At 32.1% G+C, this 144179-nt stretch overlaps 3 protein-coding genes across 3 annotated transcripts; 1 reads left to right on the forward strand and 2 right to left on the reverse strand.

Annotated features, from left to right (window-relative positions):
* Nucleotides 1-11873: 11873 nt before the first annotated feature.
* Nucleotides 11874-32841, reverse strand: LOC129232788 (rhomboid-related protein 2-like). Its single transcript, XM_054866891.1, has 8 exons — nt 32677-32841; nt 32574-32597; nt 30403-30567; nt 28015-28185; nt 25653-25795; nt 19839-19951; nt 14119-14219; nt 11874-12847 (listed from the first exon to the last, which is right to left on the reverse strand). Exons 1-8 carry the CDS (start codon nt 32746-32748, stop codon nt 12539-12541), a joined length of 1098 nt encoding a protein of 365 aa, XP_054722866.1. The 5' UTR covers nt 32749-32841; the 3' UTR covers nt 11874-12538.
* A 506-nt stretch (nt 32842-33347) lies between these two features.
* LOC129222117 (ubiquitin-like protein 4A) lies at nt 33348-47925 on the forward strand. The gene is made up of 4 exons (XM_054856567.1): nt 33348-33621; nt 38176-38281; nt 40926-41107; nt 47203-47925. Exons 1-4 carry the CDS (start codon nt 33574-33576, stop codon nt 47329-47331), a joined length of 465 nt encoding a protein of 154 aa, XP_054712542.1. The 5' UTR covers nt 33348-33573; the 3' UTR covers nt 47332-47925.
* Nucleotides 47926-54544: 6619 nt separating this feature from the next.
* LOC129232799 (sodium- and chloride-dependent GABA transporter 1-like) lies at nt 54545-121314 on the reverse strand. Its single transcript, XM_054866903.1, has 14 exons — nt 121160-121314; nt 95298-95720; nt 94765-94896; nt 93744-93981; nt 91980-92112; nt 91698-91832; nt 90537-90640; nt 85448-85572; nt 79418-79530; nt 78118-78249; nt 73709-73811; nt 72019-72119; nt 62395-62565; nt 54545-59474 (listed from the first exon to the last, which is right to left on the reverse strand). The coding sequence occupies exons 2-14, from the start codon at nt 95572-95574 to the stop codon at nt 59376-59378; spliced, it is 1863 nt and encodes a 620-aa protein (XP_054722878.1). The 5' UTR covers nt 95575-95720; nt 121160-121314; the 3' UTR covers nt 54545-59375.
* Nucleotides 121315-144179: the final 22865 nt, after the last annotated feature.

Here is a 144179-nt window from a genome sequence, read left to right on the forward strand (position 1 = left end):
TTTTTTGGCCTTTTCGATGTTGTGATAAAACGAATTTTTGAATCATCCTAAATATTCCATTTAAATGAAAATTCCGCCAAAAAATTAATCATGTCGTCAAAAGCCGTTAAAAGTTTCATCAAAATTAAAAGTAACTCTCCAAGTCCCAAAGAACGAAACGTATTGAATAACATTAAGGATTCCATTCAAATGAAAAATAACTCGCCAACTAAAATAAACAACATAATAATTATAAATCTCGACAATCGACCACGTTGTCGTAGTGTATATTCATGAGAAAATTTCGTTAAACACGAAAATTTGCTTCTTGTTTTAGTGAAAAATAAAAATGTAAATTTTCACATGAACCACATACCATTTCTGTCTCTTCTTTCTGACAAACTAATTTATTCAAAGGCAGTCTGGTTATGTCTTCGTGGGAAGTTGGTTCAGCATTCACTGCTGCATCCATTCTATAAAAATTTCTGAAACAGATTGAAAATGAAAAAATTTCTATATCCTACATATTAATGAAAACAAACTTCTTTTAATGAAGCATAAATCTTTACTTTGTTTTCTGAAGTAATGGAAAATGACTTTAGAAAATTATTTTAATTTCGGTTCTATAAAATCTGGCTTTAATTTTCCATCATGTATTCAAATTGCTGTTGCCATTTCGCAAACAGAGCGAATAATTTTGCTTTAATCAGCGAATATTTCTCCGCAAAAAAACTGACCCTTCCCCTAACCCCCTATTATTCGCAACTCCAACGAACTATAGGGGGCACTGAAGTCACTGTCTAATGGCGGACTTAAAAACTAAAACAAACGCACATGGTAACGATGAAAATGCTAAAAGTGTTGTGATTTTTGTTCGTACGTAAGATTTTTTCGCTTTATTCTTTTTAAATTAATTTTCAAAGTCTTGTGGATATTCGTATCTGGCCCACGTAGAAAGAAATGAGAATTCAAGAAGCATTACTAAACGTCAAAGATTAATGCAAACTACGTAGTTCGTAGTTCTAAGCAGCTATTTCCACGATGTTGAATTCGATATTTATCAATTCTTGATAAAACTAAATAATAATTGTGGCCTGACAAGAATAAGAATTAATGCTAGAAAATTCAATATGACATTACAAATTGTAATCGAAAGAAGATGATACTTTTTTGCCTTGCTTGGCTAGCGCTTATTGTTTTCCATTTGTAGCTGAGTTATTTCTCTCGAATTCCCGAATCGGTTAGTTTAAAAATTTTCTGTTTCGATTTTTCTAATTTCTGAGTTACGATTTAATTGTGTCATGTTATGCAAATCATCAAGAAAATTCTCACGGATATATGGTGGTAGTTTTCTTTTCAGTTGATTGACCATTATTTCTTTTCACTTATCGAATTCTGTAATCTTACTACCATTTTATTCCACTCATGATAAAAATTAAAAATGGTTTAACTAAAAACGCGAAATCTCGCCAAGGCTACTTTGCTCGCACAATACTAAAACTATAACCCTAAACAAATTTGGCGAAACCTTTCAGCTGAGAATGAAAGGAATAAAGTAAATTCTTTCTCGGTTATTCATTTTGTTCTACGATAATATATTCAAGAAAATATTTTGCATACTGTCCATTCCAACTAAATGCTGCTGTAAAATATGGTAAGTTTAATTAATTTAAGATTAAAAAAAGCCCCATATTCTTACAAATTCATACAAAACAATAAAAAATTTTACCTTGTATAACGTTATCCAAGTTTGTTAATCCAGAATTTTTGCTTTCACCAATTATTAAGGAAATAATGAAAACTAACATTATTTTGAGAAGCTCGAGAATACTACTAAGGGACGAATTAATTTCTGTAGCTGAAAGCAAACTAAGGTTGCGTTCGACGAAACTCACCGGTCGACCGGTAAGTAACTGGTTACTAACCGAAGCGTTCCATGATCAACCGGTTACCACAGCGGTTACCATTCTAAGCAATTGATTGGTTGATTGGAGCACGTGATCATCAGCTGTCACGTGATTAACTAACCGGTCGCTCCCGGTCGAGCTCGTTGAATGCAACCTAAGACACATCGATTGCGTTAATAAGTACAGAACAAACTGCCTGTGTTTACGTCAACACGGCACACGTGGAATGCAACGTGGCAATGTTTTCGTTTCATTTGCAGTTTTGTAAATCACCGCAAGGTAGCGTATTCGAGCGCTGGAGTTCCCAGACACACACACACACATATATATATATATATATATATATATATATATATATATTTGTTCGCAATATCTCAAGGGTCATCGCTTTAAGTCTACAATAATAGAGCATCTGATATTACGACACACTCAAAACAAATAATTCCAGAGCTGTGATGGCAACCATGCTTGTGGCAGTCGATAAGCAAAAAATCTATCGTAGAAGAATAAAATATACTACGCACGCAAGGGGCGCTGCAGTCACTGTCTAACGGCGGATGAAACAGGTAAAACAAACGCATGCCGTAACTTATAACTTGCTTTGACGCTTAGTGAATGACAGTAACTTTTCATCGTGTTTGTGGGAAGCTTTCTTTTCTGTTCTTCTGAAATTCCATTACACCATAAACTGTCTGAAGCCTGTAATTTGCCCCAAAGAAAACACGTGGAATGGAATGTTTTACCTTTTGCTTTAGTATTGTTAATCAGCGCAAGGTTGTTATTCGAGCTCTGGAGTTGCAAATGGGGTCGTTTCCGAAATTTTAAAAGTTCTTTTTTTTTTCTGAAAGAGCATGCTTAAAAACATAGAATCTAACCATTTTTTAATAATTTGAAAAAGTTTAATATTTTTTAAAAAATATTTTAATTGGTGCGCAGATTTAATTTCCTTTTTTACGCTTCTTCACGTGACATCACAAATGATGAAATGCCATTAGCACAGATCGCAATATTTAATTTGCTTCTTTACTAATATGTAGTGGCAATGATATGGTTCATAGCAAGCGTAGAGTGCAATATTTAATTTGCTTCTGAATTATCGTAACCTGGAATCGCGGTAGACGCCAAGCGGAAGCGTTCAGCGCGTCAATGAAGTAGCGCCAAAGTACACCACTTGTGACATCATAAGATCACGCCTTGTTTGAAACACCGGACGCTGTAACGAGATTTCAATGCTTATTGTATCAGTGGAGATGTTGAGGAAATAGGAAAGGTTTTGTGAGTTCTCTCTGGAAATTTTTCCTACACTGAGATGTGAAAAACACAATCATAGGTGTTCTTTTTGGCGATATTAAGGTGGTAATGAGTGGCCACCAGATCCTGAAGAGGAATTAACAATTTTATATGGGTACCCGGTGGGGGGGATATCAGAAGTGGAGGGGTCTCCAGTTGGAGGGGTTAAGAAGCGAAATGAATTGAAAACTATCCAGCAAACTTTTTAGAATATTACTCATGCAAATGTCACCACTGGGGGGGGGGGGGCAGCATTCGGACCCTTTTTTTTTCAGGGATGTTAGGAACTTCAGCAAAACAGATGTTTTTTTAAGGTGCAACAGAAAATTAAGAATCTAAAGTTTTAAAATTTGTGCATTTTTATATTCTTCAGCCTTACAAAATGCTAACTTTTGTGTGTTTTTTTTTTTTTGAAATTTTTAAGTCTGATACTAATATTAAACAGTTGTAAAATGTTACAAACACAGTACAACGATAGGAAGTGAATAAAAAAAATTAACAGACACACTTCACAATATCAGATATTTTTATTTCATATTAAATTTGCACAAAAAATTGTTTTTGTAGATGGCATAAGGCAACAAGTTATTCTTCGTTAAAATTCAAAAAACGTGCTTCAGATAACAGTTAACATTAGTGAAGTTCAATATATAATTTACATTTTCAAGGCACAATATTAAACTTTTTATCAATAAAATAGCAGTTACAAAATTCATTTAAGCGGAAGTATAAACCACAGTAAATGACATAAAATTTACTTCAAACAAAAACGTTAAAAAAGATAAGCTGATAGTCTTAATTCTTTACAAAATTTGGGCAATTCATTTACATAAAAATATGACAAGTAAATGTATGTGTGGCGTTAGCTGATAAGAAATTTATATCTAAATTTAATTTTTATACGCGCATTGCACAAAACAGAAACCATCTGCAGTCAGTTTTGCTCAGTAGACTGTTTCAATGCATTTATTTTGAAGAAATATTTGCTTTTGCGCTTTTAAGAAATGTATACCAGAGTGTTTTTGAAAATCTTGTTGTTTGTGAAAGTGTGCATTGCAAAGTGAGACAAGTGTAATGTACACTGTAGAGTATGGGTAGTTTTTCACACAATGGCGATTTTCTTTAGCCGATATGTCTATATCTGTATGTTTGGGAGGCTATTTCACGATTGGCAGTCGAGTTTATGCAGGGCCGTAAAGTTGGAGTTGGGCTGATTTTGGAGAAAAGTAGTTGGAGTCCATAAAGTTTGCCACAATGCCAGTGGTGTCAGAGTTTTTGGGGTAAAGTGATCAGAGCCAAAGTCTATCATTTTGGGCTCAACTTTACATCCCTGGTTGTATGTATTTTGTGTCCAAGAAGCAAGACTATAAAATGGGAAAGAATTGAAAAAGGAGAAAAAAAGAAACAGAAGCTCTAACAGAAACCATAGAATTTAGCTGTAAGTAATAGTTTTTATTGACTCATCAAATCTTATTGTGGTCACTTGCCAAATAATTATAATACCCTTATATATCACTAACAATTGTTTCTTGCCAAATGTGTTTCTTCAATCCGCTATTCCTTATCCAACTATTTTGTAGCTTTACATGCTTTTTGTGTGGGGAGGAGGTCCAGCTTTGAATAGCAAAGAACTGAAAAGTTACTTTGGAAAACATAAATAATCACAATTAATTGAAGCCAATATCAGTTATAGCTTTGACTTCTTAAATAAATCATATCTGTTGCATTTCAAGCATAATTCACAAAGCCTATAACTTCAGGAACTCGACTTTTGAGATATTGACAATTTAAACTTAATCCCTTTGCGATAATTTTAAAAATAATTGAGAGCTTTGATTTCTAAAGCAGGTTTACTAATGTAACTTAATTGAAGGTTTTATATAATGAAACAGCTATCAGGGAATTCTGACTGCAGTAATCTGCCAAACAAGTTATTTCGTAAACTTCCAGAATGCTGATGATCTGTTGAAAAAAATTCAGATTAAAATGAGATCTGAACTTCTTTACTTTATGTATACAAACAAATGAACAAAACTTCATTGCATTACATTATTTTAACAACTCGAAGGGATTATTTCAAACACTTCAATGTTACAATCATACAATTGTAGCAATACAAAGAATATTAAATTATTTATTATAAGAGTAGAATCTAGTACAATAAGCTGGAGAAAGTGTATGTTTTTACAGAATCAAAATTACTTTTTCAGCAAAATTCAAATAATCACTACACCTCTACTAGATGAATTTGCATACCAGGAAAATTTTTTTCAATTCTTTAACTTCTGACATGAGATGACAGAACATGAATCCACGCATCTCAAATAAAATTCATGACGCAGTTATAATAAGGTTTGGTGCAAACAGAAGCAAAAATCCATATTCTAATGTGGCACACAAATTGGACAATTGAATATGTTCAGTTTGTCTTACTGAAACAGTGAAACATTTAGAATAACACAGAAACATTACCATGTGCTTTATTTTTAAGAGCAACCAAAATAAATCATTTACAAAAAAGAAGAAGAAGTAATAAACTTTCTTACTAGTTTTAACCTTTTTAATTTACACTTTGACAACGATTCAGCTAATGAAATTACTTGTAGTAAAGTACAATTTTGCAATGTTGCACAAAACCAAAATAGAAGTCCAGACTTAAAAAATCCATAAAAGACATGAAAAGGTAGATAATAGAACATTATAAACTAGTGGTACTGCACGGCTTTGCCTGTAATAGAAAAATTAAAAGGTCTTTTGGTTCGCCTGTATATTTAAATAATGTATGGTGAATTTTCTCGCCAATTGGCTTGTACCCATGTTACGGTTCCATGTTATGATAATTTCGTATCTCGCAAATTGGCTTGTGCCCATGTTATGGTTCCACATTATGATAATTTCGTAATTTACTCGTCCATCTTATGATAGTCTTGTTCTTAAAATTGGAATAGAAAAAGAACCACATCGAATTTTCGAAAAATCGCTTCGAGGTGCACACCCCCATGCTACAAACAAACTTTGTGCCAAATTCCATGAAAATCGGCAGAACGGTCTAGGTGCTATGCGCGTCACAGAGATCCAGACATCCTCCGGACATCCAGACAGAGAGACTTTCAGCTTTATTATTAGCAAAGATAAAGAAAATGCAGAAATGAGAACACAAAATTGAACATATATCAGTGAAATTCTAGGTTAGTTTCATCAAAGTGGAAACAGACCGAGGTAAGTTTTGTTAGCTTTTTATTTAAATTAAGAATAAACAGAATACCATAATAAATTAATTTTTTTAGAAAGATTAATTTTCATGAAAAACATACTGATAATATATATTTTATTTTACTCATTTATATTCATTATTTTGTAATGCAATCGCATTATAAGTTACAATGCATGTTCAATTTTTGATATTCAGACAAAACTATTTATAAGCTGTAAGAACAACAAAAACCAGGAAAAAAATTACTAAAAAAATCATTGCACTCCACTATAATAACAAAAAAACTAATGAAATAAACCATGATAGAAAAAACTCGCGCATATTTTACAATCAACTTTTTTATGATAAATCTTTGCAAAGTTGGATGCCATCCAATGAATCGCTAATTAATTCAGCAATATGAAAATGTAGCGTTGAAAATAAATATAATAAACCTTGTAAATAATATCATATATGTTTATAATATGAATAAAATATATAAAATTTATAATACTTGATCATGACTTAATTACATGAGGTAGCAATACAAATAATCACTGCCATTGGAAAACAAGGATCGAAAAAACTGGGTAAATTTCAAAAGTTGCAATTTAAGATAAGAATCAAGAATACAAAGCATTGTACTATTCAAGTTTAAAAATCTTAAAACTGAGGAATGGAAGAAAAAAAAGCATTTAAGATGTATTTACAGTGAAACTTCTCATAAAAAAAAGGAAACACTTTAGGAAACATGCATGTGAAAAATCAGCTACTTTCAAAATTAAAATTATTTTGGATATGCAAAGCATATGCCATGTGGTTTTTCAATTGCTTCTTTAATTGCTTGAATTAGTTCATCAGTTAACTGACAGTTTCAGTTAAAGAAACAGGAAACAATTTGGTCTCTACTCCAACCTAAATTTATTATTTAGGAAAAGGAAAATTGATGACACATGTAGATTGGTATAGAAATTCTGTGTATAACTTCAAATTTTAAAAAATATCGTCCTTCAATATTTTATAAAATTTTATTTATTTATTTTTTTTATTAAACTCATAGTAGTTTTGTCTGTAAAAGCATTCTTCGAGTATTTTTTGAAACAAATTCTGCATATACATTCATTTAACAAAAAACAAAAATGAAAAATGTTTGACATCAAGAACTAGAACAATTTAACATCAAGATAACTGTGAAAGAGTTTTCCCAAAAAGATCTTCAGGTAAAAATATCAATTGTAGTACAGAAGGTTTTACAAAATATCAATTCTTATGAATATAATATTTTATTGTGTAGAAAAAGAAATATCATAGAATCAGAATTACTATTAAACATTTCACTAGTTTTTAATCCCATAAAAAAGGTGAAATTTGCTTTAATTTCATAACTTTAACAAACTAATGCTATGTAACTATTTTTTTATCATAAAATGTACAATCACATCACCAAGCTCTTTTGTTTTATTAGTATTTTTTAGGTCATTTTACTAACCTATGCTTGGGATTTCCAGCTTTATGTTTAAGTTTTACAGTAATGAAATGCGATTTCAAAATAATAACTAAAACACACATCTTTTTTTCAAAAAGAAAGAGAAGAAAAGACAGGAGTTAGCTGATGAAAACGTCTATTTATAACAGTGTTGGAGAACACTTATAACAGAAATAAACTCTGGCTGTTTTTTTAAAAAAAATGCATCATACTTTGCATCACACTTGGCAGTTTAATATGCACATGCACAATAAATAATATACAATTATATATATAAAAAAAAAAGCAAAAAGCAAATTAAAGACAAGTACTGAAGCTCACAGAGGCTTTTAATGGCCAAAAAACTATTCCTGTACTAATGAAAGTTAGAGCAAAAGCAAAACTTCATTGGCTAAAATCAATAACATAAATTCTTTTAACTATACAATTCATATAAAAATAATTTAAGTGAAGAATACGATTATGGTACATGAATTACACATTAAACATACAAAATTGATTGATCAGAAGTAACTTAAGTAACTTGTGCTCAAAAAATACCTAAAGAAAACAATTTAATATAGTTGTAACAAAACTAAAGATTCAATACAATTCAAAATGAAACAGTAAACTTAATAAGAAAATTTTTATGCTAACAAGGCTTTAAATAATTATTTAAACATTAAATAATTTCCGATATACAAGTTGTTAAAACTATATCAAAGTAATGATAAACAAAGCATGATAAATATTAATATAAAATTTAAGGATGTAGATAATTAAACAAGGGTAAGAGCTGCTACTTAAAAAAACATAAGTTGATTAACCTTTAAGAACACGGACGGAGTACTGAGTATGCCACTCAGCGAGAAAGCAGGTGTAAATTTCAGAATAGTCACTTGACCAACTCCTACGCATTATTTACCCTTTTTTACAAGGTCCAATCAGTGATGTACTTGTGTTTAAAGTCAAAACTTGCCTTTTTCTCTTGTTCTTTTTGATTATTTTTTATGGAAACCACACATGAATGTTCCAATTTTGTATGCAAAAAGCATATAAAAATAACAAAATACAATTGTGAGAGCTGTAATAACTAAAAATAATTGTACAACAAATGTCAATTAGTTGTCTCAATGACTAAAATATCATTTATATGTGCACATTTTCTTTTTCTTTTTTTGATATTATGTTCGTGAAATTTGCAAATTAAACGTTATCATAATTTTTTATGAAATTGTGATCGTATTAATTTTAATATTGTGTTTGTTCGTACGTTCAATTAGATCTTTGCTACTTCTATAACATTACTAGACATTGTATCAAGTTGGAAAACCTTTAAAAATTGATAGTAAAGTAGGAAAATCTTTAAAAATTGATATAAAATGCTGGCGTACAGATTACGCCACCCGTGTTCTTATGTTACTTCAAACTGTTCATGTTCTTAAAGGTTAACTAATAAAACTGCTTAAAACATGACCCTCCCCTTGTATCCACCCCTGCTCACAGTAGGCAAAAGAATGCACAATATTTTGCAGAGAAAAGTTATAGTGGCACAAAGGGTCTATTTATTACATTTTGAATCCTATAAAATATAAATGAAGGCAAATTTTTACGAAAATATAATGAAGGGAAAATAAATACAATTTTATCAAATATTAAATACTATATTTTGATTAAAAAAATTAAACTGCTGAAATGACTAGGGTTTAAAATGTGATAGAGTTTGAAATTAAATATATGCTGTTTCAAAGATAAAGACATAAATATACAACAGAACACTTTTGAAAAGATTATTTGAGATCATCTTCAAGTAACTTAACGTTTCAAGATATTATACCATACACAAACACACCCATATTATAATAAATAAACTAACAAATAAAAAAAATATTCAATTTTTCCATGTTTAGAAAGAAAAATTAATTCAACTAGGGTCTCCTTAAAAGGCTTTAAAAGAAAAACTCATTTCCTAAGAACATTTTTGATACAAAATGTTTTAAGATTCTTGAGTGAAACTACATGTTAGGAATGATCAAACTAATCAATATGTAAAATTTTTCATGCATATAAATAGTATAACTGAAAAAAAAAAGTTTCACACTTTTTACTAGTGCGTGATTTTTTACACATTAGTAACATAGTCACAAATCAATTAAAAATACTCAAATACAAAAAATGAGGGGGTTTATTTTCATAAAAAACTACTACTATATTCTTAAAATACATTATCATTATGAAACAAAAGTACAATTATTCAAAATGTATATAACTTTATGTTTACATGATAAAAATACTATTATTATTATCATCAGTACATGCTAGACTATAAAATGCGCAGTTTTATTTCAGTGTTCCCGTAATTATTCTCCTACTCGCTAAGCTCTTCAAATTTCTCTCATTATTGTTTCAAAGTTAATTTCCATGCAATCTTCGTTATTTAGTTCGAATTTTATCCATCAAGTCAATTGATGGTTAAATTTTTTTATCATCATTGTTTTTGTGTTTATTCTTGAAATATGCCAAGCAAATTTTATTCTAGTGACCTTACTAAACTGTCGAAAGTGACTTGTACTCAAGGTTCTGCAATAAATCTTCTTACTCATACATCGCTTTTTATAGGGACAAAAATTTTACTTGAATCCTTACTTTAAAAAGTGATTAATGCATGTACTGCTAATTGAAGTACAAGTCCCTGCGGCATAGTTTAGAATGGGTTGTATGATTGTTTTATATAGTAAAAATATAGCATCTCTTTCAATGAGATCTGAATTTAGAATTTTTTTAATTTCCATCAAGAATATTAATTTGCAGATAAAATACTTCTTTAGACTTTAAAAATAATACCATTATGACAGCTAAATTTAGAGCTAAGACATAACTCTTTCCACATTATTTCCAATAAAGTGTAAAATCTGAAACTTTCTAGCAACTGTCATAGTAAAAAGTATACCATTTAAATAAAAACACACCATCCTTTATTTTCTTAGCATTTGGTTACACTCTTACAATTATCAGCAGAAGATCACAGAGAATCAACTAAAATTGAGTGGACTCAAGGAAATATATGTTTAAAATTTAAAAGGACAAAATATGTTTACATACCTGCTCATAGTTTTAATTCATGCATTGTTAATCTTTATCTCACAGTCTTTAAATTGTAAAAGGAAAATGAAAGACAATATCTTAAGTACAGAAATGTACGCCTTAATCACTTTAAGAGACTATAAAATAGTAAAAACATCATACACACAGATATACTGGCTCGTTATTTAAAAAAAATTCTAAGGAGGGGCAAATACATATTATTTCAAAAAACAATAAAAATCATAATGTAAATACATTAATTTCTCAAAAGCAGAGGAAAATGCGGGGGGGGGGGGGGGATGCCCTGTTCTGAATCCTCTAAATGATGGGCATGTATATATATATATATATATATATATATATATATATATATATATATATATATATATATATATATAGATAGATAGATAGATAGATAGATAGATAGCTATATAACTTTGAAACTTGTTATACATAAAATGTTTTTTAAAAAAACTGTCACCGCTTTCTTAAAAAGTTCTACCTAATTTTTTCCACTTTACAGTTGGGCTGACCAAAAGTTACACCTTAAGCAGATGAGATGTCTTGTTAAGAACTGCAAGGAAGTTAAAGTTTGTCTACTAAAACACTGGAGACTTTTCAAATGTAACTTAAAAACTACTAAACTAAACACTGCACTTTTTCTTACAAAAAAAATAAAATAACAATAAGAATAATATTACAAAAATAAATAACGCAAAATGAAAAATTTTAAAAAAGGCATGGAAAAGAGGTTCAATGTATAATTCATAACATGTGCTTAGTTTTCTCATTCAGAAATCTAAAGCAATACATTAGAATTTTTCATATTTTAGTTATGAATTAACTGTACGCAGCAGTTAACAATAGAAGGAATTTCTTTTTCCAGAACTGGAATTGAATACTTTTTCTATTATCTAAAATCTAATTAATGAAAAACCTTTATTTGTGACAAAAATTTAAAGCAAGCAAAACAGTCTACAAAGCTACATTTAGTGATGATTATGACACTAGAAGAAATTTTGCTGCAATGGATTATACAATTCTGCTGTAAAACAAAATTGAAAAATCTCTTTAAAAAGTAAAAAGAACATCAAAAGTGATTAAAAACAAAAACTTTTGAAAGAAATCTAGATATATGTGTAGATGCACATGCAAACATGCAATGAAATTTAAAATAAATACAGTTTTAGCAAAACATTTATGTGAAGTACAATTTAAAGCTCAATACAAACATATTTTACTACAACAAGATGCAACAAAGAAAATCAAATCTCTGAACAATGTCGAAAACAGTAAAAAAATTCACCGGACAATTTATATATTCACTTTTTTTTCATAATGCATGGCTGACTGATCCATAAATGTACCTCCAAATATATATCCTTTCATAAATTGAGCAAAAACATCAAGTGAAATATAAGAAATATTTCAATATAGCTTATAAATTATATAACTAATTCAATTTACAAATACAACTTTGCTGAATTTTCTAGATAATACTGTTTTGCACTCATAACACAAAAATGTATAAAACATTATATTTATAATAAATTACTTTGAATAACAATATACAAACATGAACGTAAAACAGACAACATAAGTATGGAAACGTCTCAGCCTTCAGTCGAATACTTGAGTTGGGAATGTGGGAGAGAATATATTAAACAAAACAGCGGACAACATCAAAGCAAGATATAGCGAAAATAAGACCCAGCCAAGAACTTTTTCCCATTTATGTACTTTTAAGTTACGTAAGCACACCATACCAATCATCAGTCCAGCTAATGATCCTGCAAAGTGTGCTGCATAACTCGTACGATTTTCTTCCTTTTCCACATATCTTGCATAAAAAGCTACTCCAATATCAGTTCCACCAAAAATAAAAAGTGCAATGAGGCGGGCCCAACCGAAAGTCATTTCACCAAAATTCTGAAAATAAAAATGACATGATATGAATGGGTTTAAAATTATTAAATATTTAACAAGAAAGTCAAATTTTAGAATTTAAAACTTAAGTTATCTTACATAATTAGATAATGAAATTACCTTAATGTGATTTTAGTTACTAAAACTAATAAGTTATATCATTGGTAGATGAAATTCAGTGCATCCTATATGATTTTAGAAATAATGCAAGCCTTTAGAATAATGCATAAATTGCGTCTTTAGAAATAATGCAAGTCTGTTACTCCAAATGAAACATCACAGGGATTGAAAATTTAACTGTCATCAATGCAACCAAAGCAAGAGCAATTTCTTACATTATATGAATATTACAACAGGAAAAAAAAAAGACAAGCAACAAGGAAAAAAAAACTGTTTATAAATTTAAAAGTAATCGCAATGACTGTCATTAGGGGAAAGTGAGGCAAAATGAAATAGTTAAGAGAATTTACCTTGTTCAAAATGAACAAGTTGGAAATTCGTTTTAAAATTTTCAGACCTTAAAGAAAGAACAATGTAACTTTTAAAATAACAACTTTTGTTGGAACCTTTTTTTTTTCATTTCTGGAAAAAAATTAGTTTTTCAAAAAAAGATGGAAAAGTTTTTCTTTTTTCATGGGGCAAAATGAAGAATAAAATATTTTTCTAATGACATATTTTCCATGTGATTATTAAAAATGTTTTTTTATTAAAAGAATGAGTGAATAAATAATGAAACAATAAACGCATAAATAAATACATATTTTTATATACATAGGAAATAATAAATGAGTGGATAAAAGAATGAATAAATAGGGAATGAATGAATAATTGAATTAGTAAATGAAGAAATGTAAATGAATTAAACAATGAATGAATAAATACATAAGTGATCTAATAAATGAATGAATAAGCAATCAAAATGAACTATTCCACTTTACCCCACATGCAGTTGACCCATGACTTTATTTTGATCTTTCTATATTCTTTTCAAATTAAATGTAAAGAAAGGATAAACCATCAAATATAAAGTTATTTATTATATCAATAACAACCCAGGAAAGTATTTAAAAACTATTTTACACCATTTATAAGCTTTCATTAAGTAAAGAAAACAGATTACTAAAGATATTGTATCATTAGTAATTATTTATATTTAGGAGCTATATGCCTAAAAGAAAGCTTTGCAAAAATTTGTAAATAAAAAGAGTGCAAATATTTTAAGTAATATTACGTGAATGCATGGGCACAGTTACAGAGGATATAATTTTTCTTACAATTATCACATTAGCCAAATGTGCAGCAATTAGAGCATAAACACCACCAGAAGCCCCAGCTAAGTATGTGGCAGGATCAGATATGGAGCTTCCCAAGGAACCTTTAACAAAATATAAAATAGCTTGGTCATAATAATACAATTAAGTTGCATGAATTTAGAAATTTCAGTTTTCATGATATAAATAAAACTTTGCTAAAGATCAAATTATATGAAAGATGATCAAAAATTCTATGGGCTAAAATAGGAATAAAATGAAAAACAATTGTTTATACAGCACAAATTAACATGGAATGGTATGAACCAAAAATATTTGATTGAAACCAGCCTGTGAGAGCACAGAACATAAGATAGATCGAAACAGTAAAGAGACAGAAAATAAAAGGAAAGCAAGCACAAACTGTAAAACTATTGAGATGGTTTCCAGTTATGAGAAAAATTGAGGAAAAAAAAAGCTTCTCAAAAAAGTTTGTGGACCGAAGAATTAATTGTTCTTGTAGGAAGAGAAATCAAAACTATGGTTAGAAATTTAACAATGTTGCATAATCAAACAGCAGTTGAGTTCAATTTTTTCTGTGTAAGTTTAATGCTCCTTTAAATGGAGTTAAAGGTCATGCTTAATCTGATGTTAATACAGTGGAGTCTTGAAAAACCGAGGTTAATTGGGGCTTACGTCACCTTGAATTACTGAAAACTCTGATTATCCAAAAAAACCTTTCAGATGAAAAATTTACACAGTTCGGACAACATGAGGAGAAGCATCATTTACTTCCTTGCAAAAAGAAAAGTAGTATTGTCTTCACGAAAAATTTATCACTCAAATTTGAACATAAACTTTCCTTTCAATAACGTATAAACAAATTTTGACTTTAGTTTTTCATGATGTCCATCCAGATTTATGCGTGTTAATTTGTAGGCAAGCAAAACATGCATTTTGACTGTCCCTGAATCCCTGTCAACAAGTTTTGTCACAGTGTCTGTTCTGTATTCATGTACATATCTTGGCATAAGTATGTTTCTTGGATAACACAAAAACGATCAGTTGTAGCAGATTTACAATTTGTATATGTGACTCAGGTGACATCAAGATGTGCAACAGGTTTTTTGATTGCAATTGGATATTCCAAAAAGGATGTTAACATGTTCTTTGTGGCATATCAATGTCAATTTTACGTATCACGTTATTATCGCCAGGGCATTTCTTGATCCATATATTGCAGTCAATGAACATTTCGTGCCACTCAGAGAGTGTTGTTGAAACCAGTCGTTGGAAAAACTACTTTTTTCTAGCGAACTACAATTACCAGTACTTTGTTACAAATGTAGTTCACTACAACTACTTTTTTTAAAATGTAGCAACTACAAACTAATTTTGAAATGTGGTCGCTACTTTTCAAAAAACAAGTAAATAAAGAGGTAAAAATAAGTAATTATTCACGGGCCACAAGATTAGCAACTTTTCAGCACACTGATGAGGGGACAAGGGGGAAGGCAGAGTTTTTAACTTGGCCATGTGGCCAGAATTCCAGGTGCATCAAAAAAACTTCTATTAGGGAACAAAAGGTTTTGCAGTGCAATCGTCCCTGAGTTTTTGATGAGTGACAGTAGCTCTCTATTGCTGCATTCCATCCATTTAGGGGTATTCAATTCTTGGAATCCTAGCCCTGCTTGAAATGTCGCTCTTTGCTGCTGGTTATTCAAAGCATTAATTCTTTCTGCGACTCCTAGTGTAGACGTTTTTCTTGTTCATTTGTGCCCACTTTTGAGTGTGATTTCATTTCATAGCGAGTAAGCCCAGCTATAAGAGTTAAGGTCACAAAATGTGCCTATTTTTGCTGTGATTCTCAAAGAAAAAGGCTTGGAAATTGCCGAGGAGTTTAACATAGAAGATTTCAGCGGCAGCAATGGTTGGCTGGAAAGTTTTAAAGACAGACATTGCTTAGCCTATAAAACAATTTGCGGAGAAGCAGCATATGTTGAAGGTGGCGCTATAGAAACCTGGAAAAATCGTGTTCTCAAAGACATTTTATCAAAGCTTGATGCCTCAGATATTTTTAATCTAGATGAGACAGGTTTATTTTACCATCTTTTGCCTCACAAAACTTTATCATTTAAGGGTGAAAAATGCACTTCTGGAAAAGCAAGCAAGCAATGCCTAACAGTTCTGCTTGGAGCAAATATGAATGGAAATGAAACCATTCGTGATAGGCAAAAGCAAAAAGCCCCGCTGTTTTAAAAATGTTAAATCCTTGCCAGTTGAATATGAGGCAAATTCAAATACATGGATGACAAGAATAATTTGGGAACAACATATTCGTAAGCTGGATTCTCAGTTTTTTTTAGCAGAAAAGAAAGGTTGTCATCATTGTTGATAATTTTACAGCCCACAATCAGCCCGAAAATTTAAAAGCAATTGAAATTGTTTTTCTTCCCTCAAATGCAACTGTTCTTCTACAGCCTTTACATCAAGGCATAATTGGAGCCTTTAAACGAAGGTACAAAAAAATGCTTGTACAGGACTTGATAAAAGCATTGGATGGAAACGAAAAACTAGAAGTTTCAGTTTTAGATGCAATTAACTACATTGACAAAAGTTGGAGTTCGGTCACAGCACAAACTGTTTCAAATTGTTTTCAGCATGCAGGTTTTGTAACAAATGCAGAATCAGTAGATAACTTCAACGAAGAAGCCGTCATCGACCCAGAACCACTAGAAACTTTGCTACAAATCTCAAATGAAAAGGGGTGCAGTGTCAATGACGTAAATGATTTAATCAACATTGACAACGACATTGCAATCTGCTCTCAAGCGACTGTACAAGCTTTGACTACTGAATATTTAAAAGAAAAACAGAGTAGTTCAAGTGAGGATAGTGATGTCGAGTGTATGAGTACCCCATCACCCAGTAAAACAGAAGCAATCGAATACTTAGAGAAAGTTCGACTGTATTTAACATCCATTCAAGGAACAACAGATGCAGACTTTAAAGCATTAAGTATGGTAGAAAAAAGAGTTTTTTCTAGAAACCAACAGCTTCATCAACCAACATTGATGGATTATTTTAATGTACCAAAGAGAAAAAAAAAAACATGGTAATTGTGACAAGATAATTTTTTTGTCTTCCTTTTTATTTTATTTTTTCTAATTTATAGGTATTGATTTCATAATACATTGTTTTTCTCGCCGAATTCTACAGCAATTCACAAAAGTATTTCAGTGATTTTTGGGCGTTTTTTTTTTCTTCTCTTTAATTTCCCACTCCACCTAAGTCGTCACTTTGCATAAGTAGTCAAAATTTTTTAGTTCCTTGAGTGAGAACTTAACAAGGTTTTGCTGTATATACGTTTGAAAAAAAAATTGAGTAGCTTCAAGAATTTTGAAAGTGTCAAAATGATTGTTTAACATTACAGTGATTAGCTTTTTTTGTTTTTCATTCAACCATCTTTTTAAATATTTTTTACAAAGAAAAACTACCAAACACGATTCGTTTCTCCACTGTACACTGACACATGGTATGAAACCTAGGATTACAATGAAATGTAAATAATGGGTGAGGGCAGTCAACGGGATTTTTTTAAATAGTTGGACGGGGTCCGCAAGTCAGTATTTTGCCCGGGGTTCAGCTCTCGGCGGCCCTGCTAGCAGTACAAGTGCTGGTTCACACTTTCAGGCAGAAGTCGGCATTGGTTGCCATTGTTCAAATTATATGAAACTTTTTTTACAATTGTTTTGACCTAAAACGAAAAATATAAGAGGGTGTGTAACTTGAAAAATCAACTTGTGATTTTTTTGGGACGCCCTAATACACACGAACCGTAAGAGGATGGAACGAAAAAAGGTTTAGATCAATAAATTAGCTCATCAGAAAGTTCAATGTTTTTTTTTTTTTTTTTTCAAACATTTTCGTTATCATACTGTTATACACTGTAATGCTTGTATTTATTGTAAGCCCGCCAGAACAGTTCAATGTCATCCTATTTAACATTTACAGTAGCTTCCTCATTTAGTAAATACTGTAAAAGCAGTTATCGTGAAATAACTGCTTTTACAGATATTCTTATTTCACGATTTTGGCGTGCCGGTCGTTATCACTAAAATTTAAGTCTCGCGAAATATTTTTGTTTTTCAATTTTCGGTCTGTTCATATAAAACTCACAAAATTTTCAACTCACGAAATCACCGATATCTTCATTTTTGTAAATATAATTGCTTTTTCCCATAAACTATTGGCGAAATATGAAAATTATGATGGCAAACAAGCTGATGGCGTCAAACAGATAGAACGTGCAGTATCAAAACTGAGGTCAGCTCGTATTTTTATGAGTCTTATTTCTCATTGCATCTACTGATGTACTTGGGTAAAATTTGAGCTAGTCAAAATTTGTTTGAACCTTGATTGTTTTTTGTTTTTTAAGTTTATTTAAAAGTAGTTTCCAGAAATCTTTACAAACCACTTTTTTTTTTTTTTTTTTGTATTGAACTACTCACTACACTACTTTTTTTAAACAGTAGCCCATCACTCTACAAACTACTAAAAAATGCAGCTACTATAGTATTCCAACCACTGGTTGAAACCAATCTTCCAAAGCAAAAGAATTCCATTTTCAGATTTTATTGAAAATCAGTTTTTTAGCTAATAAAAAGTTTAACTTAAAATATAAGTGAAACACCTTGGATTAAGCAGAACTTTGAACTATTTAACTTCAGTGTGAAAAGAAAGAATACATTTGAAAGTAAATCTATTAATGCTTTAGTTGTGGGATTAATTACTGGAATGTTTCAAATTAGTAATTTAATCTTAATCAGAGGAGAAAATACAGTGCCAAAACCTAACCTTTTAAATATTTCAGCAAATTGATGACTATGCATGGACAAAAAGTCAAAACAACTGCATAGCAGAGTTTGAAACCAAAACATTCTCAGAGTTAGAACGTTTAATCAAACAGTCAATAAATAAACTAAATGAATGATATTTGAAAAGTATTTTTACTTTACAGCTATAGCCTGAAAATAGGAAAGTAAAGCGTTTAAAAAAGTAGGTATAGAGCAAATGATCAAGGAACAGATTGCAAAATTCTTTCACTATTATTTCTATCAAAACAGTAAAAAAAAAAGAAGATAGCTAAGGATTTACATTTTTTTAAAGTAGAGACAAGAATCAATAATATTCAGTGTAGCAGTAAAATAACTAATATCAACAAGGATTTGATCCAAAAAAAAAAAAAAACAACTATTACTAATTATAAGAAACATTAACAGGAAAATGTTATCGTTTTAAAAAGTTTAACTTCAAACATGTAAACAAACCGCATATAAATGTGACAACATGTAAAAAAGGTTTACATAAAAGATTAATCATTCTTTTTGTTCATCTTAGGTAAAGCATATAAAATTGGATTTGAATTATAAATTGCTCTTAAAAGAACGAAACTGCATTAATTTATCTTTAATAGATAGATTTAAAAAAAAAGAGCACCATATTTAAATAGTTTCTATCCTTGACAGAAACCATTGTTTAACAAAAATGCAAAAACTTATATAATACTTGTTAAAGAAAAAAAGCTTGATTGAATTTTCAAGCAGAAAACTGAAAGATCTAACTTTCAAACTGAATGAATACTTTAACATGTGTTATACATAGTGTTATATTACTTCAAAATGATTCAATTGAATTACAAAGAACAAAGAAGTGATAATATAAGTAAAAAACAAAACATTTACCAGCAAGAACACCACCAAGGTACACTAACATGACACGCCATCCCTTATGCACCATCTCTAGGGGAACTCCCAAAAGAAGTTGAATAAGCAGATTGAAAAATATGTGAACCCCACTAAACCAAAGAAAAAAAGTAAAATAGCAGAAATGACATATCTTTTAGACAAAAAGAGCTAATAACAATGCTTCATGTTATGCATTATTATAGTTTCTTTTCATCAATTAATACGACAAAAATTTAATTATAGACACTAATCATCAAATCTTATGACCACTGCCGAAAGAAATGTTGCTAATGGCTGAGGTCTATGTATAGGAGAAAGAGGACTCAGTTTTAAAACAAATATGTAATCTGTACTTGCGTCTGAGAGTTTTTGTCATGAATCTTTAGTTCTATAACCTGTTTGACCATAATTAAAATTCAAAAACACAATATTCTAAAAATTGAACACATTTTTTGAGTTTTACAGAATTAAACTTGCATGTATTTATATTTATGCTTCAAAAATCTATTACTTCAAATAATATTAGTAGAATATGAAATTTTAAACGAAAATAATCTAGCGGACACTAAACAATGATTTTTTTCAATTTAGAAGCATTTATTTTTACAACTGCAAATTAAAATTACTATGTTTCAAATAAGCGCAGTTTTAAATTATAGATTGGCAGAATGAACTAGCTTTTTTATTCTATTGATTAAACCATCCATCCGGTGCTACAAAGTCTTTTTTGCCCATTTTAAAAGCAAGATCTTCTGTTCTTTATCCCTGACATTCGTAAACCAGTTTCAACGCAGGTTCGACTTCACCATCTGCTCTAGTTTTGCTTGTTGGTTAAATTTCCATTCAGCTCCATTTTGTCTTCAACCTCGTCGCGATTGTTTAGTAACTTACAAAGTAATGACTGAGAAATGTTTATTTGATCTGCAGCATTTCTTAGACTCATCACGATTAAAGTGTCAAAGTATTTGAAAATGTCAATCTTTTCCTTGGCGGTGAAATCATTGCGCCTTTTGTCTGAGGCTAAAATTTTGGACTGTTAAGAGTGAAGTTTTTAGTGTAACTGGACAGGAAGAAAAATTCTTCTACTTTACTGATAAGAAGGGGACTTGTTTTCCCGGAAGCTTCTTGTCAGGGTTTACCTTTGTTTTGTTTTTTTTCAGACTGAAGAGCAAAAAAAAAGAGGAATAAATTGAAAGTTTATGAAAAAGTGATAACAATAAACGAAGACACTGATTACAATATCCGACTTTTTAAACATATGTTAATGAACAAGTGTTCCGGGACTTTGTGATTTTGATAACATTAAGCGAATAATAACATTAACTGTGATCACATTAAGCAGTGTTGACTGTAATATGTTTTATGCTCAATGTAGTTTTTTTTTCAGAACTTGTTGGGGCTATCTTAAGAGCCATTATTTTGAAGTTCAGACAAGGTGTGGCAGTGACCATTTTTGATTTTTCTAATTTTTTTATATGTCAAAGTAGGTCATGAGAAGTGAACAATCTGAAATTTTTAGCCTTCCAAAATTTTTTTTACGCTCGTTAAAAATTCCCCAAGTTTGAGGTTTTGCATCGCTTTTTTAGAAAAATTCGAAAAGTAGCATTTCAGTGCACTTTAGCTCTTTACAGAAATACCACCTCACGGTTATGTTTATATTTATTGGTTGTACTGTACCTAGTGATGATGCCTTCATAGTTATTTTGGTTGGGGTTGTTGCTTTCTTCAGATAAGAGGTCGCAAAGTATGGATTTTATCCGTTTTCGCTCAAGTTTAACTTGCGTTATTTCCCCCTAAAAACCACCCTCCGAAAAAATGTAAGGTACCAGATGTGATATACCCCCCCCCCCATTTGGCGACATCCGATTTTTTGCACAAAATTGAAATATTTTTCTCGCCAATGAGGCGATAAATTTTTAAGCATGGCATCCCTGGTGAAACTAACCTGCGGTTGGCAACGCGAAGGCAAACTTGTTCGAACTTGTTTACTTGGGTTCTTTACTTGGTTTTACACAGGAGAGATACGTGTTGTTTTGTGCAATATACCTTACAGGAATGCTTATTTTGTGTTAGTTTAGATTCAGTAGTTGTGTTTTGAAGTAAAAACATTAGAAAATGCCAGTAACTTGAAGGTTAATTAAAAGTTAACTCCAACGTGGTGTGTATCTGTAACGCGCCATTGTCAGATGATGTTTTGTTTTGAACTGAGTGTGAGGATTTATACCATAAAAAGGTAAGTTCTTTATTTTAGAATTCACATAAAAATTCTCACTTCGGAAATTCTTTGTTTTTTACAAATCCTTGAGGGGTTCTTGTAGCTTTTAACTTTATTTTTACTGTATGTTAATTAATTTTACAAAAATAGTTCGGTTATTTTGTTCTAAAAGTTAATTCTTATTGATGCCACAAATTATTTAGACATTAACGTGCCTCCTTTACGTACTGAATTTTATGTTAACAATTGAAAGTTCTTTCGGTTGTACTCTTAAAAATGCTGAATTTTATTAATAAATCTGCACAATAATGGTGCATATTTCACACTTAAAACTGTGTCATTATTGTACACTGAACGGAAGGAGCCACCCTTGGGTGTACATACACATGAATATGCATAATATACATAAATATACATAATTGTGACCATACTCTGACTGTAATGTATATTAACAGTCTGAGGTTAATATACATTATACACCTCGCTCCGCTCGGTCCTGGCGAGCCAGAGGTCTCATAGTACTTTCGTAATGAGACCGAGGCAGGGCCGGCGAGCCGAGGTCTCATTACGAAAGTACTATGAGACCGAGGGCTCGTATCCCGGAGAAATGATGAAAAATGTATGTTGATATCCAAATTGACTCAAATTGTTCCACTACAATCTATGATAAAAGACGTGAATTCAATTTCACAGTTAACAGTTTACAAGATTTCTCCTCCTGCCTAAATAAAAAGGTTTTTATTGGCATTATTGTTTCGCAAGCTATCAGAATTAAAAGAATTTGCAATACCATTTCTGCATTTAAGCAATAAATTTCAGTACTCAAAAACTTACTTTTTTATAATAACTTCCCTAAAAATCTAGTTGAAAACATCTGCTTAAGTATAGCCTTCGATGAACATTTTGCTTCTTTTGAAACTGTTTAACTGTGTAAATGTATGATACAACCATGACAAACCATTTTTTTATGAATCACCGTGGTGGATAAGTTTTACACGTGCGAAACAGGCGACCTGGTATGTCTTTGGACCGATTTCCGGATATGTTTTTATATTTTTAATGTTTTGTTGACGAATGGATCGACTTTTTTATCAAGCTGAACAACGGACAGGATTTGTTTATGCGGATTTCTAGGTAAGACAATTTTGTCATTGGCAGGTACTGTCCCGTGGTAGGCCAATTATCGGAACTTGTTTTCCTAATTAGTCGAGGCGAAACCCCCTGCTTTTAGTTTTAGGTTTGAGCTCTAGTTTATTGTTTTTAGCTTAGCAAGTGGTGCGTTTGCCCATTGTTACTCTATATTACATGTACTGGAGCTTAAGCATTCTCTTCTAGTTTATAGTTAAAATTTTGGTCTTTTGACCATAATTAATGAATCCTCCACGGCTGATGAGCTCTGGATTCACTCTTTTTCTATTCCTACTTAATAGCTGTCTGCATTTTTCTTTTTTATCATCATTTGTTATTTATAATTTGTTTAATATTTGTAATTCTGTTTGCTTAATTTTATATATATATATATATATATATATATATATATATATATATATATATATATATATATATGATATTGACTTATCGTTTTCTGATTTACCTCCAATTAAAATATCATCAATGTGTTAAAATCAGAAAAATAAAGTATTGTTAGTCTTTTTCTCTCTCTCTATACACACATATATACATTCTTACTACATCCTTTAAGTTTTAGCAGATCTAATCTGCATACTGGACACACGTATTACGTAGGAGAAAACGCATAAAATGAGCTGCAAAAAAAAAATTATTTTCTGGAAAACAAGAAGAGATCCCATGCTGCTTTCTTTTTCTTGATGTTTTACACATAGCCAGGTACCTTAATATATAAAAGGTTTTTTTTTCCTAGTGATGCTGTTTTGAGTTAATTGCAATCAAAAAAGCACAATTTTTGAAAATGAGAAAAATATCAGGGTATTTTTCTCCTAAAAAAAATTGAACCTCAAAAAAATTTTGTGCCATTTACTCACTTCATAGCATAAACTTTCAGTATATGTTACATTTTTTTCGGGGGATGGCTTTTTGGGGGAAATAACGCAGGTTAAACTTGCGCAAAAATGGATAAAAACCATACCTGGCGACCCCTTATCTAAAGAAAGCAACAACCCCCAACCAAAATAACTATGAAGTCATCATCACTAGATACAATACAACCAATAAATATAAACATAACCATGAGGTGGTGTTTCTTTAAAAAGCTATAACGCACAAAAATGCGACTTTTATAATTTTTCTAAAAAAGGGCTGCAAAACCTCAAACTTTGGGAATTTTTAACGAGTGAAAAAAAAAATTTTGAAGGCTAAAAATTTCAGAATGTTCACTTCTCATGACCTACTTTGACATATAAAAAAATTAGGAAAATCAAAAATGGTCACTGCCAAAATTTCCGTTTTTTGTCTGAAATTCAAAATAATGGCTCTTAATATATATATTTCTTCTGTGCAGACATTTGTAACCAAAAGGCTTTTAAATGGCTGGACCGATTTTGATCAAATTTTTTATGTGCAATTAAGGTGTGTCAAGCATGGTTTATAGAGTTTCGATGGATCGAATTGGAAACGTTTTTGTTAATTAACTAATTTAAACATTGGATGGTTATGTCTTCCAAATGATTATTATTTATTTTAACCTATTGTTGAGCGTGAACTGAAAAAAATATTTAATCCGTTGCCAAAGGGCAATAAGAAAGCCAGCTCTGCTTTCTGTAATGAAATTTCCTACTGTGATATGTCAATTGAGAATAAATAATAAGTAGATAGAGAGAGTGAAGCCTTCATTGCTTGAAAGCAAGGATTTTAGGTTCCGTGATATATTTTAAAGTAAAGCACTGGAAGGTTCATGCAAAAAGTGCATTCTGTCATCGTAGTTGAACCGTGACCAGATCGATGCTTTAAGTTTTCCAAACCAAATGATCAGAAAGTACTGTACCCAGGGCAAGATTTAAAGGAGGGCAGGAAAGGTTACTACCCCGGGGCCTCCACAACAGCTTTAAGAACACATAACAGGTAAACAACATTTGAAAACTGAATAATCTACTTGAAATAACACGAAAATTCACATGAGTTGCCAAAATAACTTTACAAACACAAATATTTTCGACAGAACAGAACTTATAATATTTAATACTAAAAAATCGCCTATCAAGATATGATGGGTGAAAATTTATTCTACATTTGAGCGAAGCAATAGCCTGTTTTGTGATATTTTGATAATGAAATTTTAACCCTAACTGCATTGGATTAACTAACTCCAGCAGATAGCATTCATTGTTGATCACTTTTTTGTTTCTTCATTCCCCTGAAATGGCGCAGTCTTACCAGTAAAACAGTTAAGTTACCGGATCCAGTTCAACCTTGTCACAATAGAGCCTTTCCCTGCATTTTACACATTACCAAAACATATTATCAAATTATCATGCCGTGGTGCGAGTTTAATTGTCGATGCCTTCAGGAGCGTTACTCGATCATCGGCTATTATATACATTATGATGAAACGAACTAAGCATACTAAAAAATTTGCAAAAAACTGTCTAAAAACAAATGATAAAAATATATTATCTTACCCAGCATGTATGAACATGTAAGTAAGGTAACGCCATGCTTCATATCTTCTTTTAGGGTTATATATAAGAACACTTTCAATGGGAACAGGCCCAGATGCACTCAATTCTTGATGCTTCACACAGTAATAAATAAAAATTCCAATCTATGTAATTGAAATTATTTAAGATATTTTGCAAGTGAGATGTATCTTACAAAAAAGGAACATTAAACTACTTTCAATGATAAATACATTACAATAGGAAATTATTTTTGATTAAGATGTAAATATATTAGCTAAGTAAGAAATTATTATAGGATTAGTTCTAAAGGTTTTTCTGTAAAAAACATTTTTAAAAAATTTTATAATTGGTAATAATTGAGTCTCTCAAATAAACTAAAGTAATTACACACAGAAAACTACTTAAGAATAAAATGAGTACATGTTATTCTATAACATACTCAGAACTTATTAAAAAGGTCTTATCTAGCACCAATCAAATCTTAATATTTATGAAGAATACTGTATAAGAATTTAGAAAAACAAGAAAATATCAAAAAATGGACCCAACCACCTGCAAGGTTGGTAAGGTTTGGGATACTACAGTAAAAACCAGTTTTTACCATCCTATCCAAAACCGTCGAGTCCAAAAGGATCTGAAGCTATATTGTTAGTGAAGCTATGTTTTACAATGAAGTATCAAAAACAGAACAAAATCTATTAAAATAATATTTTATATTAAAAATTTATTGAACATGAACATTCAATTAGTGAAATTCAAATTTTACGTCTTCCATCAGACCAGTGATAAAAGACATACCAAGCGGGCAGACTAAAATTACATAGACAAACATACGAACCTGTTCCAAGAAAATTTTCAAAGTTGGCAGAAAATTTTGACATATTTTAAACAAATTTCTATAATGCTAAGACTTTTTTTTTTTTTTTGATGAGCAAGAAATTTTTATCTCTAATTTTGAAGTACCCCAATTATTAATATTATAAAAAGGAATAAATATAATTGAAAAAACATTCTGGTTGCAAAGTAGCACTCAATTCACTTTCAACTCTGCATTTTTTCTGTCAGCCGCAATATAAGACTCGGGAGGAATACCGCGTTTTTTGACAGAAAATTTTTAAGAACTCATTTGAGATTGCAGACAGTTCATGCAAAAAAAAAAAAAACAATCTTTGATTTTTTTTAAAGTTAATTTATATTGGTCCCCTTTTAAGCCCCTTTTTACTCTCACATAGTTGGTCACATTCTCTATTGATTATTTTGTAACTTTTCTTATAGTTAAAATTTTGGCCTGGAATGAAGGGTACCAGACAGTAAATATGTATTTTAAATATTATTTTTAAACTTTTTATTTAAATACACTTGCATTTTGTTTGAGGAACACGACTTGACTGAAAAAACCCTTTGTAATGAGCTGCCAGTACTGCCGTCTATTGGGAATTCTTATTCTTAATTATAGCCCAAGAGCTGGTGACATATTTTGGGAAAGTATTTTAGGCACTTAGAAACTGGAAAAATTGAACAATTTGAATTTTAGGGAAACTGGAATTGACAGTCGTAATGGGGGTGATTTTTTAATTTAAGCAGAAAGTGCTATTTCTATCTTCTATAAGAGTTAAAATAGGAACTGAAATATGTAATTGCAAGGAGCCTAAAGAATGGGTTTTTTGAATGATTTTTTTTTTAAAGCAAAAGGTACAGGTCTTTGGTTGATTTTTCACAAGGTGTTTTTCACAGTTCCAAGGCGCCTAGAGGATGTTTTTTTTTTTTTTTTTTTTTTTTTTTTGCTACTACGCAACTTTAACTAGCTGCACAGTAGCAAAATAACCGCAAATGGCTTTGCAGACTCTCGATTCCAGATTCTCTAACATTCAAATTGTTCAATTTTTCTTGTTTCTAAGTGCCTAAAATACCTTCCCAAAATATGTCACCAGCTCTCCGACTATTAGATCCTTAATGGAGGATACAAGAAAGACTGTGACAGTGAATCAAAAGATTATGAATGCTATATATTTTTTTATTTTATTACATAACTCTTTTAAACTATTAAAAAAACATCAAGTGATTCAAATTTCAGTATTAAATCTGTTATACTTTTTTGTATTGAGTAAATAAATCAAAAAGTACATGGGAGGAAATGTGTTGGGACATGTAACCGAGGCATACAAGTATCTCTCCGTTCAGTGAAAGAAACATTTAAAAAAAAATTATAACATTAACTTGTATTGATCATTTTCAAAATTTGTTATACCTTTCTAAATCTCATAAAAAAGTGCTTAAAAATAAATATTTTTGAAACTAACCACCACAGACCTAAAAAACACATTTTTTGTAGAATGACCCCTTTAAGAACATATTAACTTACTTCAATTAAACTGATGAGTAAAAGAAATATTGGTGGTGGCATGCAATTATATTCTTCTATATAACGACGAATGGTTATGGCATGCTGTGATTTAGGAACAACTGCTAATGCCGCAAAACGTACAATCCTTTGAAACTTTGGTCTTGCTTCTCCCAATTCCCTAGCATGAACCTAGAAAAACCAAAAATGATGAGAGTCAAAAAATAATAATAATAATAATACCCAGAATTCCACTTTCTTAGAACAGCACTTTTTAAATTGTGTTCCATGGAATCCAACAGTTCCATGGAGATCCCTCAAGGGTTCCACAAAACTTCATTCTGTTTTCAATTTAAATGACGAATGTTCTCAATTGCCATGAAATTTTTCGTTGGCACTTTTAATATTTGCAACTAAATGTATGTTCTCAATTAATGCACCGACAAAAATTAAATACCGCAACAGACTTTGAGCTGAACCTGACCTTGAGGTAATTTTAATCCATAAAGCCTCGCATTAAGGATGTATCAGTTTTAATAAAAATAGGCACCACCTCATTAGTAGTAAGTTACTGCCCCCGAGTCAGGGATAAGGCAAAACTACATAAAATATACAAGAGAGTCTGGTTATCATATCCTGCAACTGCAGTTTCTTTCTTATTAGAATTCCTCAGTCAGGAATAGTGAATAACCGAATTATGTTAAATGTTCAATGCAGATATCATCTCATTGAAGATGAGAGAGCCAACAAACTGGCAGATAAAGTGAATTTACCTCACCAACGAGTGTCCGCAGCATGGTGCGGAATTGAAGGAAAAACTTGGGTATTTAGCAGTAAGTTACTACCTTTGAGCAGAAAAGGCAGTTAAGGCAGAACTATATGCAATATATTAGACAGCCTGGTTATCACATCCTGAGACTGCAGTTTCATTCTTATTAGACAAGGTCTTATTAAACAAGTACCAAAAAATTTGTTGGCATTCTCAGCTTCAATGAGGCGACATCTGTCTCCAGCTCGGTTATTCACTATTCCCAACTGTGGAGTACAAAACTTTTTTAAGTACAAAAAAAAAGCACTTTTTTTGAAAATAAATCATGTGTGTTACATTCAAACTATACTGTTGATTAAAAAACAAGGATTCCACGATGAAAGTCGACAATCAAAAGGGATCCACTTGTAAAACAAATTAAGAAATGCACATTGTGACGCACATTTTTCACAAGTGAGAAATTTTACATCCATCAAAAAACATTACAACAGTACAAATGTTCCTGTTTTTAAAAAACATAAGAAATCAACCATCTAAACATTGACTTTAGTTGAGAGACATTCAAGCTAAGATACATTTACTCGATTTTTTAACTGTAAGGAACAAACTTTAAAGTAGGGGAATGTGGGGCAAAGTGAAATGGTTAAAATAACTTACTTTTTTTCAAAATGAACCAGTGGGAAATTCGTTCTGAAAATTGCGGTACATAAAGAAAGAACAATATATTTTATAATAAAACTTGCAATGAAACATATATTTTTTATTTTTGGCAGCAAATTTGTACCTCCAAAAAAGTTGGAAAATTTTCACTTATTTTTTTCCTGGGACAAAGTGAAATATAAAATATTTTTCCAATGAAATATTTTCTATTCGATTATTAACCCTTCAAGTGGCCGTGACGTAAAATTCCTTCACCCAGCGATGTATCGAAGAGCGGCCGTGTCGAAAAATTTCGCCATGAATATTCTTCCATAGAATTTTACGCCGCAGCCGTTCTCGGAGCAGAATATTTAAGGCCAAATTTTTCGACACGGCCGCTCTTCAATACATCGCTGGGTGAAGGAATTTTACGTCACGGCCGCTTGAAGGGTTAAAGATATTTTTGATCAAATAAATGAGTAAATAAAAGAATGGATGAATTTAAAAGGAAATAAAACAATAAATGATTAAACAATTAAATTAATTAATGAGAAAAAATACATCAGTTTAAAAATAGGGAATGAATAAGAAAATAGGTGGATAAATGAATAAATAAGTGAAATATTAAATGAAGGAATGTAAATGAAGCAATTAACAGATGATAATGTAAGAGTTTTTATAAAAGATTGAATAAGTAAATGAAATGAACTATTTCACTTTGCCCCGCACGCACTTGACCAACTGTACAAATCATATAAAATACAAATAAGCTTAATATTAAACAAAGTCTGCACTGAATATTAATGAAATAAATTAATTTAGCGTTAAAAACATCAACTTTTACTTTATTTTAAATTTTCTACATTTTCTAAATTCCTCTCCCTTACCCTCTAAATAAAACAGAGAACACTATAGTAATCAAAAAATTGTTTTAGTTTTAAAGTTGTCAATTTACATTGGTGTAACAAAATACAAGCAAAATGTAGAAATAAAATGAATACCATTCGTAAAAACTCTTCATAATTCAACATTCCATCATGATTGATATCAGCCCATTCAAGAATTTCGTCAATTACTTCATCAGGAAAATCATGTCTTAGGTCTCCAGATTTTAATGCCTGCTTCAAATCTCGTAACGGAATACAACCATCCTTGTCTAGGTCATACTAAAAATATATAATTATCAAATTTAATACAGTGAAATATAAAATTACCTTTAAAATTCTTTAACATATAACTACAAAATTGAGAGAACAATTAAGAAAGTGGTCAAAAAAGTTTCAAATATCCCAATTCCTTATTTCAGAACTGCAGTCTGGTGCAATCAACTTCATTTCCGAAACATTAAATATTTTTAGAGATAGCAGTCGGAGGACGTTGCCTGCTTTTTTACTTTTAACCTCATTAAAAAAAAATTAAATAAGCAGTTTAATTTCCCACCATGAGTAATATTAAATAGTTTTATCCTAGATTGCTTTATTTTGAAAACATTCAATTCATTAATTTTCTTCATTAAGCTGTAATGATTTAACAGAACCTTGTCAAGTGGACCAACGTGTCCTAGCACTAAAGTATTGTTCCACATTACATAATAACTTGTTATAATTTTGTTGATAAATGTTGTCCAATATTGTAATTTATTTGCATTGCTTTTGATTATACAGTAGAAGACCATTATAATGCATACTTTGGGACCTGAGCTTTTGTGTTATAAAAGTTTTTGCATAATATTGATCACTTTTCAAATTTTGAAACTAATACTCAGAATATATCCATACATTTGCACTTCAGAATAAGTTTTAACTGTAATTAGTATTAAAGCACTAGTTATGCAAAATATGTATACAGCAGGGCTCGAAAATAATGCTGCCCGAAATGCCCAGGGTATCTAAAAATTCTGATGGGGCATAAATCTTTTATCATGCCTGGCCAGCCATGTAATTTTTTAATTAAATTTTTTTCTTAATTATTTCATATTTTATTGAAAAAATTACCGTATCCTTACTCGGAGCTCAAAATTTATATCAAGCACTACTGTTATTTGCTGTTTTCGGTTTGCGTGGAAGCGATCCTTTCCGTTATATAATTTAAATTTTGTTAAATTTAACGATGGTTTATTATGTACTATTTATTTGAACTATTTTTTTTATGATTTATATAAAAATAATTCGTCTGATTAATGCTGTACGACAAATTCAAATGCTATTATCGATCTACAATAAGAAAAACTGGGCATGTATCCTTTAGACAAACATGCCCGGCAGGGCATGTAAAAGTTTCAAGATTTTTCTAGCCCTGATAAACAGATATATATTGTCATTCACAAATAAATATGTGTCACAATCAAAAGAAAACACTTCTGCCTTCATAATTTGTATAACAATTGCATTTTCTAGTGCAATTTGACTTTTTTTTTCTTTTTCTGTGAATACTAATTTTCATTTAACAGCTTTTGAACTGAGATGTAAATATGAAAATCTGTTTCAAAATTTAATTTTCCTTGGAAATTTTATGTTTTCAAATTTGAATATAGGTCTTTTTTTAACTGAAAATCAATATTTTTTACATCTGAAAAGTAGTGCTTTTTATAGAGAATTGCATGATATAGATTGGCATTATAAAGGCATTCTATTGTAATTAAAAAACATAAGAGTTCAAAGATCTCTTAAATTGTTATTTATATGTAAAGATATTTATTTTATATATTTTCAATGAAATTTTGTTAAAATTTACATTTATAAAGTGCATTATGCAAAAATTAATAGATGGGGGTCACACAGGCACCCTTTTTGATCTTTTGATTCTGTTTATCATGCAAGTTCTACTACTGGTTAATTAAAAGATCACTTCATAAAATGAATTTCACATAGAAAAATTATTTAAATTTGTTTTTTGAACCCTATGAGCAACAAAATCCAAATATATTCCTATAGTCATTTATTTTTTGGGCAACAAAAAGCATTTTAACGTTTTATTTGATATTTATCAATTATGACTGAAACTGAGTGAATTTAGATTCATGTTTTAATCAAAGCCACATTTATCACTGTGGACTGGGTAAACCAATATCTTACAGCATTCGACTACAATTTCAGCTTCACATCGTAAACAAACAAGTATCAAAAAATTTAGAAATTCAAATTGTTAAAAAAAGAAATATGTTTAGTATTACCTTATCAAAGACTGGTCTCCAAAACTGGAAAAAAGAAGTAAAGATAAATATAATAAAAAAATATAATTTATGAGACGTTTGAAGTAAAATTTTTGTCACATACCCTTTCCATTTCAACTTCATCCCAATCTTTACTTACAGAACGATGAGGAAGAAACACTTTTTCGCGCTTCATTTTGAAAAAAATAAAACTTTTATGGAATATTCAAACTCTGAGCGCTTTATTTTAATGCACAACAGAATGAGTTCATCACCTATGATAGTAAAAACTTGCTGTTATCATCATAGTATGAGTAAGACCACAAAACTGAATTTGATTTCGTTCATTGCACAGCAACAACAACCACAACCACAGTGACATTTCACAATACGGTCACAGTTAAAGGCACAGCTGTGTCACTTCAAGGCTTACATTCGACGAGCACTACCGGTAGCGACCGAAAAATTAATCACGTGACAGCTAATAATCACGTGCTCTAATCAACCAATCAACAGCTTTGAATGGTAACCGGTGCAGTAACCGATTGATCATAGAACGCTGCGGTTAGTACTGGTTACTAACCGGTCAATCGGTGAGGTTCGTCGAACGCAAGGAAGGATGGCAAAGTAATCTTCATATTTTGTTTACAGGTACAAAACTTTTTTCTCTTACGAGCAAAATTTTTAAAGTTAATTCGTATGGTGCTTTTTCTCATTTAAGTAGAAAGAGAGAGAAAAAAGCTTTCACAATATTTTTCAGACTTTTAAGTCTGGCAATATATCAATACCAAAAATTAAAAAAAAAAATGTCAGCTCTCTGTTCGTAGGATTTCCATGTTTAGGTTTACTCAAAATTCCTTTAATCTCCATCATTTCTTATAAAATTATTCATTCTAAGTAACTAACACAAGTTTTATGTATTCATTGCCTTTAGAAACTTCGTCAAACTTGCCTAAGTAATTCCAAGTTTATGTTACTAGTTTGTAGGCTTAAACAATTAATACGTAACTATTAAAGAAAAATGTGGATTTCCGTAAAAATATTGAAAGGAGGAGAATGTGATATTGAAGTAAGTGACCTTATTTGTAATAATTATCTTCATATTGAAATTATCCTATTCGGTTACTTCATAAAATCAATCATAAGAAATGTCTGTTAAAAAACAACTGAATCGCAATCAGTTTTTTCTCTTTGATGTATGCATGCTTTAACGTTTATTTTTTATTATTATGTGTGATTAAAGTAAAGGGTATTTTAAGTGTTTTTTTTTTCCATTCCTAAAGTGCATTACTTTGTTTTTGTTCACAGCTAAACCAAATTAAACGTTTATTTACATTTTTCAGATTAACACAATTGAAATTTACGTGAGTGAACGCATTAATTTTTGCGCATTAACTCTTTTTGAAAATCACAAATATCGCTTAAGTAATGTTTAAGGTACATGACTTTTATTGAATGGCATTGTTTTGTTCAGAGTGTCATATTGGGTTCTATATTATTTCAAAACCAAAAGCTTGTTTGTGTTCAAATTCCGATTCATATGATGCTGCAGTACCAGAGACAATTGAAATGTGAACATTTTAAAAATGTTCTGAAAAAATGGTTTTTGTCTGATTTTAACGTCTGGAATTTACCAGTTTTAATATCTTCAAAAAAGAAAACATGATTTTTTTGAGCAGTCATGAGTTGCTTATTATTCTCACTGAAAAAGTTGATGTTGCTCTTATTTTTCAGGTCACCATGACGATAGTTGTTTTTAACATTTATTTAGAGAGGGAAATTTTACTCATCATAGTTACAAATCATCTTCATTTGATTTTATTCATGTTTTCTTCAGGCCTTAACTCCAGCCGACTTCACTAAAAAAAACTTCCAAAAATTGTGCTTTGTCAGGAAAAAACCACCTATATAGTTGAACTTACACAGCAAATCTCCATCCAAATACGACATATCCATGTTACTAATTCTCATCATTTAAGGTTGATGAGAATTTAAAAATACATAATGTTATGCACTGTAAATAATCTTTGTGATAAGTTGGATATCAAACACAAAAATTTTATCTTTATTACAGTATCTTAATGCCTAATCACTTTTTTTTTTTTATGGATCTGCCTTGTATTACATATCCTTGAAAATCAATGTCATAATGTGGTGGATGCAAATTACTTGGCCATTTCCATTCGATTTGTAGAAACAAGAATCCCAACGACTAGGGTCCTATCGGAATCAGTGATTGCGAAAGACATAATTTGAATTTATAGTCCAGGATCTGAAGGGGGTTGAGCATACATGGAAAGGCTGACGCAATATTATTTCTGATTATTGTTACAGACAGGATGGTGATTATGAAACCACATGTCGTTGCCCCCCTGGGTGGTCGACAACCCCGGGGGAGGGGGGAAAGCGGTGGGGGGAGCCGTTTACTAAAATACTCGTAACTCGCAAACTATTTGTGATATAACACTGAACAAAGTGGCAATCGACGCAACAAAACAAGGGCTTTATAAAAGCTAAATATGATTATGGACCTATCTTTGTTGGTTTCTGAGTAAAATTCCATTTTTTGCAAACAAGCAAAATTTTTGAATAAAATGCGCAAAACAAACTTTTTTTGACCAAAATAAATTCCAAATCAAAATTTTTTGATTTTTTTTTTTCAAATAAGGTCCTAAATATCATTTTTCAGTTTGTTAAAACTATTTAAGTACTGTTAACGCGTTGAAAAACAAAATGACAGTAGCAAGCTCGAACACTATTCGTAGTATAGTTCAGGATCTGAAGGAGGTTTTGAGCATGCATGGAAGACCTGACGCAAAGTTATTTCTGATTATTGTTACAGGCACTATAGTGATTATGAAAACACATGTCGTCGTCGTCGTCCCACCCCCTCGCCGGTCGACATCCCCGGGGGAGGGGGAAAGCAGTAGGGGGACGCTGTTTACTAAAACACTCATAACTCGCGAACTGTTGGAGGTAAAGCATTAAAAATGTGGCGAAAGATGTAACAGAACAAGGGCTTGAAAAACTTAAATATGTTTATAGTTCCATTTTTATTGGTTTAAAAGTAAAATTCTTTTTTTAGCAGCCATGCAAAAATTTTGAATAAAATACGAAAAGCTTTTTTTCCAAAAATAAGTTTTTTTTAAAAATTATTTAACCGTTTAGGGAATCAATAAAATCTGAAACTTCATCATTCTTTTTGTTTAAAAAACTACTTAATTATTACCAACGTGAGTGTTAAAAAACGAAATAGAAAATGCGAGCACTGCCTAAGCGCATTGAACAAAACGGCAGTATGCTAAGGAGAAAAAAAATAGTCTTATTATCCTTATGACGAACTATTCATTCTTCAGTTTACAAACTTATTCTAATTGCAAAGTATTCAATTATGGCTTTAATTTTGTTATATACTGCTTTAAATTTGAGAGGAATTAGGAACCAGGCCCACAGTAGTTTCATATCAAATATAATTTTAATTTATTTCGATTAATTTATATTTTCAATTTGCACAAAAGAATATTGCGGGTATTGTTTTGCGGATATTATTTTTTATAATTTACCCAACAAAGGAGAATGATACAAGAAATAATATGTTCTAAATAAATATAAAAAATTGGAAGCATCTTTGAGCTTTTATGAAAACTAATATAAATATAAAATTATACACTAAAGTTCTAAAAAACTAATTAAATAAAATTAGTAAAATAATGCGTATTAAAAAATAAAAGATCGTTCGGAGTTCGTTTTTTCACCTGAAAAACGATGGATGCTTCAGCATTTCATCTAGAAATATAGTCGCCATATTTGGTCATTCATAAGATCGAAGTAGATAAGATGCTTAAGTGCCTACATTTTCCAAAACAAAGGACAATTGAATGTTTCATTTAACTGCGAACTAAAAAAATGACTTAAAATGTGCAGCATTTTTTTTGCTTTGGATTTTTTAAAATAGTTTTCTTGAGAAATGAAAAATTTTATATTTAAAATTTCACCTTATCCTCATTGTTTTGGACTCAAAAGCGCTAAAAACTTTTCAACTTAAGTGTAGTCTCATGAAGGTTTTTATTTTTAAATTATTTTTAGCAACAAATTCAGTAATTAAGATCTTAGTTTTTGGCGTAGTCGCCATGTTTGGTCATTCCCAAGCTACGTTTTCATAAACGGAATTAGATGTTTATTGCAATTCATGCTGTTGAAAATTGCAAAATGTGCCATTTTGTTCGGATAATTCTTAATTATTGTTTTGAAAAGTGCAAAACTTTTATCTTTACAATATTATCCTATATTCATTGTTTTAGAGGCATATGTGCTAAAATCTGACTATTTCAATCTACTTAATTTCTACTTGAATCTCTCTCTATTACTACTTTACAAATTAAAAAATCTATTTATAATCATTGAATTTTTCGCGTAGACGCCATGTTTGGTCATTCGCACTTGCCTAAGTTCCCAAAAAAAGAATTGGATCAAGTTTTGATCTGTTTACTTCAATACAAACTATTGAAGGTAACAAGAAAAAATGTACAAGAAATCATGTTTTTTTTTAAAATTATTTTTATGAAACATGAATTATTATCTGCACAATTGTATTTGATCCTCATTGCTTTGGAAGCTCTGCAATAAACTAAAACATTCATCTAAAATGCAGTTTCCTGCCAATTTCTCATTCACTAATTTATTTATTTATTCATTTTTTGAAAAAAAAAATTCAAAAATCTATTTTAACTTGAATTTTCCACATTTAAATAAATATGAATTGAATAATTGTTTTTCATAGTGTGCAGAGTTCTATTTATTTTTATGGAAGTAGTGAATCCCCCCCCCCCCCCCAACCCTTTTTATACTTTAAAACTCGGCGACGGTGGGGGCCACCAAGTTTTTCGTGTCTAGTGGCCACTGGCCAGTTGGAACATATCTGAATCTTGACCTTTCAAGGGACTTGTGTATTTTATGAAAACAGAACTAATAATAATGCTGCAGATTATTTTCAACTGCCCAAAATAGTGTGGCAGACTGGCTAGAATTTCTGCTACTGGGAATATGTAATACACATGCAGCTGGAATAAATAGTTTTAACTTTAGATAAAACGTTACTGGCCAACTTTAAAAAATTAATTGCATTATAACAGCACAAAACTGTTCATCTCTGCCACTGATGGATAATGATATAATGTGTTTATTAATTTTTCAGAATCAGGAAGTATTTGTATGTTAATAAAAAAAAAATTAAATGCAATTTTTGACACTAATGTCAGTATTTAACAGTTTTTTATGCTAAAAACCTAACCCTGTTAGGACAGTTAATATGTAGTAAGAAATGGTTTAAAGCAGTTTGAGGGTTGTTTAGACAAGTCTGAAATAATAATGTATGAGAAAATACACAGCCAGCTCAGTTATTTCATACCCAAGGACTGCAGTTTCGTGCTTTTTGTAACTTACTGCGTAATAATGTATGCTTATCGAAAAGTCATCATGCTTTTTTTCACAGTGCGAAATTTTGACTTAAGGAAGTCTTGAAATGCATCTTTTGTTTCAGTCATGACTCTACTGTTATAAATTTTAATTTCTGGTCTAATTATAGCATTAATCTGGTTATAATGCAATGTATTTTTTGGTTTAGGTTTCAGCTACTGCTTCAATTAATACTGTGAAAGAGATAGTAGCTCAACAATTGCAGATTCCAGTTGATCAACAGAGACTTGTTTTTAAAGGGAAAACACTACTTGGTAATGTTTGTTTGTAACCTTTATTGTTAGTCTCTCTCTCTCACCTTTTTTTTACAGACGTTATGTAATTGGTGTTACTTATTTTGTCCGTCTCAGGGGTGGATACATCATACCATTTTAGGGGGGATCGTGCTGAAGAATATAGGATTTCGAGAAAGAATATTTTCTGAAACTATTTAGGTGTTGTTAAAAAAACACCAAATCAGCTACAAGGACGGATCCAGAAAGGTGCTTTACAATTTCGTTTTGGAACTTCAATATTGTAGTAATTCCCGTGAGTTTTTGAAACTCCTTCCCTCTAACCTGAATCAAGGTTGTCCTAATTAGCGCTTTTTTGTAACTTTAGTCTTGAAAATTACCAGAGGAAAAACACTGAACCCATTCTTTACCCTAATTTACCCGAGATGTCTACAGTTGCGTTCTTATTTTGCAAAGTAGAAGGATTCCAAACTCCTTCCTAATCTTACTAAAGATCATTTGAAATTGCCTTTTTGAAACTTAACTGGTAGTTTCCAACTCTATTACTTTCCTTAATGTCGTCAAAGAAAGCCTACAGTTGCGTATTAGAACTTCAAATTGTAAAATCTGCGCATCTCCTCCCTTGTATCCGTCCTTGATTGGCTAGGAATAAGGCACCTTTTGGGGCATAAACATTATTAATTATTTTCTGCATTTAAAGGATGTAGTGTTTCGAATATTTATTTTGAAAAATCATTTTATGAGTTGAAAAGGTTTCTGCAATTGTTTCATTTTACTCATTGAAACTGTATATGGGTAATATTGCCGACAGTTTTTGGAGGTCATAACACCCCCCCCCCCCCCTGTATCCTTCACTATGCTCAACTGCACCAGGTTTTGAAATTTAGTATCTGATCATATATTTCAAGCATCAAATTGAGTTTTACTTCTCACAAATTGAGAAGTAAAAATTAGTTTATTATATTTTTTTTTTAATTCTGGTAATTTGTTTTTGTGAACTTAATTTTAGTAGTTATTAAATTATTGCTAGTCATATCTTTTAGAAAACTGCTAGCTTTTAAAAAATTTAAAATTTTGTATGCTTTTTTTTTTTTTTTCAATATACAGTAACGGACACCCCTCTTATGCGGGCAGTTTTTTTATTCCCAGATTAAAAGGGAAATAACATTATTAATCCCCTGTCCTGCAGACATCCCTCTTTTGCGGACAAAAAAATGTGTCTTGTTAGTGTCCGCATTAGAGGGGTTTTACTATACATATGTGTTTAAAAAATTCAAAAGTTAAAAAATAGTAAATGTATTCAAAAAGCCAACTCAATAGTTTGCTATTCACCAGTAATTTTACCTCATGATTGCCTGAAAACCTAAAATTTTTATTTTGTAAAATCAATTTACAGTTAAAACTCTTTTTTTTTTTTTTTTGAAATAATTTTGTGATTCAAATACTATTGTGTATCATATCAGATTTTTCAGAGAAAAAATAACAAATTTGTTCACAAGTAAGTTCTTATCTTTTTCAAATTTTTGTACAATTGGTCAGAAACTTTTTTTTTTTTATATAAAAATGTCATTGGTAGCAAAATATTAATAGCTCTTCAATTATTTCATTGCACTAGTTATTGTTGCTTTAATTAATTTTTACTTATAACAATAGTTCAGCTTGTTACATTTTGCTTTGATTTGAATTTTTAGAAACATGTGCAAATCATAGATGGTTATAATTCTATTTTTACAAAACTCTAGTTTAATGTTTTTGTGAAAAATGTATGTTTTTCTGGAGGAATTACATCCCATGAGTCATGGAAAGTTACATGCAGAATTCGTGTAAAGTCGTGGATTTCAAAACTTTTAATGCAGCAGATACACTGAATTCATAAGAAAGGTTATTCATTTCCGAATTTATATTAATAAAGCATTAATGAAGTCAATTTAAAAATATACTTTTCACAGCATTAATTTTTGGTACAATTAATGAGATATATTTAATATAAATTTAAGATAAAATGAAGAATTATTTTACATATAAAATTTTATGATTTTCTCAGCATCTCAAATTAAATAATTTTCTCCAGTTTTTAAATTTGCAATTCAATGACTTGATTATGCTGATTTTATATAAATTCAAAGTATTTTTTATATGTGGTCAGATGACGGCACATTAAAAACGACGACGAACGTTAACAGCTCTTAAGTTGTACAAACTTGTCTTGCCACTTGCGGATCAACATATGAGGCAGTGAGAAGCAAAAGATGTAAGTGGACATTTTCAAGTTTTGAGTAAAATGTGTTTAAAGATAACATATTGGGCAGGCATTGATTTTTTTTTCTCTAAACCATGCTGTACAGCTGCACCTACCAAAGCTACTAGTAAAGTACTATCGCTTGCTCCAAGACAGAGGAGATGCTCCCTTATTGTTTGTGTACTGGTTATCTCTAAATTTTTAATTTTGCCACTTACATCCCTTTGCTTCTCACTGCCTCATATCACTTTTAATTTGCATGTGTTTATTATAAGCGATGCAGTACCATGAATTTGTTTGAAAAGTTCTGCTATTCCATATGTCTGTTATTAACTTTCTTCTCAGCTTTTTTTTTTTGTGTTTTCATTATGATTTCTCTAAAAGCCTATTTCATGAAATCTGTTAAAACGTTTACTTTATTTACAGATTCTGAGTTATTATGTGATTATAATATTGTCGAAGGAAATAAATTACACCTGTTCGTCAGAGAAGATACACCAAATGCAGAGGAACGGCCACCACCTGAATTTTATGAACAGTTACAAAAGTTATTAGAAAAACATTTTTCCCCTTCTGATGCTGAAAAGGTTTTAGAAGAATTTCGCAAAGTAAGTTCTTTGCTTTTTCATTTATTTAAATGTGTTGTCAGTTCTTGTACAATATCTACATCATAAATGATCCTGCTATATCATGTTCTAATGCATTAGCTGTCCAGTGTTAGCTCTCAACTACCCTTAACCTGAGTCTCAAGAACCCATTAATGAATGTAATATTTTTTACCTGAAGAAAAAAAAAACTTGTCACATAATGATTTCAAAAAAGTTATGAAATAAACTTAACTATGCGTCAGGGCGGCTAGAATAGCCGCCTAGAACATCTGTTGTAATAGTGATTATTTTCGCAGGGTGACAACAGATCAGGGAGAAGTTAGGGAACTTTATCAGGGAATTTCGAAAAGAATTTTGGGATTTTTTCCTTGCAAAATGAAGTATTTTGATTTCCTTCGAATTTTCTGCCAATTATTTGTCTTAAAGTAAAATTAATGAGGTGCAATTATACAGTGCCGCATATTTGTGCATATTTTTTCCTCAAGGTCAAAGTATTCAATCTTGGGATGAGCTTTCTAAGATTGCTTCTGTGTTTGTAAAGTTGTTTATATTTTACCTTGCTTGAATTTTCCTTCCAAGCTTTCCAAGCTACGTAAAATAAATAACCCTGCAGACAAAGAGAAAGCCTTCATTAATGACTTAGCTTCCTTGCCTTTACTTGTCTTGAAGTAATTAGCATACTGTTATCACAATTTCAAGAAAAAATCTTTGTTTTTTAAATTAATTCTGAAAAAAATCTTAAAAGTTGTCATATGGCATTTTTAATTTTATTGATAAAATGGAATTTTGACTGAAAATCTTTTTTTTTTTTTTTTTTTGCCATGGTAATATTTGCTGTCACTTCTCATTACACGAAGGGTTTTTTTTCTTTTTCGAGACTTTGAAACTGTTATTTTAAAACCATATACAATTTGAAATTATTTTTTTTCTTTAATTTCAATGTTGTTTGTTACTAAAAAGTAATCTAAGGTTTTTTTTCAACAACTAATAAAATCATTTGAAATTGAGTTGTGTACATAAGTAAATATTTTTATATTTTTTTAATAGTTAAAATGCTGTATTCATTCATTAAAACCTAAATTTTTGATTAGAGAATAGCTCAATATGACTGGTTGTTGAAAGATTTAAATTTGTTTTACATAAATATGTCTATTCTGCTGTGTGTAGTAAAAGGCGGTAACTGCAAATTTTTCTTTTTTTGTCATCTATTGTACGTTACCTTTATTGTACATACTCGCTTATTTGGTTTCCGCTGAAAAAGAGACTCGAAGTAAACATCTAAATCCAACATTTTCCTATTGCAGGGTGGCGACAGATCAGGGAAATCAGGGAAAAGTCAGGGAACTTTATTAATCAGGGAAAAGTCAGGAAAATATCGGAATTTTGAAAAAATAACAAAAAATCAGGGAAAATTGATTTTATGAAGGAAAAAAAAATTTTTTTTGCTTTACAAAATTAAGTATTTTAATTCCCTACGCATTTTCCGCCAATTATCTGCTCAAAAAAAAGTAAAATTAATGAGGTGTGATTATGCACTGCCGCATATTTGTGCATTTTTTTTCTTCAACGTCAAAGTATTGAATATTACTTATTCCTCACAGGATGAACTTCCTAAGATTGTTTCTGTGTCTGTTAGGTTGTTTATTTTACCTAGCTTAAAATTTCCTTTTACGCTTTCAATGCTACGTAAAATAAACAACCATACAGGCAAAGAGGAAGCCTTCATTAATGCCTTAGCTCCTTTGCCTTTATTCCATTGTCTCGAAGTAATTAGCGTACTGTAATCAGAATTTCAAGAAGAAATCTTTGGTTTTTGAATTAATACTATAAAAGCTTAAAAATTATTACTTCTTCCTGTTTTTAATTTGATTGATAAAATTGAACTTTCAATAAAAAAAAACTTTGTTTTTGCCGTTATATTATTTGTTATCACCGCAATTATAAAGGTTTTCTTTTCTTTGGACTTCAGTGATTCTTTTATTTTATAACCAAGTTGTATTTTTCTTTTATATATTTTGAAATTAACTAATTGCTTTTTTATTTCTTTTTTTCCCCCTTGCATTTCAAAGTTCGTTACAAAAGCGATGTAAGATTTTTTTTTCATTACATACTGAAATCATTTGAAATAGAGTTAACTAAGTAACTTAAGTAAATACCTTTATTTTTTATTGTTAAAATGCTGTATTCATTCATTAAAATCTATGTTCTTGATTAGTGAAAAGCTCCATATGAATGGATGTCAAATGGTTTCATCTGTTTTGCATAAATATGTCAATTAGTTATATAAGAATAACTACATTACTTCTATTATTTCACTTTTGCTTGTTATTCTTGCAACAATTATTATACTGTTTGAAAATTTAGTTCAAAATAATTTCAATTACTTTTTAGTTCTATCATAAATACACATATGTTTTTAAGAGTGATTTTAATAGTTTCTTAAAATTCTTATGCTAAGTGGTTTCTGGAAGTAAAGTATTTTATTTTTTTTTTAATTCTCTATAATCTTTCCATTGTCGAAAAATTTAATATACTATTTTGTAGGTTTTTTTCCCCCAAAAAATGACTTGATATGTTTTTTTTTAACCATTTTATTAAAAAAGTAGCATTTTTTAAAAATATACCTTTAGTTCAACAACTTTACACAACTTAAAACGTTTAAAATACTGCATTTTATACAAACATACTATGGATTTCAAGTAGGGCAAAGAAAGAAAACCATTATCATTGGTAACGTAAATCAGGGAAATTTGGTGAACTTAATCAGGGAAAAGTCAGGGAACTTTTTTTCACAGTTCCTGTCGCCACCCTGTATTGTTAATATTGAATCCACCACACATTTCTTCAAATATCTCGAAAACTAATTTCTGCAGATACTGCCGTTTACCTGCACACAGTAGTATTATTTACGCGAGTAAAACTACATTACTTCTATACTTTAACTATCACTTGTTATCCTTGCAGCAACAATTTTACTGCTTAAAAATTCAGTTCAAGATTATTTCCATTCAAATGTTTTAGTTTTATCATGATTAGATATTTCTTTAAGAGTGACTTCTTAGAATTCTTATGTTAACTGGTTCCTGGAAGTAAAGTATTTGTTTTAGATTTCCTACAATATTTCTCTGTCAATAATTTAATACACTAGTTTTACCAAAAAAAGGGGGGGAGCATCTTTTCAAAATATATTTTTAATTAACAGCTTATGAACCGTTCTAAACACTGCATTTTATTTAATATGCAATGCTTTTCAGGTACTGCAAAGAAAGAAAAACATTATCATTGATAATGTAAATCAGGGAAATTTAGTGAACTTAATCAGGGAAAAGTCAGTGAACTTTTTTTCCCAGTTCCTGTCGCCACCCTGTTTCAGCATTTTAAGTCACTCATGGTTGAAAATGTTTTTGAAAAAATGGCTAAGCTCACACATTCAAATCTTCTACACTGATTAGCAAAATCATCTTTTTATCATTTTAAAACCACACTCGGCATTCTTTTCTTTTGAATTAACCAAAATTTTAAAATCTGCAAATACATTATTATTCAAAAAGGGTTGATATTTAAATTAAGTATTTCATGAAAAATGCACCATGTTATATGACATTTGTTTTTCCAGAGTAAATATTTTCAGTTCATAAAATTGAAACTTTGGAAAAGAAGATTTTCCTCAATATATATATATTCATCCGAATAACATATTATACACAAATAAAGTTTACTGAAAAATAAAAACCCTTTTTATGTATTTACCCGGATACATACCCTGGGTACAAGGGCACCCATATAGAGAGGCAAGTGGGACCTCGAGCTCCCCCCCCCCCCCCCAGAAATTAGAAATTCCTTGCTTTTAGTACTTTTTTCTTTGCAAAAATGTAAAAACATTTCTCCCCCAGCCATTAATGAATAAGTTGTTTAAAATGTCAAATTTTAATGACTCTAATCTGTCCTGAAATCTGTTTCCATAGGGAAAATATCTGAGCCCCCCCCCCCCCATGCAATTTTGTATATGGGCACCCATGCCATGTTTAAGGGTATTTACCCTTAAAATCAAGTCCCGAGTATTTTATATCACTAGTTTCAATACATAATAAACTGTTATTTTTGGAACTATAGCAACATTAATTGATTGGATTTCGCAGAGAATTGGTTTTCTTGTTTAAGATTTCGATCATTTTGCATCCTGCAAATATTTTAATATTTTGCCCAATTGGATATTATTTTCACATATGCTACCTTTGATTAGCATATTTTATGTTTCATTTTATTAAATAATAAACAAATTTATTTTTAGAAAATATGGTAACATTGAATATGTGAAAATTTGGTTCTGGTGTTTGATATTTCAATCCTTTTGCATCTTGAAAATATTTTAATATCTTTGGAAATTAGAAGCTATTTTGACATGTGCTACCTCCGATTAAATTATTTATTTTATTTTTTAATAACTAAAAGATTAATTTCTTTTGTCTTTGTTTATATACATTTATTTTTCCAAGCTTGATTTTTAAGGGAACTTATTTTACTGCATGACAGAAAAACCCTTCAAAATGCTAGACACCATTTTTGCTTATTCTTATGAAAAATGATCTTTTAAATCCAAATATGACCCCTGTTTTCCTCCAACACTTCTCACTTTTTGGAAACGATGCCCCCTGCCCCCCCCCCCCCATTTTTTTCAGTTTTCCACAGTTTCATTGCCATTATTTTTATTTGGAGGTCAAGAAGAGCATTATATTTAATGTTAACTTTCTTCTGGGGAGCTAGAGAGAGACAACCTTTAACACTAGAATTACGGTGGTCTTCGTATACTTAGAAATATAGCGGGAATCATTTTGACCCCAGATAAAACATCTGTGTGATTCCTATATAATATTTTATGTTTGTAAAAATAAGTTAAAAATAAGCATGTAGAGAGTAAGCAACAGTAATATATCGAATCCCAGAAACAACACTAAGATATCTTACTGTGGCTCTGAGGTGACAATATTTAGAACAAATGCAGTTTATTTAATGGATGCAGAGATTTTAGGTATGTATAATGAAGCATTTTAAAAAAGTTTAAAAATCCTTAAAATAACCAGTGCTGTTTCATTTGTATTTCAGAAATTGGCCGCTAAAGCTCTCTACAAAAACATTATAAATGCATCAGATTCTTGTAATGCTATGTTGAAGAGCCATTTTTAGGATCTGCTCTGTTTCAACAACAGAAAATGTATTTGAATTTTTGTTTTTTCCCAAAACGGTCAAAATCTCACGTGCCCACGCTTTTAAGTATAACCCTATAGTTTGGGTTTAAAAGAAAATCAATATTCTTAAAAACTTTATATTATTAAACAACATGTTTATTTAGGAAAAGTCAGGAAAGAATTAAGCTTTTTATGAAAATACAGAGAAGCAGTTAGCAAAAAACGGTTGATTCAGGTCAAAATGACCTCTTGTAGCTTTGAAAGCATGAACATTTATTTTGGAGCAAGTTCTCATGAGGGTATTCTCTTCTCCCCTAAAATATTCAAAACGTTATCAAAATCGATAATTATTCCCAGGGAATTGTTTTACAATTTGTTCTCTTATTTTTTGGCATAAAAGTAGAATATCGGACTCTTTTCTATGAGGACCCTGTGTGAAAAAATTTTCACTCTGTGAAAAAATAGTTAAATATATTTGAAGCAATGCATGTTCCATAGTCAGAGTCACATCGCAGATCTTCAGTAAAGAATTCAATTTACATTCATTGTTATAATTAAGATTTAAAATGAACTTGGGTAGTCCATAATGTTTGTAGCATTCATGTATATATTTATATTTTGGGCTCCTATTGTTTATCAGTTCTTGATGTAGTAAAAAATAATGGGGCAGTGCATCCCTTGAAATAAAAATCTATGCATTAATGCTACCTTATAAGCTACCTAATTTCATTAAGTTGAAATTAACAAAACTGACTTTGATAGAGTTGTGAGAAAGGTATGACATCACAGAAATGCACCTTTGAGAAATAATATATATGATGATGGGTTTAGTTTTTCTTCTGAGTACATCTTATGTCTAGGTTTTAGTATTAATAAAGCCTTAATCCTAATTGCCAAGGTTTTTGCTAGAATCTTTCAGATCAGTTGCGACACCTAAGCCTGGATGACATTGAAAGCCTTGCAACTTTCCATTTAGACTCAAACAACGAGCCTCATCCTCCTATTGCTGCAGCTGCTGCCGCCCCTACCATTCAATAATTAGGATACTGTTACAGTTGGATGCAACTTCCATATTCCATTAGAAGTTATAGTTTGAAAGTCTGCTGCTGGTTTTATGTACATGACAATTTTCTTCACATTAAGGAAATGTAAGACAGTATTTACATATTTGCCTTTCAAGTCCTGTCATAGCTCATTGTATTTATAAGTAAACAAAATCATGTGAATTAGAAAACGAATGATGTATTATTTACTTAAGATTTTTCAAAGTTTTGTATTTTGAATGTGGTGATTGTATTGTTATAAAATGTACTATGCAGAATGTCATGTGAAATGTTTTTCATCTAGTGCTTTCTCAATTCCTCCTTGTTTTATTTTATGACTTGTTCTTCCACTGATACTTATTACTGAGTAACTTTTTATGTACTAAGTATTATGTCTTTACCCATTTGGTTCTGCTGTAAGTTTTGTCGTAACTTTTAACTATGCTTATTGCTTGTTAAGCTAAAATTCAGTACTCTTATGAAGCAATCACTGCATGTTATGTATGTACATAAGTTTCTTCTGTGTTCCAAAATTAAATTCACTGTATTATACCTTAAATTTTGAGCACATTAAAATATTCTTTATTTATTTGTATGAACTTGTGTCTTTCTATTCAAATGGGTCAATATTTTCAACTTCAGTGGGTTCATTTTTGCTTCAAATGAATGTCACAGAGTAACAACTTGATTTATTTTTTCAAAAAGGCTTTATTCTATCGTAAAAAATCAAGTTTCCAGTGTATGTGTAGTGGCCACAGAGCAACCGTAAAGACTACTAATTGAAGAAACAACAGTAAAATATCCTATTGTTTTCTGAGGTGACGATATGCAAAACAAGTGGTTTCCACAGGCTGCTTCTTTTTGCTTCCTTTTACATAGTAAAGGAAGTATTGTATTCGCAAAAAAAGTTCACTCAAAAATCAGCTTTAATTCCCATTTTGCTCGACCCGGAATTAATATTGAGTTTTTTTTCAACCCGATCACACTTGAATATATGCCTAAGGACGAATAGACCACTTTGACAATCCCCGAATTAATTACGAGTTTTCTCGCAACGTCTGTACGTGCGTATGTATCTTGCATAACTCAAAAATGGTATGTCCTAGAAAGTTGAAATTTGGTACGTAGACTCCTAGTGAGGTCTAGTTGTTCGCCTCCCCTTTTGGTTGCATGCGGATATTCCTAAGGGGGTCTTTTACAACTTTTTGGAGGAAAATCATTGTTAATTTCAATGCTAACTCAAGTGGTGTTACAATTTGGTAAACTCTTGGCGATGTATCGCCAAGCTTTTGGTCACCAACCAGGGTTTGTACGCTCCACTCCAGGAAAACCTGGAATTGTCAGGGAAAATGACATAGTTAAAAGTATCATGGATAGGTCAAGGAATTTTCCAATTTTGCCCCCAAAAAATTTTTTTCCCAGGTAATTTTGTAACATGAGGTCTAATATTCATTTCATCAATGTTTTCTGAAAAAACTTGAAGCAAAATGACACTGGCAATAAAAAGATGGCGACTGAAAAAAATTCCTGCAGCCGCCATTTTTGGTCCGCAGTAGTTCCCAAGAAAAAAAATCCTCGGGTGAACAGGAATTATGCACGAACTCAATAGGGGAGAAGACAATTTTCTGCTTTAGAAGCACAAGCCTGAGGATGGGAGGGTTGATCGGGGAGAGTCTTTTTAGCTATGCATGAAACTTAGTTGCCATTTTTGGTCATTTACAAGATGAAAGTAGACACTATACTTAAATGCCTAAGTTTTCCAAAACAAAGCAGAATTGGATGTTTTCTTTAACTGCAAACTAATGAAAATTATGCAAAATGTGCTGCAATTTCTTTTTCTTTCCTTTTTTTTTATTATTTAAAATTTTTTTGAGAAATGAAGAATTTTGTTCAACTTAATCTTAGCCTCATTGCCTTGGGCGCCAGTGTTCTAAAAACTTTTGAACTGAACTGTAGCTTCATGAAGATTACTATTTTTAAATTGATTTCATGCTACAAATTCACCTAAATTTTTGGTAGCCACCATATTTGGTCATTCCCAAGATGGAAGTACACAAGACTTTTTAAGTGCCTGAGTTTACAAAAACGACATTGGATGTTTATTGCAATGCAAAATATTGAAAACAACGCCAAATATTCCTTTTTTTTTTTGGATAATTTGTAATTTTTTTCTAGAATAATGCAAAATTTCATCTTCAGAACATTTTTTACTCTGGTTCAGATGCTTATGTGCTAAAAACTGACTATTTTGTCTTAATTGTAGTTTTTAAATATTATTAATTATTTATAACTACATTTATGTTACACATTCAAAAATCTACTTATTATCTTAAATTCTTCGCTTAGTTGCCATATTCGGTTGTTTGCAATATGGTAGTAGACGTAAATTTCCAAAAACAGAATTGGATGTTTATCTCAATAAAATGTGCAATAAATTATGAATTTTTTAAAATAAATTATTTTCTAGAAAAGGAAAATTTTAATGTAAGCATCCTTTAATACAATATGAAAGGAAAAAAAAGCTGATGATTATTGGCATCGGTCTATCATTGGCGGATGTTGGTTTTTGTTATGAATTATATAGTATGCTGATCAATGCAACAAGTCAATCATATTTATACTGAAAAATAGCTTTGTATTTTGCTCAATATGTTTTGTGTTATACCTATACTAATCTTCCTTACTAATAATAAAGCTGAAAGTCTCTCTGTCCGGATTATGTCTGGATGTCTGTGACGCGCATAGCGCCTAGACCGTTCGGCCGATTTTCATGAAATTTGGCACAAAGTTAGTATCTAGCATGGGGGTGTGCACCTCGCAGCGATTTTTCGAAAATTCGATGTGGTTCTTTTTCTATTCCAATTTTAAGAAAAAAAAAATAAGATGGACGAGTAAATTACGAAACTATCATAACGTGGAACCATAACATGGGCAGAAGCCAATTGGCGAGATACGAAATTATCATAACGTGGAACCGTAAGATGGGTACAAGCCAACTGGCGAGAAAATTCCCCATACATTATTTGTAAATATACAGGCGAACCAAAAGACATTTTGATTTTTCTATTACGGGCAAAGCCGTGTGGGTATCACTAGTCTTACTACTATTATATATGCGAAAGTTTGTCTGTATGGATGTATGGATAGATGTTTGTTACTCTTTCACGCAAAAACTACTGAACGGATTTTGATGAAATTTTACACTAATATAGCTTATGCATCAGAATAACACATAGGGTAGTTTTCGTCCCGTTATGGGGGGGGCAAAACCCCCTTAGGGGAGCAATAAAATACAATTTTCGTATAAATCTCTAATATAGGGATGAAAAAATGCTTGCACATATTTACATTATATGTCCATCGAAAGCTCTGATTTTTCTGCTGAAGATGGCACCTATTCGAAATTTCAAAGTAGAATAAAAAACGAGTTATGAGCTTTTTAGTTCCATGTTCGAAGGCTTTCCTAAACTCAATACAGTATTTAGTGTATCATCTCAACTCCCTGTTGATAGCGACAACTGTTGTATTGTTGACTATCTTTGCTTTTCGTGACTGTTCAAGGCTTTTCTCAAGTCAAATCTTGAAGTAAGATTTTTGCACAAGATTGGCAAATAATATATGATTTGGCTGATAATTTTCCATTTAAACGGAACTTTAATGTAATTAATGGTTTTTATTATTATTTATGTGGATTGAACACTTACTCATTATCCAATCAACCTGCAGATCGCCAAAATTCTTGCAGATAGATTTCCGTAGCTGATGCATTTGGTAGTTTTTTTTCAACGTCGCTGTTTTTGAAGCCGAAGACTACGTCATAATGTTTCTCAGCTTTCACCATGTAAACAAAATATCGCCAATCAAAGAATCTTTAAAAAACTTTTTTTACTGTGTTAAATAATCCAGCAACTAAATTAGGCAAATCCATAATCAGCACAAAAACTTTCATTAATTTTCCTTTTTGCACAATTTTAAACAATCGCCAAATTTTACTACTTATTTTGGAAACATTTCGGATGAAACTCTTTAGCGCCATTTTATGGTGACCAAAAGTATCTCAGCACCTGGCGATAATATCTTTGTAACGAAAATTAATATCATATCGTTTTACAAAGTAAGGAAAGAAGGAGGGAGCATTATGGAAGGTATCCCAAAACGATTCCCGCAAATTCGGTAAAATCGCACCAAGAGCCCACAATGATTGAAATTTCCCAAAATAACTAAAGCAAGTATAAGGGGATTACGAGCAACTTCAATAGCAATACAGAGAAGGTTTTAGACTCCATGTTAAAAAAGAAAAAGTATCAACAGATTAATCTTTTTAAACCTGAGAAGAATAATTTCATGTTTTGGAAATTTGTATATGCTTAAATATAGTACTTTCGTTTCTAAATCAATACTATTTTGTTCTTTATACTTATTGCTATTTTACTTTTATGGGTAAGGAAGAAACTCGATTTTTAATCACGTCAAAAAGATGTGTTTTAAATTCTTTCACTTAAACCAGAAAACAAAAGCAAGTAACGATTTTTTCTCATATTTATTACTGACCCAGGCAACGCCGGGTATTTTTGCTAGTTACTAATAATAAAGCTGAAAGTCTCTCTGTCCGGAGGATGTCTGTGACGCGCATAGCGCCTAGACCGTTCGGCCGATTTTCATGAAATTTGGCACAAAGTTAGTTTGTAGCATGGGGATGTGCACCTCGAAGCGATTTTTTGAAAATTCGATGTGGTTCTTTTTCTATTCCAATTTTAAGAACAAAAATATTATAAAATGGACGAGTAATTTGTGAAATTATTATAACGTGGAACTGTAACATGGGTACAAGCCAATTGGCGAGAAAATTCACCATACACTTGTAAATATACAGGCGAACCAAAAGACGTTTTAATTTTTCCATTACGGGCGAAGCCGTGCGGGTACCACTAGTAAGAAAATAAAAAGAAGTATTGGAAACCAAAATCGGATGCTAAAAGATTACAGCAAAATGCTAACATTACGCATGACACGTGGCATGGAAGAAAGCAAAAATAAGTTGAAAGTACCGTCTTTAGTAGTAAATAAATAAGAACAATTTTGAACGAAATGAATGTATATATATATATTATATTTTGAGAGAGAAAAGGAAAAAATCCCAGGATTTTTTTTTTTATTTAAGGGGAAAAGTTTTAGTTCTTCCTCATTGGGAGGGAGGGGGGGGGGGGCTACTTTTAACAATTTAAATTATTTTGAAAATATTGTTATTTAAACTTAATTTTGAATGAAACGAGTAACCTGGAATTTTCTAAAAAAAACAAGCTGGAAAAGTAAGGGAATCTTTTTTAACCACAAGTGGATAAACCCTGCACAACTGCGGCAATTTTTTTTTTTTTTTACATCTGGTTTCAATTTGGCCATATTTAGAGAGTTAACCATTGAATCACATTAAAATTGCCAATATTGCAAAAATTTATCTGTATAAAACTTTTTTTTTTTTTGCTTCGGTTCGCAACAAACTTGGGGGTGAAAATATTTAAAGTGAAAATGAAGCACTTTTATCATTAAATTGGAGTAAAATTAGAGCTTGTTTCAAATTTTGACCAACTGTGGTGGGAATACTTTAAAAAAATTTAAATAGATCATATGCAGTTTTTTTCATTGTTTATTTTTTGCTGTGAAACCTCAGTACAACAATACTTAAGGGGCCTAATTCAATTAATGGGCACTCATACAGGGATGTATTTTTATATGAAGTAGTGAGAAGCAAAGGGATGTAAGTGGACATTTTCAAGTTTCGAGTAAAACGCGTTTAAAGATAACGTCCAAAATATGCTTTCATTGATTTTTTTTTCTAAATCATGCTAGGGCTACTAGTACTATCCCTTGCTTTAAGACAGAGGAGAGGTTTTCCTACTATTTGTACTGGTTGTCTCCAAATTTTTGATTTTGCCACTTACAACCCTTTGCTTCTCACTGCCTTATATTAAAAAGTAATTAATTTTAAAAGATCAAACTAATGTAATGTTTAATATGTAACTATTAAAATATGCAGAGAATTGAGATTTATTTTTGTGATTGTCAATAATAATAATAGTTTTACTCTCAAAACCTACTATTTTTTTACTATTATAATGTAAATGTTTGACAATGAAAACTTCCATCTTGGTTTCGCTATTTCAGACGGACGAGTCCATAACAAGAACAAAACTGCAGTCTTTGGATGGCATTACCAGGCTGTTGGTATATTGCATGAAGTTCTGCATTAGCCCTGGCTTAATGGGACTAACTTACTGCTTAATTAAAACTTTAATTCACCTTTTTTTTTTCCAACTTTCATTTTATTTCTGATATTTCAAAGGGAGGGACAAAATATTCATTTGGGGAGTCTTGTTCCTCAAATTTTTTTTTTTTTTTTTCATCCTTTACAAGTACTGTCAGCCCCGCTTAAACAGGTAAACGAATGCTGCGCTTCTACGAATAAAACCTCCTGAAACCGAATATTTCTCCATAGACGCAATGATCCCCGCTTTATCCAATAATTTTCCTCGATAATCGAGTAATATTAATCAGCCTACGCAAATATTTTTGCTGAGAAAAATTTTGAATCAATTAGAAAACGTTGAGTAAGAACAATTATCACATTAAAATATAAAGTAATTTATCGCTGACAACGTATGGGAAAAACAACATTTATATTCCATTAAAACGTTTCCCCTCTTCTATCCAATTTCTTTTGTCTTTGTCAATACAAAAAAATAATAATAATAATGCAGTAGATAAGTTGAATAACACAAATAAATATACACATTTTTTGATGATCATAAATTGATAAATATCAAATATAAGATACTAAAAACGAGGAGTGGGAAAAAAATCAGAAAAATGCTCCCAAAAGACTTTGAGCAAGCAATGTCCTATCATGGAATTTTTCAAAAAATAATGTACTGAAAAAAACGTGCCAAAACAAAGATATAACTCTAGTAGCAAGTTACTTTTTATAATTTTCATACATATTTAATTATTAAACTATTTTGTTTTTCATTTAGCTTATTTCAAAAACTTTTGCAATAACGTTAATTATTTCCTTTATACAGCTATTGATTTATTTTTTATGTTTTAAAACAAAATGTTGTCAATTTAGAAAGGTAAATAAAATTTCCCCGCTTAATTGAATAATATTTATTGGAACCGACGACTTAGTGGGGCCGACAGTAATTGAGAAAAAACACCATTTCGTAAAAACCAAACTTTATTTACATCTAGCAATATTTATACAATATACAAAGACAGCACTTCAAACAATTTCATTCATATGAAAATGAATTTTTAATAAGTAGGTATTGCATTTTAAAGTAAAAATGAAACGAATAATGAGAAAAAAAATTTTCATTTTCGAAATATATCCCATCATGTTAGTTGAAATTTTTGCTGAATTTTTCAGCAAATTCAGAGACATTCGAAGTGCTTTGAAAATTCCTTTCATACCAGAATTTAAAAAAGGCCTAAAGCCAAAATGTTCCTGATTTTATAAATTCTGTATGAAATTGTCTCATTTTAACGGGTGCACAATATTACAGTCAACTATGTACATTTTTTTTTTTTTTTTGCTTGTTGAACGTAGTGAAGTTGAAACATCCATAGCCACTCAGTCCATACCTAGCATTAGAAACCAATATTCCATGTTGGGAGAGGGGGGGGGACAATATTGTTGTCATAATTTAAAAATAATTGCAATTAAACGCACAATTTGTGGAAAGAACATAGTCTTAACATTTGTACTGTTTAATTATACTAGTCTACAAAACCTGCTCTTTGTATAGTGATCTGCTGAATTGTTAATATAAGCAGTTTTTTTTCCCCTCCATCACCCTCAGATTTTCTGCGTCATGTAGCTGAAGTTTGAGAGAAATGTGCATATTCACTTGCATGATAAATATTAAAAGAAAAATATCAAAAACTTAGCAATTGTTCATATATCTTTAATACCCAGCAATAACTGGGCAAGCATGTGGTCACTTGCGCCGGAGGAGGCCCTGCAAATATGTCTTCAAGTTTTATGTCACTGATACATGGAAATTCTGGTTTAAAGAATTGAAATCCAGTAACAGTATTTATTATCAATTGTCTTCAGGAAGTTTTGAAAAGGGTTAATTCAATTTGAAGCGCCAGTGGAATGATCGGACCGTTCGTTTTTTCAATTCTTCTTGCCATTGCTGTCCCATTCACACAGGCAGGGTTGTCCTGTTTTGTCCACCCCGCAAAAAACCGTCCCAGACAAAATGTCATTTTGTCCACTTTTTCGGTAAACTGAAAGTTTTTAGTGAAAAATTTGAAGTTTGAAAATAATAAATAATTATATAGATTCTTCCTATTCAAGTACTATTTTAATGTAAAAAAAGCATACATAAATATGTATATTAAAAATTGATTGAAAAATATTTTAAAGTCAATATGAAAACATTAAGATCAGTTGAAGTTTAAGTAAATGTGTATATAAATCAAATGCGTGTTAATAAGTCATAATGCATGTAATAGCATTTATAGAAACAAATACATCAGCTCTGCATTTTAAGATGTTTATCTGTGATGTGGCGGTTTATTGCCCATAATAAATGCATTTATAAAATTAAAACTAAGAAATGAAAAGTTTTAAAGGTTCGAGTCTCCCAAAACATTAAAATCATTGTTTAAAAAAAGAAAGAAAGAAAACAACTTGATATTAATAAAGGAAATGTTGACATGAAGTAAAATCTATTTTTGTAATACAAATACAAATATGCTGATCAGCAAAAGACTATGAACCCAGCTAGGCTGTTCCTAGTCAATTTATTAGCCCCAACGAAGGTTAATGGCCATTTTAAAGCTACCTACCGCCTTGCTCATTACAGCCTCTTCTGGTACACTGTTCTAAGTACCCACAACCCTACAAAAGTAGTAATTTGTATGACATTAACATATCCATAAAAAAATGCAGAGCACATAAATATTTTACTATGGTGTGACATCAATAAAAACTCGAAAAATAAAACGGTTAAATGTTTTTAGTCTTTAAATCTTCGTTTTGTATGTGTGTCTCCAAGTATTTCTTTTGACTTTTCCATTAAATTTAATTTCTACTATTGTAATATACAGTGGCTCCCAAAAGTGTTTGTGCACCTACGTCTTTCAATGAAATAGCACCCTATTCAATGGTTCGAATTAATATTTTGGAATAGGTATTTAATTATAAGATTTATAATCAACAAAACTACATGAAATTTTTTTTAAAAATATTAACACTTAATTTTTTAAAAATCAAAAACCACAAAGTGCCGGAAATTTTATCTCGCAAGTCTTGGTACATTTTAAAAAATGTCTATATATTATTGAATAATCTAACTTTTTATTAAGTTATTATTTAGTAGAATATCATGCAGTATCAGCAACACCTTTTAAATGTCTGGGAATACATTTTATTCTTTTTTTTTTCTTTCTTTCTTTCTTTTCTTTTTTTTTTTTTTTTTTTTTTGCGTAATTTCTGAGTAAGTGTTCAACCACACTTTGAGAGTTATTGTTTCTAGCTCTATTTTCGTTTCAAAGCCGTATTTTCGTAATCTATTTTCCAGATATCTCTAATTATATAGCATTAAGTTCAAATCTGAAGATTGAAGGGATAGTTTCTAAACTTTTAGAACAATTTCTGAAACACTAGATGCAAACTTTGAAAACCGTGTGCTTCTTATCGTTACTTTGATGAAAAACAAAGTTGTTTCTGATAACCAAATTTTTGGCTAAGAGTTTAAAATTGGTTTTTAAAATATTTAAATGAACAGCATGATTCATTATTTCATCAAAACATTCCAACTACCAATCCCTGATGCAGATATGCACCTTCTCACAAGAACACCTTCACCGTCTTGATTAACTTATCCAACTAAGTTCTTAAGATCAAGTTCCTAATTTTTCCTTCTATTTACAATTATTCAACAATTTAACCAAAAATGTTGAATTCACTTTTATCTGTAAGTAAGGCGTAATTCCAAAACGTTTTGAGCGTATTTATCATTGATTTTGCGACGAAAAGCGTAAGCTTTCTGTTTTTCGCACGGCCAAGAAAATTTCTGCGGAAAGAGGTCCCATTTAATCCAGCTTATCAGAGAACTTGGCGAAAAATATAAAATGAAAATTAAATGCAAAAATTTTCATTTAACTCTGCAGAAACTTTTACTGCTCTCAAATGTGTATTTTTCATTAGTTTTTTAACTGTAAATCTCCGATCACGATTTGCCGATTGACCTTTTCTTACCCTGTTTTTGGTCCGATTATTTTCTTTAAAGCATTTTATCAAACACTTTACTATAGAATGGAATAGATTAACTAATTTGAGACATTTCAAACAAATTTACCTCTACTGTGAGGAAAAGATTCAAATTTCGAATGGTGTTTGGTTTTTTACGAATACCAGCCTTTTTAAACCCATTTATTGACCCATTTCAAAAAGAAGATCCGTCGATATTTTGAAAAAAATACAGGGTTTCATTTAGAATGACATAGGAATAATGTGAAAAATATCGGACTTCATATTCGGATTCAGTTTCTCGTTATTTTGGTTTTACTAAAAAATTTCAAAGTGTACGAACACTTTCGGGAGCCACTGTATAATAGTGTAATCATGCCCAATAGCTTATTCACATTGTTAAATTTTATTACTTTTAAGTAAATTACTATCGAAAATTAGTTGCACCTATGTGTAATTTTTTTTTTTTTTGATTTATTAAATTCTAAAGTTAACAATCATTATATTTTAATTAAATGATTAATTCATAATGCATAATGTTTTTGAATTATTTACTAATTTTATTACACCATAACAATAAATTTATGTGTGGATAATCAGTTGATTTTTCATTTCATCCAGTTTGTCCAATTTCTTCCGGCGTCCCGGACTTTTTACAAAAAAGTGGATAAAATAGCAACCCTGCACACAGGAGACAACAAAACTATACAAAACCCAAGCAGTTAGCCATTCAGTTCATTTCATTTTTGGCAAGACTTCTTTTTATTTCAAAAGTAATTGTTCCACAGTATGTGTTGTGCTAAGTCTTACCTAATAGGACTTACAAATCTTCATATGTTTCCTTCATTTTTACTTATGCTAGTTGTATCAAGGGCAAAATTTTTCTGTTATGTAATAGAAGAAGCTCTGGAAGAGTTATTACCAACCCTCCCCTAACCTGTTCAATGTTAGAATACAAACACATCCATTACAGAATCAATACTGTTCTAGTATACTAAATTATTTTCCTGAGTAAAAATCTATAAATCTTGTGTCTGAACTCAAGTAGTGTAGAAAATAATTCAATTTAGGTAGCATACGTCACGAAAATTTGTGCCAATGAGACTGTCTACCATGTCCCCATTGCAGCAACAGCAAACCTGACCATCTGTCAACAAACACATTTCTTGTATTCATGACAAGAATTTTATTGAATTTTGTTTTTTTTTTTTTTACATTATATGATTTAGAAGCATATCCTGAAGATGAGATACTTAAAACCTATGATTGCACAAAAACAGTGAGGGATGGGGAAATTCTGATTGAATATTTCAAAACGGCATCAAAAAATTCTGAAGGGATCCCAATGAGTGAAGAGACTATTTTTGTAAGCGTTAGTGCATAGCTGTTTTAAAATGTAAGCTTGGTCACAAGTTGCAGTGAGGTGATGGTTTACTGAGGGCTATTGTTGCATAAATTTTCAACAAGATATGTGCATAAATAGCATTCATTAAATACAAATTAATGCTTAGAATTTTGTATTCTATACCCGTATCATTAACGGAGCATGACTGATGATAAATACAAGATTGTTATGTGTTATGATTTCATAAATGAATTGTGGACCATAAAATTCCATGGTTTGTCTAGATAAGTAAAGGAATGTTACTTATTCCTTTAAACAAGCTCATGCATTTTAGCACTATATACAAAAATGGCAAATGGAAGTCTGTGTAATCACACTATAGTCTGTGCCCATTAACACGAGCAGTTTTGTAAGAGTACATAACTGCAAACGTCTACTACACGTGTGAGGGCTTGCCGTTAGTTTCCTTCATTTGTACGTCATTGTTTTCTTTCTCCTTCCTTTCCAGTGCTGGTGTGATGCCAGTTTGAAGCCTCTATTAAAACAAAAAGATAACATATTGTGTTTTCAAATCCAATATTTTATTAAAAGCTAGAAAAACACTGCACTTGATTAGTATGATAAGCAAAGACTGTAAGTGAAGATAAATGTAGGTGCTATTTTGTTACATAACTATTTTATGCGTGATATGCAGTTATCTTGATGTGTATGACACATATTTTCAACACTTTCCTTGATGAATTGTGTGGAGAATCCAATTATTTGTGGATAATTGATCGTTTTCATCCAATGCAAATGCTATCCTTAGATGAAATTTGAAGAATAACTTTAAGGAATTCCTTAGAAAATTACCCTCTCTTTGCAATTCCCTTAAAAAATCTAGACGTTGATTCATTAGATTTTTTTACTGGCTAAGCCAGAGAGATTTTACTATTAAAGTGAAAACTACTGTTTGAGAAATTATGGACTGACAAACAAAAGGAAAACTTTTTAATTCACCCATTCTTACAGAATCTAGTACGGTATTACCCCGCATTATCTGGCATGCCGGAAAAAAGCGAGGTGGATCTGCATGCCGGGTAATTCGAGGTTTATTTTGCAATAAAACAAAAGTAAACTTCTCCAATCAGAAAGCAAACCACTGCAAGGAAAAAAATAAATCCCGAAAGTAACCTTCTTTCAAAAACATTGTGTATTGCATATAATATGTGCTTGTTATTTATGGTAGGTCATTATTAACGGATTTAATCATATGCCTATAAAGTAATTAATTCAGAAGCAGTCGTTGTTACTGGGATTTCTTCTTAATTTTTTCAAATAAATTATTTTAGGTTCCTTTTAGAGAGGTAAATTCAATTTTTATTTATTGAATAGCTATGGTAAATTCTTTAGCACTGGTTTAGGGACGGTAACTTACTGCTTAAATGTTTGCTCAGTTTTGATTTAATTTTTATAAAATTATTCCTTATTAAACAATATTTTTCTTGTTAAAATAACAAATGACATTGTTAGTAAATATTTTTACAAAATTAAACTGTTTATTAATATTAATAAGATATGTATAGAACATTCATTTTAAAGCTGGACATAAATTTTTTATAGTATTAACTAGTTTTTCCTAACCTCAACTTTTCCGGCATGACGGGAAAGACCAGGCAAGTGTTTTTGAAAATCTGGTGAATCTTGAATTTTGCTGCATGCCGGTTAATGCAGAGTAATACGGTAGAATCCTGAGAGAGTATAGTGGCTGATACCACCTTGGATTATGCGGAAAATTCTTAGCAGTTACAATTTAGCTTATAACGAAAATTTTCCCATCTAAATTTTTATTTTACTCGCCCACGAATCTATTTTCACAAGTGTTCTGAAATGTCTGTACATATATGTATGTATGGATATTTGTTGCTTTTCTCATTTTTGACATCTAAAAAGAGGATCGAATCTATCCTCTTTCTCATACATTATATGATTCCAAAGAGAAATGATGATTTGTGAAGAAACACAAAACACCACATTTTTACTAATGAAGAAAGAAGTCAAATTTTAAATACGAGGGCAAATGAAAAAGTCGTTGCGCCTATTTTTTATTCGCCGAAAACAGGTACATACAGGTGATTACAAATATACGTAGCGTACTATGTACCTTACATTATTTTTCCACATAGTCACCATACCGGTTCAGACATTTGTCCTATTACAGCACTAAATTAGAGATCCCCCTGTCGTAGAATTCTTCCGACTGCCTGTGGAATCACCGTCGCACCGCGTTCTTGGCCTCTGTCATGCCAGAAACTTCTTCAGTGGACCAAAATCGTAAAAGTCACTGAGAGGAAAGTCTGGACTGCAGGTGCATTTCCCTATGAATTGCTATGGGCTTTTGACCCTTACTCCATACAAAACAAATAACATTTCGCTGCTCATAAGCTGTGGACATCTAAAGCAGCTCCGGTCATTGGAGCTAATGGCAGATACGGCTGGTACGGTTCAAGGAACGGTCACTCCTGGGAATGTCTATGTTCACTTTTTATTTACAGCCGTATTTTGGCTAAAAAATAGGCGCAAAGACTTTTTGATTAGCCCTCTTACCTTGAATTAATCAGTACCTCTGACTTATGAGGTGTGGTTTTCAAGATTGTACAGTTAATTCTCAATGTTCAGATATATTTGCCAAATTTGTCATAGAAGTCTTTTGATAATCAAGATTTTACATAGGGTCCCCCCCCCCTCCGACCCCTTTTATGGGCAGACCCAGTTAATATAGACAAAGATTCAATACTGTTTGTTTCAATCTAGGATTCAAGAGGCCGTCTTTTTTGCAGAAAATTTTAAAGAAATACTTTGAGTGTATAGATTATCTAGAAATCTAGGTCTGCCTGTGGGGGAGAGACCCTCCATGAGGGGTTTTTGCTGGGAAAATCAGAAATGGAATGTTTATGCCTGACTTGAGTTTTTAGAACTAAAAAAAAATCCACAGGTCTGCCCTTTTCTACAGGTTGACGGGAAATTTCACTCTATTATTATTTTTTTTTTTTTTTACTTGTAGCCTGATTGTTGAACATGCGTTACTTGACATAACTTTTATTTTCAAGGTAGACTTTTATTTATTACTAGCTGCGTACAACACGCAGCTAGTAATAAATAAAAGCAAACATGTGTAAATTTGATGTTATTTCGTCATTTAATGATTATTTCTTATGTATAATGCATATCATTAATTTACATCAATGTCATGCATGTAGGTTTTACATCTCTATTGAAAGCTTTTTATTATATTTTGTAACGTCAAAACATTATGAGGATACAATATGTAACTGACCATTCATTGTAATTAAATTTTGCAGCTAATAACTAGATAAGTTTCTATGTTAGATGAGTAGTGATAGGAAAAATGTATGCTGTCAAAATTGTTCAAGACGGAACAGTATACTTAAATACAAAATGAGTGCATAACTTACTTGCTTTATCGTTCCTTCAGATGTGCAGATGTAATAAAGAGCGTAGAGAGGGATCCATACCATCGAAGACAATGCAATCCCCCAGCCCATCATTTCTCCCCACCAAGGGTAATTGTACACTTTAGCATACTGAATGGGCTTATATTCGATGAGTGAAAACAAGAATATTCCCTGAAAATAGTGTTACATTTTTGTAAAAAAATAGTGCAGACAACCAGTAATTTACAAGCACAAAATGCTTTAAAAAATTTGTTTTGTTTCAAGAGCTTTTCATGTGTTCGGTTTTTTTTTTTTTTTTTTTTTTTTTTTGAGCATATATTTAGTGACAACTCATCACTGTTAAAAAAAATTTAAGATAAATTTTGATAAAAGCCGAAGACACTTCAATTATTATTAATCAACAGTTTAATAATGGTAATTTTATGCAGCATTATAATATTGCTCATTATTGCAGTATTACCTGAACTATTGCTATTACTTCTTATTATATTATCATTACTTATCAAATACTGTTGTTTTCATGCTTTTTGAGTTTTCAAATGTATCCGGTTAGAATGATGATTTATGTAAATTTCAAGTAGACTTTTTTGAAAAAAAAAAAAAAACGTTTTTTTCTTTTTCTAACGATTTGTAACAGAAGGGACTTTCGATCCCTAAACAGAAGATAACTCGAAACCATTCAGACATGACAGAATATGAAAGATATGAATTATTTTGCTGTAAGTGCTTACTGTGTAGCGTTGGCCTTGTACGCCTTTTGCCACGGGTTCTGAACCCACTGTTCAAGTGGTTAATCTTCGAATTTGCGACATGCAGGAAATCATCAATTCCCATGCCGCATGATTAAGTGGCATAATAAGGATCCCTTGAGTGCATAGTTGGCTCAGGCATTCTTGGCGAAAATAAATTCCTAGTGCAAATTTGCATCGTAAGGAAATAGGTGCAGGCCCGCCTTAAGCGAGCGAGCGCCATGCTGAAAGGGTGCCAAATTCAGCTTTATCGTTCTGAATTTCATAGCACATTTTTTCCTAAATTTAAGAAACAAGCTTTTATAATTGTAAAATATTTTTGCCAAAAAATTTAGGATCTTCTAAGGGGATCTCAAAACTAGTACTTCCGTTTCCTTTGCCACGCTAAAAGGGCTCTAAATTTAGCCCTAACGTTTTAAATTTTTCAGCAGAAATTGTGAAGTGAAACTTTTTATGCGAGCAGGGTCGTCCGAAGAAAGGGGCGATCACCCCGGGAGCCAAGATATAAGAGGGCGCCTTGAACTGAGCTTTTGCTGCATTACAATTGCTTATCTTCTGCGATGACAGTCAAATGAACTAAAGTAATTCTAGAAATATTTGTAGTATTTTGAACAACTAAAAGTATTCGCAACTCCAATAAAATATAGGGGGCGCGCTTCTAGCGGATGAAAAAGGTTAAACACTGCCGTAGCTAATGGACGGATGAAAAAGGTTAAACAAACAAATGCCGTAGCGTAGCTTATAACTTGCTATGACGCTTAGTGCATGACAGTAATTTTTCATCGTATTTGTGGGAAGCTTTCTTTTCTATTCTTCTGAAATTACATTACATCATGAACTATCTGAAGCCTGTAATTTACCCCAAGGAAAACACGTGGAATGGAACGTTTTACCTTTTTCTTTAGTATTGTTAATCACTGCAAGGTATAGCGCATTCAAGCTCTGGAGTTGCGAATTGATTCAGAGAGTGAAAATTTCCCTTTCAAAAACCAAAACTGAGAAAAAGAAAAACTGGTTTCCACATCATTTTTACTTGAAAAAGAAATAGAATAGCATATAAGGAAGGAGGAGGTCTGAACCTTATGCTTTCCCACTTCTACATTAACAAAGATAGCGTACTATTGAGTATTTAGAGACTGTTTCTTCAAAAATTACTGTACCACCCCTGTCCCAACATCACCAAACATTCTGCAATTGCGTTTAAGAACTCCAATTTCTGAAATTTTCCAATGAGAAGAACTGAACGTCATCAAATGAAGCCTACAACTGTATTTTTAGAAGTTCAATTCAAAAATTTAAAAAAAATGGGAAGAAAGTCCTGAACCAAATACTTTTCACTAATGTCATCAAAGTTAGTCTAAAGTTTCGTTTTTAAGACTTCAGTTGTGAAACATTTCCGAGAGAGAGTATCCTGAACATCAACTGCTTTTCCCCTAATATTTGGAATATTATCAAGAGTCGCATTTTTGAAACTTCAATATCAAAAAATTTCACGGAAGGGAGGAGAGTTCCTACATCCCATCTTTTCTTATATTGTTCCCAAAATTAGTGTACAATTGCGTTTTAAAGACATTAACTGAAAAATTTCCTTGGGAAAGTCTCCGAACTTCCTGCCATCACGATTGATCATCTTGACTTGCATTTTCAGAACTTTAAGTTCGAAAAATTCTGGACGAGAGTTTTGAATCCCATTCTTTCCGCAATGACAAGGACGGTTATACATAATTGCATTTTCAAGATTTCAATTTAAAAAAAAAAATGCCCCCCCCCCCACACACACTTTTTGGTGCACCAGCCGCCTATACACAGGCGGGCGCTCAGATGCTTAGCAGGCTTGATCAAGAAACTCATTTTTTTTATTTCAAAGTTGTAATAGCGAGGGAAAATTGCGAATTATAAGGACAAAAAAAGGGGAAAAAGAATTATGGAAATTGATTGACATCTTCCAGTCGCGCATGGGCGACCAGGTCAATTTTTTTTTCTTTCAATTTTTTTCATAATTTGACAAAATATTTAAAAAAAATATAGTTTTTACGATTTTTTTTACAATTTTAATTAGATGTTTTTTCAATGTAATAGTTTGTGACGTCTTTAAATAGAGCCTCAAAATATTGTGTTTAAATTTAGTTTCGATCAGCTAATGTCTTCTGGTCGCGCATAAGCTCCAAAATTTCCCAAAATAATGAAAAAGTTTAATTTTTATAGGTTTTAGGTATTTGATGAATGATCAGTATTTAAATGTAATAGACGAAGTATTTTTTACGTCGAACTGAAAATGAGACAGAAAAAAACCCTGTCAGGTTCAGTCAATGTTTTACAGTCGCGCAAAACCTTAGAAACTCTCGTGCGCAGGCGTGTTGCAACCTATTAAATGTTCATATTTTGGCTATTGGATATTGTTAATTGACCATCAAAACTAAAAAATTCACCATCGCCGAATTTTAAAACACCGTGGTTGATTTTTAATGAATTTTTAAAAATCCACGCGCAAAAGTGCGCGCTTCTGAAACGTCACGAGCCTACGTCACAGGGCGCGAATGGGCAGCCTTCCGCCGAAGATCCCTTATTTTCGCTAGGAACATTTTGAGCGCGCTGATATTTTTATTTTTTAGAAATTCAATAATCCTTTTGAACACACTATAGAGGTCAGATTCGTTAAAGCACAATCTAAATAATCTTCCTCAAGTAACACCAATGAGATATTCGAATATTTTCGAGAGGATGAGAGGTTTAATGTTCCAGAAACGCGAGGAGTTAAATGCGAGGAGAAAGCCTTTTACGTTTCGTCTTCGAAGTCGAATGCGTGACCTTCGCTTCTCCCCTATCGGAAGAGCGGATGACGTCACTTCCTATGCCATTTGACGTCACAAGAGCTTGAACTTTAAAAATTAATTTTAAAAAAAACTACTTATCGTATCGCAAAATTTTTTTCACCTATGATGTTCATACATGTTACTCTATCGTATAAAAATAAAATTGAAAAATCGAAAACTTCCCTATTGAAAGTAATGTTCCAGACAGCCAACTAGCTTTTCCCCAATTGGCTCTTTAGAGGTACTAGGCTCTGTTGTCTTGCCATCCAAGAGCTCAAACATGTGGCTATAGTGCCTAGAAAGAGTAGTGTGCCGATCGGCGCTTTTTTCCTCACGATTCTTGAAGACAAATTGTATGAAAACCGCTAGAGGGCAGTGCGGTCGAGGTGCACGTTCAATTTCGCGGTGTTTACATTAGTAGACGCGGGATTTCATTACAATTTTGTTCCGCGTTTCTCTTTTTTACCTTTATTTCGTGAATATTTCATGAAACAGCATTTAAGGCATTTAATAGAGGTATCAAAGTTAAACATTAGAAGAAGTAAAGCTTCATCTTGTTTCGTACCAGGGTGCATAAGTGGGTACAAAACATACAAAAAAAAGTTTCGATTTTTAAAGCTCCAGCAGATGAAGAAAAACTAAAGAAGTGAAACTCTTTAATTCCCACGTTAGATAAAGTTTTTGATAAATATTGCTCAATTTGTGCTCTGCATTTCGAAAAACATTTTATTGAAACGCATAATAAGCATATTATAAATGGTGAGGAAGTTTTGATTCCTCGGGGAAAACCTTTTTTGAAAGATGAGGAAATTCCGACAATTTTCCCATATTTGCCAACATACTTTACTAAAAAATTACCAAAGCAAAGGTCCATCAGGAATTATGCAGTTAAGAAAAATGTTCCCTGTTTGAAAAAAATAAAACTTGATCTTTCCGCGGATGAAACTAAAATAGCCACGTATAAATCTATTATAAATGAAATTGTTCATATTACTATTGCCTAACAAATATTGGGTTTGTATGAAATTTAAAAAATCTCCAAATATTGTAGTTTTTGTATATAATGAAAATTATGTGGAAAATATTATTGACGATAAAAAGATCATTATTGAAGTAGAAGAAAATTGACAAATCAATGCTACTATTTTAGTCAAAGATGTAAAAATAGATTATCCTGTCCTTAAATCAGTATCGAATGTCAGAAAATTTTTTATTGACGTTGAAGCTATATTAAGGCCCCTATAGTATAGGGGCTCTAGGGTATATCAAAGGAATTTAAATTTGTGTTGCCTGTAATGAAACCAACTGAATATTTTGTTGATGGTTCATCTTTAAGACACTGTAAATGTCAAGGTTTTGTATTGAGTGAAAAATTAAGTTGTAATTTTTGTAAAAAGAAACGTAAATATTTGTTGACACAGAGAGCTCTGAAAAACAAAAGAAATATAGCAAGTTTACAAAGAAGTATGGTTGCGAAAAAAATTAAAAACATGCATCATGTAACTTACCGTCTGAAGAAAAAATCAATGGATTTATCAAACTAATTAAAAGTTAAGGAAATTAAGAATAAGGCGAAACTTTCGAAACCTTTACAGTTAACAGCAAAGCAAAAATTAGCAATTGATGCTTGCGTTGTTGCATCCAATCTTAAAAGTTGCAATGGTATGAAATATCCTAACGAGTGGCTTCTAGAGTGCATCATAATGAGAATGAAAAGTCCTAGGCTATATGAACGCATAAGATTGTATAAAATATTAGTCGAGTACTGACTTTGGTACGGTATATGGTAGCACCACCTCTACAGTTTATAGATCTGGATAATATGTTGGAAATCTCCAGCAACGCTACGCCTGGTAACTCTTAGCGACCGACCATAAGACTTTCGGACGAACGGAATCAACGAGCACGCATGTTATACATAAAAAAAAAAGTTTTTTTTCTTGAATTTCAGCCTTTTAAAATCCTGTATAAAATTGATGATTATTATTGTTATCGTCTCCCGTTATCGAGATAAAAGGTATTTAAGTTTCCCGAAATTTTAAGAAAAATGGCAAATTTAAACACTTGGCGAGGGGTTGAAGGTACCAATTTCTCACAGACGATTTCCTCGTCTGCATGTGGCAGGACATCCATATCTACAAAACGTGAGAAAGATGTCTGTCCCCATCGAAACTCGCTAAATTTGGAACAACGAGACTCGCTTTTCTTAAAATTCCCATAGGCTTTAATATCTCATATCGACAACGGAAAAATATTTTTGCATCCAAAAACATGTATCACAATGTTCTTTTGATCGCTACTTATTTAGATTTTTTAATTGTAACACTGTCATATTGTTTCCTGAATAAGGGTAGGGAGATTCAGAAGCTGCGCTTCCTTTTAAAAGAACATTTCAAAGCTATCGTAAGCAATGTTAGACAAAGGAGAGGGACGAGAAGGTTGCCCATTTGTTTTTATTTTTTAAGGATACATTTCTTTCGCTATTTTACATATGAGATAAAATATAAAAATACATAAATACTTTTTTTGACAGTGATAACGTCAGATACTTCTATTTCGATAATTATCGACAACAAAACCGTTTGCTGACAACTGCAGGTTCTAACGAACGTTGTAAAAATAAGCAAACTAGCAGTTTGACGTTGATTAATTAGTATAACCGAAAATTCAACAAATAATCAAGCCAGCTCTTTGCCAATTGCAGTTATTTTCAAATTAGTATGTAGTTATATATGTTATCGGGGCAAGTGATCCTATTTTTTTTTTCTTCAATGTAAGGTAAGTCCTTGAAAAAAAAAAAAAAAAAAAAAAAAAAAAAAAAAACAGGGCGGAGTTGGTACGTTTTCAAGCACTCCGACTCTTCGACTCAAACTGAGAAGCCCTGATAATTTTAATTAGCTTCAAGAATTTAGAAGCAGTTTTATTTTGAAACTAGCGGTACCCGCACGGCTTTGCCCGTAGTAGAAAATTGAAAGGTCATTTGATTAGCCTGTATATTTACAAATAATGGATGATGAATTTCTCGCCAATCGGCTATGTTCATTCGCTCTTCCCACGTTACAGTTATACGTCATGATAATTTCGTAATTTACTCATCCATCTTTTGATAATTTTGCTCTGGAAAATGTTCTTAAAATTGAAATTAAAAAAAAAAAACAAAATCAAATTTTCGAAAAATCGCTTCGAAATGCACACCCCCATGCTACAAACTAACTTTGTACCAAATTTCATGAAAATCGGCCGAACGGTCTAGGCGCTATGCGCGTCACAGAGATTCAGACAGAAATCCGGACAAATATCCTGACAGAAAAAATTTCAGCTTTATTATTAGTAGAGAAATAAGAGACGCGCAGTTATTGAATACTTATAGTCTACTATTTTCATTGAAGATAAATTACCATTAGGTAATTTTATATGCTTCAAAAAATAAATGAACACCCATGTAACAAATAGCACTTATTACAGAATTTGTCTTTCGCGCTGAAATACGTTCAATCCGAAAAACGTGGCTTTTGAATTGCGAAATCTGCATGCAATCGCTGATTTAAAACGAGTCTGATTGAGGAGCATAACGTACTCCTCGAGCGCAGCGCCATCTAGATTTTCCTCAGATCTGACCTCACTTTTTCTCCGTCGATCGGCACACTACTCTTTCTATGCACTATAATATGGCGTAATGGCAACTCATTGAAATGAAGAAGACAAACTGCCCATTGAACAGGCATATATCATGACAGAAATCTACAAGAGTTTCAGAATGAAAACAGCTAGATCGAACTAAATAATAGTGAACTGTGTTCACTACTGACAGATGCAGACTGAAAAACCAATATAGGGAGTAGGGAGACAAGAGGGCTCCATGGTCCAAGGAAGGCGGGGGAGGGGAGCGCGCTAGCCAGGTGAGTGATGTCTGGATTCGAGGCAATAATTTCAGTCCGTTTCCGCGACAAAAATTCTTGCTGCCATCTAGTGATAGAAAAATAAGTTTACTTCTAATTTATTATAGTTGATTGCAAAATTAGCGGAAAAAATATTGACTGGAATTTTGTTGAAACTATTTTTCGAATACAAAAGTTGTCAATTAAGGAAGAAAACTTTTGGTCTTTTTTTTTTTTTCAGCGAAGAGAGGAGACGTTACGTTAGTTTCAGACCGATTCCTAGTCAAAAACTCGTGCTGCTGTTATCTGGTAGAACAACTTCTACTTCATTATAGTTGATTGCAAAATCGACAAAAAATTGAAAACCCTTGATTTAAAAATTTACATGATATTATTGCTAACGTATCATTGGCCAAGCGCCCAACCGATTGAGCTACAATCAGATGACAGCATTAGCTTAATCAAGCTATAAATAATGCGTTCTAAAATATTATCGACTTAATTTCAATTTATTGCTGCTCCACTGCTATTAGTCATAGCGTGATGTTACATAACCTATAGCATTCCTCAATAAATTGGACTTCAACACAAAAAGAATTTTTCAATCCGAACAGGTAGTTAGTACCTGAGATTAGCGCGTTCAAACTAACAAACTCAACAGCTTTATATTATTATTGTGATGATATTTACATTTTTAAAAGCTATGCTTTTCAGTAAAACTTATTTATTCATTTATATTTCTGACGTACGTTCTGATTGTACGAACAATCTAAAATGTAATTGTTTCCATTTTCATGATATATTTCTACAATTGAACTTGCTAAAGTATCGCCAGATGGCAGCCCTTGAGACGCGGAAAGAGACTGAAAATAATGGTTCGCGTTTGGATTGTCCGACGTCTGCGCACGATAGTTTCTAAGTTTTTTGCGATACCGGGAAATATTTACTGAACATGACAGTTTTTTCTTTTCCCCTATCTCATTTTTAATTCGACTGAAAAATACTTCACCTATTACATTCAAATGCTGATTATTCATTAAATACAGAAAACGCGTAAAAATGTAAGTTTTTCGTCATTTTAGGAAATTTTGGGGTTCAGGGCCGTATGCAAGGAGGTGGTTTATAGGGTTCACACCCCCTCCCAAATTTATCATCCAAGGAAATGCTTTCCATTATTTATTTATTTTATTCATGAATTTATATTTTGGTGACAAAAGTTATATTATTGGAATTATTATTTCAATTTCATTTGGGAAATGAAATTAGTATGACTGAAAAATTGTGCAAATTTATTGTGTGTTTTTGGTAGTTTATGGTAGTTATTGAGAAATTCATTTATTATGTAACAATATGGCGTTTTGTAAGAATATCCCTTCCCTCCAATTAGAAAATCTATCGTAACGAAAATCAGTAGAATACACATGAAACCAAATTTGATAGACCATATAAATGTTTCAAAAAATGTGTTTGGTAACCCCCCCCCCCCCCCTGAAACAAAAATCTGGTTACGGCTCTGTTGGGGCTTATGCGCGATCGAAAGTTATTTACTGATCGAAACCAAATTTAAACACAATGTTTTGAGACTCTATTTAAAGACGTTACAATCTATTACATTAAAATAACATCTAATTTAAAAAAAAATTAAATCGCAAAATTTTTTTTTCGTATTTAGTCAAACTTAAGTACCCACTCACAACCGGAAGATGTCAATCGATTTCCGGAATTCATTTTTTCCTTTTTGTCTTTAAAATTCGTAACTTTTCCGCGCTATTACAACTTCGAAATAAAAAATAAGTTTTTTCAACCCACACTTGTGCCTACCCTCTGGTGAGAGTTTCTAAAAATTCTCTGAGCCATTGATATCCCCGCTTGATGCCATATGGGGGAAATCGCACTGAGTCTGCTAAGGGCTAAGGTACCTTACACAGCACAGTTGAAAAGAAAGAAAATATTGCTGGGTAAATGTACTAAAGTTGAAAGCGAGTAATACTTGAATGTTATAAAAGCTGTACTTCTGTGTTGAAGAATGATACCTGTTAAGAACTGTTTACAAATGATGAAACGCTTTGCGAGGGGAGGATGTTCGAGAAATCGTGACAAAGGGGAGGGAAGGGGTAACAAGAAAGGTGACATCGCGCATTTTTTTTTTAATAAACGTTTAGTTAAATACTTGAGTTTACTTACCGCAGTAACAGATGGAATAAACACAGTCCAACCGATCTTCAGGTACCAACCTGGTGGAAAGCCAACCATTGTTTGAATGTTCTTAGAAAGCTGACGAACCCCTGTGAAATAATATCTAATTAATACACATAAACATCCAATTAAAATTGAAGAATTGAAAACTCATTAAAGTTAATGACTGAAGGAGAAGTAAACGCATTGAAAAGTTAAATCGCCTACAAAGATGTCAAGAAGTTTCTATTTAGAAATAAAAACATTTATTGAACCATTTTAATAATCTTTGTCATAATATAACTTCGACGTAGAGAGTTCAACTGGCTATTTAATCAACGGTAAAACATGTTTAGTAAACGTGAGTAAATAATGCAAATTGATGATAGTGTATTGGCGTTCTGTCTGGCAAAAAATATTACTCATTTGCTGGGGAGAAGAATTATTTGACACTCCTTAAGAAGAATTTGAGCCCCCTACAATTATAAAAAAAGTCTAGCAACTTCTTTCGTAATTTATTGGGGGGTTTTTTTTTTTCGTCTATTTTGAAAATGAATGGCATTAAATTAGAGCAATGATATGCAATCAGTTTTTGCTACAGACTTGGACGCGCAGGTCAATGTAGAACTGAAATTCTGCATGTATGTTTCGGAAATATTTAGTTTGTTAAGTGGGTTTAAGCGTTACCTTCGAAATACGGTAACGTTGAATAATGTATTTCGACGGTAACTTAAAAGGGTTGACAAAATTCACAACTCGGCAGTTAATGGTCGACAATCAGAATGATCGGAGAGCTATTGAGATAGACTTCATCAAATTCTGACCAATAAATTTTTTGAAGTAAAGTGGCACCACTCTCCACTTTTCTAAGTTCAAAATTAATGATTGATGAAAAATGATAAAATTGACCGATTCACGTGTAAAATGTAATAGCTTCAATATCACTTCACGTTCTTTTGCACATTATTTATCTTTTTATAACGAAATATTTGTTGGGCCCTCCGACTATGCTCTAAACGGGGACGACTGTATGTCATTATAGAGTGCATTTTAGAACTTCATCCTTTCGTACCGAAAGGATGCTTCTTGAGAAAAGAAAACAAAAAAGTTATGCATAACTTTGCGGCATGAAAACTATTTTAATTTTACACTTATTTTCTGCCTTCAAAGTCTGTTCAAATACTACATAAAAGCATTTCGATTGAATGCATTGATAAAACCGTTTATAAGCGGCTGATGCACCAAAAAAAGGGGTGGGGACCGGTTATGTGGACACCCTACTGCCGACTTTTTTTTACGAATTGAAGTTTTACGTTGCTATTGATTAAATGACCTTTAAAAATTAGGGACTCGATCTCAAAAATCGAAATAGTTTGCCACTGCAGACTCCTTCCTTCCAATTTAAAGCTCCATTTTATTTTTCATGAAATAATGACTTGAGAAAAATATAAAACCCACTTTTAATAAGTCAGTTCTTCAGTCATCAATTCGCTATTAACGGCTTCACTATATGAACGGGCGCGACTGTGTAATGGAAAACACATAATAAACGTGCATGATCGTTAACTAAATGAATCCTTAGAAAAACTCGATTCTAATGAATCACTGAAATGCATAACAACAATGATAAATCTTTTCATACTAAATTACATTCAAGCCAAAATTTATTTAACAATTAAGAATCAACGAACTTTCTTACCATAAATCCAACCTATAGCTATTGCTTGGAAGAATACAGTGAAGAGTAAAGGTATACCACTCGCAGCAAAGGAATCCATCAGTTGGAAAATATACATTCCTCCCTGTAGGGACATGAATACTATTATATAGAATCAATTTTTCGAGAGAAAATGCATAAATACCGATGTATAAAACACTTGTAACGGTAAATTCGATTTCAACGAGAAAACCCAACTGCAATGGTTGCTTTAACAACTCATAATTTTAAACCAAATTATAAGCTTCTCAATACACCTTTAGACGAGGTTCTCAAACTTTTTCGATTCGCGGCACCCTTTGAAGAATTAAAAGTTTATCACGGCACCCTGCTCTGTGCAATATATACATCTATTTATCAAAATTCCCTCCGGAGGTTTGGAAGCCTTACCAAAACAAATATATTGCCAATACAGCTACAACGCAGTCAAACATTTCCATTAATTTTCTTATAATACGAGCATAAGTTTTTCATTCTGTGTTATAATAGACGGAACATAATTGCACTCAAAAATTAAAATTTTTGAACTTTCTACTAGACACGATTATATACCAGATAGAATCCATGTCTAATCTCTAAAGACAGGGGTTTTCAAACTGGATGGCGCAACACCCTAGGATGGCGCAATAATTGCGAGGGGTGCCTCGCAATCTTCAGGTTTTGTGGCAATTCCCTTCAGGGTTTGGAAGGCTTCTTAAAGAAACATATTACCAATGCAGCAACAACGGAGACTTCACTAGAGAAAGAAACCGTACCAGTTTCGTTTTCCAAATGTTCGATATGTGAACCTTTCGTAATGCGACCAGATATCAAGTCTTAAGACTAACTCTTCTGTAAATCGGTGTAACATGTCACGATCAATGACCATTCATTTTCCAACAAGATGGGGCATTCCCGATTATCTGACAAACATTCCCTATTTCCTCAATAATGAGCTTCCTAGTTGTTGGATTTTAAGAGAATCTGATGACGACAATCACCTTCTTCTGTGGTCATTGTGCTCTCCGGACCTAAGACCAAGCGATTTATTTATGCTATTACATCAAAGATCGTGAATCCGTGCATCATGGGCCAAGTGAGTACCAAAATTTCCGCCAAAAATCACAGCCGCATTTTCTAAAAATAATCGTGACTTGTTGCAGCGAGTGAAGCAAGAATTACAATTTGGACTTCTTATTGCTGCAATACGAAAGGTTCATACATCGAGAATTTTGGAAAAAAAAAAAACTTGTACAGTTCCACTCACCAGTAATGTGTTGGTCAACGCTCCTATAAATATGGGTTAGACTACTAGGAGGTTTGACTTACCCTGTGTTTTTCAAAACTTAATGATTAATTTGTCTGATTAGTATAGGATGATAGTATGATCAAGTATTGATTACTTATTTTTCTTACGAGTTATGTCATTTGTAAGAAAACCAAGGAGAAATCACCGTGTTGGTATAATAACTCACCGAGACCATATGCTATGATTGAATTAATGCAAACTGGCGGTGTTGCCTTACATTAATTTCATTTTGTGAATACATTCATGCAATAATAGTTAACCTATGCCTCCGCTTAGTATCCCTCTGGTACTTTGATAACAATACAAGATAAATTGATTTAATAAAAAATATTTAGACCAGGAATAAGGTGATCTCACCAAGGAATGAACACAACTATTGAATGAGTAGTTCGCATTATGTTTTATTATTATTTTTTTCTCTTTGATAAAGTTTCAATTTTCTTCTTTGAAGAATTAGCAGCAGTAATTTCTCTCCATTCAGTCCAAAAGCAACAGAAGAGAGAAAAAGAATCTATGAGCAAAAACCCTTTAAAAAAAGTGAAGAGGAAAAAAGAGGGAAAATCGGAAAACACAAAAGAAGAATACTAATTGGAGAGCATATATTAAAATATGAGTAATTAACTAATGCAGATCATGAAGAAAATCTCATTGAAATTTTAACTTGAAACAAAAATTCGGCATATTCATCGACTGTGTTTTCTCGCATATTAGACATTTTATTTATCAGGGTGTTACATCACTTTTTGTTCAACCCCTAAAAAACATGAAGCTGATCCAACCATATAAGTCCTCGTAGTTTTTCAACAAAATAATTGCACTACACGTATTAATGAAAATGTTTTTGCTCTCAAATACCAGATGCTAGTTCTTTAGGATCTTATGAAGTTTTAAAAATAAAACTGTGCTCAAGTGCTCATTAACTGGTAGCAAAAATATCCTAACAATTAACCATGTTTGAATGAATCAATGTCAAATTGTTTGTGCTTGAAAATTAAATGAATGAACTACCAACGTTTTGATGCACAAAAACTGCAAATTACTGCCGACACGTATTCAAGGGCGGGTTCAGAAATGTTTCCAGGACAGGATGGTAGATTTTTTAACTTAAATTTTACTACGTACCTACTCAAATTTGCTTGGGGGATGACATTGCATTTTGATCCAAAACAACTAAAATATAAAGATTTAGCCGAGAAGGTTCCTAAATACCTATTCTTTTCTTTTTTCGTTGAAAGAGGTATTCTAAAATTGCGTTTTTGAACTTTTATTTCGTAATAATTCCGCGCGAATGTTTCGAAATTCTCTCCTCCTACATCATCGGAGGTTGTCCAAAATTGCGCTTTTTGAAACTTCAGTTCCGAAAAATTACCGGAGGAAAGTCACTCTGAGATCCCGTTCTTTCCCCTATCTAACATTACCAGGGATATCTACAATCGCGACTCAAAGACTTAAATTTTGAATTTTTGAGCCCGGGGGAATTGCAAGCTCGCGACGTTCCTATGTACGAGGTCGTGCGGCACCACACGACGACGCCAGAATAAAGAAGGCGTCGAGCTCTTCCAATCAAAAATGCTCCAAAAATGGAAAAATCTCTCTTACCTTAAAAAAATAAATATATATATATATATAAAAAACCCCACACAAAACTGAACTTTTTATTAAATGCAGGGACTGATAGAGCCAAAGTTATGCCCAGGCCCTGGCAAACTTAGGTGCCCCTCTCACTAGAAAATCTCCAAATCTCCTCATTTTTCATGTGGAAATTTCGGGAAAGGGAAAGAAATTTACCCTATTTTGGTGTTCCTAAAATTGGTGGTGACCAGGTCCATGGACCTGCCGGACCGTGCGTTATATGGACAATGAATTTGTTTTCAGATTTCATATTCAATGCCTTTTTAAAGATTCTGTATTTTAAATTAATTTAGTTTAACTGGAAAATATTTCAGTTTCAGATTTAAAGGTGGAATATCCTCTACACTTCATTTTAGAAATATTAGTACCCTGTTGTCATATTTTAACAGGCATAAAAATGTTTAATTATTCATCAATTAGAGTTTAGAGAGATATTTAGAACGGCATTAACTTTGATATTTAAAATACTTTCTTCTTCCAAAACGCATTAGTATATCAGAGGAGCTAATGAACTCGAAATAATATCGAGATATGAATTAAAAACATACACTGTAATCCAAAATTAAATACACATTTTTATACATTGGTTTTTTTTTTCCAAATAAATTAAATGCTAAACTTTTTTTTTTTTTTCACGTCATGTCTACAAAACCTCATTCCAGGTGTTAATTATATTTTAGCCGGACGCCACTGCACAAATGCGCTCAAAAGACATTTCCACGACGGCGCCGATCAGGCTTGGTGCCGGCGTGGGGAAGGCCTCCAACCGTCTCCCCCTAAAATCGCCAAAGATCGTCTAAAATTGCCTTTTTGAAACTTCAATTTCGGAAAGTTTCTGGGAGAGAGATTTGAACCCCATTCCTTTCTTTACGTCATCAAAAATAACCTACACTTGTGTTTTAGAACTTCAATTCGGAAAAGTTGCCGGTGAAGTGTCCCTCAAGGGGGGGGGGGGGGGACAATCGTCCCCATCGCCCCTCATTTGTATTCGTCCTTGCACGTGTTTCGATGTTACAAGGAACACCTTTTTTAATGCAAGAAGTGTGAACTAGTGGATGAAAAGTCATCCGAGAAAAGATTGGCATTCGCTTTGACATTGATATTGGTTTTCCTCGAATGACTTTTCATCCAAAAGCTCGCTTTTTTTGCATTGAAAAAGGTGTTCCTTGTAACACCGAAACACGCGTCGGCAGTAATTAGCAATTTTCGTGTATAAAAAAAAAAAACGTTGGTTATTTATTCATTTAATCACCATTTTTTCTTCTTCAGAAGTTCGGGAAAATGTTTAACACTGAAAATACCCAATGGCTTTTGACTGCATAATGTATTTGAACACTTATATGTTCTAGAAAGTTTTTAAAAAATATTGGAATAATTGGGATCTTTTTCAAATCTTTAGCAGATTTTTTTTTTTTTTCGAATAGTTATTTCTCAGGCATTTATTATAGCTAAATGTTGTATATTGACCTACCTGAGTCACCATTGGCAAGCCCAAGAGACACAAGACCATGCATGTGCAAAGTGAGAAAACCTTTCTCCTCTTTTGCAAAAGCTTTGGCCATTCATCCACAAGACTGGATACGAGAGCTTCCACGGTACAAAACTGTAATGTAGAATCATAATTTAGTAACAAAACAAATTAAATTAAAACTCGGAAGTAAACCAACAAACCAAATCTTATTAAGTAATGTACAAAACGCGCACCGGCGATAAAATCTCAAAAACTTGGGGGGGGGGGGGGGGGAGGACTGACCTTCATTTGAATTTTGAGATCTTGAATTCAAATTATGTTTTTTGCTATCACGAATTGCGATAGACCCTACTCGCTGGATTTCTTGCTTCCACTAAACGCCTGCATTACATGCATAGAAAAATAAAACCAAATGACGGACGTCATTCAACGTTCAAGTGAAAACATTAAGCAATTCGTGATGCTCAGTAAAAGAAAAAATAATTATCTTTCTTGTTACACTACTGGGATAAAATAACATAAAAAGTGCATGAGGATGTTTTTAACGATGTAATCAATAATGAAACATAATTAAGATTTCACAATTTTCTAGAAAAGTTTTCAAACTTTAACTACAAAAGAATAGACTACAAATAAACAGCCAGTAAAGAAAGCCTAACTTTATAAATAATTTGCTTACATTGTAGTGTTTGCGAATGAATCAATTAAAATTAGTACTACATAAAACTTTAGTTTCCTCAGCGTTTTTTTTTTTTTTTTTTCCTTTTCCTTTTTCTTTTTTTGAGATGTTTCATTTCTGTTTCCGGTAAGTACCTTTTAAAATTATGCATAAGAGGTCTGCCATAAAGAATGCCACAATTTGAGGGGGAGGAGGAGGCTCAAGAAAGTGCGACGGTGAGGGTAACAAGAAGTGTGACATCATACAATTTGTTCGAAATGAAAACATTTTTAGAGCAATACGTTCCTGTAATATAGCTTGACATATGGCAAAGGGAAGGGAGAGGTTAAGATGAAGAGTGACAAAGGGAGGGAGCTGATGGGGGTCAAATATGTTGATAAAATGTGACATCATTCATGGATGGTCCCTAACAATTTTTTAGCAAGCATTGCAACTATGATGCGTTTAAAAATGTAGGTTCAAAAAAAAATTTTTTTTTGACTACAAGGGGTTAATTTGTTCGTTAATATTTCGTCTATAATTTAATTTGTCGAGAACCGTAAATATGGATCATTCGTTTTAGTAATTTCAAGTAGCCTTTTACCTTCATAAATAATCTTGCTTTGAATAAAACTTTCTTACCTGACTGTTAATGCCCAGCACGAAAAGCATCAAGAAAAAGAGTGAAGCCCAAACAGGAGACAATGGCAAGTGAACAACAACTTCTGGGTATGTTAAAAAAGCTAGACCTGGACCTGTAAAATATGGCATGCAAGAAAAAGCGTATAATAACTGTGGTAGTAACTGAAAAGTTTCTATTTAATGTTCTAAAAATAAATCAGAGACAGATACACAAAACTTGAAAGATGTTGTACAACGTACAGCACTGGGGAAAAATATCCGTTGAGTTCAATTTTTGAGTTGTTTTAGAGTTAAATTGCTCTGCTGATTAAAAAAAAGTGTGGTTAGTCCCCCCCCCCTTCCTACCACAGAAACAGAAAAGGGCATTTTTTTACATTCAGTGTACGAAATTAAATGATTGTTGCTTTCGTTTACCCGCCCCCAGGGGCGGCAAATAGGGGGGTCAAGAGGGTGCGGTTGCACCCCCAAATTTTATGAGCAGAATGATAGAAAATGGGTGAATTCAATTTATGTAAATCGGAAATCAATGTTCATTTTTAAAAATCTCGCTGGTTCTCAGTAACTATTTGATGAAACTCGACGCATTCCCAGACTAGAAAAAGTGTTTTTCATTATTTGGATGATGACTTAAATTCATGAAGTATTTTCCGGCCTTTTCAGAACATAGAAAAGTGATAGAGAACCATGGTTAATTTTAACTAAAGAAGGCATTTCCTCATTTTGCCTAAATATTTTATACTTGTGTGCCAGTGTAACGATGGTATGTCTAATATGAGAGGCTCGCGCAAAATGGTGCGGCTGCATGGTTTTTTTCACTAGAAAAATCCTTGATATTTTACAATCACTTTTACACTCATTTTTTAAATGTATATTTATTTGATGAGTGTTTATCGCTTTTATCTGCTAGAAACACGCATATGATTATTGAATTTAAAAAAAAAAAACATATCAACAAATACCTTTTATGGGGCACTATAATTATGCAATCTCGGCGTGACAGAAAATGGACTTCAAGAGTTAAAACCATAAAATTATTTATCTATAACTTCAAAGCAATGATTTGACGACTGGAAGATTTATTGCAAAATGATTCTTTCAATGGTGAAAAAGCTCATGCCCTTTACCATGTATGACTTCGTTTGAATTTATATTCAATTTGTTTGTATTGAGGAAAGTTTTTGAAAAAAGCTTTACTCTACCAAAACATCTTCAATCCGCTACCCTTAATTTTCGGACTATTCAAACCACAGTTCAATCTACAATTGATCTGTACAGCATACTACCATAGCTCAATCTACAATTGAAACTGAAACTAGATTTTATATATAGATGCATATTTCAATCAATCTTGACACCTTTAAAAAAAATTTTTTCCTCAGAGCCAATTCTAAAAAAGCGAAAAGAAAAAAAAAGATAGTGACGAAAACCCACATGATGTAAAGCCAAACATTGTTTTCTTAATATTTTGTATGAAGTAAACAATTCAGTTTCGAATGAAATTAACACAAGATTTAATGATAATTATTTTTCTGTATGGTTGGCTCTTTATTATCTGGATTGGATGTTGAAAACGAAAAATAAAATGTTTCAATTATAAGTAAAATTTTTAGCTTGAGGCAAGAAAAATTACAAGCAATATACCGACAGATCGGTTATCACATCCAGAGATTGTAGTTTCGTCCTTGTTAATGAACTCATCAGTCTTTAATAGTGAATAACAAAGCTGTATGCAGATGACATCTCATTGAAGTTGAGAGCGCCGACGAGACTAGATTATTCAATGATGAAACCTTAAGCCCCTCACAATTTTTGAAGTTGCCTGGGTGATTTTGAAGAGCAAGATATAAATAGTGTTTTCATACATAACTTTGTTACTTCATGGCAAAACAGCATGACACTGGGCACTGACAGATTAGTAATACGACTTCCTGCTCTTCCGAATTCCAAAAATTATGCATTCATGTTTTGTATGACAACTTATTAGAAAATGAGTCAAAATTTTAATTGTTTCCAAACACAAATTTTTATTCATAGTAAACCGATTTTATGACCACTCCCTATTAGCTAATGTGTGTTTTGTACCACACTGTAGTATTACATATTTAAGAAACTCGACCCCCCCAAATGAAATGCTGAAATGCCGCCCCTGCCCGCCCCCCTTATTTTTTTGTCCTATATTTTTGAAAAAATGTTCTATATTTTGCGAATTAATCTCTTTGATTCCTATGTATCGCCAAAAACTTGATGTGATAGACTAAATCTAAGATCATATTTGCCAGAAGTTGGTCAAAAATAAGTTTTAGATCTAATACAACCAAATCGCTGTTCTCCAGTACGATCAGAGTCACACTTGGAGACACACCATGTGACCAAAAGTATTGGAACACTTTCAAAAACTCATATTTTTAAGGACTTTTCAAGAAATAAGAGACAAATTGCTTTGTAACTTTTGTCACATAAAAGGTATGCTCCAGCTGTCATTTTCCAATCAAAGTTATGTCACCCTTGCGTTTCGGGGATCAGTAACAAAGTGAGGAAAAGAAAAATGTTTTTTGATCATCATTCATCATAAATAGCTGCGAATAAGCTGCAAATTTCGGAAATTAGTTAGCTTAATATGTACGATTCTTTTACGTACTTTCGAAACAGTATCACTGATATTCATGAAGATGTAAGCATTTCCTTCAAAACTATGATTTTTATTTGAAGTTTTTGGCTCATAATACGCAAAGTTTTTCATCAAAGCTTACCAAACTTTCAGAAAACTTGACAGCATACAAAAGAAGAATAGAAAATTTGAAATTTAAATGTTGAAAATATGGAGATTTAAAGCAATTAAAGCAATTTATAACTTCTGTAATCTAAAACACAACTAGATTCCCCAGCCCATGATGCAATTCCAGTTGAATATGTTAAAAATTCAGAAAGTTATCTCAAGAGCCGAATTTCAATAACTCTTGGATAGGCGACGAATCGTGGTGTCGTTCGCAAGTTTGCAATATTTGCTTGCAATCGTTCAGCGTGATTCATAATAAAAGCAGATAATTTGCGAATGATCCCTCATGATTCGTCGTCTATCCAAGAGTTATTCAAATTCGGTTCATTAGATCGTGATAACTTACTTATTTTTTAAGATATTCAACCTGGATTTTATCATGAGTTGAGAAACCTATTTGGGTTTTGGATTATAAAATTTATAAATTGTTATCTTTTTCGCATGCACAGTGATAAAATTAATTGCTTCGAATGTCCATATTTTATCAAATTTTCAACATTTTAATTTAAAATTTTAGTATTATACTTCTCTTGTATGCTGTCAAGTTTTGTGAAAGTTTGGTACGTTTTGACGGAAAACTTCGCGTTTTATGGGCCAAAAGCCTTCCAAAAAAATTCGTAGTTTCCAACGAAATGCTCATATCTTCATGAATATCACTGATACTTTCTCTAAAGTGTTTAAAATAATTGTACATAGCAAGCCAACTAATTTCTGAAATGTACAGCTTTTTCTCAGCTATTTACGATGAATGATGATCAAAAAACATTTTTGTTTCCCTCAATTTGTTACTGATTCCCGGAACTCAAGGGTTATATAACTTTTGTTGGAAAATGATAGCTGTAGCATACTTTTTATGTGACAAAAGTTACAAAGCAATTGGTCTCTTACTTCTTGAGAAATCCTTAAAAATTTGTATCGTAAAAATGGCTCAATACTTTTGGTCATATAGTGTATTTAATGCCTCAAATGACGCATTTATTTTACTGCTCAATAAATAAAAAACAATATTTTTGAAAATAAATGTATTTATTCATTCAACAGAAATACGTTAATTACGTTTTTAAAATCCCAAACCATAGGTGACATTCCAGTTCTTCTCATTAGCATATTCTTGAACTGACTAGAATTGAAGAAAATCTTTTGCAATTTTCAGCTTGTAATCCTTGACAAAAGATCGGCATTTGAGACATAGATGATCTCACATACGTTTTAACCAATTTTATTTTTAGGAAGCTTCGTCCTCCAGTTGTAAAGCTTTTTTAGAATTGTTACTAAAATTCGCACTTCTATCCATAAATAAGTACGGTATGTTGTATAATTCAATGTACGAGTAATATACTAGAGGCCTCATAATACTTTATGCATAGACATTGAAAATTCATAAGTTTCTCACACAGAATGGTTATTTTATAAGGCAGTTAGTAGGCAAGAAATATGTTTACCTTCGGTTTTTTAAACCATTAGTTAGCTTCATTTTCAAACGTTAGCACAACGTTTAATCAGTCCTCCTTTTCCATGGTAAGTTTCGCATTGTTTATAAAGTTATATGCTGGCAAAAATTCTATTAGTTATTCAAACAGTATGTTTAGATAGCAGTGTCTAGTAACGTATTTGAAAAATCAACATCAAAAAATTTTTCTGTACATAGTACAAGTTTTTACTCAAGCTTTTTTTCCAAATTATTGTTTTATATATCTTACTTGCTTAAACTTATGCATAAGTATTAGATATTTTTGGAATCTTCTATCCATGTTAAAATCACTTCTTTAAAAGCTGAATTTATATGGTTTTTAGAAAAGATAAAAATAATTTTCTCATTTCTTTTTTAATTTTATGGATGTGTGCTTGTGAATTCAACTATCCCAAAGTACTTGCTAATAGATTAGTTTTTCTTTCAATATTAATTTAACTTCTTGAGATCTCTCTTCTACTAAGATGGATATTGTAGTTATTGCAACAGAGTGGGTTGTAGCTCACAAGAACTTCAGTAGTTTAAAAGTAGATGATTCAGAGGTCACATTTTAGCGTCAGCGATCTCTCAGTGACATTTTATTTACTTTACAGTATGGTGCAGTGATTTAGTCAGTCTGAGATTTCACTTTCCTGCAAAAAAGTTTTCGTCTTTTCATTCTGTTCGTTATGTTTCATTATTTTTGCAAGACAGTTATAGCAATTTGGCCTATTTTCTTATGATATAAATGAAGAATACACCATAAAAGGAGAATCGTAAAATTAATTTGCTGTCGGAAGCATCCGCTCAAATGGATGTTGGATCTCAACTTATCAAGCATGGTTATGGATTTTCTTCGTTTATATTCACGATATTCGCTTAGAGTTAAATGCTTTGCTAGGTTTATCACCTTTCTTTTTGTAAAACTAAGATATTTAAAAGAGTTTAATGCACTAAACAATTTTAACGCAACTGTTAATGTTTCTCATTTCTTTAGAGGATCGACAATTTTAAAAGTGTTTTCAGTCAAGTCAAGAACTCTAATTGATATCATTATTCAGGATTTGAGTGATGGAAACATTAATGATTGTAATACACTCTAACAATCAGTTTCTTATTAGTATGGTTCTAAACAAAAAATTCTATTGAAATTCACATAAAGATTTTTGAGCAGATTCTTTAGCTCAATTTTAACATTACGATGTTCTTGATTCTGACCTCAACATCCATTTAAATGAATGTGCTCTACAGCAAAATATTTCTATTTAAGCAATTAAATCTTTTCAAATGTGTTTTTTCATTAAAATCAGAAACCCCACCCCCACAAACGCAAAAAAAGGGCAAATAAATATATGAATAAAATTGTATGTGAACATGAAAAGATGAAATTTATACAATTTCCAGAAACAACTATATTTAAATTATAATGAAATTTTGAGTGGCTAACGTACAAAAGAAAAATAACAGTGAGGGTAATTTTAAAATTTCTCGTCTTAAAAATACATTTTAGCTTCATATTTTTCAAAAAATTGCAATTCCACTTTGGGTGTCACCCCCCCCCAGACGCGTGACACCCGAGTCGGACACTCCCTCCCCCCTGTAGCAACGCCACTGGTGTAACATCATACATTTTTTCCTAGTCTCAGGTCCGAGGAGGATAAAAGATAATACCGTACTGAAATACTGCTATTCAGAAATAGAAATCCATCTGTGTCGAAACTTACAGCAAAGTACAAAGAAATGTTTAAATACTTACCACAAGCATTGTTAAAACTGCCGTAAAATAATAGCTATAAATACTCACCAGATTTCACTACTTCAGACACCTGAATGTCTTGAATGTGTGCCATGTAACCAAGCACTGAAAATATTACAAATCCTGCGAGAATACTGGTCATGGGATTCACAATGCATAGTATGATAGAATCTCTATAAATAAACATGAAATAGAAATGAAAATATTTTGTACACTGAGATCTTTCGAAAGCGTAAATGTAACGAATCAAGAACCCGTGGTTTACCAAGCCTCGGCATTTAGGTACAGTGGTTCTCAAATAAGGCGCTATCTCTCCGAAGAGAATGTTAGGGATGGATTAAAGGATGATAAAATCTAGAATTTAAACACAGTGCAAGAAGAAAATTTAACGTTTTGATCTGAAGCTTTAAGGCTCAAAACATTTTGTTTCATTTATAGTTCAAATATTTTAAAACTCATATTCTTGTAATTTTGTTATATGTTAGTGAAACGTGTGAGAGCGAGAAAGGAAAAGGTTAAAAAAATGAAGATGAACGAAAAATTTAATTGTTAATCAACACTTAATTTATTAGTTTAATGAAAGTCAAAAATGCCAGAAATTAGAAACATTAAATGAATTATAAACTATACGTAGCAAGAAGAGTTTAATATTACTTATTATTTGAAAAACTCTTGCCTTTTGTTGTTAACAAGAGATAAAGAAGGGTTCGTTACAAAATAGACGATGAGGTTTTCTGATTCCTAACATAATTTTGAAATTTTAGTTTTTTTAAGTGAAGTTAGCTCAAAAGAGTTAGTAAAATTGAATACTTGTAACAGGATCGTAAGACAGCATAAACTATAAAAGAAAGGGACATTAAGTTAACGTTTAAAAGGAGTGAAAATATTTGAGAAACACTGTCAGTACATAGCAATTCAAAATAACTAAAACGTTTTCCGTTTTATTCACGATTTCAGTTTTATGTAAAGAATTACCAAAGTAAAGGATTGAAAAGCCAACATTCTATTAGAAACTACTTCTGTTTCAGTCTTGAAAGTTCATTTCAATTATGTTTTCATGTGACTAAGGTTTTTTTTCTTTATTTTTTCAACACTGTTAATCTAATTCACTGGGGACATGTTTTTCCGCGCTCTTTCTTTCTTCTCCTAAGATAATGATTTTTCTCTTTTCCGCATTAACAAATTTTACTTTGCTTGAAAGAAATTTGCATCTTTTTGAATCCGTTTGGAAATAATTTTAGTTCGAAGATAATAAATCTAAAAAAAGTCTGATTCATTTATTTCCATCTACTCTTATTTTTCTGGTTTGCTCAAGTTTGTTTTATGTGTTACTTTCCTTAAGTACTTGAGCAGATTGAGACAACTAAAAGACATATTTTTTCTTGTGCCAAAATTCAAGTTGACTGCCAACTCATTAGCGTTCCAATACTTTTTGAGGCAGGTCCAATTATTGTAATTCTTAAAAGTTTTTCATTATCATGTTTCTTGGAGAGCAAATTCTTCTAGTTTTTTCAAGAATTGATATGACGTACGACTTTTCATGTGTTATACTTATATAATATCACGAAAAAATGTTTTGCTATTTTTGGGACTTCTTTTTCATTATAAGCTGCACTGTACTAATTATTATTTTTTCTGTTTTAGTTAAACAAAATGAACCCCTGAAGAACAAGTCAAGAACCAGTGTCATGAGTGAAACAAGTATTACTAAACTCAACATTAAACAAAAGGGATAAAATAATTTGTTCAGCAGTAAATTTTCTTCTGTTTTAAAATCAAGCAAACCCTTTATAAAACCATACATCAACTAATTTGAACTTATCACATTTGGGATACCTTGAAGGAAATGAAAATTCTTTGGAAAAATATTGAATCAAAATCTGCAATTAAAACTAATTTTTTTCTGTATTTTTAAGTATCTTTTCTAATTTTATTCATTAAAAAATATATTCACTTCTTTTTATGCACTTGGTATATATTTTGCGTAAAATGTTATCTGAGCAATGTTCTCAAATTTCACAACCGGTCAAATCTGTACATAGCAAAATGGAAGATAGCCGTGTGCATTTTTTCACGTAGATTTTGAAACTGATGCAATGTTTCAGGTAAAATTCAATAATGTGAGTCTTGACACCAATTCTAGCTCAACTTAGGGCACAATTTGTAAACAGTAATAATCAACTAATTGGCATACCTAGAGTTCATCATGAATGTGAATGTCAAATTCAGTTTTTTTATTCAAAATTTCCAATCTCAGTAAAAATGTTTCAAAATTATTTTATTTTAGCATTTAAAAACCATATTGGGAAGAAAATTTGAGCTGGTTGGACATTTCTGAGTCTAAAATTAAATATGCTTCGAAAGATAAATTGTGTAAAAAATTCCCAGCAAATATTTTCCGGATTGTTTTGAGGTTCAGCCATGGTAAAAATTATCAGCTATCTTTCTTTCAGGAAGAAGGTTAATATGGTATCCAGAATGTTTAATTTGCTGTGAAAAAACATTTAGCAGCAAGAAATAATATTGTTTAAGAGCTGGTCTCTATTAATAGAAATTAAATGTTAAAGACATTCATCATGGAAAAAATTTATTTCATGACAAAATGAAAGCATATTTATGCAATGGAAAAAAAGTAACACCACTTTTTATCACTTACATTAAAAAATAAAACATTAAACTTTCTGTAATAAATACAAATTTTACATCAATTATGAGACAAAGTTAAAAAATTTTTGTTAAAAATTTCATGATTTTTTTAAAAAGTGATTTTAATATTTTTAAGTTTATTTTATTTTAAGTTTTATTCTTAAAATTTGATTAAGAAAGTTTTGTCAGTTGTTCGTATGATTGGGAAAAGAAGAACAAGCAAATAATGGGAAAGTTCCATTATGTCTTAACAACCAATAGATGGGAATATGTGTTCAGAGTTCGTATCATCGATACAAAATTTTTCCAATCAGGTATTCTTTGATTTAGATTATTAAACTGTTTTTTTTTTATTTTAAATATGACGTATGCAAATAGGTTTTGAAGTCTCAAATGGACAAAACCGAAAAATATTGAACTATTACTATTAAAAAAAATTTTCTTTTTCAATATCCACTTTGCAACAGCAGCTGATAAATTACCTGATCTTGCTGTTAAGGGCCCGTTTAGAATATAACCGACTGTTTGTTCCACGAAGTTGCCAAGGGAGCTCTGCAGAACCTGATAGCAATAGAACGAACTTCATAGTAATTCAGATGTGTTACATGATTTTAAATTGCAGGTTTCAATTATTCACATTAAATTGTTTTCCAGCAATTATGTACAGGAAATGTCATAAAAATTAATCTTTCAAAGTAACAAAACATATTCTTTTCTTTAATGCAAAAAAAAAAAAAAAGGTGTATCTCTTGGTCAACTGCTAAAGAACCATGAATTATTCTGAGAACAATCTTCACTATATTTGCTGCTTTTTATAATTTCTATTTTTCAAAACTGTTTTGAGTGCGAAAGAAAATCAATTTTTTATTACATTGAATACTCCAGTTAGATTTACCAAACGTTAAATAATTCATGAAATTTATTGAATTATAAAGCGTTTGAATGCAGTTTAATAATAAGTTTTACTTATTGGGCTTGTGTGTAACAGTATTGGTTGATTATTTTTTTACCAAACTTTTTACTAAACTTGGCGATCTTATTCCGCAATTTAACATTATTTGACTTGTATGCAAAAATTTTACTCAGAAGTAAGTGGTGTCATTTAGGTTTTTGATTATACAGTTATCTTTTTTTACAGATGAGTAAAGCTTTAGTTTTTAGCACTGAATCTAAGTTCTTAGCATTTTACTCAAGAATTTATTCTTTTTTACATTTAGACACGAATCAGAAACATTTTTGGAAAGTTGACTTTCGTTCTCAATTTCAAATAGATTAATAATGAATAAACTTGAGATAAGTGATTTTTTTTATAGCGTTAACACTTATGGGTTTTAGTAATTTTTACTTTGAAAATTATAAAGCTTCTATTCAAGTGACGGTATTTGTAACCGTGAATGATTAGTTTTATTTATCCCTTTTTAATAAGCGCTGAAATCTCTATTTTTCTTATGATAGATTTTGTGAACCCATTCTGCAGCAAAATGTTAAACATTTAATTCGAAGGAATAAAAAGGAAGGGGGGCATTGACTGTGAAATATCTATTTTTTTCTTAAATAGTTGAATGTCTCAACAAAAAACTAAAACGTTGCAATCAACAAATGAAGGTTTTATCACTGATATGTAAAGAACACTTTTTTTAAGCATCTTTTTGGAAGTAAGACCAGAAATTTGTAACGCCCAACATATACAACAGAAAATATACGCTGCCTTTTGTCTACTTTTCAGGTATGCCATTTTTATGTTCGATTCATTTAATGCTTTATAATATCGTGGCCTCAAATCCCTAACGATTGCGTTTATGAGGGTGCGTACGGATAAAAAATCTTATGAACTATCTGACTCGTTGCCAAAAAAAGGGGGGGGGACTTTAAATGAGAAGAAAAATGAAAGACGGAACAAAAAATACTGGCTCTAACTGTCTCATAAAAAAGTTTTGTTCAAATAAAATCATTTTCTTAAAAGCCATTGTAAAAGGGAAGCAGTATATCCAAGATCCAACGCAGCAAAACCGATAGGTTGTTGAACGACGCGAGTAAGGAGTGAAGCCTTATAACTTAAAAAAAAAAAGACACCATAAACTGATAGTACATAGAGAAAACCTTAGGTATTAAATGTAATTTTTACGCAGTTACATTTCTAAAACTTTGATCATTTTTTAACAACTGCTCCCTTAAATAATTTATTTAAAAAAAAAAAGAAGTAGAAGAGTAAGAAAAAAAGTAAGAAATACTAAAAACTAACTATTTTCCAACTTTTTTTAGTACATTACTACTAAGCACAAATATATTTATAGAAACTGTACGCACCCTGTTTATGCCACATGCACGAACTATTTGTATTATTTACGATGAAATAATACGTATAAAAAGGCAAAAAATTCATAAACGCTGAAAAAACAGAAGGAGTGGGTACAGGACTAGGTAAATTTGTCTTTAGATAAGTAATACGCATTTTACCCCCTTATTTAAAAAATGTTGAAAATTGACTTACCTGTAAAAATTATGATGAAATTTATTGTAGCTTCCAAGATTTATAACGGATCCAAACCCAATTCCAAACGTAAAAAAGACTTGAGTTCCTGCAGCCACCCAAACCTAAGAAAATATTTTCTTTTACTGTAATTATTCTGTACCTATGCAACAAATATCGCAATACTCAACATCCAGGAAATGTTCAATTCAACAAAAAAGCAACCCCAATAAAAGTGTCGAAATCGCGCCTCCATCAAAAAAAAAAAAACTACATTCTGTATTAAACTGAGAGTATTTTAAACTTGTTTGCTAACGGGAAAAAAAAATAAGTATATTCATATGTACTTTTATTTATTTATACACGCTTCATACACACACACACAGATATATAATATATATATATATATATATATATATATATATATATATATATATATATATATATATATATATATATATATATATGTGTGTGTGTATAATATGTAGTTTCACATATATATATATATATATATATATATATATATATCCATCCTCATAAATATATCTATATTGATGAGGATAAGTAACAGGTAAATATATTTTACATTCCAAAAAGTTTCGCTTCAAATAAATTTCAAAACGAAAAAACTTCAAAATCAAATATTTAAAAAAAAGTTTTCTGAGTCTAAAGACTATTTTAAAAACCTTGATTCGGACAAAAAAGTATGAAACAAAATAAACAATATGATTTTAAAATTACAACAGTCAAAATTTGCAGTTAATCTTAAAATGTTTATAATTTGCGTGAAAAATTTTATTTACAAAATTTGGGAGTGAAGTAGGTGGTATTCAGTTCTGTACAAAAACTTTTAGTTTAATTCTTGTTGACTGCTTTAGAATTAACCTAAATATAAAAATATTAAGATTAAGTGCAATTTTTGAGTGTTGTAATCAAGAAATCTGACACATATTTTATTTCATACTTTTTTGTGCGAACAAGCTTAGAGAAATAATCCTTAGATGTAGGAAAACATTTTTCATGTCCTATTGAACATCAGGTTTAGATCCCTGCAATGAAGCTACAAAAGCTCAAAACTTAAATACAAATTAACTATGCAATTAATTTTCAAAAAAGTCCTTGAAACAACGTGTCAAGAAGTACTTACAACAGCAAAATTCATTAAGAAAATTAATATCTTACTTTTGGTTCACGTAGTTTTTCCCATTCAGGTGTAATATAGAAAAGAATTCCATCCATAGCGCCTTCCAATGTTACTCCACGAATCAAAAGCACGGTTAATATAACGTATGGAAAGAGGGCCGTTACGTAGATGATCTGTTGACAAAAACAGGGGAAAATGGTTTATTTTTCCTTAAAAGTATATCAGAGCTTCGTACAAAGCATAGTTGGAGAAATCTTTTTAATACCAAAATAGTTAATCCCTAATGTCTGAAACTCTCAACTAGATCGCATTTTACACACCTTTCCACTCTGGTGAAGCCCTCTCCATATGATGAAGTATGTAAAAATCCAAGCTGCAACAAGGTATAGGGCAAGTTCCCAACGTAGTGCTCCTAATGTTTCAATACCGGACGTTATGCCTAAAACTCGCCTCCTGTAATAAGTAAAGAGTAACAAAGATTAAGAAAGAATCGAGAGATGAGGACAATTGCAATAGGAGAAAGTACATCAATATTTTCCTGAAAGACTCTGGTTGTTGAACAATGGGATTGTTTCCTTCACCGTTTTGTTCCGCGGCATCCCTCGCAATTATTGCGGCACCCCAGGGTGCCACGTCATCCAGTTTGAAAACCCCTGTCTTTATAGATCAGGCATGGATTATATCTGGTACATAATTGTGTCCAATAGAAAGTTCAAAAAATTTTCATTTTTGAGTGCAATGGGGCTGTTTCCTTCAGTCAAAAGTAGTACTTTTTATCACTGAAATGGATAGAATAAGAAAAAAAAAATAACATGGACTCAGAAAATACTTTCATTTTCCCAACAGTTATTTTTTAATTAATTTTTTAAAATGTCCGATTTTTGAAACATGGCGTGGTTTTGATGACGTTACAAATGATGCACTTTGCCGCATCTTTCTACAGCGATTCCACGTTATGATAATCAAGAAGCGAATTAAAATTGCTCTTTACGCTTGCTATCAAACATATCGTTGCCAATACACGTGAGTAAAGATGGGAATTAAATATTTTGCTCCGTGAATGGCAACACAGAATGGCATTTCATTATTTGTGATAGTCATCGGACAGAAGCATAAACATTGAAAGCACGCCAATTTAAGTAATTTTTTAAAAATACTAAACTTAAACAAATTATTTAAAAAATGATCAGATCCTATGTTTTTAATCATGCTCTTTCAGAAAAAAATACTTTTAAAATTTCGGAAACGACCCCATTATTTGCTAAGTAAAATAGTTTAAGACCAGAAGTAAAAATGGCTTCAAATGGCTTTCGAGATTACGAAACTATTTTGTGACTTGAAAAAGGTGATTAAGAACTTCTTAAATACGCACAATATAACCAATTCCGGGAAAAAATGCATGGCTTCATTTACTTGGACTGAAAGACGTCATTTACTTGGATTAATCCGAAATATGCATATTGAAATTTTTACTCGTCATGCAGATGTGCACCTTACTAATACTCTATTAGATAGCTCTGTTTTCAGGCTTTTGGCATGAAATGTTCTCAAATTCTCCCAAATTAACTTTGGCTAAAAGCATAAGGACACATTTGTGCTTATTGGCCAGCATAAATGTTGGCGAGGATTGGGAGGTTCCTTATATGTTATCTATGTAGAACTAGTATTATTGAGCATATATGTACTAAGAAGTAGAAATCATGCAGATAAATTAAAAATAGTATGGAAGGAAGTCTAAAAAGAAAAAAAAAAGAACGCGAAAAAGAAAAAAAAAAGGAGAATAAACAAGGGAAAAATAAGTTACACAACTTTCGCACTGAGACAATATTATTCAAACATTATACACACCTTGGGAAGAAGAAACAAGCTGAAAACAAAGAAGGAAATAGAAAAGCATTGAATATGAAGATCTTATAAGTGTCTTTATAGAAAACAACCAGTTATGGAGAAAATATGCTGTTTTGAGAATTGCTTAGATGGTCAGAATTATAGAGTTTTAACTGTTTTAAGAGTAATTTACAGAGCAACGAGAAAAAGAAATGCATAGGTTTTAATTACAATTTAACGAAAAAAAAAATACTAACTCCCAGAATTCGACAACAGAAGAACTTTCTCTGTTAGTGGACGTCAAGTTCACGTTGGTCAAGTTACTGTCTTGAAGACGGATGTCTTGGCAATTTTCGCTGTTCCAGTAACTGTCACAATGTTGCCACGGAAGCAGAGAAGAAAAAGAAGATACGAAGTAAAAGCAGATCCACGACACAATTACGATAAAGTAGATGTTATATAAAGCAACAATTGTCATCGATGCATATCCAATACCTACAAAGACAATGATAAGTTTAGATCGGAACGAAAATTTCTACGGTATTGCTAAGTCGTTAGTGATAATTATATAAAGAATATAATAATTAACAAAGCTTTGCCAGCGCAAAGATAAAAGTAATCATTTCAAAAAGATACGTGTCTAAAAAAAAATCAAAACTTGGGTTTTGGGATAGGGACGTAGCTTGTTGGAGACTGGGTTTAATAGGGGTTTCTCCTTCGGAAAAAAATATATTTTTATTTTTACCCTCGTCAATCATAAAGCAATTTTATTGGACACTTCTATAAAATGTAAAGTATTGCTCTCACATTTTTTTTTCCGCTATTTTAATCAAAGAATGCGCTGCACTTTTCATTCTATGCTAATATGACATTTTTGTAATACCTATCAGGAGTGAATCCTGTATGTGAAATACCGCTTTGATAAACAGTAAAAAACGTGTTACTTGATGGATTTATTGCGAATAAAAATTTATTTTCATTATACTCATTCACTTTAAGCATACTATCACTTTTATTGCTTGTTTTGAGACGAGGAGAAATTTAAGAATGTAAGCAAATCATAGAACAGTACACAACTCCATAAATCTAAGAACTGGAAAAGAACAAAACATATGATAAGTACATTCCTTATATCGCACGTGAACTGATGCTTAGAAAGAATTTAACGGAATGAACAAAAACGGAGCGTTGTATTATTGAATATTTGAATATAAATCAAATTATAGATCCTTAATTAAAAGAGTATTGAAAAAGTTACCACGCCTTAATATACCTTACCTTTGAAAATAGGAACTAAATTCCAAACTCCAATGCCTCCTAAACTTAAATACTGTCCCATAGATACTTCCATCACAAAAGAAGGTCCAGCAAGTAAAACCAAGCATATCAAATAAGGGAACAAGAAAGCGCCTAAAAATAAAACACATTTTTCATTATTTGGTATAATAAAGATGCAATAAAAAGTTGCAGTGAAACCTGCGTAAATTCACCACTTGTGGTGCACTACGTTAGTAGTCAACTTAAACAGGTGGTCAACTTATAGAGGTTGAATTATATGGTATAGAGTAACTGTGTGCCCGAAAATAGAGGTCAAATTAGACAGGTGGTCAGCTTACAAAGGTGGTCAACTTTACAGGTTTTACTGTATAATCTTTTGCTTAACTTAGCCTATTTTCGATGTAAAGAGCAAGCAAGAATAAGAGTTGACTTGGTTTCATTAGTATGATGCTCATAGTAGTAACGACCAAAAACATTTTCAAACGTAAATTTCAATTTATGTTTGATTTTATTATAAAAGACATAAGGCTTACCTCCACCATTCTCATAGCACAAATAGGGAAATCTCCACACATTCCCCAATCCAACCGCATAATTGATGACGCTGATGAGGAAATCTAATTTTCCACTCCATTGTCCTCTTTCTCCACTGTCCCTCTCCGAACTTTCATCAGAAGACGTACTGGATATGTCCACTTCTGTGTTGGTTCTCTTGGAAATGCACACTGAAGATGGCGTTTCGCCATTCGCCGGTAGATGTCCATTCTTACTTTTAGCATTTTCTGGACCAGACTGTTCAGGACTAGGCATCGTGACCCGATTTGGAAGATTATGTAGTTTGACAGCTAACGATGATTTGAGGTGGTCGTTGACAAAGTTGAGGCAGGACAGTTTTTATCATTCGATGATCCAATGAAATTTCAAAAGTATAGCGTAATACAAGGGAAAGGAAAAATCTGAAAAGAGAAAAAAATAACAGTTCGGCGAATGAGCTTTCTACTGAAATTGAGCAGAGTAATAAGTCTATGTTTCTTAGCTCTAAACATGCAGTAAACTGCGCATATTACTATATACACTGATGTGCCATCTAGAATTCCTATACGTGCACGTGATACTAGTTTTCATGTTAAACGAAACGCGATTTGTACAGTAGCAAAGTATTTTAAAACTGTTATGTATCAAATTGTTTAATCTGTGTACAACATGCATACAAATGAAAAGATCAGTAACTGTTCAAAAATGACAAGAAAAGAGAGAATGATGATTTATATGCGGCAAACCAAATGAGTTTTTCTAACAAAAAAAAAGATGTCTTCATCATTGTCTTTTTTTTTCATTATCATTTTTGACATTATAATTCAATTTTTTTCCGCTTTTTATTTTTATTAATTTTCAATTCATTTTTAGTTTTGTTTATTATACTCGATAGAATGATAATGTAAAGACGCAGTAAAGAATTTGATGTGTTAAATACATAATAATATGGTCTTTTAGAATATTACATTAAAAAAAAATTCAGTGTTTAGATTCCCTTTCAATGACTAATTGATTCTCCAAGCTGTTATTTTTCTACGAATCGAGATTACTGAAATCTAATTTGCTGATTGCTTACGCAATTGAGCTTTTACACCATTCTGACAATATTAGTAGCTACTTGTCAAAATAGAAAATTAATCAAATAATAATGCCATAACCAGTAAGAACTTGTTATTTCAAGTTTATAGTTGAATTCGCAAATTTTTCTATAGATATCAAAAGATTGCTTGCATTAGATGCAGGAAGATTCAGCAAGCCATCTGAAAACTGAAGTACGTCTCAAATTTTTATTATTGTTATTTCTTCGTGACTGTTCCATTTTAATACATTGAGCGAGTTCAAAAAGTAAAAATTTTTATATTTTGTGCTAAGATTTATTCCCCCCACCCCCTTTTTTTTGCGATCTTCTGGTAAAGTTTGAGTTAGTCGTCTTCAATTCCAGAAACTATTTCGATTCAAGCATTAGACTTAGTATCTTTAGCTAATTTTAATGTTTCACGTCAGGCGTTAGGAACTTATTCATCACCTCCCTAATTTCCTGATTGAAAATATTGATATGTTACTAAAAAAATAAATATTTAGATCCGCACTTTAAAATGCTTATCAGAGATTCCGCGTGATAAAACTTGGTTTGTTTAGACATGCTCTATTTTAACAAATATCAGTCCGTTTGAAACTTCAACAGGTTGGACTAGCCAAAACTGGATTGAGCAGGAAGAGGTTGATAAAGGAGTTCTGAAAGATATGGATCTAAGTATTTTGCACTTTACGATCTATATATATAGATGCCTTTGAATTTCAAAAATGGTGACCAAATACGTTATGTAACTAAGTAGGACGTATGATATAGAAACCTTCTTTTTGAGGTTCCAAGAATGATGATATGGGAATTCCAATCTGACATTCCGTTGCTGATTTCTGAGTGTGATTACTATGGACTGTCTTGAGAGTGTTTTTGAAGAAGAGAAAGATATAAAGAGCAATTATGCCTTTTAAAATATTGAGTCAATGATTTTTGAGAATTTCAAACAATCAAGATTGCTTTTTGGTTTCTCTTTGCCATGCTTTTTATTCGGTTTGTGATTGGTAGACAGCGAGTCAGATCCGGGAAACCAGGATCCACGGAGATCCAGAACCACGGAGAGAAGATTCATTATTTCATAGTCCTACAGACAAAAGATCTAGCGGACATAATATCCATAACCAAAAGGTTGGAGTGACAAACGATTCATGGACAGAAGATCACTTTTTTCTTATGTAACCAGGACAACTTTAATGAATTCATTGAAATAAAATATTAGTTTAAAAAACTAAAAAAACACGCTTTCGTAGCAAAAGGAACTAAAAAGTGAAAAATAATCTTTGGATGATAGTAGTTGACCAATCACTTAATTTTAATGTAATACAAAAAAGCGTGGGGTGCTGTCTATTTGCATTTTTGCTTGGACAACAAATGGAAGAAATTCAAGACAACTGATAAGAAGCCCCCCACGCTTTTTTGTATTATATTAAAATTAAGTGATTGGTCAACTACTATCATCCAAAGATTATTTTTCACTTTTTAGTTCCTTTTGCTACGAAAGCGTGTTTTTTTAGTTTTTTAAACTAATATTTTATTTTTCTGTTTTTTAGTCTTATGTTGGAGAATTATCAGGCAAAATTGCAATTACTTCTTTTCGTAAAAGTCTTAGTTAAGACAAGGGCATCCCGATGGGAAGCTACTGTGAGTCATCGATGTATGTTTGCGGAAATCATATTTATATTACTTTGAAAATTTGAGATGCATTTGAATAAAAGTTTTGTTCAACAATGGTCTGATCAGCAATGAATTTCCAATTGAAGGCTCACCTAAATTTTGGCATGAAATTAGTTAAAAACAATTATATTTCATGTTCTAATTACCTTGGAACATTGGAACAAATTTTGTCTGATACAGAAAAATTAATGGTTTTTGTTGATATTTTTAAATAATTTTTGCGAGCATTTTTTAATGTATTTTTTTAAATTTTTCCTTTTTCACATTGTTGGATTTATGCCAAAATATTGATTAAAATTGGAGGAAACTAACAATTAAAAGAGTTAATTAATTAATTTGACTATAGAATATTGCATTGTCATCTGGTCTGAGGTCGCGTGCCAAATTTCAGAAGAATATGATCGCAGGAAGTGGGCGAAATTTGAGCTGCAAGATTCCGTTACAAGATATATACATACATACATACATACATACAGGTGAAGCTAATAAAAGCGTGTTAAAAAGGTTTTTAATTTGGTCTGCTTTAAAATAACTTTGGTTTTTCAAAGCAATTTCAATTTTCTGAGCAGCATATTTATTTACTAACACTTCAATTACGCGCAAATTTCTTAATGCATAGATTTTTTTCCCTTTTGATGGCTGGTCTCTCTATTGAGGAATGAATTTTAAAGTATTACGATTTAATAGCGTTGTTTTTGAACAAGATTTGGTATGAATAAAAAATATGAAAAAGTAGACTGAGATTCATTCAAAGTTACAGCCCTTTACAATCACAAAATAATCAAGTAATCAGTTGTAGGAATAGAAATTCAAAAAAAAAAAAAAAAAAAAAACGAAAATAATAATTGTGATGGGGTTGTTTCTATCAGTCAAAAGTACTACTTTTAGTCTCGGAAGTTGATAGAATGAACAAAAAAAAAAAAAAAAAAAAACGTGGATCGAGGAAAATTTTTAATTTTCAAAACGTTTTATTTTTAATTACTTTTTAAAATGTCCGATTTTTTAAATAAAGCGTGGTCTTTAGGCGTCACAAGTGATGAACTTTGGCGCTCAGTCCGTTGGCGAGCTGTTTTACGCTTGCTGCCTACCGCGTTTCCAGGTTATGATAATTCAGAAGCGAGTTAAATATTGCGCTCTACGCTTGCTGTCAACTTTATCGTTGCCAGTACATGTGAGTAAAGAAGCGAATTAAATATTACGTTCTGCGCTAATGGCATCAATGAATTGCGTTTCATAATTTGTGATGTCAAGTGCAGAAGAGTAAAAAGGGAAAGTGAATATGCGCACCGATTAAAACACTTTTTTTTAATATTAAAATTTGTCAAATTGTTTAAAAAATTTTCAAATCCTATGTTTTTAAGCATTTTTTTCCGAAAAAAATACTTTTAAAAGTTCGGAAACGACCCCATTATAATAAATAAATAAGTAGGGAAATAATGTTTAAAAAAATGTTTTAAGATCTGGTTGCAAACCTTGATAGGGAAAACATTAACCTAACTAATAATAAAAGATAACAATAATAACAACAATTATAAAAACAACACTATAATAACAAAAACTATAATAATAATAATAGTAATAATAAATATAATAATAATAATAACAACAATTATAAAAACAACACTATAATAACAAAAACTATAATAATAATAATAATAATAATAATAAATATAATAATAATAATAACAAAAAATAATGATAATTTTTTTCCTATTTTGAATCTTTGGTTCCAGCACTTTCAATCTTTAGTATATAGTACAGTTTAGAAATAATTGAATCTTTTTAACGAATAAATACCTTTGTGCTTGAAAATTAAATGAATGAACTACCAACGTTTAATGCACATAGTTTAAAGAATTTGGTATTAGGGACGAATAATGCTAGCCCGAGATAGTAATTGCTCAGGAAATAGTGTTTAGGACAAGGAAGCGTCCCACATGAAACGATTAAATGAAAATGACAGACTGAAGAGAAAATAGGGAATGATTACTTCGCCATAGCAAGCGTGAAGAAGGTGAGCAGGGATGAGAATGAGGATAAATCTTCTCTTCATCTTTTTTTTTTTTTTTTTTTTTTTTTTAGTATAAAACTGTTTTCCTCGTTAAGATAAAGACATTTTCGTTTTGTAACAAAGTGCCTGATGAGATTTTTTTTCGAGATATTGTCTTTTCAAATATTTTATTATTTTCCTATTGGTGGGAAAAATGAAAACTGACACTTTTAGTGGGACAATTAATGAATTATAAACTGTGAATTAACATCAAATCGGAAAGTGTATAAGTATTGATAAGTCTTTAAAACAACACAAAATAATAGATGCGTTTACTCATATACTCTTCATCGCAGTAGCACTTATTACATTCCTATGTTTAAATCCTCACCCCCCCCCCCCGCCCCCCGCCGAAAAAAAAAGAAAAAGAAAGAGGAAAAATATAATCGTAGAAATTGGCACTTTCAAAGAATTTTTATATTTTTGTTAGAGTCATGAATTAAAAATTTGAAAGAAAACGCTTTAATGTTTTGTTTGAAATGAAGTTCGTAACAATTACAATACAAGTAAATGCTGTAGATAAAGCACTGAGTTTTTACAATTCTTTTATAATAATAATTTCATTTTGCAATGAGAATTGAAAAATAAAACAGTAATGATAATGTTTTCATCAAAGAAAGTTTCTGAAAAGCATTTTTGAAAGAGTTTTGAAAAATTTCGAAGGGGGTTTAAACCCTGAAAACCCATTTTTTAAATACGACCTTACTTTCATCATAATTTCTTCTCTCTCTCTCTCTTTTTTTTTTTGGATAAAGTATTAGTAACTTTGACAAAGACAATTTTATTTTCGAAAAAATAGTTAAAATTAAAACGGAAGGAGACATCATGATTGCAATCTAACAATAGTAAAAAGGTATGAAAAGATTGTGAAAGATTGCCATTCCTGTTTAGTGGTACAAAGCATATATCATAAATGAATAGCTTCACTCAGTTGATGACACTTACCCAAGCAAACATCTGACATTACAAACTGAATAATTCTTTATTGTAATGCAAAAGTGTTTCCGCTCCAACTTGGAAGCAGTCCACTTGGCTCGAGAGGAATCAAGTTCACAACACAAGATCGCATGGAGCGTGTGTTAGTTCCGACCCGAAGAAGCACCTAGCCATGTAAATCGCTTCGAAAGCGTTTACAGATGCGAAGATGAGCCAAAAAGTAAAGAAACAAACAGTTTCAAGGTTAAGAGGGATAACACATGGTGCTGGTTGCTTTTGAAGGATCAAGAAGCAGATATATCAAATATTAATCTACTCTCTGAGGATGTCGCAAATATTCTGATATAAATTTCGCACTCAAGTGCAATAAACTTCGTTTTTGGAAATATTAAGCCAAAACAACATCTTTTCCTTTTTAATGTGCAATAGTTGTTACATGCTATCAGGAAAAAGGAAGGGCTACTTGAATCGTGATTTGTTGTGACAGTGGCGTCAGTAACTGAAACAAAATTTCGAAAAGACGACGAGGAACTAATTAAGATGTAAATGAACCGAATTGTTGAAACGTTTTGTGTCTTAACCTTTTGTAACTCATAAAATTAATTGCATGTATTTAAATACATTATCAGTGGCAAATTTATCTCATACAGTCATTGAGTTACTGTTGACCGATATCCTTTTCATTAAAACTCACTTCTTGAGAAATTTTAACTCAGTGTTTGATGCTGTTTCAGCATAAATGTCTTTCCAAAATTTACAAAAATAAATTGTTACAAAATAACACGTGGTAGGGCTCGTTCAGAGTAGAGTTTCGACATAAGGTCCCCTTATGTTGAATTTCTTCTCTGGAAATGTCTCTCATGTAAAATATGTTATACTGAGAAAATTTATAATTAAGATTTTACCCATCAGTTCTTTTTCCTGTCTTTCTTTTTCAAAATAACTAACAAGGCTCTTTTTTTCTAAGTCTTGTTCATAATTCTCTTTTAATTATCTTACGACTCAGATTACCAATTACAGGGAAATATCCCTATTATTTTAAAAAAGTGCAAAACAGAGGGTGGAAAATGGGAGAAAAAAAGTTCAAGTCTGCGCCATCTAAAAGACTTGACCATGACTTCAAAGTCGTAATTCTTTCATATTCACGGTCATGATCATGACGGAGTTATGAATGGATAAAGCCTCTTCATTCAAAATCTAATTAAGCATCTTAAAGATTAATTTATGATAAAACTTTTGGTGAATAATTAACACAAGATGTCAGCTTTCCCATCTGGAAACTTAGACTAAAATGATTGCAGCAAAAAACATTCTCCGTGTATCAAGTTACGTTGTAATCCATTCCAAGGCATTATATTTGTACAGAATAAGGTTTTTTTTCTGTATTTAAAAATTACATGTGGCGGATTTACCACATCGCAAATTTCTCGGGGCTCTATTTAATGTAAAAGCCCTGAAGACAAATATTTTACGAAATATTTTACGTAGTTCTGTGCATCTGTAAGGGCTCCCAAAAACGCATTGCAACAAACCCCCTATTCTGTAACTCTGCCCCTGCAAATTACTGTTGCATTCAATGATACTTTATTATGCAACATTTACATATTCAGTATGAGAAATTTATGCATGTCGACACAGGTATGATTTCCGAAAGGCATGTTCTCCATAACTACTACATGAATAATGGGTCTTTATTACATGTTTCTATTATGATTGTTTCCATAATGAGATTTTGATGCGGTATTTATCGAGGGAGAAATAATTAACTTCGTGACTGGGACTCTAAAAAAAGGGGGCTGAAAATTCTCTTCCGCGACTCAGAAAAAAAATCTTATGATTTGTGATGTGCTACATACTCCAATTGTCTTTAAAAAAAATCAAAAATAAGAACAAATGTTTTTCATAATGAAAAATCTCTCACATCAAAAACGAAAACTTTTGTTCACATTTTCTTTGTACCTCGCAACATTTGGAATTTTTATCAGCTCCGTCCATTTAAAAGAACTCCTTCTTAAGGGATTTTTATTATTAACTTGCTTTATCATTCTTTTTCATAAAACAATAATTTTCTCCCTAGGAGAGAAAATGCGAATGCTTATTTTTTTTAACTTATTCTTTCATTTTGGTTTATTTAACTTTTTGTTTTTGCTCTATTTCTGTATTTGAAGACAGTTTAATGTAAAATTAGTTCTACTTAGATCAAAATTAGGTTTGATACTTCAAGTTAATAGAAAAAAAATTGGTGGTCGTTGGTCACTACCAGACTCCCGATGTAAATCATAAAATCTTAAGAACCAGGAAAAAAATTTAGGTGCCAGTTTACAGGAGAGAGTTCACCATAAAAGTCTTCGGAAACATTTTTGTTCTGAAAAAATAAGTCACTTATTTTGTTTTAGGCTCTTCCGGTTGACGCCTGGAATTTATCGGAACTTGAAAAAACCGTTTTTGACTAGTAGTTATGAAGTTTAGAATGGGTTCAAAAGTCTCGCAACACTTCCTCAATTTGTGTGCAAAAATTTTATCTCTAACGTTTTTAGGTGAAAAATATTAGATTTCATCCTGAAGAGAGAAAATTCGCTCTTGTTTACTTATTTATTTTAAGCTTTACAGATAATAAATTTGCTTTGCTTCAATTTTGCATTTATTGATACTTTTATGAAGAACTTAATTAATTTCTTTCATCTTGATCTATGTTTACTCCGTTATTTGTTTTCACAAGTAAATTTAGAAAAAAAAAATCCGTTTAGCCTGTAAATATCTAGTATGAACTTGCCTGCAAACAGCTAGGATGAAAAAGTTTTGTAAGTACTAAAACTAAACAATTTAAAAATCCCTGCATGTTATTTCTCTCTTAACATTGTATAACTTTTCTGCCTATCTTGTACTAACAGTTCAATTGTATCGCAAAGATATAAACAAAACTTTTTTTTTTTTTTTGCAGTGGAAGATTTCCCTCCGTTTTTTTTAAGAAATTGTTCCGAAAAGGTAATTATTGAGGGATCAATTTTAGTATTTATCATCACAGCTTTTTACTTTATCATCCTAAAGTTAGAAAAATGACTACAATAGCAGCAATTACGAAAAAAAAAAAAAACATATAAGAATTCTTATTTACATGATCTTTGGTTTTCTTCCTCGATCTTGGGAATTTTATGAGCCCAATCTCGGGTTTTGCAAAAAAACCCCAATAGCAACCTTGCTTTTTATCTATCGAGAGCATTAATTTCATACTGGATTGTAATTTCGGAAACAGCTTGATTTTTGCCTTGTTCGGCAAAAAAATTAATGGAGAGTTAGGAGAGGAACTTAAAATTATGGTAGGTAGATCATTAGAGGTTGTAGGATTACAACAATTCGTATAGAAGTCGAACGAAGGATAATAAAATCATTTTCTTTGAAATATTTAGATTGGAAATTGATATAGATTTTAGTTACCAGCCATTGGAAGTAGCCCGAGTGCCTATTGTGTAAATTTTGTATACCAATTTAGTTAAACTGCAAAAGTTTATCTGCTTGATTCAATGCAAAAAAAGCGTGGCTTTTTATAAGGTAAGAAGAACCGAAACACAGCCCTATTTCACCTCATACGAGAGCAACCCTATCGTATAATGAAAAAAAACTATTTTCGAAAAAGTATACAATAATTTTTGTAGACGTTAATTCTATCAGACGCCTTACATCATTACATGTGGTGAACACTAGAATACTACAACTATAAATTATTATATTATTATGTATTGTATCATAATTATACTAAACAATTTTTTTGGTAACAATATTTTTTTTCTTCCACTGTACTGTTTTGATGAAAATTCAAAAAGAAATAAAAATATTTTCCCATGATTTTTGGAGAATGAAGATGTTATTAAACTGCCATCTGAAACCTTTATTTACTTAGCAGTACTTATGTCCTCTTTTGAAATTGTTAGTACTTGGTCCACGATTCATCCACATTGGGAATTTATAAAATCTTTGATCGTTTTAAAAATTATTTTGGGCACTTATTTCATTCTCTTGAATGGTAGAAGAGCCGCAACTGGCTATATTGCGCTAAATTTGTGTACTTCGCAAACCTTTTTGGTGTAAGAAGCTTTAGGGAAGGCTGCTTTCCAAGAAAGTTTCTGAAGGGTGTCTGCCCCACATTTGCTTATTGGTTCAAAGGAAAACAGGAAGAAGCCCATTAGCCATCAGGTCACACTATCTTGAAAACTAAGAGACGGAAGTCGTTTTAAAAATATCCCAAATATAATAAGTTGTCCTATTATACATTAAACAGATGACATTGTTGACATAATATTAGCTTCCCACTTTTTAGCTGCTGCGACATCCTAATGAATATAAATTTTATGCTCTCTCTTTTTTTTTTATTGAAAACCTAATTCTTAAAAAACTTTCCTTTTTTAAAAAAAAAGACTAAGTAATTTTTTATTGTTAGAATCATGTTGCGTTCTTTTAAGTAAGCATTTTTTAAGAAAGCAAAGGCTTGTTGCTGCTCAGACTTCGTGACTCAAACAGCTTTAGAGCTTTAAAATGTTTATATTTTTTCTTTTTAATTCTTAGCAGTGCTTGTAATCTCAAAATAGGCAAATCCTCTTTTACAAAAAGGGAGAAAAAAGTAAAGCGTACTGTACACAAGGACGGATACAAAGGAGGAGCAATGGGGCGATCGCCCCTCCCTTGAAGGACCTTGCTCTGGCAATTTTTCCGAATTGAAGTCCTAAAACGCAAGTTTAGACTATTAATGATGACGTTAACGGAAGGAATGGTACTCCCGAGAAACCAATCTTACTCCCAAAAATGTTTTCAAAAACAGTTATGGAAAATGCAATTTCAGACTTTTTTTAGCGATGTTAAAGAGGCATTTTCAAGGGGATTTCACAAAATTTAAAAGCCTCAATGACGCGGTACAGTTGTCTTAAAGAAGCGATTGTAAACATCTCAGGTAGTGTAAGGCGAAGTAATTAGTTCAGACTTTCCTCCAGTAGTATTTCGAAACTGAAGTTCCCAAAAAGAGGGATTTTAGCCAAACTTTGATGAAGATAGGGGAAGGGGTTTTGAAGCATTCCAACGGAATTGTCACGAAATTGAAGTTCTAGAACGCAATTTTAGACTACCTCTTTCAACAGAAAACGAAAGTTCTCGGATCTCCTTGGCTAAATCCTATATTTTAGTTGCTCCTGATAAAAATACTGTGACAATCTCCCCCCCCCCCCAAAGTATGGATAAATCAGGTACGTAGTAAGAGGTAAGTTGAAAAATCAACCCGCCCTTTCCTTGAAACATTTCTGGATCCGCCTTTGACTGTACATTACATTACACACAATATAATTTACTTTTAAATCACTATAAGAAACATATTGCTACTTCAAAGGGGAGGGAAACGAAAAGTATTTATAATCTAAGCTCTTTGAGGCAAGTTTTAAGACTCACGCAGTAACTAAATTTGTGCTTAGAGGGCAAACAACAATAAATTTATGCACATTAAAGGAATGAATTGTATCAAGGAAGAATTATCTCTGAAACATTTGCAAGAAAGAGGAATATCAGTTTTTTTTTTTTTTTTTAAACAGATCATATGTAGTATTTCTGCATTACGTTTGTTGATGAATTAAAGACGCTTTACAGCAATACTGCGGAGTCGAATTTTGTCATTTTCCCTTCCTAACTCTGCCAAGGCTGCTAAGTCGAATCGGAGTCGGAGACCTGTCATTTTCCTTCCGACTCTGCAGCCCTGCTTAAAAAGGAAAATAGTTTTAAAAAATTTTCTATGAACATACTTCTGTAGTTTGAGTTTAGACGTTTATGGCACGTCTATAAAAAATGAGATGTCAGAGAAAAAACTGTACTTTATTTCCCACATTAATGTTGTTCTTAATAATTCAGATGCAGTGAGAAGCTCACGCAGTAGAACATCGGAACTTTTGTGATGGCTTATAACCAGAGCTTAATTTCTAACAAAACAAGTATACGAGAACCCTACAGTTTTTAGAATGTTTTCCATACGTAAATAACCTGAATAGAACCCCGACTAATACGTAAAAATTCAAATCATATTGAAATGAAGAACAGGAGCTAAATTCTAGTAAGCTCTCACATAAAGTCATCAAGTAAATGAGCAATTTTTCAGATGTTAATTCTATTAAATTTAAATAAGTACATTTATATTTTAAATAGCAAATTATAATACAGTAAACCCATATTAATCCGGACTCTAATAAACTGGATTACACTCAATCGGGCAGGCATTTAGATGCTCATACTGTATAAATAAGAGGAGAGTTAGCGTAATAATGCAATTTTGTGGACCGGATATTTTGTAGTCTAATGCATTTTTGTGATTTTCTCTTTCGTAGTTTTATATTTCATTCTATTGAATTCAAAATACAATGTTTACTGTGAACAGTAGTTTGTGCATGTACCTTTGCTCAATGTAAAGCTTATTTTGTTCAATCCGAACTTTTATAAATTGTGACTAATTATTAATTGTATAATTACTGAATTAAATAATTTCAATTTTTATTAAGAAATTTAACTTCCGTACAGGTACCCTGAAATGTTTTCATCCAACATAATATTATCGTAAAATAAATTAATAAAAATAAATAAATAAATATTTTATGTTACATAAAAGACGTTTTTGAAGTGCTACGTCAATATAGCGCGTCAAACCACCGTTGATTTGCCCTTCAGTATCATACCGAAATTTCATCATAAATTTTTAAGTGTTTCAAGCTACTTTCAAACGTATTTCGATCATTATTTAAGACAAACGTTTTCCACAGCTGTTTAAGCAAGAAAGGCATTATTTTTAATGATATTTTTTTCAAGTGATTTAGATTTATGCCAAGAAAATCTAAACTTGGCTGAACATATATCTTAAAATGCTGACTGACAAATTACTAATATAGCAGGTGATTGTAGGAGAAATGCGACCTTCAGTTCATGATGTTTTTTCCACCTTGTGGCACTCTTCCCAATCGATGCAAAGTATACTCATGCAACCTTCTCGGAGTAAACGAAATTGATGCACTTTTAACTCTTTTATATGTGGAAAAAAATGATATTTTATTTGAAATACATACTGGAAAACCTCTTTAGTTGTGAAATTCTTAAGAGCAATGACATTGTAGTAATGTGTTCACAAATCTTTATGTCTAGAAAATTGCTCGTCAAGGTATGACGGGGGGAAACTGCTTCTACATTTGAACGAAGCAATTACCTGTTTGGTGATATTTTGATAGTTGAAAATTTAACTCTAACTTCAGGGGATGAACCCTAAACTCCAGTAGATATCGTTAATTGTTTTCGTTTCTTCCTTCCCCTGAAATAACCGTCTTACCAGTAAAACAGTTAAGTTACCGGATCCAGTTCAGCCTTGTCACAATAAAGCATTTCCCTGCATGTCAAACATTACTAAAAATATTTTATTATATTATAAGTGCGAGTTTCATTGTTGATGACTTCAGAGAGTTACTCGATCAGTGAATTCGCTGTTATATTTATGACGATGAAAGCTCACGTAATTTTTTTGAAGAACAAATATTTTTGCACCATTTCCATACTTAAGCACCGTTATCACGTCTCTCCTTAATACATTGCTTGCATTAAATTATTGGAAAATGGGTTCCTTGTGACCCCGAAGTACGCGTATGCAATAATATGCTATGTTGGGTAATTAAACGTTGTTATTTCTTATTTCACTTTTCAAGCACAAAGTTAATTTATTCAATTTTATCGTTTATGTTGTTTCATCGCTATTCCAACTAATTTTTAACCATTGTGAGGATAACGTTTTTCGTTTTATGACACAAAATTTTAGCAATACGCCATTTCTCCTCTTTCAAGGGTTCCGACATTTCCTGCCACAAGCTATTTTTTCCCTGCATATCTCCGTCCATTGCGGAGAAGTCAGTGAAAAGTCAATTTTAGGAAATTCAATAGACTGGTTTTACTACTGAACAGTTCATACTAGATTTTCAAAACTGATTTTCTGTCTATCTTTCAAAAAAGGAACATTTCTTGGAAAAGCAATAAATGCACTTTTATTGAAAATTTAAACTTAAATTTTGAATATTTTGACTAGAGAACACACACAGGAACAGCCAAAATAAAACTGCCAAAACTTTTAAAACATTGTAATTTTTTACTCTAAAAACTGGTATGTGACGATTTTATGAGGCATTCAGAGCTTAAGTGGATCAAGTCCGTTTCGTCTTGATCCACTTCAGCTCGGAATGTAGTAGATTTTGGCAACGAAATGGAACGTTCATAAAGAAAACGTTCAAAGCTAAAGTGGATTAAGTCGAAATAAACTTGATCCACTTTAGCTCTGAATGCCTCTAAAATTAAAAAATATCAGGGATTAACTTGATAAATTTCCGCTTCAACGTTGCTACTTTATTTTCATTCAAAATATCTTGGAATAATATCATTCCAAGTTTCATTTTCATACTGCTATTTCCTCCGTGTACTGTAAAAATCACGTTGAGGGCAACATCGTTTGCACTTTGTTTTCTTTCCATTTTTTTTTCTTTCTTTCTCCAACTTATTTATTTATTTATTATTACTATTATTTATTTTAATTACAAACAATTGCATCCAAATAATAGTAATCGACAAAATCTGCAAATACTTAACTGTGCTCTAAAGGAATTCAACAGTTTGTTTTTGAAAACAAACAGATTGTCTTCCTGCAAAAAATAAATTAACCTTTTTTTTGACGTTACGCGTTTTGCATGTATCGATAAAAATGATTAATAGTAATAATTACAATTACAACATAAGTATAAATGGATAATAAAGAAAGCTAAACATCTACAAAAAAAAAAAAAAACAGCTAAATCCCTAATGATTTATAACTATTCACGAGAATGAACACCAAAAAAGCTTTAAGAAAAATATTTTTAATGACCAATCAGTTCCAATCGTACATTTAATTTAGCATTTACGCTTTATTCTGCAAGAAATTAAAAATAGTTTCTATAAGCAAAGTGGAAGCAAACTATATCTTTAAAGTTCAAATAAATTTTTAACAGACTTGATTAATAATTATTGTGTGAGGAGATAACATTTCCGGGCTTATTGGCCGTGGTCTAATTGGAGTAGAAATTCCAGAAGTTTCGGCTTGCTTTGCTGCAGCCATCATCAGTGGTTTGAGTTTGGCGAGACTGATTCCTGGCTTCGGTGGCTCCGGTATTTAAGCAAACCGGTTGCAGCAAAGCAAGCCGAAACGTCTGGAATGTCTACTCCAATTAGACCACGACCAATAAGCCCGGAAATGTTATCTCCTCACATTGACGCCGGCCGTGAAAGCCTTAAACAGTATTTAATAATTATTGTGTTGAGCAAAAAAAAAAAGATATTACTTCCAGAAGAACGATCAACGAACAAGTAAAATAAATAAATAAACAATAGAGCCATTTTGAAAATTTTGTTAGCAAATCTTTGTAAATTCAGTCTTGCAAATTTTTTTCAAATGCTGACAATTCTTGGAAATTCAGAAATAGTTGAAGTCAAAGTATATTTAGAAAGATAAAGAATGCAAAGCTGCAAGTCTAACTTAAACATAACATTGAGGCAAAACGCCAGAAGATAAATTGCTCAAATACGCCTTCGAAGCTTTATGGCGGAAATGCTCCAACCTTTTAAATGTTTCGTGATTTCTTCATTTCAATGTTACAGCGTCTGCTGAAAAAGACATGTGCTGAATCAAGCTAAAATTTTACTTTTAACAAAAAAAAAAAAAAAAAAAAGGCACCTTTTTATCTTAAAGTAAAATTCAAAAAGTGGTTTTTCTCAAGTGTTTCGTACTAACATGTTTGATACAATGGACTAAAATCTTTTGTGATACGCTATTGTACCCGATTATTTGAATTTGTATTTATTTATTAAGATTTTTTAAATAAAATTCACGGCTTCTCAGTATGTTTTTCCTTCAAGAACATTTAAATGGTTTTTTGTTTCTTTCTAAATTTAGAACTTGTGTCTTTTTCTTATCTTAAGCACTTTTCTTTGTACATTGCTGCAAGTTTTCTCAAAAATAGTTGCTAGCGTAAGTCAACCGAATTAAAAATATTAGTCTCAGGTTATTGATTTACTACACATATAATTTTGCTATGCTTATTATTAATGTATCTTTATCTGTAATGCTTCACATATACGTAAAAAGTGCCTTAGACTCTTCCTATAATTTTCTTTTCGTTTTCCAATATTCCCCTCCCCCCTCCATTTTTTTTTTTTTTTTAACTGAAACGTTAAATGAAGAAATTTTTGTGCACGAATTTCTTGGCGGAAGAATAGTGTTTCCATTTAAAGTTCTTAGTGATGAGAAAATTTGGTTGAAAAAAGAAAGGTTTGAACTCCAAATAGAGTTTAAAATCCGATATCCCATCATTTCTTTCTCCTCCGTTGTCTGAGAGAATTCAGTGCAGAAAACAGTTGCTTAAATCAAATCTAGCAAGTATGCGCACTGCTAATGAATTTTTCAGCCAGCAAAATTACAGCTTTCCGCTGCTGAAAATAAGACAGGTCATAACCAAAACAATTTTATTTTTTTCATGTCACTATCATCAAAAGTCATTTTTCTAGTTTCAATAAAATATTTCTTCCCTTAAATAAAAACTACAAACTAGAAATAATACATCCGAGTAAAAGCTATTAAATGAAAAATTAATCACGAAATCTGTGAAATCACTTCCCTCTATTACACAATATTGTGCAATATTCGATTCAAAAATACTCTCCGTTGCCAAATAGTCTTTTTTTCTCTGCGCAATAGACATGTTAATTATGCTAGTTTCTGTTGGCCAGTTTGATATCGAAAGTAGTTTAGTTTGGCTCATGAGGTCATTATTACAGGAATACAATTATTGATAATGAATGCACGTCTTTTCTAACCTACTAGAAACCGGTCTCCATTTGAGGTGTCTCTAATTTACATGTCTCATTTATGGAACATCTCAGTGAATAAAAGCATTTTTTGCATTGAGTTCTGAGTAGCTCCTCTCATACAATTTAGCCCGTAGTTTTGAATATCTCAACCTCTAAACGTCGCATAAAAAAAAAAAAAAATTTGTAACAAAATACTTTCTTTAAAAAATATTTTAGAAAAAGTTACATTTCACAGTACAATGAAAACTGCTAAACCCTACTTCGTTTAACTGCATTCTGGTTTAAAATTTGTTTTAATGCGTATTAATTTAATTAATTTTATTTTCGAAATTCAAGTAAACAAATGAATGAAAAACATTTCATTTATTGATATAAAAGTTAATAAATAACTTTTTTTTTGAAAATAAATAAGGAAACAGAGGTAATTTTAACAAAGGTAGAAAAAAAATATTATAATAATAATAAAGGGGGGGGAGACAATAACAACAGGAACAGGAATTTTGATTTATCTCTGTACATTAATAGAGAATGCCAAAAGACGTGAAATAGCGTCTATGACTGTCCCACGTCTAGATGACCCCACTGCATCTGCAGCCTTGAAATTTTGTGCTAACTACAGTGCTCTTCTAAGTGTTTTTTTTTTTTTTTTTTCCAATAATTTTGTCAAGTATATCTTCGTAATTTAATCTTGAGCGGGAATTTAATCTTGAGCTCTTTACATAAGCTATATTTTCTACGAAAGGGGAGCGAGATTTTCCTTTTCTTTTAATAGGCGCATTTTAATCTGCGTCTGAAGCAACGGTTTAAATCTTCGCGAATGAAATAAGATAGCAAAGCAAATCTTCAAGGATTGGTGGACGTCAACAAGCGGCATGCGATGATAAAACCTTTAGTAAAAAATCAAATCGAAGTAAATGTCTAAAAACATTTCGTAGAAAGATTTATACTGCATGAACTAATATTAATATTTTTTCATACAAATACGAGTTTTTAATTTTTAATATCTATTTTAAAAAGTTTTAAATCTATATTTTAATGATATTACGTTTCAATTTCTTTATTTATTTATTTATTTTTTTTTTTTAGATTCTTCAGAAGTATTTGAAAAAATAATTAATCCCCACGAGGAAAGTTTTAAATTCTAAAATTACTAATGTAAAACAAATAAAAAGAGAAAACTGAAAAATATCGCTAAGATTTATTATTCAGTAGGAAAAAGTTCCTACTGGGAGAGTTCCCACATCCACTAGAGTGTGATCGAAATATTCTTTAAAATCCTAGAATGCACACCTCGTAGACCTTTTTTACTTTTCGTTGTTAAAGAGTAAAAATTTTTTCAATCTTTTGTTATTTTTGAGTCAATATAAGTACATTATACATAGCCATTTTCACAAAGTGTCAATCAAGCAAATTGGAACGCCAAACACCAATCAATCAATGTGTGGATCATATTTTTATCTCACGTTTGAACTACTGAAGTCACTCAGACTCACTGACATCCTTGCAAGCATTTTTATTTTTCTATGAAGGGAATTTCACTCTAACTGACCCATTTTCATCAAAAAATGTCGTCTGATTTTGATGAGCTTATCCGTTTTGAGAGGTAGAAGCAAGTTACAGTCAGACGCTGTGTCTGGATTTACTTCATTATTCTCCTCGCCAATAAAACAATTGGGCTAACCGCTCTTGCAAAAGTCTAACTTCCTACAATAGAGAAATATGTATGAAAAAAAAAAAAAGTAGTATTTTTAAACTCTATCTCTGTTTTAATTGCGCAAAATTATGTTGAAATATTTGAAGCTGCTTATCAAAAATTGACATAGGGGAAGCTTCGGCTTTTCCCACTGATGTATAGGTTTAATGTCCGTATTGCTTTTATTTTCTTTATTTTCTTTCTTTCTTTTTTTTTTCCAAAATTTGTGGAAGACTCACAGATATAGATTCTCAAAATTTTATAATTTTTTAAAAAAAACTTAATGTTTTTTTAGTCAACGATAGTTTTATGCAGTTTCGATATCTAAATTATCAAATTTTCCAGAAGTCTAAGGCAGCGTTTCTTAAAATGAGTTCCGTAGAGCCCTAGAGTTCCCTAGAAATCACTCTTCCGTAGAGCCCTAGGGTTCCCTAGAAATCACTCAAGGGTTCCACAAAATTTGCATTATTTGTTGTTTTCGAAAGGTTCAAATTAGTCACTTGAAAAATAAGATTTGAGTCAAGTCTTCTATGGGTATTTTCCGAATGAACAGCGTAGAAAATATAAATAGCGAATAAGACATGAAGTTCTGTCTAGAACTAGACGAGCCTACTTTCCCGTATACCCATACTACTTTCTAGTACCTGATCAATATTCTGAAAAATAGATAAAATCGCAAATGTTTTCAAACATATTTTTAAAATACTTTAAGCTGATTTCTAGGAATAAAATATTCTTCACTCATCTAAAAAAATAAGATGCGTAAAAAAAAAGAAAAAAAAACTGAACAAATAAAATAGCAGCAACTTTTAAACAAAGCACCTAATACACTTTTTTCCATTAAAAAAATCTTAAACAGCTTTCAAAACGAAAAAATAATAATTAAAATTAATAAGCTCATTAAAATAAAAACATCATATCAAAATATAAAAAAAATCGTTTCTTTTTCCCTGTTGCCAGAAACAATTTTTTAAATGAATTAATGCACTTACCAAAATAAATGAAAACAATAAAACATCAACTTAAAAAAATAATTTTCACTGTCAAAAAAAAAAAAAAAAAAAAAAATCGTCTGCGCATAACTTTATGTAGAAACATAAATGACTTTATTTCACAGTTAAAATAATGGCTGCGTAGTCGGAGTCGGAGTCAATCTCATTTTGGGGTAAAGAAGTCGGAGTCGAATATCTAAGAATCGGAGTCAGTCCTTCGTGTATAAATTTTTGGCCAAAACTACGAAGTCAGAGTCGAAGTCCGATTAATTATCGGGCACAGGAGTCGGAGTTGGAGTCAAGTGCCCCTAAATTCTCGGAGTCGAAGTCTGGAGTTTGCCTTCAAGAGCTATTTCCAACAAAATTTGTTTGAAGTAAATCCGCCTTCAAGTACGGAATCTACATTGACTTTCAGTTTCCCCGTAGGCGCTAATGTTAAGGGATTTGAACTGTTCAAAATTGAACGGAAAATTGTTCAAATCAAAAAGATATTTTATACACAAGTTTTTCATCAAAAGCTTTTTCCTACAAAGTTTGTTTGAAGCAAATTCGCCTCACAGTTCGGAATTGCCTTGAATTTCCCCGTAGGCGCTAATATTAAGTTTTTTTGAACTGTTCAAAATTGAACAAAAAATAGTTCAAATCAAAAAGTGAAATATGGAAATGAGGTGTCCTCGATGAGATCTTTCGAACAAAAAAAAAGTTTGTTCGAATCGGACAATTCATTCAAAAGTTATTAGGAGGGGGACAGACAGACAGACCGACAGACAGACAGACCGACAGACATTTTTCCCCATCTCAATACCCTACTTTCCAATTTTTAATTTTTCGATATTTATTTAATTGTTTTATCCATTTTTGCTTTTTTTTTTTTTTTTTTTTTCCACGATATTTTTAAGATGCATTAAGCCTTCTTTCATGCTTTTTTCTTCTTTTTCTGACTTTTACTGGGAAAGTAGGCTAAAAAAAGTCTTTTATTGTCAATGTGTCAAGCCTTCAATGTGTCAGCTTCAGAATACGACTCTTTTATTGAAATGACACTTGGTCCTTCCTTGCACTAGAAATTTTAACTGATACCATTTAGTGAAATTCTGGTGAAATTAGAAGATGAATAGTCTCAAAATTGACACGAAATTCCGTGTTGTCACTTATGCTATTTGCAACTTTAAACGTATGTTCTCGTATTATTGTCAGGGGCTAAAAGGTGCCCAAAAAATGAGCAATTTACCCTCTTTGAGTTTCCACATGTTCTATATAAAAATAAAGGTAAAAATAGTACAAAACCAATGGTATAGGGATGCCCAAGCAAAAGAGGTCCAATCGTAGGGTTGTCGCTATTCGAAGTTTCAATATTGAAACTTTGAGCAACAGCAACCGTATGTTTGGACCACTTTTTCTTAGGCAACCCTGTACTATTGGCTTTGTAATATTTTTACCTACATTTTTTTACATAACTTCTGTGGAAATTCGATGAGGGTAAATTACTCATTTTTAGGTACATTTTAGCCCCTGGCAACCTTGATTAGTTCACACGCAACAGGAACGAAAATCTTGTGCATGCAGATTTTTCAGATAGTATTTAAGCTAAGTTTGCAAGTGCATTAGCGTTACTTAGTTTTCAAGTTCGTCCGAATCAAAAACTGTATGAGGAATATATTTAAGTTGAAGTTTTTACAGTACATCAAACTCAGCCAATTCATTTTGTTTTCTATAGATGACACACGCCGATACACGTTGCAGTATAATTGCAATTTTGGCAAGTTAGGCCCCCAATCTTGAGACAAAATGTTCTGATAAGAAATCAATAAAATCAACTGAGGTAAAGCACAAAAGATACGGTTTCACACGTTCTTGAAGCGTAAATGGTTGTAAAACTTTTCTTCGGTGGTTCAAAGAATCTGCTGTATGACGTCAACTCATTTTTCTCTTCTTTCATTTTTTTTTTACTCCACAAGAAATCATTGTTGTGAATATGATCTGGTTTTATGGGACTCTATATGTAAAATTATGTAAACTGACAGAAGTGGAAATTTTATACATTGAGTCAATCAGAATTACATCAACAAAAAACAAATTAACCTTCTAAAATCCACACCTTCACTCAGTTAGCTGCAATTAATGATTACTAAGAGGAAAAACTCACTAAGTGCACTTTGATTAATTTTTGGAAATGTGGAAAAAAATGTTAAAAATAATTATTAAAAAATAACTAAAAGCGATTTTTATGTTGCTTTTTTTACTTCCTTTTACAAAAAAGGAAGTATTGTATTCGCGAAAAAATTTTCACTCAAAAATCGCCCTTAATTTCCATTTTGCTCACCCCCAAATGAATGTTGAGTTTTTTTTTCGATTCGACCACATGCGGAAAAGTGCCTAAGAATGTATAGACACGCGAAATATCCATTTTGACCATCACCGAGGTAATTACAACGACTTTTCTCGTGACGTCTGTATGTATGTGCGTATGTGTGTATGTGCGTATGTGCGTATGTGCGTATGTATCTCGCATAACTCAAAAATGGTATGTCCTAGAAAGTTGAAATTTGGTACATAGACTCGTAGTGGGGTCTAGTTGTGCACCTCCCCTTTTGGTTGCTTTCGGATGTTCCTAAGGGGGTCTTTTGCACCTTTTTGGGGGGAAATCATTGTTAATTTCGATGTAAACTCAAGTGGCGTTATAATTTGTCGGACACTTGGCGATATATCGCCAGTCTTTTGGTCGCCAAGTTTTGTCGCCAACTTGGCGACAAATTTGGCGGAGTTTTTTTTTTTTTTTTTTGGTTTCAATTTGGCCATTGTTGGTGATATTTAGAGAATAAATATTGAATCACATTAAAATAGCGAATAATGGGGAAATGACATTAAATTGGAGTAAAAGGAAGTCATGTGATGCACACATCAGCTCGTTTTATTTTTTGCTTTAAGCCTGCATTATTGTCATTTTTTATCAATCATCCTAGCTTAATTTTTTATTTGCAATTTTGCGCTTAATTGACTTTTAAAATGCACTTAGTTTCTCTTCCAACTGACGATTTGTTTTCCCTTTAAACATGTTATTACGAGGCTTGAGGGAAGATAATGATACATGCACATTAAGCAAAAGTCCTTCTTTTTTCACACAAATTTTAACATTGTTGGGAAAATGAATAATACTAAAACATAAAAGCAAAATATTGCAGATTAAACCCATTAAAACAATTATATCCTATTAAAATATAAATTCGGGAAACATCACATTCACAAAATTTCTCTCAAAAGCTCCTTAAAATAAAGTAATATTTACAAACTAACTCTTCTCATCAGCTGCTTTCCAACAATTATCGCATGATTCAAAATTTACATAAAAATTGTGACAGGTGAGATCAGTATACGAAAACCTCTACTGTCAAACAACCACATGAAGATATTTTTACGGCTATTTGTTTTGTTAATCTCGTATCAAGCACATCAAGGTTAAGTATCTATTATCTAAAAAACCTGCAGATTTATATTTTAGATTGCATGTGCGAAATGATAAACTAAACTGGACAGGATACATTTCTTATAAATCTTAATTAATTCCCTTAATATCAGTAAAAATTTTGAAAAACATATTTTTTATTAATAACAGAATATTTCACCGTTATAATATAATAAATTTGTGGTTTTATCAATGAAATAAAAAGTAAAAAAGTCAAATTAACATCAGTGGAAAAACACATCATAATTTGATTGAAGTTTTTAAAAAAGTTGATCTTGAGGAGAAAAAGATTTAAAAAAAAGACAATTTTTTAAAACAAAGGAAAAATCATAAAAAAAAAAAAAATCAATGCAACATCATGCAATATTAAAATTTTAAGGGCCAATATTCTTCTCTAACAGAATCAAATTTTTGATGTTTTATAATAGTTATTAAGTGTTACACTAAATAATCTAATAAATGCGCTTTAATCAACGAACTAAAAATTATAATCAATGCGCTGAATTTGATATTTGTTCACGTTGAGACAATTGATTTTTTTAAAATTTGATTTGACATAATGTCAGTTTATAATTTCGAAGCTCCATTTAAAATATGCCTTGTTGTAATGAGGGCTGAATTAAATGATTCTAAGTGTTATTTACAGCATTTGCTCTGAACTGCTAGCACGAAATGACACACACACAAAGAAAAGAAAAAAAGAAAGAAAGAAACGTACATATTATATGCATTGCATCAATAAGCATCAAATAATTCTGATGCTTGTCGATAATGCATTGTACAATATTTTTTTCTAACGAATTTCATCAATACTTAAATAAAATTATTTAAAAAAACTTCTGAAGATAATTAAAGATTTCATACGCATCCAAGCGGATTTTCTCAAGCATTAACTGAACAGAACGTAGAACGAACAATTAAAATTGCCTTTTAAATGCGAAACTAAGAATAAAAAAAAGAATTAATTATAAAAGACCCTAAAGAGCGATCATCAATATCTGGAAGCAAGAGAGAAAATGCAGAAATAAAAGAACTCTGTCTTTGGTAAGAAAGATCAAAATGTCTTCAGTAATCTACATAGGGGTCGTCCACAAATGATAAATAATGTTATTCGGGGGGGGGGGAGGAGAGCGTGACAAGGGAAAGGGGTAACAAGAATTGTGACATCACACATTATAATTGAAATAAAAGCAATTTTATGATAATTTGTAAAAAAATAAAGTGGGACGTGTGACAAATGGGGGGGGGGGGTGAAGGAATGTAAAGTGAGAAACTTAGTGACAAACGAGAGGAGGGGTCAAATATGTTGACAAAAAGTGCAACACCATTCATGGACAGTTAGACAGACAGATAAACATAGACAGTTTTTCTTAAAATTTCAAGCTAGTCACGCTTTGATCATTCAAATGCTTGGAACAAAGGACGAAAGGGGAGAGAGTATTGAATAGAAAAGGGCTAGGGGTTGTATCTGAAAAGAAATCGTTGAAAATGATTCTAGACAGTTGAGGCTTTGTTGCAGTTACTGGAATCGAGTAAACTTGAATGACAGCTCAATGTTGGAAGCACGAAAGGACTGTTTAAAAGTTCTCTGAATTGTCGTACATTTAAGCTTTTTTAACGTATGTGTGAAAACAAGCAAGTGAAAAAATTAATCGTGTTGTGTGACCACGATCATTTGTAAAATTTTAAATTTGGAAAATAATGGTAGTACTATAAGTAATATATATAATAAATATAGTAGAATAAATATAGTAGAATAGTATATAAATATAGTATAAGTAAATAATAATAATAATAATAATAATAGGTAACTAGCTGAAGCTATTATGCAATGATTTTTTTGCTTAGTTTCTCTTACTCTTTTTCAGTAACGATTAGAGAAGACTGAATAAGTTAACTGCCTAATGTTCACTTATATTTCAAACGACATGCATTAAACACATTGAGATGACTTTATTTTTACAAATGAAGAGATCGGTTATGCTCAAACGAAAAGTTTATTTATTGTTATTTTATTTTTATATGTTAAGTTAAACGTTTGAAAACAATCAATAGGTCACAAAGTAAGCGTGATATATATATATATCAAAATGACGGATCAATTTTTCTTATTTATTTACCTATTTAATTATTTATCGTGTTCTTCGGATTAAACAGTTTAATACTCAATTATTGATTAATAGTTAGCATGAGTACTATGACATCACAATGCTTTTAAGTAATTTTTTGAAGCTCCCCCTCCCCCTTTTTTTAACATACATGTGTGTGTGTCCCTTCCTTATCTAATATCTAAGTTTTTCGTTTCTTTAATTTTTCGTTGTTTTAAAAAAATATTTCATTGACTATTCTCAGAAACATGGTTTTAAAAATTGTTAACGTAATTATTACAACTGAAAAATTCTCATTAAGTTTTGTTTTTGGCTTTTCGTACCAGTATAAATAAGAAAAAGTACAAAAGTTGGTAACTGAAAAAAATATTTGAAGTTTCATTTACAATGTGCTATTACTCTATCGTTCAAGAAAATTCAGAACAGTAACTCCCGATTATCCGCTGAATAGGGTGGCACGGTAACCGCGGAAAATGAGAATAAAAAAAAAGATACTACTGTATACAATGGCTTAAAAATATGAATAATACTGACACATACATTTAAATTATCGCAAACAACGATAACATTGCATGCAAAAAATATATGCTAAAGGTAAAAACGAATAATAACACAATCATAAGTTTAAAAATATTTAATGATGATTTTAAAAAAATGTGAAAACACCCACGGATAATTCGACCGCCGATAATCGGGAATTTACTGAACTTTCTTTTCTTTTTCAATAGTTGTGATGAATCAGCAAATACGATTTAAAAAAGAAAAAAAAAAAAAAACATCGATTAAAATTTCGTGTAGCTTACAAATTGTAAAAACATCGATTAAAATGTTGAGCTGAAATGCAGGCTAAAAAAGATTTTTCTTATCTGCATAATAAGAAAGATATAAACACATTGTTTGCAAATTAAAACTCCACATCCTTTAATCAGCAAAATGCAACTAAAACAGACAAAATAAAAGGCATTATTTCTTACCTGTCTTTTTAAATGTTTTCGCCGTTTTCTACAATTATCCTAATAAAGATTTTTTTCTTTTTCGGAAAAGGGGAAAAAGAGAAGAAAAAAGTCTACCGCGTGCGAAGAAGGAAACCGAAGAAGTCCTCCACTGTTCCGAATCGGACGTTACGAAGTTAAAGAAGTAGCGCCCCCTACTGGCTGCTTTGGGTGATGCTTCTATTTACATGAACTCATTTCAAGTTCGCAGAGTAATCGTACTTCAACTCTTTTTATCCTCATCTCGTCAAAAGGAGGGCAGAGAGCGGGGGTGGATGTTGAGTAGTTAAATGGCGTTTGTAATTCAGTTTCTTTCTTCTTTCTTAAGGAGAGCTCATAATTAATACTAGTGTTCGCACAGTGGTCGAAATTCGACCATATTCATAAATGAATATTTGAGAAAACCTGTATAAATTTAACTATCTCAAACATTTTTTTTCTACTCTTACTCATGTTTACTGCATATCTGGAAACATACAATTTTTATATGTACACATAATACCAGACAGTAATAATTTATTCCAAATTTGCTTTTTGTCTGTTAATCCCTACTAACATCACAAATGTGAAAGTGACTTTGTTTGTTTTTTTTGTTACCTTTTCACGCCTTAACTACCCAAGCGGTCATCATGAAACTTTGTAGAGACGTAGTCATGGGTGCCGGGGTAAACATACCTTCCGGGGTACCTTTCATCTTGAAAAAAAGTATTCCATGATTTTTATTCCAATTTTAAAGAAAATCATAAATTTGCGAATATATCATCGAAAAAAAGTCATATTTGTTCGATTTTGGCAGCATGTTTAAGTTGATTTCATGATCCAAAACAAGGCTTATCTTGATTTTTTGACTTATATTGTGAAGTGTTTTCGCCAAGACAGGAAGAAGAATTTTTTCATATTACAAGTATAAAGCGAGGCTTACCTTGAGTTCAGGGCCGTGCCGTCCCTATGTGCAAGGTCGTGCGGCGCACGACGGCGCCAGAGTCAAAAAGGCGCCGGGCTCTACGAATCAAAAATGCTCCAAATGAGAGGGAAAAAATAAAATTGAACTTTTCATTTTTCTATAAAAGTACCGCTGAAATTATACTGCTCATCAAAACAAGCAATCCTCTAAACTGCCTATCTAAAGGGTGTCCCAAAATTAACGCAAGATTTGAATTTGCCGCCATTTTTGCAATAAATGGTTGGCAACTCTGAAAAAAGAACAATTTGACAGAGTTTAGGGTAATCAAAAATGGAGCGTTATACGATACAATAACGCGCTTTCATTATTGAACAATTGTTTCAAAAATAATGAAAGTTGAGGCTGGTCAAGCAGTTACTGTTATTGGCGCTCGGTATCGCAACACGGTAATGCACGGGTGGTTGTAGGCTTGTTGACATAGACCTTTGAATTCAAATAACCCCATAAGAAGAAATTTAAAAATGTTAAATCACACGATCTAGTATGCCAATTCTGATCACCGAAATGAGAGAGTACGCGACTAGGAAATGCATTATGCAGTAATTGAAATGTTTCACTCTCTCTAGCTGTATGGTACAATAACACACCATTTTTACTAACCCTAAACTCTCAACTGTCAAATTGTTCTTTTTTCATGACTGCCAACAATTTATGGAAAAAATGGTGTCAAATTCAAATCTTGCGTTAATTTTGGGACACCCTTTATAAAGAAAAATGATTGCCTTGTTGTGTCTGAATGTGCTATTCAAAAGCGTTATCTTTTCAACTGAAAAAACTTGATGCTAATTAATTTGCATTTTTCTTCATATGTGGTGCCATGAATGTTATTTCAACATGTCTATAATTTCACAAGGTTGAGCATACGAAGCAGCGCAATAAATTTGCTATTCTCCACTTTGGTTCTTGCTATGAATATGTTCTATTATAATTCGTGCAATATGGTATTTTTGTGATTTTTAACTATTGTTCGTGGTAATTTCACTGCATCATGTTATCATACATTAAAAAATACGGTAAGCAGATTTGCATATTATTTACTTGTGCGTAATAAGCATATATTGTAGACAATAATTTAGATTTTTTAGATCCGAAAAGTAACGACTTGACCATAATTACTCAATTACCCCACCCCATTTTTCTTTACCTACTTGTGTATTAAATTTAAAAGAAAAAAAAGGCTTTGGACAATGTGTTTATTTTAGATATTAAATTAAATGCCTTTTCAACCATTTGTACTTTACAATTATTCGTTTTACCAGCAAGTTTCAGTTTCAGATTTTATGGTGGAATATCCTCTACAATATTATCCTTCAATTTAGAAATGTGATCAGTACCTTCCTGTTCCGTGACGCAACCAGGGGGGGGGGGTTCAAAGGGCACCCCTCAGGTTGCACAGCCCGTTCTCCTTCTCCTCCAGAATGCTGAGTTGAATGTTTCTCAAAAATATTTACTATTGGGGGAAGGGGGGGGGGGACGCATCTTCAGAAAACAAAGTGATTTTAAGAAGGAAAAAATAAAAGGGAAAATGGCTGGTATGATGAGGAGTGTGAAGAACTGACTAATAGGAAAAACCAAGCTTACAGGGTTATGATTGGAAGACACTCTACTAGAAATTCAGCTGAATTATATAGGGAGTTGAGATGGGAAGAAAAAAGGATGCTTAAGAAAAAGAAAAGAATCTTAATGGAAAACAAATACAAAGATATAGAGAATATGAAGACCCAGAGAGAAGCACGAAAATTTTATCAATTGGTTAATGATATTAGGAAAGATTTTAACTCTAGAACTACAACTATCAGAAAGAGAAATGGTGAATTGACATGTAACAATACAGAAAAAATGATTAGATGGAGAGAGCATTTTAAAGAGGTGCTGTTTGGTAATGACAGCCCGGTTGATGAAATTGTTACCATTGAAGTACCTAGTACTCTTAGACAAACACAAGATATGCCTGTACCTACCTTGAATTGGAGTATACCTTAAAAAATCTGAATAGAAACAGGGCCTGTGGCCCAGATGGTATTAAAGCCGAACTATTTATTGTCATTGCACCGGAGTTGAACAATGAGCTTTTAAAGTTCATTAGTGATGTGTGGAACCAGGAACAGATGCCCATTGAATGGGAAGAGAGTTCAATTTTCACCATCCACAAAAAAGGAGACAGGTTGAACTGTCGCAACTACCGTGGTATCACACTTCTGAATGTGGCTTTTAAGATTTTTTCCAACATCCTATTTCGTAGACTTCTTCCGTATGTTTCAAAAATTGTAGGAAACTATCAATGTGGTTTCCTGGAGGGGAAGTCTACCATAGACCAAATTCACTCTATAAGACAAATCCTGGAAAAGACCAAAGAGTACGGAATTGATACTAACCATCTGTTCATTGACTTCAAGGCAGCATATGATTGTATCAACAGGAATAAATTGTTCGAAGCGATGTACGAATTCGGAATCCCTCCTAAGCTTATCAATCTTGTCAAAATGACTTTGCGAAGCGTAAAATGCAGAATTAAGACCATGTCTGAAGTATCGGAGATTTTCTATACAGAGAGAGGCCTTAGACAAGGAGACTCTCTGTCTTGCATTTTGTTCAATTTAGCCCTTGAAAAGGTTATACGAGACTCAGGTATCAACACTAGAGGCACAATCCTGCAGAGAACTATACAGATATTGGCATACGCGGACGATATCGACATCGTTGAGCGAAGAAAACAGGATGTGGTTGAGGCATTTGTTGCCCTTGAGAGCGCTACCAGGGAGTTGGGCTTGGCTGTAAACGAGGAAAAAACTAAGTTTTTGGTTGCGAGCAGTAGAATACATGAAGTGCAGTCGCTTAATATTGGAAACTATACTTTTGAAGGAGTCACCCAGTTTAAATACTTGGGTACGCTTATTACCAGTAAGAATGAGTTTAAAGTTGAAATTGGAAATCGAATTTTGATGGCAGATAGATGCTACTTTGGCTTAAAGAGCAAATTAAAATCTAAGCTCCTTCTCATTAATACAAAAATAAACCTATACAAAACCCTCATAAGACCGATCATTTTATATGGTAGTGAGACATGGGCAATTAATAAAACAAAGGAAAACAGACTTCTCATTTTTGAAAGAAAGATCCTTCGGTCAATTTTTGAAGCAGTAAAAGAAAATGATGCTTGGAGAAGTTTATATAACTTTGAAATATACCATGAATACAGACAACCCAACATCTTAAGAGTAATTAAAGGCAATGGAATCAGATGGCTGGGGCACGTATTTAGGCGTGCAGATCTGGACCCAGTTAAAAAGCTAACTTTTTCGAAGATTGAGGGTACAAGGAGAAGGGGAAGACCAACAACAAGGTGGCTGTATAGTGTTGAGAAGGACCTTAAAATTTTGGGAGTGAACAGGTGGAGAAATCTGGCAACGTGTCGTACCACCTGGAGGAAGCAGACGGAGAAAGCCTTGGTCTGCACCAGGCTGTTGTGCTGATGAAGAAGAAGAAGAATAAGGAAAAAATAATGATGTTGGGGTAAAACTTTAATTTATTTTAGAAAAAAAAATCTTGGAGTTAAAAATTCTCAATAATTTCAGCTGATTGGTCATCTACTCCTCCACCCCCCCTCACTCCAATTTCTTTTCTTTTTTCCTTAATATTTTTCTTTTTTCTAGTTCACCTGAAAATGAGAAAGTTTTCAAAATGCTACTCGGCCGAATCTCCCCCCCCCCCCGCCAATAGCATTACGGAGCATCTCAAATTTCGTTTCCTGATCTTCAATTTCACAAAATTTTGCGAAAGCTCCCGACAACAACGCATGAAACTCTGTTTGAAAATCACTTAAAATTGCGTTTTTAGAGCTTTAATTTCGAAAGATTGCCGGCCCTAATGTTACCAAATATGGCCTTACAATCACGTTTTTAAGACTTCAATTTCAGAAAATATTCGGACAAGGGCCTCGGAACCTTCTTCCTTAAATATCGTCAAAAGGTTTTTGAAACATGACTTACCAAAAATTTGAGTTAGAATAGCCTCTGAATCACTTCTTCTAACATCATGAAATTCTTCTTAGGTTTTTAGAACTTTAATTCTAAAAAATTTCCGGGGGGGGGGAGCTACAGAATTCCCTTCTTGTAAAAATCTTCAAAATTGTCTGCAATTGCGTTTTTGGAAGTTCAAATTCGAATAATTATAGGGGAGAAAAGGAATTGATTTCCATCTATTTTTCAAAAAATAATAACGATCGGACAGAGTCCCAGAGTTTCATCCCTTTTTCTAACGTCAATAAATATGGCATAAAATCACGTTTTAAGGCTTCAACTTCTATAAATTTTCACGGAGTCACTTGAACCTTTTTTTTCTCTATTACACCACAAAGACCGTCTAAAATTGCGTTTTTCAAACTATAAGTTTCAAAAATTTTCCGGGGAGAACCCTCGGACCCCTCTTATTAAAAGAGATTTTTTTTCAATTTGTACCACACTAAAACTATTTTCTAGTTGTGCCACTGCTGCTGTTGTCATATTTTGACAGGCATAAAAGTTTTATTAATTATCTATCACTTAGAGATTAGATAGATATTCAAAGTGACTTTAATTTAGATATTAAAATATTTTCTTCTTCCAAAATGCATTATTAGCATATCAGAGGAGCTGCTGAACTAGGAATAATTTCGAGATATGAAATAAAATCTTATAGCAATGTTGCGAAATTTAATATTTACACTTTATTTTTTGCATAAATTAAATGCCAAACTTTTTTTTTTTTTTTCATTTTATATGTGTCCACAAAACTCCCTCAATATTTCCCTCGAACGCCAGAACATAAAGGCGCTCAAAAAACATTTGCACGACGGCGCCGATCAGGTTTAGCGCGACCCTGCTTGAGTTCTTAGTATTGCAATGTGTTTAAAGCAAGACAGGTAGTCATTTTGACGCCAAAATGAAATGTTTTGCTTAAAATAAGTGCATGAATATTTTCTTTTAGAATTAAATTCAAGGGTCTGGTTACAAGCTATTTTTGGCTCTACTTCGTTACCCTGTGTGCAAACCGAATTTTGTGGTTTTCGATTATATCTCGGAAACGACTGGAAAAATGTGTTCCGAATAAAAGTGAAAGCTTACTAAATTTATAGTGAAATAGTTATCATACATATACGTTATATTTCCAATGGTTTTTTAGGTATACGTTCTTAAAAACCAATAATTTTCTAGAGAAAAAAGAACCCTTCTTCTTTCGTATCAGAGTGTCTGTGCCAAGCAGGCACTCAAAAGGGATCTGTAATGTGCCGCAATCATGTGACATGGACTCTCACGGTTTTCTATGTCTCGAAAATCCACCGAATGAACACTTGAACTACGGATTCAAACCTGATACCAAAGAAATACGAAACCAGTGCCCAATCACCGCGACTTCCAGCTAACAAGTAATCAAAAACTATGTTTTTTTAGCATGTGCACTCAATTTCATTATTCTTATTGAAATGAATATGAGAGGCTATAGCATGATAATGAAAATTTTAATAATAGAAATAAGATAAATGTAACTGACCCGCAGCACCTTTTTGTAATTACAGTTTTAATAACATTATTATTAATCATATTTTGAAAGTGTTTATATGTAATATGGACTGACCGTAATTAGAAAATGAAAATATCATCTTTAAGGTGACATCTAAGTTTTATTCCGAGGATAAGGGTCATGTCCATCAGCATTGGAAAAGTTGTTCTAAGAAATTGGTAATGTATTGATGTCATCGTCGTCCCCTTCGTGAATAAATATTTTGATTACGTTGTTGCAACTGCTCTTGGATGCAAGAATGCAACAGAGTAGTTTAACGATGATTTTCTACTGACCTTCCGGTGTCACATCCTTTCGTGTATCGATCAAAATAATCTTCAAAATTCCGTCAGGAGCAACATCTGATTCAGAGTTTTGATACGAGTTGGTCATTCCTCCTTTCCCAAACCCCAATCCGGTACTTCTACAAGTGAACCCTGGTGGTATGGGAGAGTTAGAGTCTTTATGTTTGCAGCTACTTTGATAAATGATTTGTAGCCGAACTCGTTGAGGTACTTTTCTGTGGCTAGAGCACCATACCGTGAGATATACAAATGATCCAGCAGCCTCAAAGGATTCAGGGGGAAGAAGAACTGTTGATATATACCTTATATACATGTTGTATGGTTTTAGATTTCTGGTAAATTTTAATAAACTCCCTTTCTCCTGAGATATACAGCGGATCTTAAGTTCCTCTTTCAGATTTTACCAGCAGAATGTTGTGATTACTTGGGGATTTGGCTATCAAGAGAACAACCTGGAGGACTTCCTTTCAAATGATAGCTACCGAAAAATTTTGCTATCTGATGATAACCGTCTTCATCATATCAACATTAACATCACCTAAAGCTCGGAGCGTATTTGTCTCGCGGCGGATATCATTGGCGGATTTTTCAGCTGACTAATTATGAAAGTGGAACAGAAGCCTTCTTGTTTGACCGTCGCACAGTGGAGTATTTGACTGAAAATCCTGGCCAAAAGTCCAAAATTAAAAATTTACCCGATTTTTATGGAAATTTATTCCATGATAGTTGACTAACTGGTGCATCGATCGGCACCTGTTTTGGAAACTTGAGTCACATACAATTGCTCATAGCCTCGGTGAAAGATGAGATTTCTATAAGAATTTTCGCTTTTTTGTTACGTTTCAGCTTAATTATTACGTTTCAATGTAGATTTTTTTGTGGCTTTCTAAATGAATGGAATTGAACCAAACCAATTTTACGGTATAAAGAAATGTCAGGGCTTAGTGCTAATTATAAATCAAAGTAAATATTTTTATTTTCTTTTAGTGAAAAAAAATAAAGAAAACTTGGTACGTGAGATTTTTAAAGGCTTTTCGCCTTAATTTATAACTAGAGAAAGCTTTTTAAATGGGTGTCGGGCTTGGTCGGGCTGTTTTGAAAGTTGCATCGTATTTGGCAAAGTCTCTAGTGCTAATTTCAGCAAAAAAATCTTCCGCCTACAACTGCCCTTTTTTTAAATGATTTTTTTTAAAAAAAGTGCATAATCCGATCTTTTTGTGACAAGTCATGATTTTAAACTGAATTTACCTACAAAGATTTAATAAATTTGTAAAAAGTTATCATAAGTACTACTGAATGAAAAGATCGACATATTTGAGCGCACAAACAACAATAAAATTTCAGACACGAGTTTCATGGTTACGAGAAACCGCTTCATCAATGTGTAAAGATGTAAGTTATGGAATGAGAATCATCCAATTAATTTCGAAAACGCTTACCTTTATGCATCGCTAAAGAGATTCACTGCACCCCTAAAACATGTGTTTGCGTTGAGTTATGTTAATTTTCTCATGTACGTTAACGAGTTAATAAATTAAATTATTTTGTGATCTCGCTAAGAAAATTTACCCTTCCTTAAAATTGAGATAGATTTTAGATAAAATAAATAAATATTTATATTTTTTCAGATCATTGCTGCAAATAATGTGCCGGGGTAGGGGGTCTTTCCCCCTTATACGTAGCCAAAAGGGGGAGCCCCCCCCCCCATTTGCTAGCGTTAGGAGACAATTGTAATTGTCTCCTAACGTTCCTACGCTAGCGAGCTATCCATATTTAAGACATTTTACCTACTCATTGTGAAATTAAAGTTATATAAAATTTTAGTTCCAAATTTGTTCGTACAATTTTTAGCGGGACACATCACACGATGTAAAACTAAGGATCGACCCAAGGTATGAGTACAATATATACAATTCAAAAACAAAGAACTTTTGAATATCCATTTTCGAGTGTTTTTACAGTTATAATATCCTAGTTCATTTATTTATTTATTTTTCAATAAAAAAAAGGTTCTTTGTAACCCCGAAACCCTTGTCTTTAATTCTTTTTGTGCATGATTAACTCAGGGTTTTAATAATTGAAACCAAACGAAAAGAATAAAATTGATTATTTCTTTGGTTTCAAATTATTGTTTTGTACAGAATACTAGGATTTTTTAACCGCTTTTTGCTTCCCCCCCCCTCGAACAGTGCACTTAATTACATATCTTCAAAGGAAAACAGCCATTCGCATCGAACCACTTGGCTAAGCATTATTGGCAAAGAGCCAACCGTGGTATTCATTTCGGATCGAGTGAAAATTATTGAAAATTTTTATTTCAACTCATTGAAAAAAAATTCATTATAAATCAGTGAAAGAACATAGCTTCACCGTTTTCGCTGTAAATGAAGGTAAGGTGTTTATATTATTTCCTGAAAAAGCTTCAGAGCCATAACATAATTAGAATATTGGATGCAAGAATTTTAGTTTACATGGATTGAATAATTGAAAAAAGTCGAAAAAGTGACCTCCATTTGTAAATTCTTAGAAATTCGGTTAATTACGTTAGAATTTCAAACAAACCATAATCTTGAAGAAAATTATTTTTCCTATCTAGTGATGCATTGGGTTTTTTTCTACGTTTACTAGGATCGTTTTTACGGTCGTAAACATGCAAAAGTCTAAACCGTGGATAAAATATTAAATATTTCATTTTCTAATTCAAATTTTAAAAATCGAGTTTCAAATTGTAACATCAGACATTTCAGACAACTTGTATACCAAGTTTCATGTCTATAAATGGGATAGCTTCGCCGTACAGCGCACAAACGCACACAAGGGTGTCGCCTTCAGAAGAGTGAAAATTTCAAACTAGTTTTGGCCAGGATTTTCAGTCAAATACTCCACTGTGCGTCGTTTCAATTTTCTAACTGGCATTAATGTCCACATGGTTTATACAGTCATCTCTTCTTGCCAAACAATTTTGTAGACTGAGTAACCTCAGCAACAACAAAGTCAAATTTGATTAAATCAATGTCGTTATCAATTTCCTTAAACAGTATGTATAGTACTGACTTTCTGCACTTCCTCAGTCCACTAATTCGTACTGCATACTCGTAATTTTTCAAATCTTCGTCCGATTTCTTGGTAAAGAAATGTCCATAAATAATGTCATACTTTTTTACAATATTTTTAATCCCCTCTCCCTTTGTAAGAAATTTCGTTTTACAAACTACTTTTCGTAAACATACTCGCATTAAAAAATGCTTGATGTCACACATCGTTTTAATCTTCCCTCTTGTAACAAAAAAATTTCACGAAAATTCTCCCTGGAAACGTGACATCATTTTTGCTGTAGCAATCCACAAATACTTCTTCATTGTCAATCAGGATTGTCGAATTTATTGAGGAAAGAGGAAGTGCGCGATCCTTTCGAGTCAGATGTTTTTGAATGGCAAGTGTTCTATTTTCTGCTATGAAGGTGCGCGTTTGAAATTCTATTACTTTTAATTGGTTGAAAAAAATATAACAAAGTAGCATATCACATTGAAGGAAATTTAAAGTTCTACAACTTCGTCGTTAACAATTTTTACAAATACTGATCCTAAGAGGCTTTAGGAGCAAATGTTTGATAAAAAGAGAGAATTTTTCCGAAAATCATCGATTTTTCATAAAATATACCCTGAAAATTATTGGAAATTTGACAATTATGTGTAGGAACAGTTCTATAGGAACTTTATGTATCTTGAATTTTTATTTTGAACGCATTTTCTCCACCGTTTTCGACATTTTCTCGAAAAAACCCAAAATTTGCTTCCCCCTCCCTCCCACCTTTAGCTCAACCCCCCCCCCCCCAGGAGTGGGGACTTTTAGTATGTTTACTTACTAACTACCCCTAACAATATTCTGAAGTCAAAAATTATCGCATATTCCATGCACATATCGCATATTCTATGTGTTCATTGAGTGGACTAATAGCAAAATTGACTTTGCGCAATAGATTTGTGACCTGTTTCGCATCCGACAGTTTTTGGCTTTACGTCTGTCTTTTTACTGGTAGCGCGTCAGCTTTGTGTTTGCAACCATATGTTCCCATATGAGTCTTGTTTGTTACGATCCCTTATAACTCCCTTCAAAATTTAACCACTTTTATTTTCAATTACCTAGTATATGTATTTAATTTCTGAAACGAAAACTGTTTCAGTGCGTTGTAAAATAAATAATTAAACACACACACACAGGAAAGATACATCTTCAACCAAATCGCATTTTTTCTTTTCAATGCAATTAACTGTGAGTTACGAAATAGTAGGTGAGAGAGAAATGGTTTTGTTGAATATTTAATGCTGCGACATATCTATTCAATGCTATTCTATTAGACAAAGGGAGCGAGACTATTTACTCAGCTGATAGCGTAAATCAAACATTACAATCATTCATGCATTTCCTCTAAAAGTTATTGCGAAATAAAATCGTATTGCAGGATATCAATTGCTTGTAATAGCAGTACGAGGCAATACCTCTTTGTCTGGAAGGGGGGAAAAATCATGCAAGAACTAATTTTGTGACATTTAGGGGAAAGGGAGGCATATGTGAACATTTTTTTTATTTCTTTATTTTTTCAAAAAAATATTATCAGTTTTCCATATCAAAAGTTTCTCTGTGATTGAATAGTATTTTCTTTGAGCCACGGATTTTTTAATTTTATTTATTTAAAAATATTTTGAGATTTTTTTTAATTTTTTTTTGTGGGGGGGGGGATTATTTTCTGCAGTTGTACAAATACGCCTAAAAGGGGGGCACATGTGAACAAGTCTGAGGCACACGTGAACAAGATTTTATAAAGAACAGGCTTATCATCATATTTCAAAGAATAACTTCTTGATGTGAAAATTAAACATATACGTAACAAGAAGTTCTGTCTAGAACTAAACGAGCCTACTTTCCCATCTACCGATACTACTTTCTAGTATCTGGTCAATATTCTCAAAAATAACTAAAATCGCAAATTGTTTCATAAATATTTTTAAAATATTTTGAGTTGATTTCTAGGAATAAAATATTCTTCACTCATCTTAAAAAAATAAATAAATAAATAAAAAGCACCTTTTAAACAAAGCAGGTAATACACTTTTTTCCATTAAAAAAATCTATAACAGCTTTCAAAACGAAAAAATAACAATTAAAATCAATCAGCTTATTAAAATAAATACATCATATCAAAAAAAAAAATCGTTTCTTTTTACCCTGTTGCCAAAAATAATTTTTTAAATTAAATAATGCAATTACCAAAATAAATAAAAACAATAAAATGTCAATTTAAAGAAATAATTTTCATTGTCAAAAAAATAAATAAATAAATAAAAAGAAAATTAATTTGAATTCTGAAATTTTGAATTCAAATTATGTTTTTCGCAATCACGAAATGAGACAGGACCCTACTCGATGGAGTTATTGTTTCTAGAAACGGCTCTTGCCCCCCCCCCCCAAGCCTGCCTCTCCTCCTGGGCGGTTACGTGTGCATAGTTGTGTGTGTGCGTAGACCTGTGTGTGTGCACGTAGGCGTGTGTGAGTGTATGTGTGTGAACGTGCGTGCATGTAGGACGTGGACGCCTCCGACCAGGAGAAGCGGATAGCTAAAACCGGAGCAGCCGCGCCGCGCCGCCAGCAGAGGACGGTGGGCGGTGGTGCTGCAGAGGCTTCTGATCCAAGTTGAAAAAGGCACGGACACCAAAAACGGTCAAATAAGAACAATAAGCAATCGTGATTGCTCAAAAAAAAAAAAAAAAAGATAAAGGAAAAAATCGTCTGCTTATATCTTTATGTAGAAACATGAATGACTTCGTGTTTATTCGCCGAAAACTGAATGCCTAAATTAAAACTTTAGCGTGAAAATAAAAACAAGTCATATCAGCAATAATTATCTCACAGTTAAAACCATAGCTGCGGAGTCGGAGTCGGAGTCAATCTCATTTTGGAATAAAGGAGTCGGAGTCGAATATCCAAAAATCGGAGTCAGTTATTTGTTCTCCGTGTATAAATTTTTGCCAAAGCTGCGAAATCAGAGTCGAAGTTGGGGAGTCAGAGTTCGATTAATTGTCGGGCACAGGAGTCAGAGTCGGAGTCATGTTCCCTAAATTCTATGAGTCGGAGTCTGGAGCTTGGCGTCAAGAGCTATTTCCATCAAAATTTGTTTGAAGTAAATCCGCCTTCAAGTACGGAATCTACTTTGACTTTCAGTTTCCCCGTAGGCCCCAAATTTAAGGGATTTGAACTGTTCAAAATTGAACGGAAAATTGTTCAAATCAAAAAGATATTTTATATACAAGTTTATCATAAAAAGTTTTTTCCTACAAAGTTTGTTTGAAGCAAATTCGCCTCACAGTTCGGAATTGCCTTGAATTTCCCCATAGGAGCTAATGTTAAGTTTTTTTTTAAAACAAAAAATAGTTCAAATCAAAAAGTGAAATATGGGAATGAGGTGTCCTGGCCGAGATCTTTCGAACAAAAAAAAGTTTGTTCGAATCGGGCTATTCATTCAAAAGTTATTAGGGGGGGGGGGCAGACAGACAGACCGACAGACCGACAGACAGACCGACATACATTTTCCCCCATCTCAATACCCTACTTTCCAATTTTTAATTTCTCAATATTTATTTAATTATTTTATTTATTTTTGACTTTTTTTTTTGTTTTTCGCGATATTTTTAAGATGCATTAAGCCTTCTTTCATGCTTTTTTCTTCTTTTTCTGACTTTTACTGGGAAAGTAGGCTAAAAACCAATTACATTAAAGTGTTTGTAGCCTATACTGTGCCAGTTTAAATTGTGCAGTAATGTTTCATCAAATATTATTTTTTAAAAATATAACTGCTCACTGTCAGATCTTAAAGTTTTTTGTTCTGATCACTGGATGGACCAAGAAAAAATAACATTTAAAGTTAAATATTTTTTTATGAATATTATTCTTATTACATAATGCTTTTAAGCTTCATACAGGGTATAACAATGTAGAATATGTATTTTGTCTCTTTATTTCTTGTAATTCTTCTATAAAACTAAATTATTGACAAACAATTTAGTAACAAAATAATAATCTAATAATGCGTAAGAAATAAAAAATAATGAATAAACAACTAAAAATTATAAGTAACAATAAATTTATGAACTGACTATAGAAAAATAACAATTATGAAAGTTAACACATTTTTCTAAGGCTTATAATATCCTACACCCGGTTTCTTTTCAGCAGTACAGTTAACGATCGGTGTATAAGAATAATTACACTCCTGAAATTCTTCTCAATTTTACCTTTAATGCTTTGTCCAATCGGTTACAAAATTTCATTTTGAACGATTGTTCTGATTAGAAAATACTATAATTCGATTTTATTTAGCTCTAAGTGTTTTTCTATAAATGGATTCGTTTCACCTGAAAACTCCGAAAATTCCAAAAACAGTTCCCGTTGTTTTCTTAAAAACCTTATTTGACGAACTTGAGACCATCCAAAAGCAAGAACGGCAGACGAAAAATTCAAGCGAGAAACATTTATTCGAGGAAAAAGTTCATTATAAGGTAGAGGAAAGAATATGTGAGTTGAGTACGTAAGTGTACGCATAGGCGTTATACAATGAGGGGCCCTGAACTACCATCTAGAGCTTCTCAGGAACTAACCGTAAAGTTTGGGGTCCCTCTCGTCCTTCAGAAACAGCTCAAAACTACTTACGACTCTAGACACCGTGGATTCAGATATGAAATCTGGTCCGGTGTGCCTGTTGCCTGCTCACTGTCCCACACTAATAACCACTGAACTCTGAACAGATACAGATCTGATCAAACACCCGTAAAGGGTGGACGTCTTACAGCCTTGTGGATGTTTAGTTGTGGTGGGTGGGTGCTGCACCACCGCACAACCCTCTCCATTTTCCCGGGCTTGAAACTGGTAAAGGAACGAGTTTCGTTACCCAAAACTTCACTCACCCTACAACTGGGTTAGTGTACGTAGGCGGTACCTAAGGGTACGAAAGTGGTACGTAAGTGGTACTAAGATTACAAGTGTTAAGATGTGAGAAATGTAGAAAGGAAACTTCAGTGAAAACGGAGACCATTGGGTAAACAGTTCAACTATTTATTTTATTTTATCCTTTTCTTTTAACGTATTAGTACTTTTAAAATATCTCGGAGAATAAATGTATTTAGCGACTGGAATGGAGAAAAGTAGGACAAATATATTGCAGCTTATAAAACTTTTGCACATTATCATAATCGCGCACTCATATGAACAAGTAGCGGTTTACGTCATTAAAATGGCTGCTGTTGACCCGAGAAATTCAATAAGATAAAAAACACCACAAACAACTTCTGCTAGCAAAGTGAGACAAATGCTAAATTTCCTTTCGCTAAATCCGGCTGTTCCGGCATTTCTTCTCGTTTGTACCCTTGATGATCAATTTATTGTATATCGTGCCTGATCAAAGCGCTGCTAGTCAAGAGAAAACTCCACCAAACATATATTGCGTTGAAACTGTTAAGTTTTATCACATTCAATGTTTTGTTTTTCCTTATGATGCGGAAAAGAACTGCCCTTATCCGGCTCTTTATAATTAACGTGGCCGTTCACAATGATTGGAGTAGTGAATTCTATCGTGAGGAGTGACTTATTCCTAGAGAATCTTTCACTTGAATTGTTGACACCCTAATACGGTCCAGTGCAAATAGACGAGACACAAAATCTATCAATTAATAAGAAAGTTTTAGAGGTCAAACAAGATATTTGTTTTTGTAACACATATTGTATCAAGAATAAACTTCGACTCTGGTTTGTCTTGAAAGCACATTTTTACTGACGCTGAAATGCTCTCGCATCGCCAAATATTCTGTCAGTTGTAATAAAAATTATTATTATTATTATGTCACAGGCCTGGTGGAGGAAAAAAATATCAGGACCTTGTTCAAAGTGAGGCCTATACTGCAGTGGGAAGCACCAAACTCGTATCTGCCCTTTTCATCAAGATTGAGTTACAGTCACCAAGTGATTCTTTCTCACATATTTTACCCAAATATAATGTTTTATGGTCATTTGCGAATTGGAATTTTTTTTAAAAAGATTCTGAAAAAGTTGCATCTGTATCAAATGCATGGAGGCACACAACTTTAAACGGCAATTTCTCATTTTGAACTCAGATGGAGACACGATTTTTGCGCTTAGTACGGCAGTATAGTGGATCGTCGTCTCCGCTTCCTCTCTCAGTACTTCTTCAATGATTTACGCTATCTCTAGAATGATATGAAAAAACATATCTTTTTCTTCAACTGCCCAAATGCGTATCTTATACGTTTAATATTGTCTGTATGTGTACGCATCTTTCAAATAGGTTTTTTCACTCGGAAAGATCTAAATCTGTCCCACTGCACTTCATTATCTTTTACTCTCTCGTTTGGCTGACTGCCGTTGTGATTTTGGGTCACTTGGCATTTCAGAATACTAACTGTGGACAATTTTTTTTAAAGGTCACACTGGTAAACCATATGCCTCCATCTACAACTAGGAACCAGTTGTAAACTTTCTCAAAGAATCGAGTTCTACAAAAAATAGGACCATTGTATATGTGTTATTTGTTGTTGTTGTTGTCGTGTGCCAGCTAGTCTGGCAATTTGGGGGTGTGCTGCTTCATTTTTCCATCTGTACCATAATTTGGTGTGAAGTCTCACTTCCACAGTACACATGCCATAAGGACCCGTTTATAGGGTTTCTCTGACCACTGGAAAAAGTGTCCGGCAATGTGTTAGTTAAAGCTGTTAAAGTGGATAGATAGTTTCAGCAAGTTTCAATTTATCATGGAGCTATGCATTAATGACGTTCGGGGAGAACTAGACTATTTTAACAAATTTCAATTATCCAAACAAGGAGCCACTTTACGTAATGTAGGAATGCGGAAAGAGACATTATTTTGAAAGTACTAAGTCTTGATTTCAAAATGTTTGGTCTGTCAAACACATATTCATTTTCGCATATTAGTTAGAATGATGCTTATGATGAAAAAATCGCCAAGGAACCGATTTGGAATGTTGGCAAAGCAAGAGAATATCTTTTGGTCTTTTTTCCTTCTTCAAGATAATGATGCAAGGGTTCCCAAACTTCAGATCTCCACGGACCCCGTCCGTAAAAATTACAAACTTCGCGGAACCCCCCCCCCCCCCCCACCAGGCACGCAAAAAAAATTGATTTGACATAGTTAAATCTATTTTTTTCTGATACTCTTTTACGTTTTTTTCCTTTAAATTTATTTATTCATTGTTCTGTATATTTTTCACAGCTCTTGTCAGAATTTCATTTTTTACATTATTTTGAATTGTGGAAGTAAAACTTTATTTGAAATTCAATAACGAATAAAAATTTTATCACCAAATTTCTACAACAAGTTTACTGATAAAAATTTTTGAAGTTAGTGAATAAAACACTGCTAGCCAAGTTTAAGTGAGGGTATTTTTATGGCGTATAAGGATTTTAATTATTAACCATGATTCGAGCAAACCTACCCTAGCAGGGTCGTAATGTTGTGATTAGGATCTGCGTAGCCTTCACAATGCTGCCTGCTTAAGTTTACCTTAATTATAGGGAGCCTCCGCCCTTTGCTCGTTTCGGTCACCAGTTACCACAAACAGCAAGCAGTTTCATTCATCGCAATCAACCACCAATGCATTATTAATGCTTTAAATAAAATTATAGTACTAAAAAAGTATGCTTACCGTTAATACAGAAAACAAAACATCAACTAATTCCTCTTGCACCAGTGCTACAACCTTGCTCACCGCTCTTGTTCATCAGTTCACCACTTACTAACTACATCAACATTTTGCTTAATATACTTTAGTAACAACATGAATTTCGTCACGTACACAAAATTAATTAATGTGTAGTGTGTTTACTTCCGAAAGTTTCGAGGGGGTGGGACTTGCTGCGTACTGCATTAAGCAAGAACTTTTTTATTCCTCATAAATGTTCCGTTCTTTAAAATCAAAATATCGTTACTCGTCCTTCAATCTCAATTATATTTAAAGTTGTAGCTGAATAGCACTGCGGACCCCAGGGCATGGACTCGCGGACCCCTGGGGGTCCCTGGACCACAGTTTGGGAAACTCTTGATTAAAGAATAAGCTGGAGGAAAAAATGAGCGGCTTTATTCAGTCAATTTGTACACGGCTGTTAGCAATAACTTTACTTCTGACAATGCCGTAGGTCTCTCTCCCATTAGATGGTTAGTTGATTCAACTATTTTAACAAATTGACTCTCAACAATTCGACTTGCGTGAAGAGCGAATGCTTAGCATCTTTTTATTTGATTTAAAACGTAAACGTAAATGTGCTTGATGTGGCAGGCAAGGTTGACTGCTTAATGCTTATATGAAAAGGTTCAGGTGATTTCTTCATATGGACAGCCTGATTACACAGCCCTCCGTCTGAAAAGTGGATTCAACTAACCGTATCGTGCGGTACAGGAAAATAGATTAAAGCAATGTATCATTAATAACTCTTGACTAATATCTTTGTCTTTAAAGGTGTGTTAGAAAAGTAAGAAGACTGACAACGCGGCAAGCAATCTGGTAACGTTGTGTTGCTCTGATTATCTATACTGGTGGTTTTTATTCCTTCCAGATGTCCACTTTGAGTTCTAGCTCCGTATAGACACACGTGATTTTTGATAGCACTTTCAGTTAAGTTCTGTTTTTGTTTCAGTTAAGTCCTGTTCTTCTATTAAACTTGGAGGAATCCGAGAGTTATACCTTTGAAAAGTCGAAACAGGCATATTAGAAACATACTAAAGATGCAAGTTTTTCGCAATAACAAATCAATTTTGAGAGACCTGAAAGCTTGATAAAGCACCAACAAAAAACCCAGAGAACTCATCGAAAGTGTAAGAACAATCGTCGTTAACAATATGAATGACGGGTGACCAGTTAAACTTGACACGTTCACCATACATCAAATTTTAACCAGAGATTTGAACATGCACGTCACACCGCATTTCCATCATGGAATTTTCGACTTCAAGAGACATTCTTTTTTGTTCTCAAACCTCCCTTGTTCGCCTAATCTGAGTCCTTCTGACTTTTTCCTCTTCCAGAAATAGAAACATATCTTAAAAAGGCAAAGAAAATCATTTTGGGACTATGAAGAATACTCAAAGAATGTGACCAACATATTGAAGGCCCTACCAGTTGAAGTCTTTCAACGCTGTTATGAATCATGAGCCGCGTTCACAACACACTTTTCGACCCGGTAAGTCCCCGCTCTGGCTCCGCAAAAAACCGATTGAAAATTCCCCGTTTCCATGTAAAAAGAGGTTTCCCATTGTGCCACAGAAAACGGTTTTTATCCAGCATCCTTAGCGACTTGTAGACGAACTTGTTTCGCGTAATGGATCCTGGGTAAAATTCCGCTTTGCCTCCCAGAAGTAAGCAGGAGCAGAAAAAATCCACATATACCCCGTAAATAACCGGAATGCGGTCTAAAGCAGGTTTTTTTCCGGGGTCGAAAGTGTCTATGGAAACGGCCCTATGGAAACAAAACTGCCGGTGCATAGCTGCCGTTGAGAACTACTGCACTGGAGACAATACTGTTTGAATTTAAAAAAAAGAAAAGGAAAGCTTTGGTGGAAATAAATCAGTCTCATTTATCTTCTAAAACAACTCGTATATTTTTATAATTGAAATAAACGTTCTTCCAGTATTTTTTTTTAAATTAACAATTGATTTTCATTATTTAACTTAAATCCCCGGGGTTCTTAATTAAAACAAGTCAATACAGTAGAACCTCTTAATAAGGGACACTAAGGGACCCAGACATTTTGTTCCTTAAATAGAGGTGTCCCTTATTCGGAGGTGAATGAATTGATGCATGCCGTGTACTTAGTAGCATGATATCACAATAAACATTAACACTAACGCAATTAATACTTATGATTAAATACTGAAAATGTTTCATATTTCTTATATGCTAAAAATTCACAATTATTCAAATTTCTAAGTTGATATTATTTCATGAATTAAAATTTAACCAAAAATTTTGTAATGGTTAAGTTTTGTAGCATACAGAAATAATTTTGAAGTAATTCATTATATATATTGCATATGTTATGTAAATAAAAATGTAAAACCTGAATGAATTACAATTGATGTTCAAATTTTAAACATTATATACAAAGCTAATTAGTTGCTGTGCACTCTCCGTCGGCCCTGAACTTACTTGAATAAGTTTGTTGAGAGGACAAATCATGCATGTCAATTTCAGCAAGGTTTTTTTTTTTTACAATACATTACTTGTTTCCTTCACATATGTTTAAGTCAAACTTAACTCAAAAAATATTTTTGAAGGAAAAGAGAAACTTGAATTCCAGTAAATTCACCATTTCTTATGCTCTAATAAATTATTTTTTGCATTTTTTGGCTTTGTGACTGTCCCTTAAACAGAGTGTCCCTTAATTAAAGGTAAATACATGGAAGTCCCTATTCAAAGGGACTGGGACCAGAAAAAATGTCCCTTAAATAGAGGTGTCCCTTATTCGGAGGTGTCCCTTAATGGAGGTTCTACTGTATAATCAAATAAATGACTAAAAGTCTGACTAAAGGCGTTTAAGTGTTTCAAAACTCTTTAAGATTTTTGAGTGAGAATTCTTCATTTCCCTTTTGGAAGAAAAAATGAAATTAAAAACATCCAACTTGATCAGATTAAACTTACGAAGCTTGACATTGTATTATTTTCACATTTTTACATTATTTGGAAAGTCGATTTGGTGGTTGCACTGAGCAACTGAGTAGCGAATACGAAGAACCAAAAACAATCATTCTAACAGTGAGCTATTTGAAATATGTGAAGTGAATTAATTTATGGACATAAAATATTGTTGACATTAAACGCAGCTTTATTTAGCAGGATTGCCACGCGTTCGTTACACTGGGGTTCTTAGTTTAGCTACATCTTCCGGTAGCGTGTGGGCAGAGGGATGCAGTCCTTCTTCTTGATGGCAAGAGGCCAATCAGAACATACCAGAAGGGTACGTTCGCCCTTCAGACGCCACTTTTGACGGCCGGGAAACCCCTTCTGTTAAACATTTCGAATTCGGGAAATTTTCATTTATGGGAATCTACTGGTGTTACTAAATTTTTCATGTGAAGAGTCCTGAAACTTATGTCGAATTAATTTTCAGGTCCACTTAGAGTTCACGTAGGGAGCGCCGAAGTTAAATTTTTGGGAGGGCACTAACTCTCAATTTGACAAATGGAACTCCAAATTTTGGCCGAATCGTCGGACTAAATTTGACGAATGATGACAATTTTGCCGACTGGAATTTCAAATTTTACCGAACCGTCAGACAAAATTTGCGGAATAAGGAAATTTTTGAAAGGTCACAGTGACCTCCCGTAACCTCCTATCGGGGCGTCCCTGTATGCGTTACAGGTACAGTGCGGTATGCCTGCACTAAAAGTGCAAGATGAAAAAATGCACTTAAACATATGGGGTTTTCTAAAACCGATTGTGAATAACATTAGTAAATCAGCAAATTTCATTCCTCACTCGAGTTTCGCTGTGATACAAAATTGCTCGGGAAATCTACTTTTAAAATCCGACACATAATTACAAATACAGCTGTTGTTAGCTGGAAATCCTCATATATATGATAGCCAATTCACTGATCGAGTAACGCTGACGTCACCAACAATGTAACTTGCACCAGAGCATGCGTGGCGGCATTATATCATTGTTGAAGCACCAAAAATTCAGTAAGTTATTTATAATTATATTTTATTTTTTGGCAATGTTTGACATGCTGGGCAATGTTTTATTTCGACAAGGCTGAACTGGGTCTGGTTCTGGGGCTCAACTGTTTTACTGGTAAGACTGTCATTTCAGGGGAATGAAGAAACGAAAAAGTGGTCAACAATGAACGCCATCTACTGGAGTTTAGGGTGAATCCACTGGAGTTGGAATTGAAATTTCAACTATCAAAATATCACCAAACAGGCCATTGTTTCGTTCAAATGTGGAAACAATTTTCACCCGTCATACTATGACGAGCGATTTTCTAGTAATAGTAATAAAACAGTTAATTTCGCTCAGTGTTTGTGTTACAGAATTCTGATGAATTTCAAGAAAAGAAACCACATAAGACTTCTCAAAATTGTTGTGAATATTCTGTGGAAAAGCAATATATTCCAAACTTCTGGTTGGGAATTATTTAATTTAAAGATTGACTAAGTGTAGCACAATGTGGCACCACACTTTCATAATTACATATTAAAAATACATTTGTAATGTGTTTCACCAAAAACATCTGTGATAAAAGAGAAAAAAAAAATAGAAATCAATCGTGTTTTACTGTGAAACACATAGAAGACGCAATCGAACTTGAAATGCAATATCGAAACGTGTTTTTATAAGGAAGACATACATTATGTTTCGACACGGAATCAACAAACCGATAGTTTAAATTACTTTCATCACGAAAGGAAACCGAATTGTATTTTTATCCATTCCTTTGAAAACAACAATATAGTAGACAATTCGACGTGAATTTTTTTAAGATCGAGATGTAAAAAATTTTGAAACACGAATTATCGCGTATAGACTTTTTTTTTAATGCTAATTAGTGTAAAATAGATTGAAATATTGTGATAGCATTTTCAGTGCAAAAAATATTTCCGTTTGTGAAACTGAAAATGCAAATAAAAAGCAAAAGAGCTATATTTTACAGTATTTCTAACATTTCTCTTGACTTTATTTTAGTTTTTTAACTCTCTCTCTCTTTTGAGCAATCACGAATTGCTATTAGTTGTTTTCGCTTGACAGTTGACTGACATTCGTGTGCAATATTTTTTTTTCTATGCTCTTAATAAAGGCGACCATATGACTCGGAATAAAATTGTTTATAAACGATCTTCTCGTCTTTACACAATCCTTTTTACGCGAAAACAGTATCCAGCATCCAGTACACAACATCCGGCATCCAGCAATCCGGCATCCAATTCAAATTATGGTTGCGGTAAAAGTCATTAGGAACAAGAAATCTAACGAGTAGGGTCCTATCGCAATTCGTGATTGCAAAAAGCATAATTTTATAATTCAAGATCTCAAAATTCAAACTATTTCTTTCCCTTTTTTATTGACTTTAGTTTTCTAAACTTCTCTCTCTCTCTTTTTCTTTCTTTTTTTAATACAA

Source organism: Uloborus diversus, chromosome 1 (assembly GCF_026930045.1).
Source record: "Uloborus diversus isolate 005 chromosome 1, Udiv.v.3.1, whole genome shotgun sequence".
Taxonomy (NCBI): domain Eukaryota; kingdom Metazoa; phylum Arthropoda; class Arachnida; order Araneae; family Uloboridae; genus Uloborus; species Uloborus diversus.

Coding starts and splice junctions, on each gene's coding strand:
- LOC129232788 (XM_054866891.1), bottom strand. CDS start 32,748: ATGAAGCGCGAAAAAGTGTTTCTTCCTCATCGTTCTGTAAGTAAAGAT. Junction 32,598..32,676: donor ATGAAGTTGAAATGGAAAGG/GTATGTGACAAA, acceptor TCTTTTTTCCAG/TTTTGGAGACCAGTCTTTGA. Junction 14,220..19,838: donor CCTTGGTGGTGTTCTTGCTG/GTAAATGTTTTG, acceptor ATTTTGTTAAAG/GTTCCTTGGGAAGCTCCATA.
- LOC129222117 (XM_054856567.1), top strand. CDS start 33,574: ATGTGGATTTCCGTAAAAATATTGAAAGGAGGAGAATGTGATATTGAA. Junction 38,282..40,925: donor TAAAGGGAAAACACTACTTG/GTAATGTTTGTT, acceptor CTTTATTTACAG/ATTCTGAGTTATTATGTGAT. Junction 41,108..47,202: donor TTTTAGAAGAATTTCGCAAA/GTAAGTTCTTTG, acceptor GGTTTTTGCTAG/AATCTTTCAGATCAGTTGCG.
- LOC129232799 (XM_054866903.1), bottom strand. CDS start 95,574: ATGCCTAGTCCTGAACAGTCTGGTCCAGAAAATGCTAAAAGTAAGAAT. Junction 93,982..94,764: donor TTTAGTTCCTATTTTCAAAG/GTAAGGTATATT, acceptor TTGTCTTTGTAG/GTATTGGATATGCATCGATG. Junction 59,475..62,394: donor CTGAAGGAACGATAAAGCAA/GTAAGTTATGCA, acceptor TTGTTTTAATAG/AGGCTTCAAACTGGCATCAC.